The sequence below is a fragment of the Grampus griseus genome (assembly GCF_964374135.1).
Source record: "Grampus griseus genome assembly, chromosome: 4".
Taxonomy (NCBI): domain Eukaryota; kingdom Metazoa; phylum Chordata; class Mammalia; order Artiodactyla; family Delphinidae; genus Grampus; species Grampus griseus.
Window position 1 is genome coordinate 394,715 of NC_138997.1, and position 121,896 is coordinate 516,610.

General features: G+C 43.2%; 1 protein-coding gene across 2 annotated transcripts; it reads left to right on the forward strand.

Annotated features, from left to right (window-relative positions):
- The first annotated feature begins 58,120 nt into the window (after window positions 1-58,120).
- Window positions 58,121-121,430, forward strand: GUCY1A1 (guanylate cyclase 1 soluble subunit alpha 1). 2 transcript variants are annotated; one of them, XM_082652728.1, is made up of 9 exons: window positions 58,121-58,282; window positions 88,586-88,975; window positions 95,836-95,897; window positions 99,338-99,396; window positions 100,704-101,413; window positions 102,889-103,374; window positions 106,884-107,027; window positions 111,667-111,821; window positions 115,667-121,430. In XM_082652728.1, the coding sequence occupies exons 2-9, from the start codon at window positions 88,718-88,720 to the stop codon at window positions 115,866-115,868; spliced, it is 2,076 nt and encodes a 691-aa protein (XP_082508854.1). In that variant the 5' UTR covers window positions 58,121-58,282; window positions 88,586-88,717; the 3' UTR covers window positions 115,869-121,430. The 2 variants fall into 2 exon arrangements, with proteins under 2 accessions (XP_082508854.1, XP_082508855.1); XM_082652729.1 differs by lacking the exon at window positions 58,121-58,282 and adding an exon at window positions 82,660-82,717.
- The last annotated feature ends 466 nt before the right edge of the window (window positions 121,431-121,896 follow it).

Below are 121,896 nucleotides of genomic sequence, written 5' to 3' on the forward strand. Positions count from 1 at the left end.
GCTGTACATCACCATGTGATTTTAACTAAATTTAACTAAAAGTTTCAGAGAGTAATTAGGACTCTTTTTAAGGCAGTTTTTCTTTTTGGTAATGTGTACCCTCAACTGCACACACTCTTGTGCTACATGGCAGATTATTTAGATCAATGCACGAAAAGCCTTGTCCACAGCATCAGGCCAACCCTCTCCTGCTCGTGTACCAAATGCTTCTCACCCTCACTCTGCACGTGAATTAGACCCCCAGCAGGAAATAGATGGCAGCCGCAAGCTGGTTAACTGAGGAACAAGCAGTAAATAAGGACTATTTTAAAAGACGTGGGCAGTCCTTAGGAGAAGCAACAGGGATGCTCCAGGATGGTAACCATGGAGCCATAACTATTCTTATTCTCCAAGGGGCAAGGAGAGGGGGCCATTCCCGGGATCCAGAGAGCGAGAGAGTTGTGTGGAGAAGGAAGGTCCCCACAGGGAGTTGTGTCTGTGGTTGAAGGAAGGTCCCCACGGGGAGTTGTGTCTGTGGTTGAAGGAAGGTCCCCGAGGGGAGTTGTGTCTGTGGTTGAAGGAAGGTCCCCAAGAGGAGTTGTGTCTTTGGTTGAAAGAAGGTCCCCAAGGGGAGTTGTGTCTTTGGTTGAAGGAAGGTCCCATGAGGGGAGTTGTATCTCTGAGGGATGTTGAGGGATGTGAGGGATGTGACCCTGAAGGATGTGACCCACTCATGTCCACCATTACAAGAGGATCCAAGGAAACAATACCAGGACTTCATGCTTCTCCATCCTCTGATCTTTTTTCAGTATCCTTCATCAGATGATCCAACCAGACACCAGAAAGCAAGGGAGACCTTTGGTGTATATCTCACAGGCTAGGCTCCCAGTACACAGAGCAATGTGGAAATGGTAGAGAGTGGATCTCAAGAGGCCAATGGGGCATTTCCAGCACAGCTTCCAAATCAAGATCACTGCCCACCTGGACAGGGGACCAAGCATTCAGGTAAGCTGGATGGACCACTGAGGGTGACTAGTAAGCATTCTTAATCCCCATAATAGCTGAATTTACTCATGTTCCTTCAGAAGGGCCTCTTGAGAGGCTTATGTAAGATTCATGGCATGTGTAATCAACTTCTATAGGCAGCCCTTCCAATACATCTGTGATTAGCATGCTGTGGTCAGTATTTTTTTTATTTTAAGTGGCTAATTGGCACCTATCTATAATTTAGTAGAACTGCTTAGGCATTGGCAGGGGTTCAAAACATGAGCCCAAAGGGAATCAACAAAAACAAGGAAGATGTCGAGGATGAGTGCTGGCTCTATGCAGACTTCATCTTCTTCCATAAGAGAATAGACTTCAGAATGTCATTAAATGTTAAACTCACTTTGAGGTATATTATTAATTCTCTGTGGACCGAAGTGCAATTCCTGCTCTCTAGAAATTAAGCTGTTTCAGGAAGCTCCAACATGTTGTGTTGTTCACCAGTGGGGAGCTGACCGTCCACACCAAACACTCACCTCGTGCCATTCTGAGCCAGATACAGCTGTAGGCACAGAGGTGCCCACTGTTTGTAAGGTGGGCACGTGTTTGGTTGGATTGCACAGTATTTTTGGCTTGTTTTTGTTTGTCTGTTTTTAGTTAGAGTGTCTTCAGATGTGTTATATCCTCTTATGTTAGTAGTCTCTGAGCTAACTAACATTTCCTGGAATCTGAGTTTATGACCCCTAGTCTATGCTCAGAGACAGAGCTCTGGCCTGTGTACAAATAAAGCTGGAAAGGAAAGCATCCTTGGCCAAACAGCATTAACCCCTCTTCTGCTCAAAGTTTTAATGTTGGATCTAGAGCGATCTGATCTGCGATCCATTCCTAAAAACTGTCTCAGCCATAAGAACTAGTATAGTTCAATTTATTGATTAGTTTTGCTGTATTAACATGTTAGGGTTTTTTTAATAAATTTATTTATTATTTAATTTATTTATTTTTGGCTGCATTGGGTCTTCGTTGATGCCCACGGGCTTTCTCTAGTTGCAACAAGTGGGGACTTATCTTCGTTGCAGTGTGCGGGCTTCTCATTGTGGTGGCTTCTCTTGCTGCGGAGCATGGGCTCTAGGCATGCGGGCTTCAGTAGTAGTGGAGCACGGGCTCAATAGTTGTGGCTCGCAGGCTCTAGAGCGCAGGCTCAGTATTTGTGGCGCATGGGCTTAGTTGCTCTGCGACATGTGAGATCTTCCCGGACCAGAGCTCAAACCTGTGTGCCCTGTATTGGCAGGAGGATTCTTAACCACTGCACCACCAGGGAAGTCCTAAGGTGTTTTTTTTTTTCCATTTTATTATGTGATATAGCTTAGTGGACTATATATTTAATGATCATCGTATGAGTTCTATGAAACTGCATACCCACCGGATACTCACTTCTTAACTGAATTGCCTGGGGTGGGTTTGGGACATCTCATCTAACCAAGTTTCCTGATGCTTCAAAGGAAATATTCATTCTTATTTTGAATTGGTTTCCCTCCTAACAAGGTTAAATTGTCAGAATTTTCTCGGCTTTTTCATGCCAAGGCTGTGTATGCTATTCTGATTGCATTCTCAGAATATGTGTTTGTTTGTTAATGTTTGCTGGCCTTTTTCAATTCCTTAGATCTCTGCTATGAATCTCTTCTCCACGGCTGGCTGTACTTCTGTATCTTCCAGGGAAAAGATGTCTAGGATTTCTGTTTCCATGTAACTGTAGTTCCTTTCTGAGGAGCTACAGACTGCCCTTACTTAAATAAAGTGAATAAAGATTCTTTTCCATCGTAGTCTTCTAGCAAACTGAGAAAAGGAAAATTGATTGAACATTTGCTGCTGTGATGAAATATCTCTTTCCAGTAAGTCCTAAGGAGAGATTTTTTCTTTCCCCCAGAATTAAGTCAGTTTGCGGGTGGGAGCATCTTTCCACTGGGCATCATCCTCTCTGTTATTCTCCCAGAGGGGAGGGGAGGCCACTTTTAGACACAAGGAGATGGGTCTGCGTCACTGCAGTGAGGAGTGGATGGCGGGGTGGGGCGGGGCGGGGCGGGGGGGCTTCTGCTGGAGGCTCCTGTGCATCATTAAGGTAGAACCAACTCAAGACAGAATGAGTTTCTCCACTGAAGAACTTTTTAATTTGCAACAAAAAAGCCGATATTTCTTTCTAAAACTTCAAGCTTGGACTGCTGTTAAGGATCTGTTGTTTGGCCTTGCAACCCAGGTAACAGGCAGCCGGGCCTTGTGAAAGAGCTAGTCACGTGTATTGAGTGGAAGAGTTCCATGGGGGAAGATATGGAACTTTTAAAACTAGCCTTACATTTAGGTTGCTTCCCTGTCTTGGCTACTGTAAACAGGGCTGCAGTGAACGCTGGGGTGCACACCTGAAACTAACACAACATTGGAAATCGATGATACTCCAGTAAAATAAACAAACAAACCAACAAAACAGAAAATAAAACTAACCTTATATCGAATGGTTGAAATGAAGGGAGAGGTTTCCTGACAGCTGCCCCATAGAGATTCTTGTACCTTATTTATGGATTTTTTCCGCCTCACATTATAGAAGCAAATAATTGTTTGCAAACCAGGGAACTTAATCAGTTTTCCCTCATAACAAAGGTCCATGTAAAAGAAGAGTATCATTTTCCCCTTACAGCAGTATTTCCAATAGTAGTCTCGAGCATAAAAACGAAGTTCAGGTTTAAGGTTCGTACTTTCCTGAGTCCCATTGTCAAGATTTGTTTTATCTAAATGAATTGTTTGTGAATTTATGTAGTTCAGAAAACGCAAACCCAGAATACCTAGTCCAAGTGTCATCTGCAGTAGAAAATATGGCAAACGATTATCAGGAAATGCACACACGCAGAGTCACAGGCAACCACTGAAGGACAGACGTCTGATGCCTTTCCAACGATGCATAAAAGGAATCACAGAGATACTTACGCTTTATGTTCCACTGTGATCTCCTGAGAGTCAAATAGCTAAAAGCTAATTTGTTATTTAACAAAGAAGCATTTAGTTTGTACTGTGTGGCGAGCATTTTGTCAATAGTAAGTGAAAACTGAGGCAGGGAGGAGATTGGAGATGTAGGTGAGCTGCAGAAATACGATACCCAGGCAAAACAATAATAAGTGATTAATGAATTCTTGAAGATACTCTCAAAGGGAAAAATGCAGGACTTCCCACTTATATGTGGAAGGGAGGCTCCAACCCCCTTCCTTTTTTTTTTGCGGACGCTATCTAAAAGACACCAGGAATTTGGAAGCATCCGGGTTGCAGTATCATTGTTGCTGCTCTTTTATTTATTTTTAACATCTTTATTGGAGTATAATCTCTTTACAATGGTGTGTCAGTTTCTGCTTTATGACAAAGTGAATCAGCTATACATATACATATAACCCCATATCTCCTCCCTCTTGCGTCTCCCTCCCACGCTCCCTACCCCACCCCTCTAGGTGGTCACAGAGCACCGATGTTGCTGCTGTTTAAATCTTAGAAGAAATATTTAGGTTTATGTGGACTCTAATGATGATCTGGCGGCTGGATTTGCCCAAGCAGGGGTGGAATATGTTATCACACATTTAGACCAATGCCTGACAATTCCTATGGTGCCAGAGTCCCAGAGAAAGTAAAGCAGGGAAAGTCTTAATTTTCTGAAATTCAGTTTCTTTTGTCACAGTAGAATGAAAAACTCAAAGGAGAAATTCAATTAACTTATAGAAATAACAGTAAAATTGAATCTTTTGAAAACCTGCATCCAGGACTAAGATTTATTTCTTCTTCACAATGTTTATGGGTCATTTATTTCACCTGATTACAGGTTAGATAGTTTTTCAGTGGACACGGGTTATATCACTGACACCAGGAATAGATGCATTATTTGTATATGAGCCTTAAAGAGTCACTGATTTCTGAACCTTAATATTTTACAGTTTTTGAACACCAACCTGCTCCAATATTTTAGTCTGGATAAATGTGCAGGGTTAAAAAAGTATGAAAAAGAACTGTGGATCACAGATATACAGGTTTTCATTTCCTTTTAAAAAAGTAAGGTCTATTATTCATGTCTTTTACATAAGATTCCACCTGGTAAATCTGGCAAATCTGTTTTTACAGCTTGAAAAGGAGGTAAGCAACAACCATTAAGTAATACTTTGTGTTTCCATTTCCCCTGGATTTAGGACGGTGTTAAATGATTCGTTATGTCCAGGGTGGTCTTGATTACCATTTTGAGAACCTTCACCTCATCTGAAGGGAGAGAGATAATAATCCCTTCTGCAGAGGTTTGCCGCTGCAAGAACTTGGCGTCTGTAAGATTCATCCCAAAGCGGCTCCTGGTGCAGAATCACGTTTAGACCAACTTTTCTCTTTGTTCTGGATTCACCTCCTTCTTCTTATTATTGGTTCCTGCTCTTTTTGGCATCTTGAAGGAACGATATTTCAAGATCATCCTCTTCTACTTTGTTCCTCATTGTACAACTTTTCTTTCAGTCCTTGACATGGGATTCATTTCAAAACTATGCCCCTCGTAGCAGGGCTCCTCTGAGACCTGCCTCAGAGAGCTGGCCTGATGGGCCCACCATCTTGGCGTCTGCCTCCCAGCCCCTGACTCTGGGCTGTGCACAAAAGGCCCCAGAGGATGGTGGCGCAGTGGTTGAGAATCTACCTGCCCGCGCAGGGGACACGGGTTCGAGCCCTGGTCTGGGAAGATTCCACATGCCGCAGAGCAACTAAGCCAGTGCGCCACAACTACCGAGCCCACGAGTCACAACTACTGAAGCCTGCACGCTCTAGGGCCCGTGCTCCAAAGCAAGAGAAGCCACTGCAATGAGAAGCCCGTGCACCACAAGGAAAAGCAGCCCCTTCTCACCACAACTAGAGAAAACAGGAACCAAGACCCAACTCAGGCAAAAGAAAAGAAACAGATTTTTAAAAAAACATAAATAAGGAGCTGGAAAATACACAATAGTTGACTGAAAATAAAAATTTAACATTAATTTTCAAAAAACAAAAAAAGTGACCTGACAATCCTCACAGGCAGAAGGGTAAGCAAAATACGCCAGATACAATAAAGTATATGGTTATGACTCCACTCGTATGGCATTCAAGTTTAAGCAAAACTAATCTATGATGATAGAAATCAGAACAATGGTTGCCTCTGGGGTGGGGATTGACTGGGGGTGGGACATCAAGATCTGAGTGGTGATTATAGGAGTGTATACATTTGTCAAACTCATGGAGCTATACACTTAAGACTAATAATGCATCTTAGTGTATGTAAGTTAACTCTCAATAAAAAAAGAGAACATTAAAAAAAAAAAAAGGCCCCAGAGGAATGCCTGTCGCTGTTTTAGAAGAGATTTCAACATCATATTTTTCTGAGTTGTCATTATCTCTATTATCGTAGTCTCACTATGTATATATCCCACATCCCTTATAAAAAAAAAAAAACAACATGGGTTTTATTAATTACAATAATGATTACGATAGGAGTTTATTTCATAAAATTTAATTCTATAATTTCTCTAAGGATTCCAAATTGGTTATTTTAAGAGCTATAAACATAACTATAGAAATTCCTCTTATCTGCTAAGACCGCTAAACTATGCAGGTAAAGATATGCACGTGTTGGGGCTTCCCTGGTGGCGCAGTGGTTAAGAATCTGCCTGCCAATGTGGAGGAGACGGGTTCAAGCCCTGGTCTGGGAAGATCCCACATGCCGCAGAGCAACTAACCCCGTAAGCCACAACTACTGAGCCTGTGCGTCTGGAGCCTGTGCTCTGCAACGGGAGAGGCCGCGATAGTGAGAGGCCCGCGCTCGCCGCAACTAGAGAAAGCCCTCGCAACAGAAACGAAGACCAAACACAGCCAAAAACAAATAATTATTTCTAAAAGATATGTATGTGTTGGTGTGTACGTGTGCATTTTTTAAGACTAATTTTTATAGCCCTTTTAGATTCCCAGCAAAACTGAGTACAGAGATTTCCCATCTAGCCCTCCCCCCACCCATGTCCAGCTTCCCCCCACCAACAACATCCCCACCAGATGGTACATTTTTTATAACGGATGCATCTACATGGACACATCAGCATCACCCAAACTCCCTAGTTGACATCAGGGTCACTTTTGCTATTGTACAATCTATGTATCTGGACAAATGTCAAACGATGTGTATCTCTCATTAATTTTTTTTCAACAACTGTTTTTCAAGCTTGTTTCAGTTACTTTAGGTCCTTGCGTATCTGTCTGCAACTCTATCTCTCAGTCTACACACGTATATTGAAAATGATTCTCAAAGTTTACAACTTGTTCGAGCTTACCAAAATTGAAAAAATAGTCACGCTAATGACCTCTAATAGTCATTAAGAAACTCACATAATAAAGGGACTTAGTCTCTCTGGTTGCCTGGCAGAAACTCTAACGGGAGCAAAGGAAATGCGGACACAGTTAGGAGACAGCATAGTGAATAGGGCAATGCGGATTCAGCCTTGTTGGTGTTGGCTTCAAACCTCAGATTTGCTTTATAATAGCTTTATTATTTAAAGCAAGTCATTTTTCAAAATTTATTTTCAGTCCTTCACTTATAAAATGTAAGTATTTCACCTAGCCCTTGCAAGTATGAAGCAGTTTATATACTGATACTTGGCTTTTTGGTTATGTAGATCACAAAATATGTAATGGTAGCTCATATCTTTGTATGGGAATATTGCACAGTAGTATTGCATTCTGTGGCTAAGCTACAATTTGTTCTTCTGTTCACTACTTGATGGATGTTTGAGTTGGTTCTATTTGGGAGCTATTCTAAACAAAGGCATAAAAGTCTTTGTGAGAACATGGGCTTCATTTCTAGGAGTTCAGTGATACTTTACTTTTTACGAAATGTCTAAATTATGTGTGAAAGTAATCATACCATTCTGTGTTACCACCAGCAATTTATGACAGTTCTAATTATTCCACACCCTCACCAATACTTGGTATGGTAAGTCTTCCTAATTCTAGACATTGTATTCTACATTCAGTGGTCTAATCAATGTGATTTTAAGTTGCATTTACTAACAACTTTGAGAATCTTATTTTTATCTTGTATATTTTGTGCCTTTTGTGTGTTTTTAAAGAGATTATTGTTAAACCCAAGGTCCATATATTTTTCCTCATGTAGTATTCTAGAAATGTTATAGTTTTAAACTCTTACATTTAGGTCTATTTCTCTTTTTAAAATTTTTATTGAAATATAGTTGATTTACAATGCTGTGTTAGTTTCAGGTGTACAGCAAAGTGATTCAGTTATATATAAATATATATATATATATTCTTGTTAACATTCTATTCCATTATAGGTTATTATAAGATGTTGAGTCTATTTCCCTGTGATATACAGTAAGTCCTTGTTGGTTATCTATTTTATATATAGTAGTGTGTATATTTTAATCCCAAACTCCTAATTTATCCCTCCTCCTCTTCCCCTTTGGTAACCATAAGTTCACAGTTTGAAACTATACATAAACCCCTATGTTCATTGCAACTCTATTTACAATAGCCAAGACATGGAAGCAACCTAAGTGTCCACTGACAGATGAATGGATGAAGAAGATGTGGTACTTAGGCACAGTGGAATATTACTCAGCCATGAAAAAGAATGAAATAATGCCATTTATAGCAACATGGATGGGCCTAGAGATTATCATACTAAATGAAGTAAGTCAGACAGAGGAAGACAAATACCATGTGATATCGCTTATATGTGGACTCTTAAAAAAATGATACAAACAAACTTATTTAGATCTATTTCTTGACCTCTCTTCTGTTCCACTGACCTGCTTATCTATTCTTGCACCAACATGACACTATTTTGATCCCTGTATGCTTATAAGCCTTGAAATCACACAGTTTATATCCAATAATTTGCTCTTTATTTAAAAGTTGTTTCATACATTCTAGGTACATTACATATTCGTATAAATTTTAGAATCAGATTATAAATTGCTATTAAAAACCCTGCTGTAATTTCACTTGGGATTCATGATGAACCTACAGATAAATTTGGGGAAAATGGGCATCTTAACAATATTGATTCTTCTGGCTCATGTACACAGTATATATCTCCATTAGTTTAGACCTTTAATTTTCTTCAGCAATATTTTTTTAGTTTTCGTGTTTCATTCTTCTACACTTTTTCTTAAAGTTACCCCTAAATAATTTATATTTTGGAGGCTACTGTAAATAGTATTGCTGTTTTTTAAATTTAATTTTAATGAATGATTATCATTGCTACTATGTAGTAATGCAATTGACTATTACATATTGACTTGTAACCAACAAACTTCTTAACTCACTTTTTTTAAGTAGACACTTTAATGCCTGTATCAGGGGTCAGCAAACTATAGCACATAGGCCTAATTCTCTGTCTTGTGAGTAAAGTTTTGGTGGAGCACAGTCACAACTTACTCAGTATCATCTTTGCTGCAATGGCAGAGATGAGCAGTTGCAGCAGATGCTGGTCAGAAAGCCTGAGAGATCGGCTGTGTAGTCCTTTACAGAAAAAGTCTGTCAAACTCTAGTCTATATTATACATCCTTATCACGGTCCACCATTAAGTAATGACCTAACACTTCATTTAAAGTACAGTCTTGTAACAAAATACTTCCGTTTCTCCACCCAACTTGGGCTAATATTGTCATACATTTTATTTCTACATGTGTTATAAAGCTCCCAATGATGTGTAACTATTATTTTTGCTTTAAACAGTCAATTATATTTTAAAGAGATTTAGAAATAGAAAAAATATTTTATTTTCATCCACATATTTACCATTTCCTCTGCTCTTTATTCCATTGTGTAGATCAAGATTCCATCTGATATCATTTTCCTTTTGCCTGAAGGACTTTTTTAACATTTTAATTTATTATAGTTCACGTCTACTGGTGACAAATTTGTTCAACTTTTATATATCCGGAAAAGTCAGTTTGGGGGCATTCATTTCCTAAAGATATTTTTGCTGGATATAGAATTCTAGTTTGACAGTTTGGGTTTTGTTTTTGGGTTTCTTTATTTTTCCCCTTTAAGAACTTTAATGACTCTGTGCTACTTTTTCTGACTTACATGGTTTCCAATGGAAAGTTCTGCCATTCTTTGCTCCTCTGTACCTAATTTTCTTTTTTCACTGAAGGCTTTTCAGTTCTTCTTTTAATCACTGTTTTAAGCCATTTAATTATGATGTTCCTTGAGATAGTTTTTTTCATGTTTCTTGTACTTAGTACTTTGAACTTCTTAGATCTGCATTTTTATAGTTTTCATTAAATTTGGAAAATGATCTGTCCTTATTTCTGCTCCCCACCTATCTCTTCTCCTCTGGGGACTCCAATTAAGTATATCTTAGACAAAGTGTATTTTCATCTCTCATATTGTTTTTTCCTCTCTAGAAGTTTTATATGGGTGTTTTTTTGTGAGTTTTAAATATGTTTTTGGTTTCTCTTCAACATGTTTCCTCTACCTTCCTGAATATATGAAACAGAATTATAAGTTTACATCTACTAATTCCATCATCTGGGCATTTGTCAGTTTTGTTGTTGTTGTTGTTGTTGTTTTTGCGGTACGCGGGCCTCTCACTGCTGTGGCCTATCCCGTTGCGGAGCACAGGCTCCAGATGCGCAGGCGCAGCGGCCATGGCCCACGGGCGCAGCCGCTCCGCGGCATGTGGGATCTTCCCGGACCGGGGCACGAACCCGTGTCCCCTGCATCTGCAGGCGGACTCTCAACCACTGCGCCACCAGGGAAGCCCCAGTTCATTTTTATTGATAGATTTTTGTCTTAGCTATGGATCTATATTTTTCTGTTACTTTGTATGTCTCTCACTTTTTTGATACTATTTTCTGTGCTAGATATTTTTGTATTTCTATCAATATTCTGGAGATGTGTTCTGCAGTGCAGATAAGGTCCTCCAAAACAATTTTAAACTTTCAGTTTTCTTAGGTGGGCCCAGTGTAGCCTATAGTCTAAGGCTAATTTATCTTAGTATTGAGGCAATCCTCTCCTAAGTAACATACCTTGTGGATGAAAAAGCCTCCCTTCTCTGGCAGCTGAGAACACAAGCTCTTCTCAGCAATTTGGGAGCTCTGAGGGTCAGGAGTGGTTATTTCCCCGTATCCAGTAAAGCTCTCACGTGCGTGACCTGATGAGTTTTCAGCCAAAAATTACAGACGCCTCCAGCCTCTGTAATTCTCATTCCTTCCAAGGCATCCCCAGATGCCCGCCTGTCTGCCCAGCCTGGGGAGACCACAGGACCCTCTCCTTCTTCCAGAAATCACTCCCTGTGCTGTCTGATCTTAGACTCTGATTGCCAGTATTTCATATACTCTCTTCTGTGTATTGGTCATTTCTGGTGGGAGAGTAAATCTGGACCATCTTATTTCAATTTGGCTGGACCATGTATGGTTTTCAGAGTGTGTTTTTAACACTTCGAAGTAATCTCTCCCTATTTCACTTTATCCGACCTCTATAAGGTGTTTAAAGGGAGCATAATTATATTCACATTGAACCTTTGAGGAAATCCATACTATCTATGATCACCCCACTCCTTTGGTGGAAATTCCTGCTCTAGAACCCAGCTCCCTGCATCCAACCACATGTTTTCTCTAGACAACCATGTCAAAAAATAGCACTTGTACTTTGAAAGTAAATAGCTTTGTATTTTTTTTAAAAATCATTTATATATGAGGTGATTATATGCATAACCTTTTCCTTAATGCTTTTGTTAAATTATTTCTTCTAAACACTGTTCCCATTTTCTTTTCACATCAAAGATTGAATCATACTCATCTGGAGCTAAAAATTTCCAAATGAGTTGGAAGATATATGAATATAGAATTGACAGTATGTTATTAATGTCATCTTATCAAACACACTGTTCACTCTGAACTTTCTGCAGCTATTTTTTGGATTTTTGGTGTATAAATCTACTGCTATGGTTGATGTACAAAAATCAGACAAAATTTCCAAGGTCAATTTTAAAGGAGGAATTGAAAAGTAAGTTTGCCAAAATATTATCCTCAGTAATGTTTCAGGAAAAGCAAGTGATTTTTTTCAACAAAATAAAAAAATATTATTATAAATACAATGCATCTTGTTAAAAAGATTAGAAAATACAAAATAAAAAGGAGAAAAGACTAAAATTACCCATAATTTCAGAATCAGAAAACTATCACTAACATTTTGGTATATTTCCTTCCAGTCTATTTTTCTCTATCGTATAGGTCTTTGTATGTGTACTTTTATTATAAAATAATGTAATTAAATTGTACATATTTTGTAAACTTGCTTTTTCTTTTTCTGTTTTAACTCAGTTAACAGGCTTCTAATAGCTTCAATTCTCCCTTTTTATAATTTAATAGCGAAGTTATGCTTGCATAAACATCTTTCCTGTTTAAAAGCTAGATGTTTATCACTGGCTAATATTACTAAGCCTAACAACTGAAAGGAACGAGTCAAAAGTTTATAAATAGAAAAGTCATTTTTATTTACAAAGAAAGAAACAGACACAGTATCCAAAATTTTCGTCTGCATTCCAAATAAAACATTCAGGATGAATATTTACCTTTGGGTAGTTATTTCTGGAACCTCTTTGTGGTGGACAATTTTTCTAAAGCTTTGTTTCAGGAACTTGCCCTTTTGGGTTTTTCACAAGGGGCTGGTAAATGTGTTAGGCCTGCCAGGGCCCTGGGAGATGTCACTCATAATGACAGCTCTCGCTGTGAGTGCCAAGTGTCACAAGGACTGAGGCAGGATCCAGGTGGCAGCAAAGCCTGTCAGAGCCCATAAGTGTCCCGACTTTACAGGAGTGAAGAAAACTCCTGTTACTCGGTAATGCGTGAAAGAAGACAGTATTCACGACGTGCTTTCCAGTACAGATGGAGAATGAGGTATTCTCATAAAGAGAAATACACATTTTTTGCTTCTGTGTTTCCCAATCAGCCTGACCTAAGTAGTCAGCTGGGGGCCCTTGTTACAAATCCAGATCCCTCTCTGTTCCAGAACCACTGAATCCAAGTCTCCAGGGAAGATTCTACCTTTAACAGATTCTTCCCCAGGCAATTCTAAAGATGTGGCCAGTTTGGGGGGGGGAAGCAGCACTCTATATGAATTTGCTTTTCTCAAAGTATTAAACTTCAGCAAATAATGTCGTCCTCGAGCTGTACTGAATGCATTCATCTCTGCTGAGCCAGAAAAGGCATTTCACAATCCTGCTGGATTCCTAAGAGCAGCATTAAGAATACACGTTACAAAACTCTTGCAAGAATGTGTTTTATGTTACGTGTCTTTTGGCCACAATAAAAAAAAGAACATACATTATGATGGAATTTTGTAGGTTATAAGAAATAGAGTGTCCTGTTCACCAGATATTTTTAATAGAAATTCCACGTAAAAATGCTGTTCAGGTGACTTCGGGGTGTCCTGTAGCTGTCCCACTTGACTTGATGGTGAGCAAAGCACGGTTGTTATCAAGCTCTAAGTTAGCTTGTGTACATTTATTTGCAGCAGTGATGTGAAGCATGCATTTTGCTTTACCATCTCAATTATTCCTGCCATTTCTTATGAAATAACTCATTACTTTCTTGCTGACTGGAGTCAAAACTCCTTCAGGGAAAAGCCAGTTTCTCTATCAAATAAGGAACCCCTGAAGAGAACACCATAATCAGATTTACCAAGGGATGGAGACAGTGGGAGGGAAAGTAAAAAGGATTTGCCGGGGCTTCCCTGGTGGCGCAGTGGTTGAGAGTCCGCCTGCCGATGCAGGGGACGCGGGTTCGTGTCCCGGTCCGGGAAGATCCCACGTACCACGGAGCGGCTGGGCCCGTGAGCCATGGCCGCTGAGCCTGCGCGTCCGGAGGCTGTGCTCCGCAACGGGTGAGGCCACGGCAGTGAGAGGCCCGCGTACCGCAAAAAAAAAAGGATTTGCCCATCAGGGTAAGGGAAAGGTACAGAAATACCTGTTGTGAGATAAACACCTCACAATAGTGAATATGTACAATAAGAATACAGGAAAAATGTTCTCTCCCGGGAGAAATTTGTCTTCTTCTAAGGCTTCCAGATGGTGGCCTTGGAATATCGCGCACCGGCAGCCCAGAAATATGGACCAGCTTGTTGCTAGGTTGCCTGGTTACTAACAATTCAGGCAAGCCCAGTAATTCCCGACTGCAATTCACTACTTTTCCTGTTTGAGGATTTTTGGGGTTTTTTTGACCCTTTGATAACCTTACCTATTCCTACATTTTCGTCCTTACATAAGATTGTTTTCCATTCCAGCCCTTTTAATAATTATATGTCGATATACAATATAGTAATTAGTAACAAGTGATTGGTAATGTTTTTGTTAAAATTTGCTCCCGTTTATTTTTTAAAGTGCATTTTACTTCATAATACAAAGAGAGAAGAGCGTAGCCGATTTTTCTTCCAGCAAGGAAGTAGCTGTGTGGATAACAGCATTGGTGCAGAGCAGGGCAGGGTCTAATCTGTGTAATGTGAAATGAGTTGCCAAATTTGGGGACACACGCTTTGAGCTTTCCTTCCTTTAATCAGTAAATTGACTAAAAAGCAAGCGCATGTATGGTCCTTGAGATAAGGCTTCGAAACACTGCAAAAGAACAAGGAAGACAAATTCATTAAATGTCATTTCTTTCAGTCTGGCAGACAGACGATAAGATTTCTGTTTTCATGAATTATAGAGCACGTGTCCTGCTCTTGGTTTTGGGAGCCTGAAACAGTCAAAGCTTCCTCTCCATGAAACTTTATCCTCATCCTTAAATATCCATGGTTATTTTCATTACCTGTTTACTTTCTTTCATCAATTCTTTCAGTGTAATAGCATCAATGACCTCAGCAGCTGTTTTACATATAATGTACATCAGTACTTGTTACATTGTTATATTGATACTTAGTATATACACTGGTACATGGTCCATTCTCTCCCATTGTTTCGGGGTATATATTTGTGATATGGTGACTTATAAGAGGAAATATATATTTAGTATTTTGTCACAAAACCTTCGGGATTTCCTAAGTGATAAGAGCAACAAAGTTGTCTTTTATTTGTTGATGAGGTGGGTTTTGGACTGGCCTTAGGTAACCTAAGTGTGAGGACTGGTGGCCAAGAAAGCCACCTTGGGCTTCAAGGACTGGAACTTTCAGCCCCACACCCTGGCCTCCAGGGAGGACAGAGGGCCCGGAGTTGGAGGGCACCAACAGCCAATGATCATATCTATCTGACAAAGCCTCCTAAACACTCAGAAGGACGGAGTTCAGAGAGCTTCCAGGCCAGTGAACACGTGGAGATTCCAGGAGAGCGCGTGCCTGGAGGGGTGTGGAAGCCCCATGCCCTTTCCCCGAGCGTCCTGTGCGTGTCTCGCATTGGTTGCCCTAGGCTGTATCCGTTTATAACAAACCGGTAATCTAGTAAATGAAATGTTTCTCTGAGCTCTGTGAGCTGCTTTAGCAAATTAATTAAGCCCCTGGGAAGCTCTAGGTTACAGGCAGTCGGTCAGAAGTACAGGTAACAACCTGGGCTTGCAGCTGGCAACCTGAGTTGGATGGCGTTGTGGGAACCTCCAGTCCGTAGCCAGTTGGTCAGAAAACAGGTGATGATCTGGGCTTGCAGTTGGTGGCTGAACTGTGTGTGTTTTGGGGGTGGGAGGCCTTGTAGGACTGAACCCTTAACCTGTGGAATTCGATGTTCTCTCTGGGTAGATAGTACCTGAATTGAGCTGAATTGTAGGACACCCAGCTGATGTCCAGACCATTGCTTGTTGGAAGTTCCCCCTCGCCCACCTGTTGGAATTTGGGTGCAGAGCCATTTTAGTATCAGATTGTGCTAAAGTTTTCAAGGAATTCTTATTTTGTCAGGTATAAGACAAACCCTCGTATATCATTGTGACGGCACCTTTTCTGTCAGGAAAGGACTACACAGGCATTGAATCCGTTATTTCTACAAAGCTATTTTGCAGTATTATGCATCGTAAATTTTGACAAAAAGTAACTCGCCAAACTCAAATGAAACTAACCACATTATTGACCCATACTGGTCCCCAAAGCCTTCCATAAACGTGACTGGTGGCCAGGGTGGGGGTGAGAGAAGTGACAGCAGGGAGGGCTGGGTTCCTACAGGGTGAACTGTGGAAGGACCACTAGTTACGAATTCACCAGCAGACCCTTCCAAACACCGCCTCACCTGCGAAAGAAAACTCATTCTGAGAGATGGAGATCATTCCCACTTTACTGATAAAGTTACCAAGGGTAAGCGAAATCAGATGTGGCAGTGCGGGGAACTCTTCTGTGAGAGGGATTGGATCACAAAACTCTCTGCCTTGCACTTACCCATTTTACCAGATCACACTTAGGACGTTAAGAAACACTGTTTTCTTATCAAGCCACGGTTATTAATATCTAATACTGCCCCTCGGTCTACATTATGAAATACGGCCAGTACCATTTAACTCTCAAAATGTAGGCTCATTAATTTCCTTAATTAGGAAAGTGACTCATCCTATCATATCATGAATTACAAAACCACAAATTGGAGTTGGAGTTGACATCTCCAGCAGCAAAAGTTGATACGGCCTGCCATGTTTTAAATAAAAAATAAATTAATAATAATATGATATTCACTTCTCTATGTAAAACCAGTACGGTTACCTAGCGGACATTCATATTCAGTGGCATGGTAGAATTACATTATATTACGAATTGAAGTTTGTAATTTATTTCTATTAGGAATTTTTAGGCAATAGCCTTTTACCAAAAGCATCCAGGTTAAAAAAAAAGACTGCCTTGAATATAACTCTGATTTTCTTCACATGAATCATCCTTAGATAAAAGGCACTAGGGTGAATTTTGGATGTAAGTCTTCTGAAAAGTCAACCTAGCAGCGTATCACAGTATTGGAATTCTAGGACTGTTCTTGAAGATATTCCTGGTGAACTTTCCTCCAGATTTAAAGAATCGATTTCTACCCTGGCTCAACTCACAGCTCCTGGAGGGGCCATCTCAAATACATCTGCCCTAGCCCACCATGACCGCGGACCCTCTCTACCCCCTCTCCTACTGCTGTCTCCACGTTACCAGGCTTCAGCCGGGGTTGCCCTTTTCCCTCTCCCACCTCCTTCTTCCTCAGAGACTTTTCACAGGCTGTTTTCTCTGCCTCTAAGGATCTTGGTAAGGCAGGCTCCATCTTGCCATTTGCACCTTGACATCACCTACTCAGCAAAGCCATCCCTGACCGCAACCCAGAGAATCCCACCATTATTTGTATTACCTTGCCCAGTTTTTTTCCTTCACCACACCTGACTTCTTAACAATTCTTTACAGCAAATTTTCACAATATTTCCCAGGAGTAGCAAAAGGTCATAACAGTGTCACAAAATGTAAGAGCTGGAAGACATTATCTACATCAAAGACCTCAGTGTCAGGTCACGAATCTTAAAGTCCTAGATGCAGAAGTAAGTAGGTAATCGAACCTCACTCTGTTGGTCAGTGTCAGTGTCAGACCAGCAACCAGCCTGCTGCCTCGCCTTCGTGTAGAAAGCACTGAAGAAACTGAAGCTGCTCTAAAGGGAGAAAAGGAGAAACAGCCTCTAAAGGGAGAAAAGGAGAAACAGCCTCTGATGTAAACTCTGCTTCTTCTTCAGTGGTTTGGCACTTAGAACACCCACCCAAAACCCATCAGACCCTACTTATCCTATTAGGAATCCTCTAACCTGTACAACTAGGGGAAAGGGAGGGATTAAAACCCTCAGGACTGTTAAAAACTGCAGATCATGCAAATGATATTAAAGAAAATATGAAGACGAAAACAGCCAGCTGCCCCAGCTCTGAGTGCTCACAGACCGCGGGCGTTACAGAGATCTGTCAGCGTCAGACTGGAAGAAGGAGAGGGTCGGGACCAAGAGAGAGGCGAGAAGTTTCCTTCCTCGCCAGTAACCAACCAAAAACTATTTTTAATCAGTAGAGTTATCAGGTCATGGAAGAAAGTATATTTTCAAATGTATATTGTGTTTGCAAGGTATATCGAGTATCACAATCACATCTACAGCTTCAACCTTTCATGAAAATAAAAATAAAACTCAAAAGTGGTGCACACGCTGATTCCTGTCATTCAAGACTTTTCTGCCTGATTAGGCTAAGTTGGAATCGCTGGACCAGAGTCCACTCTCATGATTTTCTCAGTGACGGGTGAACAGACAGGTGATTCGAGGGGCAGTGGGTGACGAAAAAGGAGCGGCTCAGGCCGAGGTAAAACGGGAGGTCCAGGTCCCAGGTCCAGGAGGCGCAGAAGGGCCAGACTGGAGGGCGTGAGCACGGAAGCTGTGTTTGAACTCCCTCGTGGGCGGAGGTGCAGAGGGGTGGGAAAGTGCTGAGCTCACCGTTCTCCAGCGCTTGCTACCTGCCGTGGTTATTCTAGGTGCTATACAGTTCTCTCTCACTTATCCTCACAGCAACGCAGAGAAATGGAAAACTCAAGCTCAGAGGGCTTCAGTCACCTGTTTGAAATCCCCCAGGCTGAAAGTGATGGAGCTGGTGTTCCAATCCAGTGGGTGTTCCAATCTGGTCTTGTGCTTCTCTATTCAACACTGTCTCTCAGGAACGGAACCAAGAAAGGAGGTTGGATTTTCATGTCCTCAGTGCCGACGCCAACATGGTCTCAGTCAGCAGCCACTAGAAGAGGAAGGAAGAAAGGAAGGCAGGAGGGATGGACGAGGACTTGCGGCGAGGAGAGTTAGGGAGAGCCTGGCAGAACCATTCGGGCAGCACAACCCAAGGCAGGGCCACACGCAGGCCCGTCAGGTCATAGCTGCTTTCCCACGATCAGGACTTCTCCTCTGGGCCTTAACTTGCAGATATGTGTTGTTTCTTGCAACATTTATTTCATTACAAGTCCCAAATTCGTGATTTTCTAAGTATCTCGTTCCTTTCACAATTATTAGTTGGAATACTTTAAAAAGAAAAAAAAAAGCAAACCAGCAACTGGTACTATTTGGTAACTGGAACCTTTCGAAGGGGAAAAGCAGAAGAAGCTTAGAATTTCGTGCTTTCCAGTTGACTGGCCCGGGGCAGTGGGTGCTTCCCGGGTCCTTTGACTAAGCAGACCCGTATGGCCACCACTCCAGGGAAGCCACTGCGGCCCACCCAGCAGCCCCAGGGAGTCACATCTCTGACTCACGCCACAGAAGCTGGGCGTACCCCTAAATACGCCTGAGGTCTTGAGGCATGGCGGGAGGCGCCGTAACTTTGTGTGAAGCAGGCAGAATAGAGGATTATGGAAGAGCTGAGTAAACAGAGAGGGCTTAAACATGCTCACCTCCCCGTAAGCCACCCTCATTCTGTGACGCATTCATCAGAGGAGCCCCGCACTCTGGTGGCCCTTTGGGAGGGCACCTCAGTCTAACCCTGAAGCCCAAATGGGACCCAGTGATGGGTACGATTTCCCCTTCTCCAAAATCTCCACGTCGACGGAGATGAGAAATGCAGGCCTCCCCTCATCTGTGGAAATACACTTCCATCATGCCTTAGCCCCAGCTGTCGGGAAAAGTGAGACTCCTTTTGTCCTAACAGGACCCAGCGTCTCTTTCTGATGCAGTCCCTGTCATTCATAACTGCCGATTCACATGGACCTGGAACACCGTTTACGAGATGACAGCATTCTTTTCTGAGTAGTGCTTCTCACAGGAGAGAACATAAATCCAGCGTCTCACCACTGACGTTAGAATCCTTAAGTCATGCCCTGCTCCCCTACCCGACTCTTACCGTCTACTTCTGTGTCCATCACTGGTTATTTTGAAATAATGAACTTAATCCAATGGATCTGTTCTCAGAGGTGACACTTCTGGCCAGAGACGATTTTGAACATAGCTTCTGTGTCCTTGGTATTAATAAAAAAATAAGCAATTCACAATATTTAAATATCATCCTAAGCTTTTGATTTGAATACAAATTTCAGATGTGGAATCATTAATAATCAAAAGAATGTACAGGGATGTATTTTTGGTGAGCCATCCATCTGAATTTTTAGTAACTCCATGCACAATTTGAGGACCTAATCCAAAATCATGGAGCAATTGTGGTTCGTAGACGTTTATGTTATTTAACATCTTTAGTTCTCAGTTTCCTCACTTTTAAGATAAAGAAAGAGAATCCACATTTCCCATGTAACCATGACTCTGTGATCCGCCTGATCTTATGAAAAGCTTATCAGAAGCTGCATTTTGTATCTGGGCTTAGATGACTATCGTGAAGGAAACGTGAGGTATCCGTTTATGTGGTCTGTTCTCAGAATTAATGGGAAAGACTGAAGGTGCTCACGTTACTCGCTGGAAAGCAAAGGACACTTGGCCTCACTTTTCTGTGCCTGTAGGTCCATGCAGGAAAGAGGGCTGTTGTTCGCAGTACAGCGTATGCAGAGAGGACAAGAAGGTAGATCAGCACCTGTCAGTAAAAGGCTTTGAAGGGAAATGATTTGGGGAAGATTTGTAAGTCCTGGTAAACACCGTATAGTTTAGGAGACACACACAAAATTCATCCTAATATGAGTTGTCCATGAAATCCAGACGGCTATGCTTGCGTGGGTGGTCGCAATGTCTCGCTGAAGTTTGAACACGGGCACAGACTGAATTCAACACTGCCATGCATATGAGCTGTTACCTTTCTCCTTTTTTTAAATGTTATTTTATTTTTTTATTGACGTATAGTTGATTTGCAATGTTGCATTAGTTTTAGGTGTACAGCAAAGTGATTCAGTTTTATATATATATATATATATATATATATATACATATATATTTTTTTAGTTCAGATTCTTTAAAAATGTACATGTTTACTTTTCCACATATTATTTGCTTAAGATTTATTAATTTAAAAAAGGTCCCACGTAATGACTATAATTTAATGTCATTAAAAAAATTTTTTCCTCGCAAGAACTAATTACTGTGAGAAACTTTTGTTAATGCTTATCAGTAAATCAGACTAGAAGAGAATGTCATTTTTTTGCTCACCAGTGCCAAAATTCCGGATCGTAGATACATGACAACTGTTATGTTCTTATGCCAGAGTTTGAAAATCTTCTGTTTATTTTGTTTTCTCAGACTGATCAAGGCCAAGTTCTTCATACAAGAATAAAGGCAACTTGCCGATGATGAGTTTTGGATCTAATGTGTTTTCCTGAATTTGGAAAGACCTTTTATGGACTCTGCAATGCCTACAGCACAGAAGTATAGATTATGGATATCCGTAAGTGTGTTTTTAGTTCTTTACTGTTAAATCCTTTTAAGATGATTATGAATATTACACAAACCACAGTAAAAATGAGATACCTTTGCCGCTCGTTTGCAATTGCCTTCTCCTCTGCTTTTCTCCGGAAAGGGACACCTGACACGTGAGGGCAGACGGGAGGGCTCAGGTCTCAGCTCGCGCTCTCCTTGACCATACGAGAGGTTTCCTTCTCAATCCAGCAAGGTTCCTGGCGACGGAGCACAATCTTTCAGCAGTGCTGCAGCATACCTGTTCAGCTTGAAACATGCCTGTGAGGTAGGCGCCCAGACCTCGGGGCCCAGGACAGAAGGCCCCTGGGGAGGCAGCGCAGGCAGAGACACCCAGAGGGCCTGGGAGCAGCCATGTCATCACAGGAAGGGACCAGCCCCCAGGGGAGAGAGCACAACTTCAGCCCACAGACAGCTAGCCACTGGCGTCTAACCGCGCGCGGCCTCTTTATGCTCCTTTCTTTCCTTTCCTTTTCTCCTTTCCTTTCTTCTTCTATGCAGTTTCTTCTTCCGGTTCCCTTCCCTTTCTCCTGACCACTCATCCCTTTCCTCTGGCACACCTCCTGAGCGCTTCTTCTCTCTTTCTACTCCTGCTCCAGCTTAGTTTTCTCCCTCACAGCCAATTTTCCCTTTCCTTTCCTTCTCTTCTCACTTCACCCACTGTGGAGAAGCTTATGTCTTTCCAGAGACCTGTGGCTCCTCCCAGCAGGCACAACATGCCCAAAAGACATGCTTAGGGTGTCCTGATGTTTCAGTGTGGTTACTGAAAATTAACGGTAGGAGTCAAAGGACGTAAAGGGTAGGGTTCTAACTGCTATGTTCTGCTAGGAATTTGCTTAGTCCTTTTTTAGTTTTAACATCTTTATTGGAGTATAATTGCTTTACAACGGTGTGTTAGTTTCTGCTTTATAACAAAGTGAATCAGTTATACATATACATATATCCCCATATCCCCTCCCTCTTGCGTCTCCCTCCCACCCTCCCTATCCCACCCCTCTAGGTGGTCACAGAGCACCGAGCTGATCTCCCTGTGCTTTGTCCTTCTTACTCCATTAGGTTACTAAAGTTTTCTCCACCCGATGCTATGGGACCTTCACCTTAGAAGCAAATCTGAAGGACATGGGCCATGACTGTTTCTGAGGGTCTCGAGGTTTTCCACCAATAGGCAAGTCATAGAGACCCATCCGTCAGAAGAAGAATTGACGCGATCTGTTAACTTTAAATTGCACATTGTCATTGATACCTTTGCTTAACAAGTCAAGGTATTTCCAACAACAATGCACTGAAAAATTAAACTACAGTTCACCCTTGAGCAACATGGGCTTAACTGCAGGAGCCCACTTATATGTGGACTTTTTAAAGTAAAACAGATCTTTAGATTAACAAAGTGGCGGGGGGTAGTCTGCGTCTGATGAGAGATCGCAGTATGTGGAATCAAAAGAACTAGGGTTTGAGTCCTGATTCTAACCAGACCGGTTCAGCTTCTTGCCCTGGGGCGAGTCCTTTATCAATTCCTTTGCTTTTGAGGCAGACACGGAAGTTTGCACATTTGCACCTGTGAGGGGTCAGAGCCCCTAATCCCCGGTGTGTTCAAGGGGCAGCTGTATGGTAGTTCCATCTGGCACTGACATTGGAAGAGGATCGGTGTGTACGGTCAGGAATGAGACTCAGAGACTGCAAGTTCAAAGCTTCTAAGTGAGTAGTTTCCTTTACCTGCTTCTGTGTATTCAAGAACAAGGTAACAACTTCATGTTTGTCTCAAATTTTCCATTTAAGGAATATCCTGTTTTAGCACTGTCACCTGCCTCAATATAACACCTACTCTGTGTTGTTATAAAGTTTTTCGGTTAAAGTTAATGTTTTGTTTGTTTGTTTGTTTGTTTTTGCGGTACGCGGGCCTCTCACTGTTGTGGCCTCTCTGCGGAGCACAGGCTCCGGACGCGCAGGCTCAGCGGCCATGGCTCACGGGCCCAGCCGCTCCGCGGCATGTGGGATCTTCCCGGACCGGGGCACGAACCCGTGTCCCCTGCATCGGCAGGTGGACTCTCAACAACTGCGCCACCAGGGAAGCCCAAAGTTAATGTTTTTTAACTCTGTCTTGGCAGAGATTTTAATGAGGAATAGATATTACTCAGGTGGCAAAGAGTTGTTTATACTTCCTTCTAAAGAAATTATATTTTTCACAAGAACGAAGTAAGAATGCAAACCATATAGACTGATTTAATTTTCTTTGACTATCATTCAAAGTACATTTTGCCTTTTGAGGCTTAAATTCCTATACTGACTGAGGATTATTATTTCTTTCTATCTTTGCAAAAATGACAAAATTAGAAGTCAATTATCTTTTAAACCCTATGTATGAAATGTATATAAATGAATTGTACAAAATCAACACACAAAAAGGAAATTGTCAGTCAGATTCTCTTATGAGTTTCACACCTGCTAGAAGAAGCAGCATTCTCCTTTTAGAATGAAAACAGTCCCACCTTCTGTACTTTTCTACTTGATAAGAGAAAAACAGATTCCAGACAGTTAACTATAGAATTCACCACATTACTTTTCTTCTCTCCACCTAACTAAAATTTTGTTTCTTCCATTTCTCTTAACTGAAGTTATTAATTACATCTAAAAACATCTTTATACCAGAGTCAATGAGTCCAACCTGAAATTGTGCTATATGTATTTGAGGCTAATTGTAAAAAGTCAGATCTTTTTGCACCTTTTCCAGAGCAGTGACACGTGAAGCCAAAATTAAACATACTGAAGGAAGATTTTTAGTACGAAAGTGCCTGGCATGTTCCTTCGCATTAAATTGTTGACCTAGGGTCTAGTCGCAGCTCCACACTCACTGGTATTTCTGTTTCCTAACTCATGGAGAACAAATGACAGGCACCCGCGCTTAGCAAAGAAAGAAAACATATCCAATCCTTTCCAGAAACATCCTGAACTTCCTAAAGTAGGCTGAATGGTCCATGGGGAAAATTTATTTGCTGTTGGTCAAAGGAACAATTAATCCAAAACAGATTTAAATCAGGGCAGCTGTAAGGCATTGGGCTGGAAAGAGGAAAAGGAAAAGAAAAAATTGTTTTATGTTTCAAGAGAGTTTAGGAGATTTCTCAAGTCTAAAAATCACAACCCAAAGAATACAAAGCTTAACCAAAAATAACAGCATTACAACTCTTGGCAAAGAATCAAGACTTTTTTCATAAAATAATCAGTACATCTGAGCGATCTACTATACCAACAATCCAATAATATCTATATCGATGTTGCAATATGGAACAGTGTATATACTGGACCAAAGTTGTGCTAAAATAAGGCAACACAGCACATGTCTGACCACAGAGGAGTTATTTTACAGTGTAAGCTTCCATTAATAACAACATACATGCATATCCTCAAACTGACACTCGACGTAAATGGAGCAATCGTTCCCACAGTCTGGTTTCAATAATTTCATATTAAGTGGTTCCATTTTAAGTCAATTTCCTACTACACAAGACTATCAAATTAATGTAATTTCAAGTAGTATTTTATTTTTGAATCGTCTCTAAAGATTCAATGAAACCATGATATTGTGCATGTATAAAAATGCATTAGGGGACTTCCCTGGTGGTCCAGTGGTTAGGACTTCACCTTTCAATGCAGGGGGTGAGGGTTCGACCCCCGGTCGGGGAGCTAAGATCCTACATGCCTCCACGCCAAAAAAACCAAAACATAAAACAGAAGCAATATTGTAACAAATTCAGTAAAGACTTTAAAAATGGCCCACGTCAAAAAAAAGAATCTTAAAAAAAATGCATTAGGGGCTCTTTGTGTAATGGATATCTTACGTTTTATCTGAAGAATATGATGTCTATAAAAACCATACAAATGTTTGCAAAAATATCTTCTAACATTAACTTTTTTTACTTTGTAAATATCTAAACCATTTGTAAGAAAGAAAAAACTTCTTTGTGTTTTATAATTATCTATATCAGAATTTCCAAATTAATAGAACAAAATAGGAAAAAAAGAACTTGAAGCCATAAGTTATATTTAGTTGTTCGTCAAGAAGCCAGATTCCATTGGTTTTGAATATCTGACCCTTTGGCATCTTCCCACATAATCAACCCTTTAACCCAGACTTGGAGTAAAGGGAATAACAGTATTTTTTTCCCTTCTCTGTTTAACTTGGCTTAACTTTCTGTAGAAACTCCTCTTTCCCACAGCCTAATTCCAAACAAATTGTAATGTTAACAATACCCTTACCGTGGTTATTTCTGTCATTTTGCCAGTTAACCTGATGAAAGGCCAACATTACATCATTTCCTTTTTAGGTGAGAAAGTAATTGGGAATTTCAACCTACGATTGACTTGTATTCTTATTACTGAATTTCCTTTTTTTTCTTTCATTGCTTTTGAACAAAAATTTCCAGTCATGGAGAGATCTTAACAAAAAAATCATGAGGGAGATAATATCAAATGATCTAGAAAAATATACCTTTCCCTTCCCGAGTAACTAATAAGTAATAGAATGCTAGAAAATGGGCCACAGACAAACCTTTGAAATGGTCATTTTTCCAGGGAAAATTTGAGAGGGTCAGATGTCGTGTTGCTGCTTTTGTAGGCTTTAGAGAGAAAATATACAGATTTGAGAAATAATTGTTTTCTAAATCAGGAAAGAACAAAGTAAAAAAAAAAATCTGCGATGCTTTTGATAGAAATTAAATAGCTGGGGGCTGAAGAATAAGCCAGTTTCACCCTATGTGAGGGGGTGGACGTGACCATAGGGACAGGTTATTTCAGCTTTGTTCATCTGACAGAAAAGCAGGAACCAGGACATATGAAGAAAGTCTCCCTTCCCGGGGCCAAGGGCATTCCAGGGGCTGCAGAGCTGCTGCACACGACACTGGGCCAGCAGCTGGCTACTCTGCGTCCACGTCTTCTAGGCCAGGGGTCACTGGGGCACTACAGCCCCGCCAAGCATTTACAGGATGGCCACAGTGGTAGGAACGGAAGATCGGGGTAGCAGCGTTAGTGATTACGTATGATTTAGAAATGCAACTGATGCATTCATGGCTTGAACATTCAGTGTTAAATAAATGCTTTAACTTCATCTAATCCAGTGCTGCCCACCTTGGTTTCAGTAAAGAACTTTCCCTTCTGTCCCTTGCAACAGACACACACACACACATGCACACACACGCACACACACATCATCTTTCACAAACCAGAGGACATAGGTGTCCTAAAAAAATGCGTTTTAGTCAACGATGGTCTTCACCGTTACCAGTTGTCTGAACAGAGGGTTGGGCATATTGGTGAAGATGTTTGAAAATACCAAGGACTTTGGAACTCCCGGGACATATATTCAGCCCTCCTTACCCATGGATTCCTTGTCCTCAGATTCAACCAACCGTGGATCAGAAATATTTGGGGAAAAAAAATTCCAGAAAGTTCCAAAAAGCAATACTTGAATTTACCTTACACCTGGCAACTATTTACGTAGCATTTACATTGTATTTGGTATTACAGGTAATTAGAGATGATTTAAAGTGTACGGAGGTCGGGTGTAGGTCACATGCAAATACTACACTGTTTTATAGGAGGGATGTGAGCATCCATGAATTTGGGTATTTGATGGAGTTCCTGCAGTCAATTCCCTGTGTACACTGAGGGAAGACTGTATTCAGTGGTCTAACACTTGATGAAGGCTAAGCTCAAAGGACTGAAAAATGAATCACGTAGGAGCTTCACATTCAATCATTTAGAGTAGTCTGTGCCGACCAGCAGGAAAATGGAATCTTTTTCTTCGTTCTGTGTATCTAAAACAGGCATCTAACAGTCTTACTCAAGGTTGAGTAGACATGGGGACCAGTCTTTAAAGACTTTTCTTCCTTCCTTTGTTTTTATAGCTAGTTGACTTTAAGATCTCCTCAGGCATTAGATACTTTCTAGAACTGTAGTTCCTCTCCTTTCCCATAGAAAATTAATTTTTCTCATGTAGATAGGATCATAAGAGCAAAACCTAACCCTTATTTCAGTCATGAATGTTCTTGAATGCAATTGACGTAAGTGGCATTTTTTGTTTAATAGAGGACATAAAAATGAAAACCCGGCCCTAGAAAGATTTATTGGATAAACCTTGCCTCTTCCTACACACTGTAGGAGGAATAAATGTCTGAAGAAGGAGGAATTGGAAAGATATTGAAGATATTATGATGTAAGGAAAAGTGTAACCCATGAAATCTTTTGAAGGACTCCCCTGACTTGGAAGTAAAATATTTTATTGCTCAATCCTGTAGCTTCCAACAGTTATGAAATAGCACACCCATAAGCTATTGTTTGGGGTCATTTTATTTTTTATGTGATCCCTATACTCTGAAGATCTGCAATGTGTCTAGGAAATAGACGACCCTTTTACTAGTAACAAAAGTATCCACTCTCTATTGGTGTTGGGGGAAACATATTTTGAAAAATGCAAGTTTCTGTATCTCTTAAGATAGTATTAAATCATGGCTCTTCCACAAGTTTAGAACCACACAAAGCGGCACTTTTTCCTTTCTCTCCATTTTTCTCCACATATCTCTTGACTTAGTTTGGTCAAATGATAGCACAATTTTTAAAATATTCAGTTCTCAGAGAATAAAAGCTTTTAAAGGATGTAAAGAAATGTGTTCAGTCTCAATATCTTCAAAGTCACACATTTCTTTAGGTATAGGGTCCTGGGTCATTAAATGGTAATTGTCACGTACAAAAACAAGTTGCTATTATAAAAATTAGGCTTTTTCTAAGATAAGCCTTTCTTGTTTTTTAAAAAAAAAAGGATGGCTAATTTTATTAAGAGCCTACAAGAACCTTAAGCAAGTTTTTTTAGCTTCAAATATATTTACAATTATGTGTGTGTGATACTATATATATATATATATATATATATATATATATACTAATGCCCAAAGCATCCTGCTAAAAGATTAGCAATGCATGCTAGATGCAGAGATTCTTAATGTTAGTCTGTTTGGTAAACAAATTTCACAGTTTTGTAGAGATAAAGAGATCATACTCATTCCATCCCTGGAATTTTTGTATAATGAGTTGAAATTATAGAAAAGGGGGCTTCCCTGGTGGTGCAGTGGTTAAGAATCTGCCTGCCAATGCAGAGGACACAGGTTCAAGCCCTTGTCCAAGAACATCCCACATGCCTCGGAGCAGCTAAGCCTGTGCACAACTACTGAGCCTGCCCTCTAGAGCCCGCGAGCTACAACTACTGAGCCCATGTGCCAAAACTACTGAAGCCCGCGTGCCTAGAGCCTGTGCTCTGAAACAAGAGAAGCCACTGCAATGAGAAGCCCACACACCGCAACTAGGGAAAGCCTGCACGCAGCAACGAAGACCCAACACAGCCCAAAATAAATAAATTTAAAAAAATAAAAAAATACATTAAAAAAAGAAATTATAGAAACTAATTACATATAAGTCATGTAATGAAGCTATTTTCTAAAGCTACCATCTGCCCATTCATTTATTCACTTACTCACCAATATTTATTGAGAATTTCACGTGTGCTGAGGACAGAATGGTGAGCCTTTCAGAAAGACTAGGGCTCCACGAAGCCATGGAATTCACTCTGTGTCTATGTCCACATATGTTAACCTTTCTTGTCCAGAAATTAGCTGAAAGAATTAATGTCCCCTTTTAGGATTTGCTTTCTTGTAGACTCTACATTTGATAACTTAATTTTTTATATTCCTTGGACTTTAGAGTGTCCTTACTTCAAATTAATTCAAACTATATTTGAAACATAAAAGCGAGCAAGGCTCTTCATGGAATTAACAGCAACGTTTCACAGATTTGTTGAAAGCTGAAGTTTGCTCGAGATCCCACACACAATATGGCTGATTTAGCTGTGGTAACAGCAAAGGAAGAAGACGAAAGCTATTCTATATGTAATCATATTGCCTCGAATGCTATATGTGACTAAAATATGATTTCTGATGGAAAAATAAATGAGGTCTGCTAAAATGTCAAGAAACCTAATCATTGCATTAAATAATGATTTTCATACACTAGTTGGGCATATTTCCCTAATCCCACACAGGGGGTTTCCAGATGTCAAAAGTGTTTCACAATTTAGGTATCTGGAAGAACTGGTAAAAATTACCCTCTTAAACAATAATTATCCTGCTTTCATTGATGTTTGGGTTATATCAAAAATAGGTTAATGGGAGCAATTAGTTGACTTTTTTCCTGGTGTAATGTAATTTATCTCAGTTGTGGTATTAGTACAAATGAGGAAGATGATAGTAAAACCCATCACATTAAAATTTAATGTGTGTAACTTATTCTATTTGTTTCAGTGGCTATAATGCTTCTCTCTCCACCTTCGGTCACCCCACTCCCACCAACACACTTTGTTATGTGTTTGGTTGATTTACCCCAACTCCGCCGTGCTTGATTTTCTCACAGTGATGTTTGAACCCCACCACTCATACATGCACACCCTCTCCATAACCAAACTTGAAGGCAATAATAATTTCAGACTTTTCAAACTCGTCTGTATTATGGCCTCCTTTAAATCACCAGCTACTCATTGCCTGACCCCTACAGTGTAACATCTAACCTTCCACAGACCATTGAGTCTGACTCCCTTAAGATCTTCAAAGACCTCTTCATCTTTAAATATATCCCCTCCTCCATCCTTGCCACCCCCAGTGCTACTGGCAGAAACCGTACCTCTCTAGGCTCCCGGAAATAATAGGAAGCCACCCTGCGTGTCAGACAAGGTGCTTTGTTGCAACAGAAACTGGTGCTGGCCATCTTCAATAGAACAGAGAGGTTGTGCACCGTGATCAAGTGGGATTCATCCCAGAGATGCTGGGGTGGGTTGGCATCTGCAAAGTAGTCCATGTGATGCCCCACATTAACGAAACAGAGTGTAAAGGTCATACGATCATCACAAGAGATGCAGAAAAAACATTTAACAAAATTGAGCATACACTGATGATAAAAACTCTTAATAAAGCAGGTGTAGAGGGCAGGTACCTCCACATCATAGAGGCCATGGCATGGCCAGGCCACGCACGAGGGCTGCTCTTGTTCTCTGTGCATCCCCGCCCGACCAGTCCCTGTCTGATCCACACCCACTCACATGCCCGACCTTCCCTCTTAATCTCAGAGCCCAATCAGTAGCTGCCTGTGTGCTCGCTCCACCCTTCCTCCCAGCTAGTTATTGATCCACTGTGATAGTCTATCAAAGGGAAAATATCTGCCTATGTTGGTCCTTACTGTGAGGGCTACGAGGGACATTTCCCTCTGCTGGTTTCCCTGGAAACCCATGAGCCAACCTGATGTCAACTTCCCTTATAACTGGTAACCTCCCTCTCCCCCCAGTAGCAAAGACTGCTGCCATGTCCTGTCCTGCCAGCCCGTCCACAGCACACTGGGGGGTGTCGCTCCAGGACCTTGCTTCATATGTGTAAGATCCCCTGTCCAATAAACCATTGATGTTTCTGTCGCTGACTCTGGACTCTTTCATTGGTCTCAAAGCTGTGCTTCCAGGCCTGCGGGGTGCAACCCAGCTGTCATAAGTGACAAGTCCACCATTAACATCATTGAAAACGAAGTGTCAGAGAAAAAGAGATAACAATCCTCTTTACATTTACATCCAAAGAACAAAGCAAAATACCTACGAATAATTTTAACCAAGGAGGTGAAAGACATTTATATTGAAAACTAAAAGACGTTAATAAAAGAAATTGAAGAAGACACAAATAAATGGAAAGATATTTCATGCTCATGGGTTGGAAGAATTAACATTGTTAAAATGTCCATACTACCCAAAGCAATCTACAGATTCAATACAATCCTTATCAAAATTCCAACGTTGCATTTTTAATGGAAAAATAAGAAATAATTATAAAATTTGTATGAAACCAAAAAAAAAAAAAAACCCCAAATATCTAGGAACTAACATAGTATGTTACTGGCATAAAAAAAAGACACATAGATCAATGGAACAGAAAGAAATCCCAGAAATAAACCCACTCATATGCGGTCAATTAATTTACGACAAAGGAACCAAGAATATACAATGGAGAAAGGACAGTCTCTTCAATAAACGTTATTGGGAAAAACTGGACAGCCACATGCAAAAGTATGAAACTCGACCACTATCTTATGCTATATACAAAAATTAACTCAAAATAGATTAAAGACTTGAATATAAGCCCTGAAACCATAAATCTCCTAGAAGAAAACATAGGTGATAAGCTGCTTGACATAGGTCTCGAAATAATTCTTTTAATCTGATAGCAAAAGCAATAAGAGCAAAAATAAACAAGTGGGACTACATCAAACTAAAAAGCTTCTGCACAGCAAAGGAAACCATCAACAAAATGAAAAGGCAGCCTACTGAATAGAGAAGATATATGAAGAACCCATCCAACTCAATAGCAAAAAAAATAAACAATTTGATTTAAAATGGGCAGGAGATATGAACAGACCTTTTTCCAAAGACCAACATGCAGATGGCCAACAGGTGCATGAAAAGATGCTCAACGTCATCCATCATCAGAGAAATGCAAATCCAAACCACAATGAGATATAACCTCATACCCGTTAGAATGGCTCTTGTCAAAAAGACAAAAAAAAACAACTGTTGGTCAGGATGTGGAGAAAAGCGGACCCTCATGGTGGGAATGTAAATTGGTGCAGCAACTGTGGAAAACAGTACGGAGGCTCCTCAAACAATTACAAACAGAACTGCTGTGTGATTCAGCAAATCCACTTCTGGGTATTTATCTGAAAAAAATGAAAATACTAATTTGAAAAGATCTATGCACCCAATGTTCACTATAACACTATTTATAATAGCCAAGATATGGAAACAACCTAAGTGCCATTCGATGGATAAGTGGATAAAGAAGATGAGGTGTATGTAGATATAATCGAACATTATTCAGACATAAAAAAGAATGAAAGCTTGTCATTTGTGACAACGTGGATGAACATGGAGAGCATTATGCTAAGTGAAATAAACCAGACAGAGAGAGAAAAACACCAATATCGTTAAGATATCTCTTACATGTGGAATTTAAACCAAACAACAACAAACCCAGGGTCCTAGATACAGAGGACAGACTGGGGGCTGCCAGAGGCTGGGATGGGGATGGGAGAAATAGGTGAAGGGGTTCAAAAGGTTTAAAAAAAGTAATAATGATAAGATCAGATAAAATAAACAGATAAATCATTCATATACATTACTTGTAATCTGCCTTACAAGTTACGGAGACACACCAGAATATTAAGTCCCACAGAAGTAGAGAACTATTCAATACAAAACTCAGATTATTATCAGTCTTATCCTAAGGAAAAACAGTCAATTTTTAGCAGACAGGGGCCCCATAGGCCATGGGAAGCTGACGAGCACAAGTCCTTGTGGCTAGAGCTGCTCTCATACTGCAGACACTGTGCACAGTTCCACCTCCAATCTTCTGCAGGAAGACAGCAAAGTCTTCCTTCTTCAAATAAGAGCGAACCTCTCCCAGTCTACCTCTTTTATCAACCGGACATTTCTCCTTCTTCTCATCTCTTTTTTTTAAATCTCCACTGCTTGACAGATATTTCCACTTGGATGAATTACTGTCACCCCAAATTCAATATCTTTAAACCGAAATGCATACTCTTCCCTCTCCTCTTTCCGAAAAATCCTTAATGCCACATTATCCCAGGCACATCTGTACCGTCAGCCTTTTACCAGGCTGAAAACCTTGAGTTATTTTTAATTCTCAGTAAACTCCTACTCTGGTTCCTATGTTCCCATCCGAATTGTCCATCTGAGATATCAGTTTATTTAATTTATTCTCCACTAGCGACCCCGTGTACAGAAAGCCCGGGCTTTGCAACAGGTCCCCTGCTAGGCTTCACTTAAAATGTCAACAGCAGTAAGTCCAATGAGGCTCAGAAACTATTTGAGAAATAGTCACTGTTAATAGAAAGAAAGGAAGGAGGAGGGAAGGAAGGAAGGAAGGAAGGAAAGGAAGAAAAGATGAGATGGCGTAAATAATAGAGCACTCAATAAAAACTTAGGAGACCTGGGTTCTACTAGCACACGTTCCACTAATTAGCTCCAGTAAACCAGTAAACCATTAAACATGCCTTGGTTCTCAGAGTCTTCACCTATGAGATGAGGTATTTGTCTGTGTGGCATGAGATCTTTTCTACTCCTGACACTTTATGACTTTTCTTCAGAAATGCCTGTTTTCCAGGTTGTAACATTCAAGCTAAACTATCAGAGGGCCCTGGAGTCAAGTAGAGATCCCAGCAGGACTCCAGAGGTGCTCAAGGCTCCTGGAGGGGAGCCATGAGCATGTGATTCTCCAATTTCCCCTCCTAAGAAATCAGGACCTGAAATGTTGAGCCAGGTCCAGGTGCAGTATCTGGGAGCCTGGGTCAACTACAGTACAGGACATCTCTCACTTGTGGACTACAAGGTGTGGTGCAGAAGGGTAACCCAAGACATCATCTTAGGAAGACTGAATCAAAGCTGACTGGACCACCCAACAAATCAGCAATCTAAAGGGCTTAGGCACCAAGACATGGAAACAGCCTAAGTGTCTGTGAGCGGACAGAGAAGATGTGGCACATATATACAATGGAATACTACCCAGCCATAAAGAAGAATGACATAATGTCATTTGCAGCAACATGGATGGACCTAGAGATTGTCATACTAAGTGAAGTTAGTCCGACAGAGAAAGCCAAATATTGCATGATATCACTTATATGTGGAATCTAAAAAAATGATACAAATGAACTTATTTACAAAACAGACTCTCAGACATAGAAAACAAACTTATGGTTACCAAAGCGGGTGGGGAAGGGTTGGACTGGAAGTTTGGTGTTAGCAGATGCAAACTATTATATATAGGACAGATAAACAACAAGGCCTTACTGTATGGCACGGGGAACCATATTCAATATCCTGTGATAAACCATGATAGAAAAAATATTAAAAAGAATATATATATATATATGGCTGAATCACTTTGCTGCACAGCAGAAGTTAACACTACATTGTAAATCAACTATACTTCAATTTAAAAAAATAAAGGGCTTATGCAGACAAGAGAAAAATATCAATGAGGCAGAGAGAGATTCTAGGAAATTTCTCTTAATAGAATTTTGTCATGGGATGATCATGACCTCACGTTAAAACTGTGACCTGGGGCTTCCCTGGTGGCGCAGTGGTTAAGAGTCCGCCTGCCGATGCGGTGGACACGGGTTCGTGCCCCGGTCCGGGAGGATCCCACATGCCGCGGAGCGGCTGGGCCCGCGAGCCACAACTACTGAAGCCCGTGCCCCACAGCTACTGAAGCCCGCGCCCCTAGAGCCCGCGCCCCTGGAGCCCGCGCCCCTAGAGCCCGTGCTCCGCAACAAAAGAAGCCACGGCAATGAGAAGCCTGCGCACCGCAGCGAAGAGTGGCCCCCATTCGCCGCAGCTAGGGAAGGCCCGCACGCAGCAACGAAGACCCAACTCAGCCAAAAATAAATAAATAAATACATTTAAAAAAAAAAAAAAACTGTGACCTGGCTGTGTGTGTGTATGTGTGTGTGTGTGTGTATCTGTCTCTGTGTGTCTGTGTGTGAATGTCAGTTTGAATGGAGTCTGAAAGGTAAAAGATAAAAAAAGCGATGGGCTAAAATGTGAATGAGATATTAGAGAATGAATGTGAACAATGTAAATTATTCTGCTAATGCTTTCAAGATGTTTGATAGTGAAGGAAAAGTCTAAACAATAGTCAGAGGAGAGTATAGACTGAAAATAAATATGTGTTGCGAACCTACTGCCTGTATGTCACTAAAGAGTCAGCAACGTATAACGCAAATATGCACCTCAAGCTATGCAGTGGTTTGAATGTAAAACTAAAATTGTCACAGTTCTAGACTAAAATTATACTGTCTACCATCTTGGATAAAAACACACATGATGAAGAAGGAGGTGTGTCCATCAGCCGAGGTAAGGAAGACCGATTTGTCGAGCCTCCTTGCCTGCCTCCGGTAGGTCTGCCTTGGCATTTGTGCTGGAGGATAAACTGCCCACCGAGGCCGTGGTGTCATCATGGGGCGTGACTGCAACAATGACATCGAGCACGTTCAGGGGATTCATGGGACAAAAGCGTAGCTGAGGCTATAGTCTACGAATAAAACTTTCCTCCCAGCTCTGTACTCTGCAAATGTGTGAGAACAGAGAGTGAGGCTAGTGCAGGTGAGAGGTCAGTGATGACAGGTTTTCTTTTAGCGTTCTGTCTGTCACTGCAGCAAGAATCCCCGAGTATCATTGCTGCTCAGGCAGCTCTGAAGCTGAAAACCTTCCACAAGATTTGCATGTGAGAACCAGTTTACTCTTTTGTTGTTTGGGGTTTGTTTTTTTTTTTTTGAAGTATAGTCGATTTACAATATTGTGTTAGTTTCAGGTGTACAGCAAAGTGATTCAGTTATACATACATATATATCTATTTTTTTCAGATTCTTTTCTTTTATAGGTTATTACAAAATATTCAGCAGAGTTCCCTTGGTTAGGTCCTTGTTGGTTATCTATTTTATATGTAGTAGTGTGTATGTGTTAAACCCAAACTCCTAATTTACCCCTCCCCACTTTCCCTTTGGTAACCATAATGATACAAATGAACTTATATACAAAACAGAAATAGACCCACACAACTGGTTTACTCTTGACTACATTTCCTCCATTTATTTATTTCTCATTCATTCATACAACATAGCTATTGTGGAACACTTATGCACTAGGTACTAAGAGGTGGAAATAAAGTGGTTAAGAGCAAGAAAGGAGCTGTTCCCACAAAGAGGCCAGTGGGAAGCAGCCGCATAGCACAGGGAGGTCAGCTCGGTGCTTTGTGACCACCTAGAGGGGTGGGATAGGGAGGGCGGGAGGGAGACGCAAAAGGGAGGAGAGATGGGGTTATAAGTATATGTATAGCTGATTCACTTTGTTATACAGCAGAAACCAACACACCATTGTAAAGCAATTACACTCCAATAAAGATGTGAAAAAGAAAGGAGTCCATCATCTAGGAGGGGATACAAACAATGACAGAATAACTGCGATGCAGTGAGTGTTATTGTTATGCGGAGTACGGAGTGCTATGGAAACACAAAAGCTGTACCCAATCGAGGACTTAGAAGTAGATTTGAAGAGAATGACATTTCAGTGAGACAGTGAATGGGGGGAGTTAGCTGAGCCAAAAGGAGAAGGCTCTTGCAGACACGTGCATCAGTCAAGGAGGCTAAATCATGCTGAAATAACAGAAAAGACCTCCAGGTCTCTGGGCTTTATGTGTCCATCATGGGTTGGCTGTAGCTCTGAGACAGGCTGGGACCTGGGACTTGGGACCCTTTGCTGCACTGCTGGCACCTGGACACACCTCTCCTGGAGCAACAAAACACAAAGAAACCATAAGGGACTAAAAATAACTGCGTGCATGTGCACTTGGGGCAAATTATGGACAACAAGATACAAAAAGATCAAAAACCCAGCCGCCACTTCTGAAGAGCCAGGAGCAAAAACAGGGCACTGCCCACACGCCCTGCACTCAGCACCACCTAAGGGGTGGGCGGACCACCTAAGCCCCGCCTCCTGCCCAACCCCGGGACACGCGCCTGCCCTCACCCCAAGTAAGGAGGCAGCTCGCCCCGCCTCGGGGAGTGAGCAAGGGCCCCTGTTGCTTGTTCTGGCTCCCCGCTCTTGCAGCAGGGGCCCCAGTTAAGCCTTGCCTGAATTTCTTGTCTGGCCTCTAGTCAATTTCCTTCTTTCTTTCTTTTTTTTGCTTAATTGGAGTATAATTATTTTACAATGTTGTGTTAGTTTCTGCTGTTCGGTGAAGTGAATCAGCTATACATATACCTATATCCCCTCCCTCTTGTGCCTCCCTCCCTCCCCACATCCCACCCCCATCCCATCCATCTAGGTCACCACAGAGCACAGAGCTGAGCTCCCCGCACTATACAGCTGGTGCCCACTAGCTATCTGTTTTACACAAGGCAGTGCACATCTAGTCCATTTCTACTGATTAAGGAGGCCAAGTACCCCGTTCGGTATCAGCTCTGCTGTGCTCCCTGCCTTCTCTTCTCCAGGACACAAGTTGACAGGTCATTCTTCATCCGGGACATCGCCTGTCTTGTGGCAGAAGGCAAACATCGCGTTGAAGCACAGAGCTGTCATCCCAAAGTGGCACGTGCCACTTCTGCTTACATCTCACCAGGCAAAGTAAACCATACAGCCAAGTCCACCAGGCAAGGGTGTGTAATTTCCAAAGGGCAGGGAGGGACACCACATTGTGAGCTGGACTTGGTAGCAGATGAGTGAGACCACCCATCAATGTTGTAAACAAAGCAATAGAACAAGGATAGAAGTTGAAACAGCCTCAGACTTACACTGATTGCAGCGTTGAGTGATCTCAGATGGTGAAACAGAGAGTGACAAGGATGAAACCGGGTCACGTAGGCTCTACAGGCCACCTTAAGGAGGGAGAATTTCATCACAGATGCGCCGGGTAAGATTTGCTGGGTGATTGCAGTGTGGAAACTGGATTGGGGAGAAGCCAGATTGGAGGACGTGTGGACCTTAATCCAGGTGAAAATTTATGAGACCTGAATAAAGGCAGGAGGAAAAAGACAACAGAATTTAAGAGGTGTCTGGAAAATTGAATCAGCAGTGGTTGGGGAATTCTTGTATATGAGGGATTAACAGGGAAAGATGTAAAGATGCAGCCAAGTTTTGGGGTTTTTTTTTTTAATATTTATTTATTTGGCTGCACTGGGTCTTTGTTGCTGCATGTGGGATTTTTCGATGCGGTACGGACTTCTCTCTAGTTGTGGCATGTGGGTTTTCCCTTCTCTAGTTGTGACTTGGGCTCCACAGCGTGTAGGCTCAGTATTTTGCAGCACGTGGGCTCTCCAGTTGAGGCGCACGAGCTCAGTAGTTGTGGCGCGCGGGCTTAGTTTCCCCGAGGCATGAGGGATTTTAATTCCCCGACCAGGGATTGAACCCACGTTCCCTTCATTGGAAGGCAGATTCTTTACCACTGGACCACCAGGGAAGTCTCCCAAGTTTTGTTTAGTTCCGAGAAGTAAGGTGTCAATCCCAACATAGAAATACAGAGCAGGGTCAGGTTGGGGAAGAAGATGGTGAATTCCATCTGGGGAATTTTGAGTCTGGCTCTCCTGGAAGCCATTCCAGCAGAGGCATCCGGTAGATGAGTATATACTTAGGTCTAAAGTTATGAAGGAAGGGAGATCTGAGCTAAAGTTGTACGTCCGGGACTTATCAGGATGTAGGATCAAACTGAGCTGAACGATTGATGTCATCTGGGCGATGTGTGAAAGAAGAGGGGAAAAGCTGAAAAGATAAGGCAGCACAACAGAACCATTTTTCCTGCCGAGATTTTCTTCGGCCTTTATTGAGCGCATACCTCCCCCTATTTTTATTACTCTGTCCTAGAGGAAGGGCGATCGTTCCCGAGGAAGAATCCCAGGTTTTCCCACCGCCCTCAACATAACATGGTCAGAAGAACAATTAAATCATGAGTCAGGCAGCTTGGGTTTCAACTTCCACCTTCACTCCTAGCAACCATGTGTCTGTGGAAAACCCCTCAATCAGCCGTGTCTTAACTTTCTCACCCTGAAACAGGGGTGCTAACATCTCGACTCCCTCCCTTAGGAGGTTGTCAGGGCTGGGAAAGCTGCATGCTATGGGTGAAAGCTCTTTGAAAACTGAAAGTATCTTTTAAACACAAGTTGGTATTACAGTGTTCACCCTAGGAGGGGAAATTCCAAAATCTATTTTGAGATCTCATAAAATATGAAGAAAATAGAAAGCCCTTTGCCAAATCTCATAAAAGCAAAATTGACAACATTTTTGACATGACTCATTCTCCATTTGAAAACCAGCTATCAGATAAGGGTCAGCTCCTTTCAAAAAGAAACTTAAGGAAAATAGAACTTGTTGGAGTGAGACTGTTGTTTTTCACATTGATCATTTTCAAGGTGTCTATCATTATTAACATATGAGTTAGCCTGTGGCCTTAACTCTAACCCTAATATATGTATTTTTCCCTTCAGTCAGATACATTTAAATGGTGGAAAAATAGTTAAATTTTCCAATTGGATTTCAGTGATCTTTTTTATGGAGCTCTCGGTATTAACCAAAAGTTCTGAACATCCACATACTTACAAGAACATTAATTCTAGAAGATTTGTCTAGAGATGAGAAGCCAGGAATCAGAGCATTGACACTGCCAACGGTCCAGTGACTCTGTTTTCTATACCTTACAATTTCAGACAGTAATTATGATCCCCTTTCAAACAGTTTTTACTTATTTAAGATTAGAGCCAACATTCATCATCATTGCTTATGTGTCTTGCTCTTGTAAACTCCAATTTAAAATCACTCTAGTGCCCTCTATCCCAGCAGCTTATGGGAAATTTTGGATTATTGGTTGTATGTCAAGTGTTATTGTAAATACTTTGTCAAGAGTGGGGCTTGTGCTTTCAGCTTTACTACGTTTGTTTCATTTTATCTTCCCAACCAAAATGCACCCCAAACACGAAAATGTTATAAAATTTATCATATACCACAGAAAGTACCAACTATGATTTAGAGATTAAAAGAACTTAAACCTTCACTGCACATTTAATTAAATTTCTTTAAGTTTAAATGTTGAATATATGTTCAGGGATATACAAGTAATAGAATTAGTTTTGTCTTTGAATTAATTTCTAAGCTATACAACCTCTAGGGGTAATAAGTATTAGGTATATGGGCCATCAATCACCACACTCACCCCAAACATCACTATCATTATATACTTTCTCAGTCAGTCCTCAGAATCTTTCTCAACACAACGCCCCAGGAAGCCCCTTCAAATCACTTACCTGTTTGCCACCCTGAGACCAGCAGTCTACATAGGTGATAAATACCAATAATCAAATGTATTTCATCTTACTTTATCTAAAGTAGATGTATCTTGGCCATAAATTTTATCTTTGAACGTAAAAAATCTTCCTCAGAACTTAATTTATGCTATAAGCACTAAAGCTATAGGCAACAACCTAGTTTTTTACAGGTATTAACACTGCTTATGGAATGATAAATTATTATTGTCCCACCAGTACTCTCTCTGTCACCCTTCACTACCATCCAAGAATAATGAAGTGTTTGCTAATTGTGAATCACTAAATGCTTATTTAGCAATTATTCCTACACTCATTTCAAATAAACTGTTAATTTAGGAAGGAAGGAGTAAGGTGATTTTAAATCTTATGCAAACGTTGTTTTATCACTTCCATGACTACAGCCTATTTTCTCATATCTCAGCTAATCTTTTCATCACTGTTTGTAAAGCAGTAATAAAATGGACGTTTATTGTGCACTAATGTGGAAAGTTATCATTATTCTTCTAGAACACATCCTTTTGCCTCTTACTGAAAGGCATTTTCCTCTTTTTCACATTCCTTTGGACTCTTCCAGATGAAACTTCACTAATTGTATCGTAAAATCGCACCATGTAGCTTTTGAGACCATGCAGATGTGTGTTGACAAAATAGCTATTTCAAACTTTGTACATGGCCTTGAGAAAAGTGTTTTAATGACTAGGAAAGGAGATTTGTTCAAGTCAACAAGTTGACAGTAAGCAGCTGTTTCTGTTTTATACATTCCGTCTGTTGGACCACATTTTATATCTGCCCCCTTTTCAAGTCAAATTTTCAACAGATTCATCTTAGTTATCATGTAATAGTCAGTGTCTGGTCGGCCCCAGTTCTGATACTTGTCATAAGCTGCTTGGTGAGTATTACACTGTATCCCCTGGCTGGGAGCCTTTGGCAGCTTTACTGTGGTGCACAGTTCTTAGCAAACAGCATGGAATCGATTTCCAACTGCCATGGAAAAATTCAGTAATGTCTCATTGTCTATAGCACTACAGTGTGAGATCTTAAAACTACAGCTCTGGTAAAAACACATCTGAAGGACTTCCCTGGTGGTGCAGTGGTTAAGAAACCGCCTGCCAATGCAGGGGACGCGGGTTCGAGCCGCGGTCTGGGAAGATCCCACATGCCGCAGAGCAACTGAGCCTGTGCGCCACGACTACTGAGCCTGCGCTCTAGAGCCCGTGAGCCACAACTGCTGAGCCCACGTGCCACAACTACTGAAGCCTGTGCGCCTAGAGCCCGTGCTCCACAACAAGAGAAGCCACCGCGATGAGAAGCCCGTGCACCGCAGTGAAGAGTAGCCCCCGCTCGCCGCAACTGGAGAAAGCCTGCGTGCAGCAATGAAGACCTAAAGCAGCCAAGTAAAATAAATAAATAAACAAACAAATAAATTTATTTATTTAAAATAAAACACATCTGAAAATATTGGCTTCAGAAGCGTGTTTGGTACCGGCACATAATATGTCTCTTTGCAGAGTCCACACTTAAAACTCACTTTGAATCAAGGTAATAAGTCTTTGATGGCTAATTATAAAAGCCTCTTTATGTTAAAAAAATTGCTATTTGTTGATTTTGTATTGTACATGTGGTATAATTGTGACTGTATAGTCATTAAAATATATTTAGACTACACAAATCACTGATTACACACCTTGAATGAACTTGTAGTTTCTACCATAGAAAATATTCTGCTGGCCCAGAAAGGCTCCCAGTTCACGGGCTAGACCATAGCACTGTCAATCTCTCCTGAATAACCACATATTTCAAATGAGAATTAAAATAACTTATGCTATAATTGTGTGGCCTTGCTGACCACCAGAGAGCTTAAGAGGCGTAACCTCTGTGACTGAAGCGTACTGGTCAGGGAGAATGAGAGTTCTGCCCTTGGAACCAGAAATCAATGATTTGAGGTTTTCTAAATTAATTATATGACATGCTGTTAAGATTTTACTAGATAACAATAGAACTATTAAAATGTCACTCCACAGCAATCATTTAAACAAAGAGCTATTTAAAATTTAGAAGTTTTAATACATTCACAGATATATATGGGTAGACCATAGCTGACAATTTGATTTCCTCTCAAATAATATTGTCATCAAAAGACCATAGAAAACTAATCTAATGAATGGACTTAGAAACATCTGGAATGCACTGTTGGTAAAGCAGTGATCAGTAACCTGGTATTGACACATCACATCCTCCCCTAGGAAGAAGCCACAGAGACTCTGCAACCCTGAGTTAAACCGTACAATTGAAGGCTACGTGTGACTGGGGCTCTGGAGCTGTGCAGGGTGCAACTCTCACGACGCTTGGAGCCCTGAGAGCCTGTAAAGGGCTTAATATCAATCTTTGGATCAGTAGTTTTGAAGATTGAAAATGGGATAGTATGACTATGATATGACTCTCAATTTTATGTCAAGATTGTCCCTCAGTTTGTTAAGAGAAGATTTACTCAGTCTCATTCAGAGAACTTCTAAGTCACGGTTTGTCAAGATCAGCTTTTTATTTTTTTAAAAAATTTAAAGACATTTATTTTATTGAAGTATAGTTGATTGACAATGTTGTGTTCATTTCTTCTGTACAGCAAAGTGATTCAGTTATACATATATATACACCTTCCTTGTCATGTTCTTTTCCATGGTGGTTTATCACAGGATATTGAATAGTTCCCTTGTTCTCTACAGTAGGACCTTGCTGTTTATCCATCCTATAGGTAATAGTATGCATGTGAAGATCAATCTTGAAGTGTGTTCAAAATTTTACTTTTTAGTAAAGCACTCAAGTATGTGCAAGATTTTCTTGAAAAATAAGTGACAGTGGACCCAAGAGTCAAGATTCTCCCTACAGCGGTGTCCCTTAATTCATGTGGCAGTGTTTCCTTGAGCGGGAGATGAGGAATGACAGCACCATGAGTGGCATAAGGCTCTGTGAACCGTGCCCTCGCTGGTCTCAACCTCCTCCCTCCTAGACCACGAGTGTGTGGCTCGGGGCACGTCATTCTCCGTGTGGGGCAGACAAGGAAAAGCATCTCTACTCCGAAGAATAAATTCCACGCTCAAATTCAGACCAGTCAAGGGAGCTCAGACCTCAAAGGACTTGTAGTCAAGTAGTGCAGACAGGGGTACACAAAATGCTGCAATAAAGCTTCTAAGTCTAAAAACTCATATGAGCAGAACAGACAAGACGCAGGCTCAACTTGTATTCAGGTTTTGGGCTTCAAAAGGGAAGAACTCACACATGAAAGGAAGTGAGAGCGGGCGAGGGAGCTGGGATCCAGGATGGTGTCAGCATTACTCTTGGCCTGTCTGATCTCTGGAGGGTGGGAAGAAGCCTCCATGGAAGGGTCTGCAAGGCACTGCAACTGGGGCTGCTCGCAACACATCTAGGAGGTGGAGATGCCTTCTGGGGAGAAGTACAGATGTATAAGAGAACGGAGCACAGGCAGGGTCCAAAACGGGTGTGGGAACAACAGAACGTGGTCTCTGACTTCTCCCTGGACCACAGATCGAAGTCAGAGGATGCTGTTCTCGTGCATTGCCTAGGCCACCATTTCTCCATTCGGTCTTTTGTCTCTATTCTTTACTCCGTTCTAGTCTCGGTTCTTTATTCCTTTCAGCCTCCACAACAGCTACATTCAACTGCTTTCAGTTCTCTGACATGCTGCACTTCCTGTCCTCAGGGCGCTCGCGTATACCGTTCCCTCTGTCAGAAACACTCTTCCTTCCCCGACACTCTGTTCTGTTCCCACACACCCTCCATATCTCAGCTCCAGCTTCACCCCCTCTGACCACTACTCCACCTTCCACCTGCACCTGCAAAGATCAGGTTCTCCTTTTCTCATACTTCTCTGCACTTTTTTTTCATAGCACTTGGGCTGTTTTTAATTGTATGGCTGTTGCTTCCCATCTCACTAACTATGGAGCAATCGGCAAAGTATTGAACTGTTTTGCTCACCACTGTATTTTGTTAATGTGTACCTGGTCTCGACTTTATTTAATAAATAAAAATTATCACTGACTCAATCTGAAAAAGTTATCTTTGACACACTCCTCCCCTGTGTCTCCTGTGATATTCCCCGTTTCTGAATCTCAGCATGGAATGCTCAAAGCAGATGTTTTAGGCCTTTTCCACTGCACCCTCTGTTCTATAATCTCAAATACCCAAAAGAAAGCGATCTTGGCTTTTTCAAGAGCAAGACTTAAGAGAAAAATCCTTAGTGTCCACTTTTTCATCTTTGCCGTTCTTTTGATGTATCTAACTTGACAGTGATAAAAATTTTCTTCTGACAAAGACAAGCGCTCTGAAGCGCAGGCCTTTCTAATGTGGGGCGTAGGAAATCTCTGTCATAAACAGAGGAAGTCAGATGTTTCCTTTTCCATAACTTCTAAGAAAATTATTATTGTTAACATCTATTCTCACCTAGGAATAAAAGTGATTTAATACAAATCCAAGAAAATTCCTCATCACAGAAATTGGTTAGCTCCATCTAGAGAAGCAGATGTTAAACCACAGTCTCAACAGTTTGATGGGAATATTTGCACTTTGCACACAAGATAGACAAGCATAATTTACTTATTGACAAGACTATGTTATTTTCTGACAACCCAAGGACATGATTTTATATTTATCAAATATTTGGATCTTGTAATGATAATAGATAGTGAGTCTCTGCAGATGAAGTGAAGGCATTAAAGTCAAACACTTTTCCAGGGCTTTGTAACTGCAGGTGCTTGAGTCTTCTCATATAACTTATAGTCCAAACCAAGCACTTTTGAGAGTGCAAGAGGATACTGAAAATAACTGAAATTATATAACTTTTGAAATGTTCATTTTTTTCTAATAAGACAACTTTTGTATATTATGGAGATATGTATTTTTTCAAACTATGTCTATTTTCAAAACATTTTCTTCTTAAATTAAAAGTAACATATCTGGACAAACCAAAGAAGAACGGTATTTTTTTCTTTTGTATATTGACTATCTTGACCGTAACATAAGCAGAACTTTCAGTCTCAGCTCTGACAGCTCTAAAGAACTTAAAAGTTATCACTCCCATCTTTTCAAGAAGAAAATGCTGAACTGGACCAGGGTGAGTCCACGGTCTTCAAAGGATCCCCACGCTTTTGTGGATTTCACATCTAGGAATCCTGTGAAGTTCCAAGGAAAATGTCCTCCCAGCCGTGGCTGTGAAACACGTCCGGTGTCTTCTCCAGGGAAAAGGGTTCACCTGATCCTTATCTCATCTGGAGGAAGGGCATTCCTCTGACTTCCACCTTCCGGCATAACCCAAGGGAGCAAACAAAAGCTGTGCTGCTGGAGATACACTTGTGCAAGTCCCATCCCGCTACGGGGCTGAGATTTCACCCTGAGATTATAGAACACTTCTCCTCTCCCCCACTTCACCACCACACCAACAGGGCTCTTGTACAGCAAGAGTGGATGACAGTGGAAATTTGCTGCAACATGCAGCCCAGAATCAAGAGGAGATAAAAACAAGAACGCTCAAGGAATCTGAAGCCTCTGGCACCTACAGCTAAAGCAAACATCAAGAAAACCCCAATGTTTCTCATAACATAAATCCTCACACTAAATGCCTGTTTTCTTCTGTTTCTATTACTCAGTACAACATGTCCAGCTTTCTCCAAACAATTACAAGGCATGCCAAAGTCAAGAAAAAAGTCGGGAGAAACAAATGAAGTATCGGAAGCAGACTCAGATATGACACAGATGTTGGAGTCATCAGAGCAGGAATTTAAAATAACTAAAATTAGGACGTTTAGGTGTCTAATGAAGAGGGGACAACATGTAAGAACAGGCGGGTAAGGTAATCAGAGAAGTGGGAACTCTAAGACAGAATCAAACAGGGTACAAATGAACTTATCTATAAAACAGAAAGAGAGTCACAGATGAAGCAAACAAACTTATGGTTACCAAGGGGGAAAGATGGTGGGGAGGGATAAACTGGGAGATTGGGATGGACATATGCACACGACTACATATGAAATAGATAACTAATAAGGGCCTACTGTAGAGCTCAATACTCTGCGATAACCTATATGGGTAAAGAATCTAAAAAGGAGTGGATATATATGGAAGTATAACTGATTCATTTTGCTGTACACCTGAATCTAACACAACATTGTAAATCAACTATGCTCCAATAAAAATTTTAATAAAAGGAAATTATAGAAATCCAAAAGAGTGTACCAGAAATGCAGAATGCTTTTGACTGATTTATTAGTAGAATATGACTCAGCGCAGGAAAGAATCAGGGAATGTGAAGATTAGGTCAATGGGATCTTCACAATGTAAAGGCAAAGAAAGAATGAACAAAAAGAATAGAACTTTTAAGAACTGTGCGGAGGTTTCAAATGTGTAACGTACGTATAATTGGAACGCCAGAAGGAGAAGAAAGAGAGAACAGAGCAGAAGAAATATATGAAGTCATAATGGTGAAGAACATTCCAGAATTAATGACAGACACCAAATCACTGATACAGGAAGTTAGGAGAGCACCAAGCAGAATAAATTTCAAAAAACTGACACCCCGGGGCTTCCCTGGTGGCGCAGTGGTTGAGAGTCCGCCTGCCAATGCAGGGGACACGGGGTCGTGCCCCCTTCCGGGAGGATCCCGCATGCCGCGAAGCGGCTGGACCCATGAGCCATGGCCGCTGCACACTAGATAAAACAGAAGGAAGGGCCAGTGAGCTGGAAGGTGGGACAGTGGAACTCATCCAGTTAGAGCGGCAAAAAGAAAAAAGCACGAAAGAGTGAGGATAGCTTAAAGGACCTGTGGGACAAGGTCAAGTGGTACAGCTCGAAGCCCTTGAAAATATTAGAAAAAATAGGAATGCTCTTTGCCTGTTTTAGAAAATACAATTAAAGTAAAATAGCTTTTTGACATAAAATACAGAATAAATATAAATTAAACTTGTTATATGCACACAGATATAGAAATATTTTCTAGCCTGAACAAAAGGCAATGTTTATCCAGTGCTTTCTTTACCTGTTCTCAAAGAACTAGCATCAATAACTGTGTTATTCTTCTGTTAAAGGTGTCGTTTTTCAAGTTTTACCCTCTTTTCTTAACCTAACTTTAATCAAGGTTAAGTTACAGGTATTTGAGCTTAGAATTTTAATTTCTACTTAATAGATGACTCCTTCTTTTGGTTTATGCAAGCATATTTCTAGTACATATGGGAGAAAGGAAAGAGAAGATTGTTTTCTGAATTTTATCCCACACCCTAACCTTCCCACGATGCTTATATGGTTACAGATTGTAACAGGAAGAGCTGCAGAGATGACGCAGGCCCACCCTCGCCCCATGTGAAGGGGAAGCTAAGACACGGGGTGTTAGAAAGCGTATAATATGCTAACAGTGGGTCTCTGACAAATTGGTGTGACTGCTGTATGTCGAGCCGCTAACCATAAAATAGGTGTAGAGAAGGGCTCACAAGGAAAATGTAAAAGTTTTGGAAAAGTAACTGAGCAGCTCAAAGTAAAGCACAAACGATTTATTGGAAATTAATGAGTATCTGAGGAGGGTACTAGTCTGCAGCGTTCCAAATTACAGCGTTCCAAATTACAGGGAGCATGGAAACTACGGTTCCCAGAATCCTTCACCAACAGGGCTGAGACCGGCCTGTGATTTCACGGAGGCTTAGACGGCAGAGAGAAGAAGCAGGCATCTGGCATCACTGATATCTTCCTCCGGTCCCTACACTCCTCGCCAAGGCCTTCCAACAGCTCTGTTTCAAATGCATCAAGGGTCAAGTGATGTCTGTTTTCCTGCAGAAACACAATCTGACGTAGGGGTCATAATAAGACTGAGATATTAAAACAACATCCACGACTTATTGGTTAGAGCCGGTTAACTCCCTCCCCTCCCACCTTCCCACCCCCGGCCCATCATGCTTCTCTGCTGTATTTTTCTCACACCCCATACCACCATCCGATGTCCTATATTTTTGTTTGTTCATATTTTTAGTTGTCCGCCATAGTGGAAGCACCATGACAACAAAAGTCTTTGTTTTACACACTGTTAAGTCCCCAGTTTCTAGAACAGTGCCTGCTGTGGGGTTGGTGTTCAATAAAAATATTTGAATGAATGAGTGATTCTGAGGGAATGTTATTTTTTTCTGGTGAGAATTTGTGTTTGCTTCTGCCAGGCTCCTGCAGTGCTCCCAACACAGGACCACTTTAAACTCAGGGCTCTTCCTGCGAGTTTCAAGCCACTGAATGTCTATGCGTTTCTGAGCCAAAACCGTGCATGTGCAGGAATACTTGGGAGAGACTGTGTTCTCCCCATTCCGAGCCAACACTGAAGAGAGAAAACACGCCTGCAGGATTTCTATTGTGGTATCATTTCCTGTCCCTGCTGGTTCTGTCTTGTCCCCTTGTACCTGCTTCCACCGGCCCAGTCCTCTGTCCACCAGCTGCAGGTGGTGACAGCCGAGGAATTCCAGCTACTCTGCTTCCTACCAGTGAAGCCTTTTTTTTCTCTCTATTCCTGGCTGCAGCTTGTTCCCCTTCCTGGACATCCGGCCTGCTTCAGCCCTAACATCGTGCTTACATGTTATCCAGCCCTGCCAGGTGTTCTGTACTGGGGAGGGTTTCTCTGTACATCTCCTGAGGTGTTGGAAAGGGAAGCCCCTTTTATCACTTGCATCACTTTTATAATCAGACCAAAGTAGATCCTCTGGAAAGGAAGGAGAGTTTGGTAAGACACTACTTCCCCTAGGTCATATTGTCGACCGTTCAAACACAGTATTTTATAAATATAAGAGAAGCACCCATACCTGTCATTTTCAGAAAGTGAGATTTCAACAAGTCTGCCTCTGCATAATTTGTGTTTCCTTTATGTCAAAACAGAGTTCTCTCTACATGGAAACTTGAGTCAGTTTCTTGTTTTGAACCAGGGCTCAGGATATGCCTTTGGGCCCCGTCTGGCAAGGTGATCCCTTAAGACCATCTTAGTCTCCTTGGCAGTTTTGAGGTCTATGTGCTTCGTGTTTGCCAGAAGGAGAAGCAAACCTGGAACACTTATGAGCAGGGATCAAAGGAAACATCTTGTCTTTGGAAGTAAAGAGAAAAACAAAAGCGACAGCGGCACCCGTGGGTTAGATGTTTCTGGCACAGACGCACTGGCTCACTAGCACAGCGCATCATCAGGGCGAGTGAACAATGGAGATTAGCAGGCCTCCCTCCCAGGGGACTGCTCAGTGAGCCGCATCTTACTTTCCTCATACGATTTTGCAACTTTAAATTATGCAGTATTATACTGGAAGCAGAAACATGTTTATCTGTTACAATATTTGAAAGGAGAGAGGGCACTTTATTGACTAGACTATACTTTTCGTTCCTTTCACCGGTATCTGAAAAGTTGCAAACGTGTCTTTCTACAGAGCTGGCTCTTTCCCGTAGGTCAGTAGGTCGTGTGGCTTTGAAATGTTTCTCTTAAAACTTAAGGGCTCATAGATTTTCCCATATTTGGATTCGCATATAAAAACTCTCCTCATTTGGATTAAACGCATTCTTCTAAAAGTGATATGCTTTTAAGGCTGTGATGTTTTTAACTCTGTTTCAATTCAGCTAATGCAGGACCACCTGAAATAGGAGACTCGCATCCTGGCGAGGAAGATGCTTGGGAGCTTCACCTGCAGGAGCTCTGGGGTTACTTCCAAGTCCACTGACCAGACATGGCAGGTGCTAAGGGATTTTCAGCTCTTCGTAAAAGGCATACACGTAATTGATGCTTATTTTCTAATATGCTTTGCCATGAAGGGAAGCAGGAACCTGTCAAGCTTTATGACGTTTGAAGAATTGGGATAAGGTTACCTGAGTGTGATTTCCTTAATATTTTCTTTTATAAGCAGCTTTACGAATATACTTCCAATGCCTTGCCTACCTGCTTCAGGAATCTTCCTTCCCCCCTTCCTTCCTCCCTTCCTTCCTTCCCTGTCTCTCTGCCTCAGTCTCTCCCTCTCTTTCATTCTATAAATGCATAAATAAATGGAAATCCGTTACTACAATTTAGTTAACCTTGCCATTAGGAAATAAAGCTGTTGAAACTCATGTTCTCCACTGCTCACGTGTAGCTTAAAGTCAGACAAGGAAACTAAAGGAGTATATAAACAGTTTGGAGTGCCAATGTTGAGAATCCCACTGCATAACGGTGTCGGGAATGTGTCCCCGCCCAGGCAATTTTTCACTAAGACAGCTTTACTACCAAGATATATTTGGGGTTTCTCAACGTGATCCTCAAATATCAGAATGATCTACACATGCTTGTTAAAATGTAAGTTCCTGGGACCTGCCAGTACCCAAAGAATCTGATCTAATCAGCCTGAGCTGGGGTTTTTTGTTTTGCGTAATTAGCAAGCTCTTTGCAGAATGAACAGAGGCATTCCCACCCAGGGTTCCCAACCAGGCCACCTGAGTTTGAGCCCTGCTGTTGCTACTTGCTAGCTGCGTGATTTGGGGGAGATTGCTTAATTTCCCTATACCTCAATTTCCTTGAATGTAAAGCTCACCTCAAAGGATTATTAGAGGAAAGGAGTGACCAAACACATACAGTGCTTGGAATAGTGTCTGATACATAATTACATCTTGCAGTGCCAACTACTATGGTTCTTTCCTGACAACATTTTAGAACCCCAGAAAAAAATTCATTCATCCTTCTCTTAATAACTTTGCTTGTTGTTGATGTTTTCAGCTCTCATTTTAAAGCCAACTTTATTGAGATACACGTACATACGATAAAACATACCCATTTTAAGTGTAATATTCGATGAGTTTCGATAAACACATACACCCTCATCGCCCCTACCACAATCATGATGTGGAACATTCCCAGCACCAAGAAAGTCCCTTCTGTCCCTTTACCAGCAATTCCCCACCCTGGGTCCAGGCAACCAGGGGTCTGCCCTCTGTCACTACCAGATTGGTCTTACCCTTTCTAGAATGTCATGTAAATGGAAACATGCCATATGTACTCTTTTGTGCCTGGTTTTTTTTCCCTCAGCACAATGTTTCTGAGATTCATCTGTGTCTCCATGTGGGTTAGTAGTTTCTTCTTTTCCTCTGCTGAGTTCTACTTCATCTATGCATGTACCATAATTTGCTCAGCCACTCATTTGTGGCTGGGCATTTGAGCTGCTTCCAGTTTGGAGTTATTATAAGTAACTCAGATGACTTCTTTGTTGGCAACTAGTGTAGTTTTTCTATTTAAGAAAGAGTACAGCCAAGGACTCAGAAAACAGAATCTGTCTTCATATGATCAATTCTGGAAAGCCTAGAAGTCTTGCAAGAGCAAGATGCAGGGGAAGAAAAAGCAACATTGAAAACTACGTGTATTTTTTAACTAAGTTAGAATGAGTGCTTAACCTTAGCTGTGGACTTCTTTCTTTTCTTCTCTCTTTACAGAAAACATACCTGTTTTTTTTAAACTTGTCAGTTTTGCTCGTGTGAAATATCTTTTACTGGATAGAGTAAACATAGTTACACTCAATAAATACCTTTGAACTAGTTTGTCAGATCTTTATTTTGCAGTATCCATTAACCCATTCATCTTCGGAACTTTTCATGTCACTGTTTCTACCTTATGCTTTCCTTTCAATTTCCTCTAGTCAATGCAGTTGTAAGTTATTCCTATGGGGGGAGCACTTTAAAAGCAGCATTAAATATATTGAGATCTATAGGATACCATTTTGGCCTCCTTTTTTTAAATTTTTGTTTATTTCTTTTTGGCTGCATTAGGTCTTCGTCGTGGTGTGCGGGCTTCTCATTGCGGTGGCTTCTTTTGTTGTGGAGCAAGGGCTTTAGGCGCACGGGCTCAGTAGTTGTGGCTCACGGGCTTCAGTAGTTGTGGCACGTGGGCTTCAGTAGTTGTGGCTCATGGGCTCAGTAGTTGTGGACACGGGCTCAGTAGTTGTGGCTTGCGGGCTCGAGAGCACAGGCTCAGTAGTTGTGGTGCACAGGCTTAGTTGCTCCGTGGCATGTGGGATCTTCCCGGACCAGGGCTCGAACCCGTGTCCCCTGCATTGGCAGGCGGATTCTTAACCACTGCATCACCAGGGAAGCCCCTTGGCCTCCTTTTGAAGCACAAACAATTTATGAATACCAGGGTTATGTAGTGCTATCAGGGCCAAAAAAGTCACTATAATTATTACTCTAGGACATCAAATTAAAATATGGGGATCTGTTGAGTCAATATATTTAACAGATTTTTCAAATATGAGAATTAAAACCTCTCAGGATCGCCAAAGCACAAGTACGTTATGTTTACCCAGAAAAGGGTGGCATGCCATGCTTTAGCATCCAGATAAGCTGACGATTTCCCAACTCACCAAGTCCTGGTTCCTTTTTGCTTCCTTCTCTTCCTTCAAGCTATCTCTCTCCTCTCACCTTTTTCCAGAAGCAGCAAGAGGAAACCAGCCTGTGTCTTCAACACATTGCTCAGAACTGGCCTCTGGTAAATACCTAAATATTCCCTGTTCCCGCATAGCTGCGGACTACAATTCTGCTGAGTTTCTGCCACTGTATAAGGATCTCCTTTCCCCCGTTTTCCAATAGCTGTGCCTTCACTGGCAGTGCTTTCACCACCCCTGCTTCTTCCAGCTGACCATTTGTGACCTGTTAGGGATGCTCTAAGATGACGGAGGTTTTCTCTGCCGTGCTTCTGACTCATTGAGAGAAGAGTGAACAGCCGTATGTTTACTAACAGTACACTCAAAGCAACCTAGGCTTTCTAAAAAATTATTCTCCACGAGATTCTTCCGGCCTGCCCCCTCCAAAGCTACTCTCACATTTTAAGGTAGTTTTTAGAGCAAAACCCCACTTCCCAGGACCAAAATCGGTATTAATTTCCTATCACTGCTGTAACAAATTGCCCAAATCTAGTTACTTAAAACAACGCACGTGTATTGCTTCACAATTCTGGGAGTCAGAGGTCTGAAATGGGTCTCGCTGGACCAGAAGCAGAGCGCTCACGTGGCTGCCTCTCCTCTGGAGGCTCAGGAAGAAGGGCTTTCTAGCCTCACCCTTGTCCAGAGGCTGCGCACATCCCTGGCTACTCGCCCCTCTCCACCTGCAAGCCAGCAATCGCTGGGCAAGTCTTCCTTACACTGCATCTCTGTGGCTCTCTCTGCCTCGGACCCGGACTTTCTTGCCTCCATCTTTCATTTATAAGGACCCTGTGGTTGGGCCCACACGGGTAATCTGGGGTCATCTTCCCACTCAAGGTCCACCGGTTACAAACCTAAGCCTGTGTGCAAGCTTAACTGCCCCTCGCCATGTGCCACGAAACATAAGCTATTCACAGGTTTCAGGGATCGGGACACGGCATCTTGGGGCCGGGGTGCAGGGCGTGAGGGCATTATTCTGCCAACCACCCTACTGAACGCTGACAAACACCACCTGTTTTGAGAAAATATAATGAACTCTATTTCCATCCCCACTGGAATCTCTTAAAGCCCACGTTGCTTCGTCAACATGTATGTCAGGACCAGAAACTTAGGGACTCCGACCTCCTGCGTTCTGCTTTTCTTAATTAAAACCTCACATTCCAAAAGAGACGTGGGATGCTAATGTGGTCCCAATGATTGATCACAGGTTACCAGGGCAAAAGACATCTAACTAGGTGCGTTGCAAACAAATTGAAAGTAAACGACCTTAAGGAGGAAAAGAGAATAATAAAGAGAAAAACAAAGATCATGAAGTTTGACAAGTTACCTTGATGGGATAAACAGTACGGGTAATGGTCTGTTTGCTAAAAAGTAAAGAGAAGTTCTACCTCTGACATATTTTTAAAAAGTACCTGTACACTAGCGTACAATTTCCTCACATTCCTTCCCTCCCACCCTCTCCCTTTTCTAAATTCCCTTGGTTTGTGGCTTTTGTTTATGAACTAGACCAAGAAGCCAAAAGGATGAATCCATTAGTCCCATTAGTTGATTTGAACTGATATGGTAATAACATCCCAGAAAGAAAGAGCGAGCCTTGCTGTAAAAATCCCCAGGTTTAAACAGATTCATAAAACCCACTTCCAGGTGGAGCACACTTAATGAGCCGACTGCAGACCAGTGGTTCCCAAACTGTAACACGCATACGAGTTAACCAGGACTTTGTTAAATAAGGTTCTGATTCGGTAGGTGTGGGGTGAGGCCTGAGGCCTGTACTTCTGACAAGATCACAGGTCACGCTGCTGCTGCAGACACACAGGCCACACTCTGAGTAGCAAGGAGTCAGATCGCACCTCTGATTGCCATTGTCATCTGCAAATGTGAACAGAATACACAGTTGAATGCCTGTGTGCTGTTGCCAATTGTGCATACAGGAAAAACGAAGCCTCTTGAGAAGAAAAACTTGAGCTTTTCTGCCTGAGAGACAAAGTTATGGAAAGTCAAGTCGCTATAAACTGAATACTTGTCCTTGTTAACATTTTGATGAAGTTGCCATGACAACTTTCCTATTCTCAGTAAAGTGGAGGCAGGTAGGTTTTAACCTACACGTCATCTGTAAGACAGAACAGATCTCAAAGGTGATGAAATATTCAGGTGTTCATTTATCCAGTCAATGATCTTACCGAATCCCTCCTGTGATCCATGCTCATCGCTAAGCACTTAGGCTGGAAAGGTTACTTCCCAACATCAAGGAACTCTTAGTAATTTTTCAGGGCGTATCGGTCATCCAGATTAGAGAATGTCTCTCACAATCACGCTTTGGTGGTTCCTGTACCCCAGGCTGGTTGCTTTCCCCACACACCCTATAGAGAACGGGGGAGGGCCACAGGCAGACCTTTTTAGTACTTCCCTTTATTGCATTTTTGTTAGAAATTGAAGGTTTGTGACAACCCTGCATCGGGCAAGTCTATCTGTGCCGTTTTCCCACAGCCTTTGCTCACTTCATGCCTCTGTGTCACATTTTGGTAATTCTCACAATATTTCAAACGTTTTCATTATTGTATTTTGTTATGGTGACCTGTGATCAGTGATCTTTGACTTACTACTAAGACTCGCTGAAGGCTCATTGATGGTTAGGATTTTTTAGCAACAAAGTTTTTTGGTTTTTTTTTTGCGGTACGCGGGCCCCTCACTGTTGTGGCCTCTCCCGTTGCGGAGCACAGGCTCCGGACGCGCAGGCTCAGCGGCCATGGCTCACGGGCCCAGCCGCTCCGCGGCATGTGGGATCCTCCCGGACCGGGGCACGAACCCGTGTCCCCTGCATCGGCAGGCGGACTCTCAACCACTGTGCCACCAGGGAAGCCCAACGAAGTATTTTTTTAGTCAAGGCAGATACACTGTTTTTTAGACATAATGCTACTGCATACTTCATAGACTACAGTGTAAATGTAACTTTTATATGCACTAGGAACAAAAAATTTGTGTGACTCGCTTTATTGTGATATGTGCTTTATTTTGGTGGCCTGGAACTGAACTCACTATGTCTCTGAGGAAGTGTCTGCATAGAACTCTCTACCTGAGAGCTCCCCTTGGTGAACCTGGGTAGGTCCTGGTAGAAAGCACTGAGGTTCAATGTAGTCCTTACCAAGGAGTCTGTGTGCCTTAGAATTTGAGGCCAGTAAAGGCAAGAATGAATGGGTCAAGCAAGTCATGATCCAGGACGAAGGGTATGTTGAGAAGAGTAATGACAGTAGAGGAAAACAAAAAAGGAAACAGCAGGTTTTATATGAGGCTGCAATGCAGGACAACTAGAAGGCGGGCAGATGAGGCCGTCTGGACTCTACTTACCTTTCTACCTCATCTGCTTACACTTTTTTTGGTGTACTTTGCAAATGACTCCCTTTTAAATTTATTTTATTGAAGTATAGTTGGTTTACAATGTTGTGTTAATTTCTGCTATATAGAAAAGTGATTCAGTTATATATATACATATACATTCTTTTTTATATTCTTTTCCATGATGGTTTGTCACAGGATATTGAATATAATTCCCTGTGCTGTACAGTAGGACCTTGTTGCTTATCCATCCTATATATAATAGTTTGCATCTGCTAATCCCAAACTCCCAATTCATCCCTCCCCCACTCTCTTCCCCCTTGGCAGCCACAAGTCTATGTCTGTGAGTCTGTTTCTCTTTCATAGATAAGTTCATCTGTGTCATATTTTAGATTCCACATATAAGTGATATCACATGGTATCTGTCTTTTTCTTTCTGACTTACTTAGTATGATAATCTCTAGGTCCATCCACTGTTGCTGCAAATGCCATTATTTAATTCCTTTTGATGGCTGAGTAGTATTCCATTGTGTACATGCACCACATCTTCATTATCCATTCATCCGCTGATGGACATTTAAGTTGCTTCCATGTCTTGGCTATTATAAATAGTGCTGCTACGAACATAGGGGAGCATGTATCTTTTCGAATTACAGCTCACTCCGGATACATGCTCAGGAGTGGAATTGCTGGATCGTATGGTAGTTCTATCAATATTTTTAGTTTAAGGAACCTCCATACTGTTCTCCACAGTGGCTGCACCAGTTTATATTCCCACCAACAGTGGAGGAGTGTCCCCTTCTCTCCACACCCTCTCCAGCGTCTGTTATTTGCAGAAACAGTGGCCTTTCCGACCCTTGTGATCACCACTCCCTTTTTGAACAGCAGGGTCCTACCCTCCCACCTCCAAGCCTTTGCTCACAAGTTCGCCGCTGCCTGAAAAACACAAAAGACAAAAACTTCCTCTATTTTATGTTTTCCCAGATATGATCCGTGCTTTAAGGCCTGACTCTACTGCCATCCTGATATGAAATAGTCTCCAGTCAGACGGTATCTGTGCTTCCTCTGAGCTTCAAATCATTAGCTTTATCTTTCTTAAAATACTATGAAATCCTCTTTCAACTATGCGATACTGGGTACTTCTTACTTATTTGTTTCCTCCTAGCACTTAAATTCTCTGAAGACAAAAGCCCTTTTGACCTAAGAGATTATCATGCATCAGATGTAGAGAAACAGATGGTTTCAGAGATGGCAGAGCCAAAAAATGCACTTATAGCTCTGGACCAGTTGCCCGATACTAAGGCAAATTTTAGTTAAACGCCCTTTTTTCTTATTTAAATGTATTTTTTCTTATTTAAATGTATGTTTATTCTGACTGATGTTTGTCTGGAGGACAGCATAGTTGTCAAGGCTGCGAGATGAGCCAAAAATGGAGAGATTTATGTGGGTAAGTTTGGGGAGAAATATACGAATTGGAGATAACCACGAACAATGTATCTCAGAGTTCCTGGGTTTGAAGAAAGATCGCATAATAATCATGACTAATTATGAATTCAAAATGAAACAGCATAATGAGCTTTTTTGAGGTCGGAAAGGTGACTCAAAACGCTTATATAAGAACTTATTTTTCTGTTCTGGAATACACACACACACACACACACACACACACACACACACACACCGCACATCCAACAAACAGAACTAAATGTACCGAACCAAGCAGAATCAGGACCTTACTGGAAAGATGTAAATGCTCGGCAGCCATAGAACTGCATTTGCAAAGGAGCAGATTGGCTTTAACCTGAGAACCAGGGCACGAAAACCATCCATGCAGAGACATCAATTTCCCAGCAGAAATGCTGGAGTTTCTAACTACGGAGAACTGAGGTTTTTCCGGCCCAGTGCATAGTGGAAAACATTGTTTTTTAAGTCGGCCAAATTTTCCTTGCGTTCCCTCCCTCTTTCTCCTTTCTCTTCCTTTGTCCCTGTTCCCTGGTCTCCGTCTCCACACAGGAACTGCTGGGAAGGCGACTGGGCGGCTGGAGGACTCAGTCCCCCTGCCCTAGTATGGTCGCAGTGGGTGACACTCAGCCCCGAGCTGGCTTTCCAGGAGCAGATTTCGGTGTAGTTTCCCTACACTTTGGCTGCTAGAGTCCACGCAGAAGGCAGGGAGCCGCCGCGGGAGCACACCCGCCCCCCAGGCGACCGACACTTGCGGGGAGGGCGCGCCGCGAGCGGACAGGAGCCCGGCGTAACCTCACCATGGTGCGTTTCAACCGCTGCTTTCTTTCTCAGTCTTTTGGTGCAGGGAAGGGGAGGGGTTCCGAAAAGACCGCAGGGAGAGGCGCTGCGAGGGATCCTTAGGGCTGAGAGCGGGGGGAGGAGACAGGGAGGGAGAGAGGGAGAGATAGAGCGGGAGCCCGGGGCCGGGGCTGCCTGAGCGTGGGCGCCGCGCGGGAACCGGGTTTGCTGCGCGCCGCGCCCGCCCTGCCTGTTGAGCGGCAGCCGGGAAGAGGCGCGGCGGCCGCCGGCTGTGGGGACACCGGTGCAGGGACCGGCAGGTGCCGCCGCCGGGCCCCCCTCTGCCGCCCGCCGCCCACTCTCCTCCTGGGCGGGCGGCGCGGATCTGCGAGGCGCGCCCGGAGCTGCCGGCGAGCCGGAAACGCAGCCCGAGGTCGAGACGCCCCCGAGTAAGTGGTCGCCGCGCGCCCTCGCCGGCCCGGGCTCCCGGGGGGCGGCCCTCTCCGCGGCCCCCAGTCCGGGCCCTCGCGTGCCCCCCAGGAAGCCCTCCTGCGCTCCCGGGACCGGGCCCGGTTCCCACGCCGGGGGCAGCACCGCGCCCCGGGGCCCCGCGGCGGCCGAGGGCGGAGGGCCCGCGGGGAGTGAGGCCGCGCCGGCGTCACCGCAGCCTCGTCCGGCCACGCTGCGCGTGAGCGTTTCGCGCTCCTGGGGGCCGGGCGGCTGCGACCCCGGGATCGCTCAGCGGCGCCGCCGCGAACTTCCAGGGGGGCTGCCGGGCTCCGCCGGGGAGTGTGCGTGTGTCTGCGTGCGTGTGCGTGTGTGTGTGTGTGCGCGCGCGCGTGTCTGTGTGTGTGTGTGTGTGTGTGTGTGTGCGCGCGCGCGCGCGCGTGTTAATTACTGCTTGGGGATCCGATGCCCACTGTGACCGCGGCGCCCTGGGGAGCGGTTGGCGTCGGGCCGGTGCCCTCAGCCTGTCCTGGGTGGGCCAAGCAGCCTCGCGGCGGCACTTGTGTGGGCGCTCCGCTGCGAGTGGTCATGTGATTTCAGGTTATGCATTCCGTGCGTCTTTCCTTTACTCCCTCGTTTCCCAGGGTTGCGCCTTCATTTTGCACTTGGTGAACAGTGTGTATATTCTGAAGTAAGCCAGAAGGTTGAACGTGTCGCTTAATTGTGACCGGGGCGTCTTGGTTTCCAACACACTGAAACCCCCTGGAATTTTAAGTAGAACGGGTCATATATACAGTTTTAAATTAGAGCTTGACTTATAACATATCAGGGTCAGCCCTGTGATAGTGATTTCATCAAATGCTTACCTCCTAACTAGAACTGCTCTTGGGAGGAACATCGCTGACCCTCTGATGACACGTGGATAAGCGTTAGCGCCTTCAGTGATGGATGTAGATTTTTATACCTTGGTTCCTAGTGTGGAGCTAATCTGTTGCTTTTCCTAAGAAGGCTATGTTTTTTTGTTTTCTTTGGGAGTTGTCATTTCAGGTACTATATTATGAAGAGTGACAAAAATCAATAATAACAGCAATTAACAGAAATATGATGTCTAAAATTTAGAAGCAAATCTTAATTTGTCAAAAAGCCATGTTAACAGTGTTATGCTTTTGGTGGAGTTTGCCCGTGCAGTCTGTGCTCTCTGTTCAGTTATTACACAGCTCGGTCTGTGGATTGCTCCCGGGGATCCTGAAATTGTATTTAAACGTTTGAGTCTCTGCATTTTTAGGGTGATAATCCAGAGTCCTCAGATATCTAAAGGGATCTATGACCCAACAGAAAAATAAGAAGCACGGAGTTAAAATAAATAAGCTGTACTTTTCACGTCAAAACAGTAGGCTCTTTACATAAAGCCTGTAGACATAAAGTAGTAGGGAACATTCTAGAATAATTATTGGTACAGTAATTAAACATCTCATATAAAACAGACCCACTTGTATGTTTTTAAATGTATCAGCGAGGAAACTTAAGTAACTGGAGTTTATTTAATAGAAATTTGTAATGAATAGATGGGTATTCTGTTTTTCCTTGTGCTGTAGGATCTTTTTTCTAATGTATGACAGAGAAAATAAGAATTTTATTTTTCTCTCTTTGAGACCCAACACAAATAGAAAGTACTTATGCTTGGTGTGGTGTTTCATAGTGTATGAATATAAAAAGCCCTTTTAAGTCCCCGCTACTAGGTACCCGGGTATACAATAACATGTCCAAGATACTTTTTTTTGTCGTTCTTGAGAATGTAGAAGGAGACGTAGCTTCACAAGGTGTGGTCCTCAAATCTCATATAACTATGGTTTATAAAATGATCTTGTGTTAAAGCATTATTTTAAAAAACTTTTTAAATTAATATTGGACTAAAGACTAAAGAAGTAAGTGATAACTCAAATTGTTATTTCCATTAGGAATGTTAGATTTTCCAGGAAGTTGCTTAACTTTCCTTTTATTTGCTAGGATATATAACTTCTGTATCATTGATTTTTATACCACTTAATTATAAATATTTACCCAAGCAACTCTTCTTAAACATTACAGTTTATTACTTTTCTGCATATTTGTAGAAACAGTTGCTTTTCTTTCTAAAATATCAATAATTTCACTCGTTTTTAGTCCCTAGGCCATCTAGATGTTTTCAGTAAACATTCGTTAGGTGCCTGTGCAGCAGTTTTGGTTGGGGCTCTCCATCTTGATACAAGAAAATCTTCTGGCAAGTTTTAGGTCTTTAGATGAACCAATTCAGCCGCGCATAGATTAGTTGACTTGTTTGGCATTGGAGTGATTTTTTGGCTATCCTGACTCACATTGGCTTCTTTTGTTTCTCTCAAACAGTTTGGAAGCGTCTGACCTAGTTCATCTATTTCTCTCTCCCCTGAGTGCTAGGCCCACAGGCTTGTTCTTCTGCAGCCTTCAGGCTTACAGGGTATGAACAGAATTATTTGCCAGGACTGAGCTTTAGGCCAGTCCCCGCCCAGCAGCAGTAGGAGAGTGACGCCCTTATGAACCCTGAGGGGCTTTGGGCCATGATCCCCCTTCCCCCAGGCCCAGCCACAGAAATGTGATTATCAACTGCGTGTAGATGCTTGCCTGGAATCCTTTCTGGCTGTTAATAATCTTTTTATTAAAATAAACTCTCCCTTTCAGAAAATCAAAGGCAACTTAAGTTAATTCACTCGGGTACCACTTCTTCCTTCTCACCACAGTAGGAATTAGCAAGAAGCCAACAGAAGACAGTGGCTTTGGGAGTGAACACCCCAGGAAAGGGGTCTGGGCACCCCCAGGAAAGCTTCTTAATCCTGAATTTTTTCCAGGTCTGACATAGCTATGTGTCCCCTTTCACTCTGCTACCTTACATTAAAAATACCTTTTTAGGGACTTCCCTGGTGGTCCAGTGGTTAAGACTCCACGCTCCCAATGCAAGGGGCATGGGTTTGATCCCTGGTGAGGGAACCAAGATACTAAGGCCGCGCAGTGCGGCCAAAAAAATTAATTAATTAAAAATAAAAATACCTGTTCAGACAGGGAAGCCAGAGAAAGATAAATGTCATACAGTATCACTTGCATGTGGAATTGGGGAAAAAAAGATACAAATGAACTTATTTACAAAACAGAAACAGACTCACAGACATAGAAAACAAACTTCTGGTTACCAAAGGGGAAAGGGGCGGGGAGGGATAAATTAGGAGTTTGGGATTAACAGATACACACTGCTGTATATAAAGCAAATCATCATCAAGGACCTACTAGATAGCACAGGGAATATCTTGTAATAACCTATAAGGGAAAAGAATCTGAAAAGATTTGTGTGTGTGTGTGTGTGTGTGTGCATCTGAATCACTTTGCTGTACACCTGAAGCTAACACAACATTGTAAATCAACATACTGCAGTGGAAAAACAAACACCTGTTCAGATGTCTGTATTGCTACCAAACCCAGATCTCCCTCAGGGTATTCATCCTTGGATTCGCAGTACCTGGCACATAGTGGGTGTCTTCCTAGTTATTGATTTTAGTTTTTTGATGCCTTGGTGCTGTAGGTATTCTGTTCGACGATACCATGTCAGGATTAGTATCTGTTTTGCAAGGAGCCTACGTGGACTATTGTGGTCTTGGTCCTACACACATGCCTGTGCTTTTCTCCCATGGGGCCTGCAGGCTGTTCAGAGCTGCTCCTAACTGTTAATCCTTTCAGCATCGCCCAGCTACCCCGGGTCTTTCTAAGTTTACACGCTTCACGGGTGTTACCCTCTCCCTGTGACCAGTGCTTGTTGACTTCCTGAATGTTCCACTTCCCTTGGGAACCTACGCTAACAGAGGATTTGCTTCCCACACTTTGGTCAGCTGTCATTGCTGAGAACTTCATTCAGCATCTGCGCGCTGGGTCCCCAGGACCTCCGCCTGCGCTGCTTCACTTTGGGAATCCACTGGTGTTCGCCCCCCGCCCTCCGGGCCTTCCCATCACTCAGGGCTGCCCAGCTGAAAAAGCTGAGCCTTCCGTATTCTCTTTCTGACCCCACCTCCTGTCCTTCCAGTAAGCCCCTCACTCAGCACCGCACACACCCTCCTGTCCTGTGACTTTGCACCTTGGCCAGTCCCGATTTTCTCCGGTTTTCCTCTTTGCTCAGCGCACTGACGTTGGACAGCCATGTCAGCTCTGCTCCATCCCTTAATCTCTTGCCACTAGGCCTACCAGCACCTGATTCACTCCACCTTCAGCTTCAGGGATGGTTAACATTGCTCGGAAGTTATTCTATTCTTTCCTGGATAATTTCTATCAAATTCCCCATAAGACATGTTCCGGAGTTCTCCAGGTTTTCCAGTCCAAATTATCTTTATTTTTTCACTTTTAGCAGATGATCTTATTTCCAAATTCAAGGAGAATGTTAAGATCAATTTTGGCGAGCTGTTGATCAAGATTCATCTTGAACGCGGGAGGCATTCCTTTGTTTGACCTGCTCTGAGCCTAAGAACTCTTTCCTTATAGTGAACTGTACTATTTGCCTCTATAATATTCCTATCCCAATTTTTACCTCTTAGAATACTTATACAGAAAGCTTTTCTACATAACAGAGATATAATATGTCTGTGATCTCTATGGTAATATTCATGTCCTTCAACTTGTCCTTAATTGGCATAGGTCGAGAATCCCATTATCATCAAGGAATTTCTCCTTTGGATGAATTCCTGTTTTTCTGAAAGTGTGGTCCTGAGAGCTGAGCAAACAGGAACGGACTAAGATCATTGGACTTGTCTGGCTGTCTCCTCTGGGTACCACATGGTAAATCATTCTAAAGTCAAATCTGTCCTCTCCCCTTCTATATTTTTGGCATCCATACTGCACTGTTTAATGAGGCATCTTTTTGCATACTTCTCTGCAAGTATACTTCTTTTCCTCGATTTGTACATTTGGCTACTAGATTTGGGACTTTAAAAAATACTTATTGCAATTAAATGTAACCTTCACCTTTCATTAGCCTGTTGTTCCAGGAGGTCAGGATATTTTTGGATGTTGGTTCCATGATACAGATTAGCTATTCTTCCCCATTTAGAGGCATGAGCAGATGTGATCAGGATGCAGTTAATATCTTCATCCAATAACCATGCCGAGTGGAGAACGGGCAGGACGTTTGGTCCTAGACGCCTTCCCTTGCTTTGCAGGAGCCCACGAATGAGTGGTCTTTATACGGCCATTCCGGCAGCGTGATAGTCGAGCGACTCTCCTTCCTCAGCGTTTACATTCCTTCCTGTGGGCGGGGCGCGTGCATTCTGTGACAGACTCAGCCAGGTTCCTTGCTGCACTGCATCTCCACTTTCTGCAGAAGAGCTATGAAGTAACCCTGTGAAAACAAAAAGAAATAGCCCTGGGTTCCTTTGTAATGATGGGTTCCTTTGACCTCTCCCTAGCTGGTAGGTAACAACACTTCACATTTTGGGCGCTTACAGATGATAATGTTAAGAATCTCGTGGGAGGCGTGCCTGGCATCAGTGTCTAGCTCTCAAGGCTAAAGTTGGAATCCACCTTCTTTGTTTTGAAAATTGAGACCATGGCTGGCTTCTTTGCTCCCTGTCAGCCCTCCCTTCACGGAACATTTTAAAAGATGATTGTAACTGTTCCCTTATCACATCCACACGTGCTTTCAGTACTTTGTGATGAAATTTTTCCCAATTAATGGATTTAAACTCATTTAGGATATTGAACATCATACTATGGCTTGGGCCTTAAATTTGTTACTTGACTTTTATCTTGCTTTTGCCGTTATAATGATACGTTCTCGAGGAACTGAGATGAAGCCAAACCAGCTGGTCCAGTCAGTCACCTTCATCTGAATTTCTTCGCCCCCCGCAGTCAGTGTGCTCTCCTCTATAGCTAATAAACGCCGTCAGCACCGCTGTGCCTGGCAGTAGTAACAAGAATTAAAAGAATTTGTTTTCAATTTGTAGTCTTTGAAAGCTTCAGCTTACGTTATGTTCTGTGACACACTTTTCAGAGGTTAGTCACTTTTCTGTACCTCTCAGGATGAAGTGTATTATGGATTTTGCGTGTTACTGAGGAAGATGCAAAGTTTATGACATTCCTGCCTGAAGGGGCTTAAAGTCTGTGCGTGGAGATAACCACCCAGAAACAGCCTTGGAATTTCACATGTCAGCACGTTACCAGGAGCTTAATATCTGTGCTGCAGTTTTAGAAACTTCTCAAGAACTTGAAAAGCCAGCGTCCCACAGGAGGGAAATGCTGAAGAAGGCTTTCTAGGGAAGGTCTGGCGCTGAGCAGAGATTCGACAACAGGATGAGGATGCCGGACTTTGCAGGACCTGTGGGATTTAAAGAGTGGGAAGGGCGGGGTGTGAGTGTGTGTGACAGTGTGTGTGTGAGTGTGAGGGGGTGTGTGAGGTTGTCAGTGCCTGTGTCTGAGTGTGAGGGGGTGTGTGAGAGTGACTGTGTGTGAGGGTGTGAGTGTGTGTCTGTGTGAGGGTGTTTGTATGAGGGTGTGTGTGAAGGTGAGTGTGTGAGTGTGAGGTCAGTGTATGTGAGTGTGTGTGCGTAGGAGAGTGTGTGTGAGGTCAGTGCGTGTGTGTGAGTGTGAGGGGTGTGTGAAGGTGAGTGTGTGAGAGTTGTGTGAGTGTATGAGTGTGAGGGGGTGTGAGGTTGTCAGTGCGTGTGTGAGGGGCTGTGTGAGAGTGTGAGTGTGTGCGTGGGGAGGGGACGAACCTATGGGTGGAGAACCGGCAGTGCCACTTCTCACCGCACACTCTGCAGCATCCCTTTGTGGGAAACACGGCCACCTCCCCTCCTCTTCCCCATTCCCTGGCCCCTTGCTGGGCCTTCGAGGGGCCGGTACCTACTCAGACGTTATATCTCAAGCTAGGCTCTACTTCCTAGAAACTTTCCCTGCTCTTCCGGGTCTGAATCGAGGGCATTGTTATGTTTCCCTGCACCTCCCTGTTCATCCCCTATGCTGTTATTTATCCTTGGCTATAATTGTTTTATTGAAGTATAGTTGATTTACAGTGTCGTGTTAGTTTCAGGTGTCCAGCAGAGTGATTCAGTCATATATATATATGCATGTATATATATGTATGCTCTTTTTGAGATTCTTTTCCATTACAGGTTATTAAAAGATATTGAGTAGAGTTCCCCGTGCTATACAGTGGTCCTTGTTGATTGTCTGTTTTCTATACAGTACTGTGTATCTGTGAATCCCAAACTCTTAGTTTATCCCTCACCCCTTTCCCCTTTGGCAACCATAAGTTTGCTCTCTGTGTCTGTGCGTCTGTTTCTGTTTTGTAGACAAGCTCATTTCCATCACTTTTCTAGATTCCACTATAAGCGATGTCATATGGGACTTGTCTTTCACCGTCTTATCTTCCGCTGTAATCACTTGCTGAATTGACTGTTCTCCCCAATGGGAGGAGATGCCATTTCAGTTTAGCTCCCATTCTGTTCACAGACACGTAATAAAAGTGCTCCAGGGATCACGAGCGTTTGGTCGGAATGTGTGATGTGAAGTGGGCATCTCAGAGCAGTGAGTGCTGGGAAATACCGATAAACAGAGTTAAGGTTAAAAGGGGTTAGGTGACACCTAGACCAGGATGTCCACTGAACCTTTCTTTGTTAGGTGACTGGGAACCATTTTGTTGTTTGTTTAGAGTTGTGGGGAAAGGATGTGTGGCATCTGCATTACTTTTCGTTAGACCTTCACAGTCAATTCCAACCCTTCAGAGTTTTAGATGCATCTCTAGACTTAGGGAAATTGTTTGAGTCCTCACACTGCATCAGGAGTTTCCATCCATGAGGCTGACAAACCCTAGGACTTTAATAATGCATATTTTTATTAGAGGAGTTTGATTATGTTACTAGTCTAATTTTATATGAACGCACTGAAATTGCTAGCTGCTTCTTCTCATTCATTCTGCAGCTTCAGCTATCCTCTATTACAAGTAGTTAAAGGATACATGGCTCATATGATTAACTTAATTCAACATAGGACAAAGAATTTCAACGTTTCACTGGTATAATATGAACTTTTAAGTTGTGTATTGGTGAATATAAAACTGAATCAATATGGGTTAACTCAGAATCTAGAGGATTACAAATGTAACGTGGAAGATACTTGGATAAACACAGTCACATAGTCGAGACTTGATAGGTCAAGATTCGAGGCAAGAGATTCTTACGCTGGATCAACGCTGTACGTTTCCAAATGTGCTTAGCGACAGGCAATCCTCCCAGTGCAAACTCTGGGTAAAATTTCACTTTTCATTGTCTTAAAATCTTTGCAGTCACTAATGACTAACACTCTTCTTTGTTCGTCTCTACTCCAAGTAACAATGTGCCACAGCCTCTGTTGTGGATCTATTCTGTGGGGACGGTTTAGAGTAATATTCTGAAGCTCTTGTTGCGCCCTCTCATGCTGAAAAAGGTTCCCGGTGGTGTGTGAGAGGGCCGCGATGTTGGCAGAGCCTGTTGCACAGCAGGCCGTCCTAAGTGAAGCTGCTGTCTTCTGATGCTTCTCTTTCCCCGCGTCCTCTGAAGCTGGAAGACATGATCCTGACTTAGGCTGCATTGTCACCTGCAGCTCACCTGCTGGCTTGGCCAGGAGCAAGAAGGTTGTATACCACAGGTATCGTGAGGCCACACCCCACAAAGGTTTCTCTCCCATCAGCCCTGCCCTGTGGCCAGTTCAGTTGGATTGATGCGGTCCCGCGGAGTGTATCTCTGGAGGCCACGGGGAACTGTTTTACCCAGAAAAGCAGCACAAGCTTGTTTGTCCAAGAGCAGACGTCACTTTGATTATGTTGCCTTCTGCCTTCAATCAAGACCATGGTTTCCTGAATATAGACTTTCAAAGTCAAGAGAAAAAGGAAAGTGGTAGACGTTGCATGTGGGGCTTAAGAAAGGCAGGTGAGTCGGGTGCCTTGGGCAGCAGGCCGCTTAAATAGCGAGGAGGCCCGGGGAAGCCCTGGGAAGGGCTGTTTTTTCACACGTTTTCTTCCCTGTTAGTCTCCTTCCTCGCTGGTGAAGAAACGTCTTAGCTGGGGATGGTTAGAACATTTTTGCTCACCAGCCTTGATCATCTGTCTAAATCCAACTGGAGTAAAATCTGTTTAGTTATTCCTGTCTTAATCCTGGCTCTGTTTCAGTGCACAGTGGGTGTTGGGAGCTGTGTGCCGTCAGTCTGTTTTACACACAGTAAAGTGGCGTTCGGCTGTGGCTGTCTGCATTAGCTGTCTTTGACAAATGAGCGTTGGTCACTGCTTGGGTACCAAGAAGCGCTGCTGCGCGCTGCGTGTCACACGCGTGTAAAGCGGTGTAGAAACGGCGCAGCGCTCACAGCTCCCACTGGGTGATCTGACGGCCGCACTTCACCTCTAACTCTGCTCCCATGTCTCAGTCACCCTCCTACTAGAATACTGTGTCACAGCCATGTTGTCACAGCTGCAGTTTGTCACCAAACTCTTCCTTGTTTTGTCTTTCTCTTTTGCGCCTACTTTTCTGCTCCTTGGAATAGCTTTTCTTGTTTGTTATGCCTTGTTATTTCTTACTCATTCAACAAGGCTCAGTTTAAGAGTCATTCATTTGAGGAAGCACTTACCAATGTACCGTGTCAGCATTTGATGCAGATTTTCTGTGTCCCCATCACAACATGTCCTGGTAGTTCACACTTCACTGAATTTGTGTGTTTTTATCCTGTTCACCCACCAACCCCTACATGAGACCCTCCTTTAGGGTTTAATGTTGGCTTCTTTGTATTTGTTTGTTTTTGTTTTTAATTCCTGAAACCTCATCCCTTAGAATGTAGTAATAGGTGCTTAATAAATAATTTGCAGGATGTATGAACAAATGAATAAACGAATGGTTGGATGGATGGGTAAATTCAGGAATTCACGTAGACAGAAAGATTAAAGATTTTACATAGGTAGAATAATTAGAAAGAAAGGTCTTAAAGAAAGCATCTGTGATGGAGTCCAGAGCAGAACATCAGCTTTAAAGGAGAAAGCTATGGTCTTGTCCGGCATTGGAGAGAAGTGTGCACTGCCGGATGGAGAGCAGTGTGATGTGAAGGTAAAGCGGTGGTGTGTCCACACGGTTAGTGAGATTGAAACTTAAAGTTTAATATGTGTGAGCAGTAACTATGCATTTGGTAGAAGAACCCACAGTCAATGTACAATCGTTTGAAGTGAAAAGGAATATGTTTTCTATATTTAACACATTCAGGTTGCTCTAGTGGAAGTATGAAAAAAACCAGCCTTACAGTGATGCATAGTTGAAAAGAGAGGAGGGGTTTAATATGTTTTAAGACAACTGTAGATACTCTTTTGGCATAAAAAATTCAAAATTTGAGAAGTGATCATTTCATAAAGGTTACTTGCCACATGGGATCTGAAACCATTAAAATCCATTGTTCTGTGAATGGAACCTTTATTCCTGCATGAATTTGGAACATCGTGGTCACTGGAAAATACTGGTTCTCCTTGTTTTGCAGGTCTTCCAAATGTTGACAAACTTTACATTTTATATTATACAGTATCAAATAATCACATTAATTAACATCACCACTGATCTCATCAGTACTGGGAAGCTGTCAGGCTACCATGGCAGATGTACATGGTGCAGCTGTGGGTTGAGGAAATTTTCCAGTTCCCTCTTTTTAAGCAAAAAAATCTGTCTTTAAGTAAAGGAAAAGTATAAATAATTTTTTCTTTACATTAGAATAAGTATTATTAAATTCTAAAATAATAACTGTTAAAATAAAATTTTTAACTTTAGAAAAGCTAATATAATATAATATCACTGCAAAACAAAATCCCAAGGGGTAGTTACTTCTTGTGTTTACATGTAGATACAAGAAGAACTTGGGAATTTCAAAATAATGATTTTGGGGGCAATAATGAGGTTACAGAGACCAGAGCAAGTATAACGAATGAAAGGGAGAAAGACCACAGTAGAAGTTCGGAGAACAAACGGGGTTAATACCTGAATATACACATTCGTACCCTAAACCTACTACGTAGAAGTAGGGGCATGCATTTCATTAGCTGCATAATGATGACCTTGTAGATGTCGTGTTAACTTCCAGAAAGCTGCTGTGTACTTGAGAGAGAATGAGGATGGAAAGGACACATGGTATCCCAGTGCTGTTATGAAAGCAGTTCTGACCTTGCATCTTCCAGGAGGGGCTCTCGGGGCACCCCAGGGTGCGCAGAACTTGGAGCCCTTTGACAACTACTGCTTTGTTAACCAAGCCTTGAACAAAGTAGCATCAAGGGGCTAATGTAAACCTAATTTCAGGTCATAATAGTCAACATTCATTAAGTACATACTATATTCCAAGCATTGTTAAAACGCAATTACCTTTCTTGAAACCCTTGAGAATGTTCTACCCTTATCATTTAATTTAAGGTCAGGAAACAAAGTCAAGAGTAGAAAAATAATTTGCTTAAATGTCATACATTGAATTAGTGGTGGAACCAGTCTTTTTAGCCAGGCAGGGTCCATCCTCTAAAAACTATGCTTTAGGACTTCCCTGGTGGCTCAGTGGTTAAGAATCCGCCTGCCAATGCAGGGGACACGGGTTCAAGCCCTGGTCCAGGAAGTTCCCACATGCCGCGGAGCAACTAAGCCCATGCGCCACAGATGCTGAGCCTGAACTCTAGAGCCCGCAAGCCACAACTACTGAGCCTGCGCTCTAGAGCCCACAGGCCACAACTACTGAGCCCACGTGCCACAACTACTGAAGCCCATGAGCCTAGAGCCCGTGCTCCACAACAAAAGAAGCCACCACAATGAGAAGCCCACGCACCACAATGAAGAGTAGCCCTCGCTTGCCGCAACTAGAGAAAGCCGGCATGCAGAAATAAAGACCCAATGCAGCAAAAATAAATAAATAAAAATAAATTAATTAATTTAATTTAAATTTAATTTTAAATTTAATTTTAAAAAAACTATGCTTTACCACCTTAATGGCTGACATATCAGTTTTTCTGTTGGTTTGTATATGATTTTACATATAATCAGTAGCATTTGTTTTTAAAATAGATTAGACTCTATAGCATTATGAGCTTTAGAGTTAGGTTTTGCTGATCTATGAACTTCCAAATAAAACACATAAAACCAGAAAAAAATTAATACATTTAATACAAATGATAGAAATTCAGTTAAATTAAAGTACCTAAATTCTCCACCAAAGTTATGACTGTAGTGTTTAGGAAACTTCTTTTTTTTCATGTTAACTTGAAGAATATTTTGTTGGATTTATAATTTAAGGTACAGAGAGTAGTTTTCTTCTTTCAGCCCGTACGTTTTTTTGCATTACCTGCTCTTCTCTATTCTGGAGAAAAGTAAGTAAAAATCATTTACTCCCTCTTTATTATATTTCTTTTTTTCACCTCTGGATGCTTTTTGAAAGTTTTCTTTTTATCCTTGAATTTCAGAGGTTTGATAACATTATGCCTAGGTGTAGTTTTCTTTGTATTTATCATGTGTGGGGTTTAATGAACTTCTTGGATCTGTGTTTGATGCTATCATCAAATATGGAATATTCCCAAACATTATTTGTTCAAATATTTTTCTGCTTCCATCTCCTCTCTTTTTTTCCCTGGACTCTCAATACATGTATGTTAGACCTTTAGATATTGTTCTGCAGATTTCAGATGCTTTTCCATTTTATCACTCTTTATTCTCTTTGTGTTTTTGTTGGGGTTATTTCTGTTAACCTGACTTCACGTTCACTGATCCTTTCCTCTGATGGTAAATGGAATTCTTTATTTCCCTTGCTGTGATGTTTCATTTTTAGCATTTCCGATTGCTTCTTTTCCTCTATGTTCGGTTTCTTAATGGAAGCTCCCTATTTATGCCTGCTATTCAACTAGGCCACTGGATTCTTTAGTATGTTTATCACGGGTGTTGTAAAGTTCCTGTCTGGTGACAACATCTTGGCCACTTCTTGGTCTCTTTCTGTTGACTGTTTTCTCTTGACCGTGGGTCACATTTTCTTCCTCTTCTCATGTCATCTATCAGGTGTGTGTGTCATGTACCACATACACATATTAGGCTGCGAGTGTGGAAGACCAGCCCATCTTAGCTTCGGGGTCCTTGGTGATCTAATCTCTCCTCCAGCAGCTAAAAGTCTGATAGACATTTAACCAGCTACTCTTGACCCCGGCCTGTGGGAGATTCTGCCAGCTTCCACCACTTGATCTGGGATGAAAATAGCCCAGGTCTCATCTCTTCCATGGCTTCTTATTTATTTATTTTGGAATTTAGTTCATTTAGGTTCTTTTAGTCCTCCACTGAGTTGGTTTTTTTTTTTTTTTTTAATGACCTGGCTAAGGTATGACACTTAAAATAAACCTCAAATACAAAAAATATACAGTTGGATAAGATTTGACAGGTGTATACACCCGTTAACCCGTCACCACAATCAAGATAGAAGTCGTTTCCGTCACCCCTAAACAATTTCTTGTGTCCTTTTCCAATCAGCACCCCTCCTCTATCTCCAGGCGATCGTTGATCTGCTGTCTGTAAGTCCGGGTTTGCTTGCAGTGTCTTGATTTTATACAAAGTACTGTTACGGTGTGGACTCTCGTGTGTGCAGTCCCATCACTCAGATAATGATTTTGAGATTTATCTTCTTTGTTGCATGTTTCTGCTGGATAACAGTCGTTTGCACATATGGCTATACAACATCTTATTCATTCACGTGATCGAAGACATTTCAGTTGTTTCCAGTTTTTGATTGTTACAAGTAAACCTGCTTCATGAATATCTGTGTTCAAGTCTTTGTTTGTATATGTATTTACCTTTCTCATGAGTAAATACCTAGAAATGGAATAGCTGGGTGGTATGATAGGGTGTGTTCAACCTTTTAAGAAACCACCAAACTGCTTTCCAAAGTGGTTTGCTCCTTTTTACTTTCCCGCCAGCAGTTTACGAAAAATTCCCGTTATTCCGCATCAGCATCAAGTCTTGGCATTGTCAGACTTCTAAATTTTAGACATTCTAATGGGTTTTTGTCTCATGACTTTTGTCTCATATTATTGAACATAAAGAGATGTTTATTGGCTAGTATTAGGTTTAGGTGGGGGTGGGAGTGTTGCCGAGTCCAAGCTCGCTCCGTTCGCCACACAACGGGACAATACATCGAAAGACGCGGTGTGGACGCAGGCGATAGGGACTTTATTCGGAAAGCCTGCAGACTGAGAGGATGGTGGACTAGGGTCCTGAAGAAGCATCTTAACCAGGTTTGGATGCTAGTTTCTTTTATAGAACAAGGAGAGGGAGGTGAGGAGGTAAAGTACAATGAAAAAGGTAATAGGTTGTTGCAGATATTTCCGCTTCAGACTCCGGAGGGGATGTACGAATTTCTTCCTTGCTGCAGACGTTCACAGGTGGGCCTGTGAGCTGAACAAAGTTATTTTAGCTTAATGCTCATGACCTGGGAGGCCGGGTTCCCAGAGATGGGCCATTATGGATAATTTAAGCTTATAGGCAACTTGATTATAGCGATTACCTTGTAGCAAAAAGCAACAGAACACAAAGGTTAAAGAAAAAGAAGCAGCTCCAACGCGGAGTCAGACTTGTTCTTCCCTGTTACAGGACTTCATGATGGGGTTAAGTGCCCTTTTAAGAAGAGATACCTGAGAACTATCGCGTCTCTCTCCCTCTCCCTCTCCCTCTGTCGCTCTCTCTCTCCCTCCCTCTCCCTCTGTCTCTCTCTCTGTCTCTGTCTCTGTCTCTCTCTTTCTTCTCTCTTGCCCCCCTCCATGTGACAAGGTAGACATCTGCAAGCCACAAAGCCAGCTTTCACCAAAACTCGTCCATGCTAACACCCTGCCATTGACTTCCAGCCTGAAGAACCTGAGAAGACGTGTTAAGGTTGTCGCGGGCACCCAGTTACCCAGTTTGTGGTGCTGAGTTACAGCAGGCCTGGCTGACCACCACACCCCTCGACCCTCTTCGGTCTCCCAACAAACCCCTCTGTTTGAACGTGTGTCCTCTTCTTTTTCATTCTCAGCATACTTTTCTGATCTCTGCTTCTCCATCTGAGTCCTAACATCCTTCTTCAATTCTTAAGTACAAATATTCCCCAGTCATCCACGTGGCCGTTTTATCTCTCTTTTGCGGCCCTTTGACATTGAACGCTTTGAGTTAAAGTCCCGATTTAAACGGCTTCCTCTATCTAGAGGACACAGATTCATATCTCTAATCTGCTTTACACTCCTTAAAGACTTCAGTTTTCAGGTGCATCTCTACCCAGATGTCCCGCTAAGAATTCAAGGTCCACGTGTACAAAGCACAGCTGACCATCACTTTGTCAAACCGGCTTCTGGGGCCTCTATCAATGGCCCAACATCCTTCCAGACAGAACCTGAGTCATCCTGCTTCTCAGACCTAGTCATTTGCCACTGATGCCAACTTTAATTTTGTAGTATCTCTAGCACCACCCTTTCCTGCCTTTCCCACAACTTCCTGCATTCCCCCCGCCCCGTTCACCTCGCTGTACTTCCTCCATGGCGTGCCCTTTCGCTCATGGCTTCATGTCCAATCTCTTGTCATTTTCAAATGAGCTCAGTGAATTTCATGCATTTCTATGAGTAGTGAGATTCTTCCTTTCCAAAAAAGGTAAACATTAAATAATAAAATAATGAAAGTGATAAAAAAGAAAAGGAAAATAATTGGACAAAAATAGTAAAAACGAATAGGACAGCTCATACAAAATAATAAGATAGAAAAGGAAAATACGTAGGAAAACTTTCTGAAAATGATTTCTTCTCCAGTTGTGTGTTGCTTACATATGTGTATTTGTGCTGCACGTACAGAAGGATCCAGGGAAAATAAAGGGAAAAGACTGAGTGAACCATATAATAAGGACTTAATATATCTGTATCCCATCACGTTTATACCAGATGACTCCAAGCCGGTAGTCCTGTCTTTTAATTTCAGCATAAAATTAACTTACTAGGAGCCTAAAGTCAGATAAATTGTGATCTACGTTGGCTAGTTAGATTAAGGCTGGAAACATACCTAACTTCCAATTAAGTGGCAAAGACAGGGTAATGAGTAAGTCAGGCTATTTAGAAAATATGTTTAGAGAATTAAAAAAGGACTAAAGATAGCTTCTTGAGAAAGTGCAAGAGGTGATGAGAAAATCGTGGAAAAGAGCCTGGGGAAATGTTTCAGAAACTGTAGACAGCCAAGCCAGTTTAGCAGCGAGTGTTGATGCTGGTGCGAGGTGAAGAGCACGGGTGACCCTCCGACTGGACTAACGTGGAGCACGTGTGGTAACTCTCAGATCAACAGGGGTGGGACTCGAACTCAGAGGACGGAGCGTGGACGTGTTCTCGAAGCATCGCAGCCATTGCGGGGCCTCCACGATGGCGGGGGCGTCTCTGCCTTTCAGCTGAGGAGGTGACCAGAGTGTGTGGAGTGATCACGTGGCCTCAGCTGCTGAGCGACCTCTGTCCCTCAGGAGCTTTGGGGTTTGGGCCAAGTCACGAGAATCTGGATTTCTGTTCCGCCATCTGCGAGTGGGAAGGACTGCAGTTAACAGCCTCTAAGGTCTCAAGTTCTGAACTTGTATCATGTAAGTGCCTGTGTCCTTATGTTGACTTTTGTGTAAAAGATACTGAAATGCAGGAGACACATTGTTTGTGTTCGCTATGAACAGGAAAGTTTCTTCGGACCCTCCCTGTTTTCAGTTGGTCAGAGATGAGAAGGCCTTAAAACAATGTAGTCGTGGTTTTGGGTTTAATGGGAAAGAACCTGCTCTCTCAACATGCCCCTTGGGGTGTCCAGACACACACCTGCAAATCCGTGTTCAGAAGCCAGGTGTCATTTCTGGTAATGATTTCTTCTGAACTGATCCTAATGTAGAAACTCAGAAAGAAGTGAATTTCTGTTGGAATTTGCTGCATTTCTTCGGCTGGCCTGGTTCCAGCATAAGCTTCAAGGACCGTGTCTCAGTGTCAGTGACAGAAGACCATTTTCTGTCTCAAGAATCAGAAAGAGCTGAACGGAAAACTCTAGAAGGCCCGTGACTGCCCGGCAGCGTCTAACCAGTCAGTGGCCTGTGTACCCCACTCCCCCGGAGCTGCCAGAGAAACCCCTCTCCCCCCGCCCGAGGTCTCCAGGACGGGAGCTTTGGGTGAATCACAGAAGAGGGAAGATCTAACTCAAAAAATCTAACTTTCTTCTGTGTCAACATTACTCTAATCCAGCTCTGGTTTTTTTTCACCGTTATTAGCCTTTTCCCTAGGATTTTAAAAGAAAATTTCTCAGAAAAATATACTTTCCCATAATTTATTCCTCTCCTTTACAATAAAGATGCTTTAAGTGTGTCAGAGACAACCACAGTCTTTCTAGTTGTCTTTTTTTTTTATAAATTTATTTTTGGCTGCGTTGGGTCTTCATTGCAGTGCGCGGGCTTCTCATTGTGGTGGCTTCTCGTTGCGGAGCATGGGCTGTAGGCGCACGGGCTTCAGTAGTTGTGGCTCGTGGGCTCAGTAGTTGTGGCTCGTGGGCTTCAGTAGTTGTGGCATGCAGGCTCAGTAGTATGTGGCTCACGGGCTCTAGAGCACAGGCTCAGAAGTTGTGGCGCACAGGCTTAGTTGCTCCGCGGCACGTGGGATCTTCCCAGACCAGGGCTCTAACCCGTGTCCCCTGAATTGGCAGGTGGATTCTTAACCACTGCGCCACCAGGGAAGCCCCTCTAGTTGTCTTCTGATTCTACTTTGATTCCTAAAACCAAAGAGGCTCAAAGTGAAATTTTGCACAACGGGGTCTCCTTAGAGTTCACGGGGGTCCCAAGAGGGCCCCTCCCACCTGCGTTTCTGGGATGTCTTCATTCCCTCGGTCCCAGGCCCAAAAGTCTGACCTTCCATTTTAGCAGATAAATTTAACCCTTTGTTTTCCCTGACTGTATGTACTGCCAGAACAATTTGAGTAATAATCACTATGGTATATAAAAGTTCCCCATTTTTCAACGTCACCCCAGAGCATTGGCTTTATAACCAGATGGGCCTGGGTTCACCGCCTGTTTCTGCCACTCACTAGCAATGACCAAGCACGAGTTCCTTAATCTACATTTGAGGTTCTTCCTGTGTAACATATACACACTCGCTCCCCGTCAGATGGTTGTGAAGATTCGATGAGATAATGTATATGATGTCTTATAAGGTCAGCAAACGGAATCTATAAAGGACCAGACGGTAAATATTTTAGGCTTTGCTGGCCTTGGGTCTCTGTCGCAATTACTCAGCTCCGCCACTGTTGTTCCAAAGCAGCAGCCTTAGGCCACAGGTAAATGGATGAACTTGTAAACATTGAAAAGCCCCGTCTTCCTTCTTTCATCAGTACTTCACTTCCGACAGCAACTGTGTGTGTTTCCTCCCCAGGAAATTCCCGACGCCATCTGGGTGTCCTACAGTTTCATTCAGTTCTGAGACCGTATCCCATAGATTAATTAAGGGCTCAGCCCCACAAGGCCGCCCCAACTTCAGAGCCTAATCTCAAATTCATGCCACAGCCAACTCTAAATGGAAGCTTCCCACGGCCCACCCCTTGAGGTCCACATTATGCTAGAGGAGCTCACAGAATTCAGGAAGCAGCTTCCTTACTATATTACCCGTTGATTATAAACGGATGCAATTCAAGAGCGGCCAGATGGAAGAGGCGCACAGGGCAGGCGTGGGGAATGACCCGGAGCTTCCGTGAGCTCTGGGCGCATCATCCTTCTACACCTCCACGTGTTTCCCAGCCCGGAGCTCGCCCCTGCGCTTGGGGTTTTCTGCGGAGGCTTCGTTATGTAGGCATGATTGATTAACTCATTGCCCATTAGTGATTAACTCAACCTCCAACCCCCCTGCCCGCCCCCGAGAGATCTGGGAGGGATGCAAAGTTCCAACCTTCTAATCTCAGGTTGGCTTCCCTGGCAAGGAGGCCCCGTCCTAGGCTGCCCAGGGGCCTCCAGCCACCAGCTACCAGGTTTGCGTAAAAAACACCATCCCTCTGGAGATTCCAAGGGTTTGCGGAGCTGCGAGCCAGGAAACAGAAAAGGGCGAGAGTGGGCAGAGACCAACTATGTTTCTTATTATGGCAGAACAGGGCTGTGTTCCAGTGAAGCTGTATTTGTGGACACCGCAATTTGAATTTCATTTCGTGCTCGGTCATCACGAGACGTTCTTTTGGCTTGCCTCCATTACATAATGTGAAGACCATTCTTAGCGCAAAGGCTGGACGAAACCGGGCAGTAGGCTGGACCTGACCCACAGGCCGACCCCATGAGTGCCCAGTGGCCTGCTCAGGGCTGGCTTAGCTTCGTCTGACCCTCCCCTTGGCTCACCACCCGCGCCTCCATTGCCATGCCTTTCTTCGGGTCTCCTTGGTTTTCTCTTTGTTGGTGCCTGTGTGGCCAGGCGTACGCATCTTAATTGATTTGTTCGTGGTGAGGCTGGGAAGGTTCTGTCTCCAGCAATGCTCGCAGATCTTACGTTTTTAGGACTCTGTTAGTTTGTGGTCTTTCTTCTCAAGGATCTTGGGAAAAGTTCCAAGGGCTGGATTAGAAGAATCCAGAGTCATTGTTGTGTCTTCTTCCATCATCTTCCTTCCAAATATGACAGGTTAGAGCCCAGATGATTTGACTTTCTTCCACCATAGAGGGAATTCTGTGCTCGTAGGGTCACCCTTCCTTCCCATCAAGGAGAAGCCACCTTAATGCCTCCTCGTTGTTCAAAATGTTAAATCAGATGCTCCGCAGATATGACAGTCAATCCCAGAATGTACTTCTAGGAAAAGAAAATCAGATACCATGGAATTTCCATTTTACCTTGGTTGTTATGAGTTTATTTTGTTTAAAAAATTTCCACATTGGGAATAATGTGTATTTATTGAAAATAGTATGCACTCCAATGACATAATATTTGCTCGATTGATATAATGAGTTTGGTTTAATGAGTGGAAAAAGAGATTTAAAATCTAGCATAGTTCTTCGATGTTTATTCTAATATTTTATTAAAGAACTTTGGCATGCAACTTATTAGCTGATAGAATTACATAAGATGAAACCAGAATGGCATCTTAGTGCCCTGGGCTGTGCTGTAAACTCTACTATTTGGTAATTCAATGAAAGGAGCCCTAACTATTGACATAGATAACAACTTTCTTGGTGTGCAGTCGTGTTCTTCAAGTGGAGAATGTTTTTTATATTTGTGGGACACCAAGCACCTGATATAAATCAGAGTTCCCTTGGCTTTGAAAAGTGAAGAGAAAAAATGTCGTAGCTTGAAAACATTACCTGTCTTTCTGAGAAGATAGAATACATTTGTCAGTCATTTATTTAGTGACCTTCTGTGCGTGTGATTGTTCTGTGGAAGGCCTTTACATATATTTTCTCTGATCCCTCGTATATCCCCGTTTCATACTACTTTACCGGTGAGGTAACAGAAGCTCAGAAGTTAAGAAAACGGTTCAGTATCACACTGCTGCTGAGAAGGAAATGTGCTGGTTGACATTTATTCAGCACGTACTGTGCTAGGTGCTTTCCTAAGTACTTTATATGTTTACCTTCACAGCACGTGGATGAAATCGTTGTTTTTAGGATCCCTATTTCCACATGGAGAAAGTGGAGGTGAAGTTAGCCTAAGAACTTGACTCACGTCACAGAGCTGGTAAAGGGTAGAGGAAGAGGCAAAGGTGGAGCCTCTGGTCCCGGAGCCTCACTCAGCTCCTCACGTGGGGTCCGTTTGGAAAGTTTCATCAGGGTTTACAACCTAAGTCATAACGAGATCTGTAGAGCCTTAGAGAATGTACTTTATTGGGTTTTCTCCCGTGTAGTTAAGTAGGCTTTTCAACTTACCTGTTATTTTATTTTATTTTTTTGGCTGCACAGCTTGGGGGATCTTAGTTTCCCAACCAGGGATTGAACCTGGGCCCTGGGCAGTAAAAGTGCCAAGTTCTACCCACTGGACCACCAGGGAATTCCTGCCTTACTTGTAAATTTAAATCAAACATTGCTGAGAGGGGCTTCCCTGGCGGCGCAGTGGTTGGGAGTCCGCCTGCCGATGCAGGGGACACGGGTTCGTGCCCCGGTCCGGGAGGATCCCACATGCCGCGGAGCAGCTGGGCCCGTGAGCCATGGCCGCTGAGCCTGCGCGTCCGGAGCCTGTGCTCCGCAACGGGAGAGGCCACAACAGTGAGAGGCCCGCGTACCAAAAAAAACAAAAAAACAAACAACATTGCTGAGAATATAGGCACTTCTTATACAACATAACTTCCTAAAGAGCTGTATGTTGCAAAACTACACACTAAAAATGAAAGGATTTATGGGAAGAAAATATGTTGGGGTGAAACCAGTCAGCACTTATGGACACTAACAAAAGCTATAACAGTCCTAACAAATATACAAGATTAGTTTAAAAGACAAGCTGAATTCTGATGAATACCGCGCTACAGTAATTATAGGACTGATCTAAGGGAAAAAAGGTAGCTTGATTGGAAGAGACTATATTATAGGAAAGCACAGAGCCTGCTGAGACAAGGAACCAATAAAGGAAACTGTGTAACAGGTTTTTCCAAGACAGGGCGTGTGTTCAGACTGAGATGAGGGGACCTGCAGGGGTGGGTGGGCGTCTTCAAATGTGACCGCTACTTTACGCTGACATTATTCCCCTATTTATTAGTATGAGCCAAACCACAATACAGAAATACACAGTGTTTATCTGCAAATAGATGAAAACAAGATGGCTTTTCATAGAGTAAAAAGGCCTTACTCGTCTCCCTTAACCCTTTTCATAATAATCACTATATTTTCTGTAAATGTTTTTTTTTTTAATTTAATTTTATTTATTTATTTATTTTTGGCTGCATTGGGTCTTAGTTGCTGTGCACGGGCTTTCTCTAGTTGCGGAGAGAGGGGACTACTCTTCGTTGCCGTGCGTGGGCTTCTCATTGCGGTGGCTTCTCTTGTTGCTCTAGAGTGCAGGCTCAGTAGTCGTGGCGCACGGGCTTACTTGCTCCACGGCATGTGGGATCTTCCCGGACCAGGGCTTGAACCCGTGTACCCTGCGTTGGCAGGCGGATTCTTAACCACTGCGCCACCAGGGAAGCCCCTGTAAATGTATTTTTAGATGACTATGTCTTTGTAAGGAACTGTTTGAGCAGTATAACTATGATAGGGATTAGAGGAATAGCTGGAGATTATTTCATGTGTTAGAGGAACAAAATATCGAAATGTTTATCTGATTTCCTCGTGACCTGCCATAAGTGGGAATGATATTTAATTTGAAGAGATAGTAACTGTACGCATTCAGATTTCAGTGGTGATCGTTAAAAGCACAGATATTCAGGATTTATAGTCCCAAAGGTTTTACTCTTTAATTAGTTATAAAGCATCCTGTAGACATTTTGCTGTAACAATTGAGAATCAAAAAATGATCATTCTTAGAGTTAAAAACCTCCCTACTCTAGAGTGCACTAAACTTCGCTCTTACTTCAAACTTGTCACTGAATTGCCTGCTGAATGCAATAAGAAAGGTATGGATCACAGCCACCTTTTTTCAAGAAAGGATTAATGTAGTGTGTTAAACATAGGTTATGTCCCGTAGTGTAGCTTTAGTGAGGCAGTTGTTTCCAGTGGGGGATGCTGGAATTTTGGGTCCCCAGAGCTGAGGGCGCCGTGGACTTTAGAGTTGACCCCTTAGTTTGGGGGAGGGTGACCAGTACTGGCTCTTAGGAACAAAAATATTTAAGAAAAGCAACCTCTACTCTTGCAGAGAGCTAGAGGCGCCTTGCCCCGGGAGGGTGAGTCCCTGGCCTGGAATCTGAACGGCAGTCAGCTTGCCCACGTCTGGGCTTTTGAAGAAGGAAGAATTGCTTCCCTAAAGGGGGTTTCAGTAGGAGAGTTGAAGCATCCAGCCCCCACGAGGGGTTACGCAATATTGAAAACTGTACATCTGGGCTTAGTGATGGCCTAACGACCAAATCCTGCGAAGTGAACTGCAGACCGTTTTGGTGGCCGTCCCTGGACCCTGGTCTCCCCTCCGCGGGGCTGGGGTATTGAGAAGGTGAGTCCGGGGACTCTGGGCTCCCTTCCCTTCATTACCACGTCCCCTCGGGAGACACAGCCTGTGGGATCTGTCTCTGAAACACTGCAGGGGTTGATCCACTTTTTATCCTCAGGGTGTCTCCGTAATCCCACCCAACTCTGATGCAGCCCTCATCCTGCATTTCAGATAATCTTTTAAAAATACGATCCCGATCTCACCTCTAGTCACTCGGCTGATTGCCCTCAGAAGAGAGCGGTGGCTTACGCAGCGTGGATTACACGCTCGCGTCTGGACGGTCCTGGCCTCCCCGGGAGCTCCCCGACCGCTTGCTCCAGCCGGGCCGGGATTGGTTCAGTTCCTGGAACGTGACTGGGTCCGTCCTGGCCTCCAAGCGCGCTGTTCTCTCTGGGGCTCTCTTCACCTGGCTCGTGGCCCCCGTTCAGCTCGCCGTCTCTTCCTGCTGGGACTGGGTTTGGATCCCTCGTGTCCCTCCTAGATCGCAGTGTGGCTGTCCTTTAATAGCACACATCACACTGGGAACTGTCGTGTCAGGAGGAGTTTTCCTAAAGGAAGCCCTCCTACATTGCTGGTGGGAGTGTAAGTCGGTGCAGCTACTGTGGAGAACGGTATGGAGGTGCCTTTAAAACTAAAAATAGAGTTGCTGTTATGACCCAGCAATCCCACTGCTGGGCATCTATCCGGAGAAAACCATAAATCAAAAAGACACACGCACCCCAGTGTTTGCAGCAGCACTATTTACGGTAACCGGGTCATGGAAGCAACCTAATTATCCATCGACAGAGGAATGGATAAAGAAGATGTGGTACGAATATGTAATGGGATATCACTCAGCCATAAAAAGGAACGGAATGATGCCGTTTGCAGCAACATGGATGGACCTAGAGATTATCATACTGAGTGAAGTAAGTCAGACAGACAAAGACAAATGCCACGTGATATTGCTAATATGTGGAATCGAAAATACGGTACAAATGAACTTATTTACAAAGCAGATACAGACTCACAGACATAGAGAACAGACTTGGGTTACCAAAGGAGAAAAGGGGTGGGGGAGGGATAAATTAGGAGTTACAAAAAAAAAAAAAGAAATAGTTTTTCTACTGGATTGTAAGCTCCATGTGGCTGTGATGTCCTTTGTGTGTGGCTCTGCCCTTGCGTCTGGAAGAAGGTCCCACACAGTTAGGCCGTCCATAAACGCTTGTTGAACAGAATGAAAGTGAACAAGTGGAGGAATGAAGTAATGAAGCAGGAAGCAATCCAGTGCATCGAAGAATCCGTGGGAGTGGAGGTTATGAAAAGCAAAGTGCCAGCAGCACGGGGAGTCAGGTGTGTGCAGAGCTTTAAGTTTCAGGAGCGCACGGTTGGATTTAGCAAACGGAGGTTTGAGTGACACGGTAGAAGCAAAGCCAGGGCCTCGTAGGCACAGGAATAAATCTCGTCTGAGGGGGTGAGCGCAGCCCAGGGACCGTGACCAGAAGGGGAAGCAGAGGGGACTGGGGAGCTGGGAGTGGGGCCTTCGCTGGCCCTCCCTCTGCCCAGCACTGCACAGACTTGGAAGTTCTCACCAGCTTTTCTACTACTTTGTCCTGCTGTCCTGATCTATCGCAGGGGAAAGTTCTATACACATTGCTTACTGCCAGGTGAAAAGAAACGTATTTTAAAGGCCTGATTTTTGGATTTTTATTTAATAATTTTTCAGCTTTTAAGGAATGAAAACGTTCGATTTTCTGAACATGAAGCTGTCTTCTTGACGTTTGTTTATGAAAATGGTTGCTACAGCTTGGGCTGGGGTTGGTACACTTTATCCTTCCCGAGGCAGTTTGTTTTGAAGTTCTCTCTTCTTTCAGCTACTCTTCAAAAGCTGGACTTTGGAATTTAATCTTAAAACACTTTCATTTCTTGAATCACAGGTTTCGGCATGGCTGGGCGCTAAGTCTGGCATATGACCTGCTGTTGGAAAACAGGCTTTCTGTGTGATGGAGTATGCATAGGGTGCTTTCTTCAGGTTTTCTTTTTACATGTGGAAACAAGGGTTTGGGGCTTCATTCTCTGCTAGAGGTTCATGATGGAGAATCCCGTTACCTGCACAGCAAGGCATCCTCATCACTTTTCTAAATTGTTATTGGAGTCTAGTTGCTTTACCATGCTGTGTTAGTTTTAGGTGCACAGCACAGTGGATCAGTTATACACACACATAGATCCACTTTCTGCCTCCCGGTTATTAATTTGAGGCCAGTACTTGGGTCTTTATTCTCACCCTAGTGGAGTTAATCACTTACCAGTAAAGGGAGAGAGCAGTCAATGGACTTGGAGGCCGTTTAATCATGAACCCTGGGGATGGCAAATACCCCTCCGAGTTTCTGAGAATCTCTCTCCCACTGCTTGCCAAGGCCTTGTCACCAAATTTATCACTTTGATTCACTTGTTTTTTCCTTCCCCTGTCACTACCATCTCTACACCCAGCTCTGTACTGGATTCAGGAACTGACCCAACCGTTTCTGAAGTTGCTGCTAATGTTACACGTAAAAATCATCGTTCGTTCTGTTGAAGAACATAGTCTGTCTTCCCGGCAAACCCAAGACAAACACGGGTTTCCAAGGTATCAGCACTGGGTGCATCTGTTCATAGTGTAATCTCATCAGCTGAGCAGAGAAGGATGCTAATTAGTTTGTTGATACATATGTGATTTAATGACACTAAACACTTAAGTGATCTTGCAGTATGCACAACTTGTTTCCTGTCGCTGTTTTTAGTTTAATAAAAAAAAAAACCACGGTAGGCACATTGGCTGGAAATTAGAGCATTGCGCCATCTCAGAGAAGAAAGAATTTCCAGGAACGTTGACTGGTCAGTTGTATCCTGCTCTAGTGAGATTGAAGAGAAGATGAGGGTAAAATATTGGGTTTGGGGACAGGGGTTGAAATCCAATTTAAATGAGAAGATTAAGCATAATGGAAGAATTTTCATAAACTACATTATGTCAAACTCCTAGGTCCAATACTAAAATTCTAATAGGTACCAGGATAACTTGTTTGAGGAAGAAATTCCAGACCTGCATCGGCTCCAACATATAATCTTGTGTTTTTTGTGGCCTTCTTTTTTTTTTGAGTGCCCTCTTTTCTAGTTATCGTATTATATGTTTACATAACTGAAACCATGGCATTCAATTAATACGGTCCTTCTTCCTAAAAATTCATATGAAATAATGGTATTATAATTTTTATGAATGAATATTTACTTAATATTATCTACTATACTCTCCTTTATTATCTCCAAGTTGTACAGAACTGGCTCCGTAGAGGTTCTCTATTTTAGGAGTGGGATGGGGAGAAGAGGTGAGGAAGTAACTCTGACCCTATAGTCAAAATTATATTTGGATTTAAATGCTTCAGTTAATTTGCTCAGCTTTTTGCAAACAGCAGTCAGCACACTGTGGCCTGTGGGCCCAGTGCAGCCTGTTTTTATGGGAACACGTCCATGCCCGGCCCTCTGTGTCTCTGCTGTGGCCGCTTTCCTGCCAGCAATGGGGAGTGGAGCCACTGACTGCAAAGCTGAAGTGACCTGTGGCCCTTTACGGGAAGGTTTGACCCTGATCTACAGTGTGTGTGAGGACAGGAATTAGTAAACAGTAACAGTTACGTTGAGATACATTAAAGACTGAGAAGCAGACACTTGTAGAATTGAATCTTAAACGAAGCCTGGTTGAGAGCCCTAGATCTGTAGGTTTTTCAGAATCCAAGTAGCCGTTCCTGCATCACCAGATTCCTTTGGGCCACTCAGCAGCCCACTGACGGAGACAGTGCCCTCTTCTCTGCCCGCAGAATAAGAGTGACGTGTGATCGGGCTTCCCTGGTGGCGCAGTGGTTGAGAGTCCGCCTGCCGATGCAGGGGACACGGGTTCGTGCCCCGGTCCGGGAAGATCCCACATGCCGCGGAGCGGCTGGGCCCGTGAGCCATGGCCGCTGAGCCTGCGCGTCCGGAGCCTGTGCTCCGCAGCGGGAGAGGCCGCAACAGTGAGAGGCCCGCGTACCGCAAAAAATAAAACAAAAAAAGAATGACGTGTGATCACAGATTTGGGGTTTGACTTTAAGAAACAGAGAGTCACTTATATGTGGAATCTTAAAAAATGATACAAATGAACTTATTTACAAAACAGAAACGGACTCACAGACATAGAAAACAAACTTATGGTTACCAAAGGGGAAAGGTGGGGGACAGGGATAAGTTAGGAGTTTGGGATTAACATACACACACTACTATATAGATAACCAACAAGGATCCACTGTAGAGCACAGAGAACTCTACTCAATATTTTGTAACAACCTATAAGGGGAAATAATCTGAAAAACTAGGTATATATATGTATAACTGAGTCACTTTGCTGAAACTAACACAACATTGTAAATCAACTGTAGTCCAATATAACATAAAAAGTTTAAAAAAGAAAAAGAAACAGAGAGTCCTGGCAGCTTCTTCTGGCCAGTCAGCATCCATCATCCTCCTCAAACCCGATAACCCAGCAACACCCCAGGGGCTGTCGGATGTGAATTTAGCTTCCTTATTTGTCCCAGTTTAGGAAGTGAATTGTCCATTGTTATAAGCTTGTTAGTAACTTATCTGTGACAAGTTACAAGCTGATGCTTATACATATTAGGAACATACTGAGAGCACGGAGGGGCATAGAAAAGACAAGAAAATAATCGAACTCCAGTTCCAAAGATGGAAACATAAGATTTTGTTTTCAACATCTTTATTGGCGTATGATCGCTTCACGATGGTGTGCTAGTTTCTGCTCTACACAAAGTGAAGCAGCTATACATACCCATGACGTAAGATTTTATCCCGGATGATTCAAGTACCACGAGCCAGTGAGCAGGAGAATTATGCTCTTGTTTGCTTTCTAATGTAAACAAAACCCGTATCTTTAAGATAAACTAATCCTGACTATTTAGAAGCCAGTCTCACTTGGTAAAGTGAGTTTGGGTTCATCGAAAGGCACTGGCCGTGGAGGCAGATGGACGCACATTTGAACCCTAGTTCTGGCACTTCCTAGCATCTCAAATGGAATGACCTAAACTTTGAGCCTCTGGCCCATTGGAGATAATAATACCTATTCCCAATGGTTGCTGTGTGGCTTAAACGTAAATACAGAGTTCCCAGCCCTGTACAAGGCACTTAGTGGGGTTAAGTAACCATGGGTTCTTTTTCACTTTTTTTGTGCTTTTTGATTTTCCAAGTATGGAAATAGTTGGTGGACCCAAGCTAATCAAGATCATTGTATTGTTTTGTTTTGTTTTGTTTTGTTTTGTTTTGTTTTGTTTTGTTTTTGCGGTACGCAGGCCTCTCACTGCTGTGGCCTCTCGCGTTGCAGAGCACAGGCTCCGGACGCGCAGGCTCAGCGGCCATGGCTCACGGGCCCAGCCGCTCCACGGCATGTGGGATCTTCCCGGACCGGGGCACGAACCCGTGTCCCCTGCAGCGGTAGGAGGACTGTCAACCACTGCACCACCAGGGAAGCCCTGTTTTTGTTTTTAATAAATTTATTTTCTTTATTTTTATTTTTGGCTGCATTGGGTCTTCGTTGCTGCGCGTGGGCTTTCTCTAGTTGCGGTGAGTGGGGGCTGCTCTTCATTGCGGTGTGTGGGCTTCTCATTGCGATGGCTTCTCTTGTTGCAGAGCATGGGCTCTAGGCGTGCGGGCTCAGTACTTGTGGCACGCGAGCTCATTAGTTGAGGCTCGCGGGCTCAGTAGCTGTGGCTTGCGGGCTGTAGAGTGCAGGCTCAGTAGTTGTGGCTCACGGGCTTAGTTGTTCTGTGGCATGTGGGATCTTCCCGGGCCAGGGCTCGAACCCATGCCCCCTGCATCGGCAGGCGGATTCTTAACCACTCTGCCACCAGGGAAGCCCAAGATCATTGTACTGTGGATAAGCTGAATTTACAACCACACGGTTCCACTGAAAAGTAACTAATGAGACGTGGGTTGCGAATTGTGTGGAGACTCAGTCAGAACATCAAAAAAACAAAAGTAAGAGGGAAAGTCGGCCAGAAGGGCCGTGCGGGTGACCTCAGGGACCCCTAGGAAGAGAGGCTTTCTTGGTTTACCCCGGTGTTGTCTGGATTCGGATCCAGAGACCCTGGCAAATCCAATGGCATGGTCTTAGGAATCAGGAGTTCTTTGAAAAACTATTACGTGTTTTTCATTTTGGTGATATTTTTAAGTTATTTTACTATTTATAGAGACAAGTATCTTCTTTGCCAGTAATCATTTCAATTAATATTTTTCATGTAATTCTTTTCATGTAAAAGTCAGTGTTTCAGATCTAATCACATGTACTTGGGCCTCATTCTATACATTTTTTTCTTTAGGTATGGTTAGGAGACATTAGACATGCGATTCTGATTTTTCAGAAGAGACAGCACAGTGAGAACGTAGCAGTACCAGCAGTGACATGACATAGATGGAGACTCAGCGTCTGCCATAAAACCCTAGTGTTTCACTCTTGTGGAATCACACAGGACCAAATGGGCTATAAAAATGAGAATCAGTAGTTTGTGCTAAAGACATTTTGGAGAAAGTTGCATTCCGTTTGAACAATATTAAAATACTAAAAGGAAGTACTAGTATACTAGGATGCATCCGTATTAAATCAAGATCTTTACCAGATGTTCCGTCCATTCATTGACATTTGCACCAGAATTTTTCTTACTTGAAAGTGACATAGCACTGTATGGTCTTTGCTTTCTCACACCTGCCTTTCTCTGTTTCCGTAGGAATCCAGAGTCGCCCCTCTTTCTGTTCTGACCTTCTGCTGCCCCTGGACGCTCCCGTCACCAGTGTCCCTGGTCCCGTAGTGGCTTCTGTGGGTCGGTCCCCGTAAGAACAGCCGCCAGGAGGTGATCACCATGTTTTGCGCGAAGCTGAAAGACCTGCAGATCACGGGGGACTGCCCCTTCTCGCTGCTGGCCCCGGGCCCTGTCCCCAAAGAGCCCGCGGGCGAGGCGGCAGGGGGCGGGCCCGCAGCTCCGGCCGGAGGGCAGGGCCTCTGTCCCGGCGACCCCGCGAAGAAGCCGCCCGGAGGGCTTCCTCAGAGGAAGAGTAGCCGCAGCCGCGTCTACCTGCACACGCTGGCCGAGAGTATCTGCAAACTGATTTTCCCGGAGGTGAGTCCCTGGCCTTTCGAGATTTTACTGATATTCTGAAAATGGCAAAAGGACGTTTTCCTAAGGAAAATGTGAACGCTTGCTCTCTCACTTTCAAGGCTACAGTCGATGTAGACTGTTTTCTGGAAACATTTTAAAACATTTTTTTAAAGCAGTCATTTTCTTAAATTGTGTTTAATCTGAAAATGTTTAAAATCTTGCGTGCTTTTCCAAAGCATCCTGCACTCTGACAGGCTTTATGGCTTCGAGCCGCCGCTTCACCCTTTGGCCTCAGCATCCGTACCTGAAAATGGAAATGCTCACACCTGGAGTCTGCACGGGCATTCGGTGAAACGATGCACAGCTCTCACCGCCCACAAGGACCCGTTTTCTACTCATGGATGCCAAGCTAGTTTTTATGGATCCGTTAGCTGTATTTTTAGAACCGAATTCCTTGAAGAATAGCTTATTCCCTGCTGGGTTTTCCTAAGAGCATCGTCTGTTCCCTGGCAACTTGCTGAGCTGGGAAGACCGCCACATCCTGCTGGTTCAGAGTCTGAAGTCTCCACTCACGCCAGGCCTGGCCTGCTTCCTTGAGTCAGGGTCACGGGCCTGCCCGTGACACCCACCTGCCCTCAGCTCAGACACATCTTTTTTTTTTTTTTTTTATGGTACGCAGGCCTCTCACTGTTGTGGCCTCTCCCGTTGCGGAGCACAGGCTCCGGACACGCAGGCTCAGCGGCCGTGGCTCACGGGCCCAGCCGCTCCGCGGCATGTGGGATCTTCCCGGACCGGGGCACGAACCCGTGTCCCCTGCATCGGCAGGTGGACTCTCAACCACTGCGCCACCAGGGAAGCCCCCAGACACATCTTGATGTAGCTCTGTGGGCTGGGCTGCACAGCCTGATGCCGTTTTGAGATGTGGAGCGCAGCCCTTAAGGGAATTCTGGAAAGACCGATGCTGTAAGGTCTCACTTATATGTGGAATCTTAAGAACAACAGCAACAACTCATAGAAAGTACAGACTGGCAGTTATAAGATAAATGACTACCTGGCCCTGCTGTGTGATGTGTAGGAAAGTCATTAGGCAAATCCTGTGAGTTCTCATCACAAGGAGACTTTGTTTTTCTTTCTGTTCTTTTTACTGTATCTATAGGAGAAGGTGGGTGTTAGCTGAACCTATTGTGGTAATTATTCACACTCTATGTAAATCAAGCCGTCGTGCTGTGCCCTATAAGCTTAGACAGTGATGCATGTCAATTAGTTCCCAATGAAACGGGGGGGGGGGGGGGGGGGGGGGGAAGAACCTGGGGACAGAGCATAGACCAGGTAAAATATCTTTGCAATGGATGGGGCATGTGGAGGGTTCATTGCCCCTTGGGGTTAAAGAGAAGAGCTGCTGAAAGGCTTCATGGTGCGTCTTCCTCCCTCTGTCAGTGTTCACGGTTTTATATAAATTCGCATCAACTGGGAGGCTGGGGATTGATGTGATCAGGCTCCAGCTCTCATCGTCCACGGATGAGTTTCAGTTGACTCCACACCACCTCTGTGCCTGTGTGGAGCACTGAAGAACCACAGACTGGGGACTTTTAGGAGTGGAAGGGACGTCAGAGAGAAACCTGTTTCACTCCCAAGAAGGACTAGAGAGGCTAAGTGACTTGACCAAAGTCACACAGCTTTGGAAGGATAGAGCAATTACTGCTGTCAACAATATGGACTCGAGTGACAAAGAAGAGACTTGAATGGAAGCTTGAAGGATGGATAAATTAGAATTAGCAGGACGTTGAGGGAACTTATGTCAAATATAAAAAAACACAGTAGTACTTTGGTTCGTGGCCTTTGAGATGGAAATATTTAATTATTCTCTCTCTGCTCCAGTCACTAGCCAGCCAGCTTTGGCTGGGGTGAGGGATGTAGCCCTTCTCAGGCAGGTGGCTGGCATCACAGTCTGGGAAGCGGTTGGTACTCTCATTTCCAAGGACAGAGCGTGATGCACAGGGATGAACAGATGGTGAGGATGGACGGCTGGAGACCTTCCATGCTTTCCCTGGGTCTTGTCATTACCATGTTGGCGTCATTATTCTGTTTGATAAGTTTTGAGTTCCTACAATAGAAGTCATACACATGTTGGAACCTCTTTTCAAAACATTCTGAACACCAAACATATATGTTCCTGTTTTCCTTTTCTTTACTTAGAAGGATCTGTGTTGTTTGTTCATGAGCTCACAGGAATAATCATCAAGGTTTGACTGCGCTGTCACGTAGCAGGGAAGGCGAGGACATAGGCCTTCCAAGAGGCAGGAGGTGACCCTTGGCATCAAGGACCAGGACTCTTTTCCCACAACTGAGGCCACTTTCATTAAAACAGGGAATGTCCCAGGGCCGTGTAGATTACTTCATCCCCTGTCCGAACATCTACGTGTCTTTGATTAAGTAGGACTTTTTTTTTAAGCCGATTCTTTTCAAGGGGACAGATTTAATGCTTAGCCTACTGTTCAGTTTCAGTTCTATCAGTAACCCAAAGGAAGAGACTCCAAATAGTATTTGATGGTACCCTAGTTCTTGCTTTCGATAATCAGATTTAACTCCCCAATTATGTTTTATGGGGGGACAAGTATATCCTTAGCAGATTTAGGGTGGGAGATGGCTTTCCAGAGTTGTGGAATCGTAGGTTACAGAAGTCCTTTTGCTCATCTAATGCAAACTTTTCATTAGTTTGAAGAAATTGACACATAAAAGGCCACTTGCTTTAAGTAAAAGATAACTGAGGAGGAGACTGGAATGTTCTCTGCACCTCATTCGTAATCTGTTGCTCTTTCTGTTACATTGTTAGCTGATTTTTCTTGAATATTCTCCCCAGTAATCCTGTAAGCTCCTCAGGCAGAATGTCTTTAAAGAAATTATGATATGGTATTAGCCACAGTTGTAGCAAATCAGAACCCACTTCCTGAATTGAATCAATTGAGTCAGATATGCTTATATAAAGGATATCATCCCAAATCCAAGACCTTGTGAGACTAAGAGGGTCTGAGGGCACTCCTGAAGTCTCTACATGTGCTGCAAAATATTGTGTTGCAAGAAGAAAAGAAGAGAAGCAGTTTTACAACATCCTTATGAGGGAAATATCCTTGGTCTAGAAAATCATTAAAAACTGTAGAAAACACCCCATCCCAGCTCCTGCCATACTTAAAACCTTTCAATGACTTTTCATTGCTCTAACATAAAAATAAACTTTCTTAATATAGCCTCCAGGCCAAAAAAAAAAAAAAAAAACTGTAGAAAAGTTAAAAATCAACTGAAATAGCAACATATCCATAAACCAGACCGATGAAATTCCATTCAGCATGTTCCCGACAATATGGCATCAAACAGCAGTTGTACCTGAGGTATTAATATATGAGTATCCTCGGGGGCTGTCTTGCAGTGATTGATTCTGTGTCACGAGGCCTGAGGTCTCAGGAACGTTGAGTCCTGTTCGTGGATTTCTTGTGAACTGCGTCATCTCAGGGTCTAGGCTCAGGTTGTATCGTAGAAGCCCTCGCACCAAGGTAGGAAACTATGCACCAGCAGCCTTTACCAATGCGTGTTTTGTCTGAAAAACGTGTTGCTTTTGTTTTGTCTTGTTTTGAATTTATAACAGTTTTCCAGAGGTGCAGTGGTGGGTGATGGAAGTAGACAGGAAAGCCTGGTAAACCACAGTCTCACCAGCTTATGCTACTGCAGCTTGGCTAGGACTTTGGGACTTTCTTCTTTAGAAAAGCAAATTCTTTTTTTTTTTTTAATTTTATTGGAGTAGAGTTGATTTACAATGTTGTGTTAGTTTCAGGTGTCCAGCATAGTGATTCAGTCATCCATGTGCATAGATCCACTCTTTTTCAGGTTCTTTTCCCGTATAGGTCATTACAGAGTATTGAGTAGAGTTCCCTGTGCTGTACAGCAGGGCCTAAGTTCTGATTCAACATGGAAAGTCTGGAAGACACCTGTTCCACAAACCCCAGCAATGAGAGAGGGACCATTTCTCCTTGCTTACAATGGCAGCATATATGCTAGGAGGAAAGGACTAGAAAAAGAAGTTCCTGGTGGCCGTGGGAAGGAAATGATAGACCAGGAAGAATACAGACTGGCAAGGATAAAACCATGTACTTGGTGTTTTAACCGAAAGGTCAAGAGGAGGAGAGAGAAGGGTGGTGTCTCAACTAGCGCTCGGGGTGAGGAAGGAAAAAGTCTTTGGTGCCAGAATTGGATGGACTCTCTTTTCTCATTGCTCATGCGAAGTTCCTGGTCAGAGCAGCAATTCATATATAAACAAATGTAATCAAACTATTTTAAATTGGAAACAATCTAAATCCATTTTTGAACAAGCTGAAAGAGCAACACCTCTGTGCTGGCTTATATCTCCTCACTGATAGAAATGTTATAGACCAAGGCTTCAAGACTGAATAGCTGATGGGGGCACGGGGGTGATGGTCATTCATTCATTCATTCATTCATCCCATCACTGTAGTGAGCATCTCCCGTGGTCAGGTACTATCTAGGTGCTGGGCACGCAGTAGTGAGCAAAACAGGTATTCCCTGCCATTTTGGAGTCTCTATTCTAGTGGAGAAGACAGAAAATAAGAAACAAATGTCAGGCAGCAAATGCCTGAAAGACAGGCTCGTGCAGAGGCAGTGACCCTCATTACGCGGCTGACCCCTCTTCCCATATGAATAGGTTTTACGGAAAGATGGATGGGGCGGAGCTAAACTGGCAGTCGCATATATAACTGATAAGAGTGCCAATTGCTACAAACTTCTATGAAATTAATTTGGAAAGAGCTACTTAAAATTAAAAATCCACAGACTTTAAGGGTTTCACTGAAAAAAATATAGCTTATGGACATAAAACGCAATATATGAGAGAAGAAAAAAGGCCCTTGAGAAACTGAAGATCCTTGAGCACCCCCGGCTGAGCGGCCTTGTTTACGGTCTCGGGTTTAATGTTCCCTTCCTCCTTCCCCGATTCAAGGGCTCTGAGGAACAGGCCCCCATTTCTCTTCCCAAAGCCGTTCCCCACCTGCCAGGCATCCGGCCCTTGGTCGGAATCTGCCCACTGTTCCAGCCCTTCTTTCCTCCTGAGGCAGATGTGTCCTCGCTCTCCTTACCGGAACCGTCAGATAAATGGTTCTACGTGGTAAATCTAAGTTCTCGTTTCTTTGCAGCCCTTGCATTTTCTTTCAAGAAATTTCACATTTCTTTTCTAAGCTCTATATGCTCTTTAAAAACCAAGTTTTGGGGCTTCCCTGATTGCGCAGTGGTTAAGAATCCATCTGCTAATGCAGGGGACATGGGTTCGAGCCCTGGTCCGGGAAGATCCCACATGCCGCGGAGCAACTAAGCCCGTGCGCCACAACTACTGAGCCTGCGCTCTAGAGCCTGCAAGCCACAACTACTGAGCTCGCGTGTCACAACTACTGAGCCTGCGCGCCTAGAGCCCGCGCTCCGCAACAAGAGAAGCCACCGCAATGAAAAGCCCGCGCACCGCAACGAAGAGTAGACCCCGCTCGCCGCAACTAGAGAAAGCCCGCGCGCAGCAGCAAAGACCCAACGCAGCCAAAAATAAATAAATAAATTTTAAAAAAACACCAAAATTTATTTTCATGACTCATTTTATTAAAACAGAAGCTTGGTCTATTTTGCTTAACTTTACTGTCTCACTTGACCAGTGGAAATTCCAAGAGAAATATAAATAGTTCTCAAGGAAAAAGGAATTTCACAACTTGGGATATAGCCAGAGAATTCGCCACTGTCCTCTGCGTAAACTACACAAAGCACTGGTGGCTATATACACACATAGATACATACGATTTTTTGCGGAATGCAAAGAAATTACCAGTGCTTTACTTCCCACTTATCAACAAGCTGTTAAGAGAGATTAATAGTATTGAAGCCAGTGTTTAAAACTATGCAGGCTTATGTACAACTATTTTGCAATCTAGGAAGATTCATGAGATACTCAGAAATCAATAGAAGAGAAGAACACTGCAAGTATTTGGTGAAGATTATTCGTTCAAAGAAAGGAAATGAGTGCAAGTTCGGGGAAATCTGAGATTTGTTTCAATCAGTGATCAACCGACCTTGGTGACAGATTTAAGGGATAAAAGAAAGGGGAGAGGGGCTTCCCTGGTGGCGCAGTGGTTGAGAGTCCGCCTGCCGATGCAGGGGACGCAGGTTCGTGCCCCGGTCCGGGAGGATCCCACATGCCGCGGGGCGGCTGGGCCCGTGAGCCATGGCCGCTGAGCCTGCGCGTCCGGAGCCTGTGTTCTGCAACGGGAGAGGCCACAACAGTGAGAGGCCTGCGTACCGCAAAAAAAGAAAGGGGAGAGACAAACTCGGGAGTTTTCTAGAGCAGGTCACGTAAACCGTACATGAGACAGAAATGTGGGTTTGTGGGAAGGGTGGTGGTCACTGGGGTAGCTGGCGTGGGTCTGTGGAAGGAGTGTGAGTCTCTTGGCTTGAGCGCCCCTGAGACTGAAGTCCTGGCCACACACCCAAGGGGTTTCTGGCCCCCGAGGAAGGGGTGCCCGCGATTCCTCCACGAAGGCTTGACTTCACCAAACCAGGTCTCCTGTTTGATTCCAGCTCTGTGGCTGTCAGTGAGCGCCCACCGAGGGCAAAGCCCACATCCAGACTCAAGTGAGTCTGAGAGCTTTGCTTTTGCCCAAGTGTGAAAAGCCCGTAGAAAATCTATCCCCTTTTTCACAGTGTCAATTCACTGCACTTATTAAAGTAACTGCTTCTGCTTCTTCATAAGGAGCTTTCAGCACCAATTTTCTGTAAAGTATGTATCTTCAAGAATATGATTATTTAAGGGAATGTTTAAAACTTTTCCTTTCAATTTTCAGTTTGAGCGGCTGAATCTTGCCCTTCAGAGAACACTGGCAAAACACAAAATAAAGGAAAGCAGGTAAGTTGAATCACTTTAGTTGCATGAATCTCTGGTTGCAATCGCTGACACAGCTACTAATAACCACCACTGAGTGATGTATGCGTGGGTTTTGAATCATTTTGGTGTGCCGGGAACTGGGCTAACACTCATATGAAAGCAAGTGTATTCATTTTTCACATTTTATATATCACTGAGCTCAGGTTCCTGTAAAATATCTGGGCTCGTAGAGCTGTTCAGGCAAAGGCAGAACTGAGTTTCAAGCCTGGGTTTTTCAGAGCCCATGAGTTTAACCATGTTGCCCTGTGCTTTTGCTTTTAAAAAGCTCCCAGAAGGCCTGTTCTTTCCTAGCAAGGGATATTCTGAAATGTTCTACAAAGGTAAGGCGTGGGTCAGAGCAGAGTCCTTGCTTGAAGAACACTACCGAGAGGCTGGGGCCTGCCTGTCCCTCCCCCGTAGCCTCGACCACAGGTTAAACTTTCAGCTCCTGCATCAGGAGGACGGGAAAGGATACAGGGGCAAGAGGAGGACCACTCAGGGGTTTGGGGCAGTACTCAGGGGCGTGTTTCGGTATTTTCCTAACTGGCTCGGTTATACTGGTGTGCGAATACCAGTTCCGTTTGTATTTGGTCTTCTACTCTGTCTTTGAAATTTTCTTTAAGAAAGCTTTCTGTAGCCGTTTCATATATAAGGTAATTTTTTTTAAAAAAAACAACCTGACTTTTAGAGTTCATTTTAAAAATACATCTCGGCTCATTTCCTGCCGGTGGACAACTTGATTTGGCCTTGTTTTGGTTTTCCTGAAATCAAAGAATTATTTCATGTGCAAATAATACAATAAACACTTGAGTTCAAATTTTCAGACTCGAACTTGGAAGTTTTGCAAACCAGTGTCATTGTCGGGAATATTTTACGAGTTCATTCATCTGTCTGCTGCTCAGGAGTGGGTAATCGGCTCTGCGGATCATCAGGGCTGAATTTCCCTTGCTGACTAACTGGTCCCACACTGTAGGCAGCAGGCAAAGGCAAGAAGGGGTCAGAGACAGATCCAAAAAGAGAGAGTGTGAACCTATGTGTCTGACAGAAGCTGTGTTTACAGAGTGATACGGAAAGCATTCCAGAACGCCTCTGACCTTAATTCTCAGGCAGGCTGATAAGATAGCCAACAAGTCCTGTAGCTGTGCTACTATGTCTGTCTGCCTAGGGCTTTGCCAGACAGTTTACTCAGAATTTATTCTCAGGGCCTTGTGTCCTGAAACGTGCCTCAGCTAGATGCAGATATTCCGTTAGGATGTGTTCCCAGAGACCTATCTCTTTAAAAAGAAATTCTCAAAACTTAAAAAAATTATTTTATTTGGAAATTTAAAAAAATCTATTACCGCTTCCCTGACTTCTTAGAGTTGCTCACACTTTTAAATTGTCCTCATCACTATTCCACTGTTGAAATAAGATGAAGGACCTTTTTTCTTATGAGACTGCCTGCTGATATGCTAAATGGCTTCTCTCTGCTGTCTTTCTTTAGTTCTTCGGGACATTGGGCCTTTCTCCCCATCTTTCTGGCAGGTCAGCTGCTGTTTCTACTGCAGTCAGTTTGCTGCCCGCTGAGGGTACCTTAAATGCCCCGTCCGCCACCTCTGTTAAGTGAATGAGTTTTAGTACAACTCGTTATGATACCTCTTTAGGTTGGTTGCACAGAGAGCTTTGGGTGTGTTTCTTTTTCTAGGACCTTTTGATCACATCCCAGCATCACGTGTGAACTTGTGGCTGGTGTGTGTGTCTCTGTGTACAATATATGCACATTTGCTGGTGTCCATGCAGGCTTACAGCTTCTCGTTTTTTCTTTTTTTTTTGAGGGTAAAGAGAGGGAGCTTATTTTGTTTTTTGGATTTTTTAAAATAAATTTATTTATTTTGGCTGCATTGGGTCTTCATTGCTGCGCTTGGACTTTCTCTAGTTGCAGCGAGCGGGGGCTACTCTTCATTGCAGTGCGCGGGCTTCTCATTGCGGTGGCTTCTCTTGTTGCAGAGCACGGGCTCTAGGCGCACAGGCTTCAGTAGTTGTGGCTCGTGGGCTTCAGTAGTTGTGGCGCACGGGCTTCAGTAGTTGTGGTTCGCGGGCTCTAGAGCACAGGCTCAGTAGTTGTGGCGTACAGGCTTAGTTGCTCCGCGGCATGTGGGATCTTCCCGGACCAGGGCTTGAACCCGTATCCCCTGCATTGGCAGGCGGATTCTTAACCACTGTGCCACCAGGGAAGTCCCAGGGAGCTTATTTTGAATCGCACTATGTGTTGTTTGGATTAGCTAAGCTTTGCTGGGAGTTAGCAGAAGAGGTCTCTGAGCAGCTTTGCTTTCCTTCTTTAGAAAAAAACCCAGAAGTTGCTTAAGGGAGAAGAAGGAGCAAATGTAAAGACTGAAAATATAACATAATATATAACAAAGGGTTGGGGGGTCTCTAGATTCAAACTAGATGTAATTCAAACTATTTAGATAAGAACATACAGAAATATATATTTCTAGCAACCTAGTATTTTAAATAATTATAAGCAGTATACCTTTATGCAATCAAGTAGCCAACAGAGCAATTTCCTTCTCAAAAATATTTCCTTTTGAAACTTCTCTACATGTATCGAGCTTTACTGAAAACTTTTCAACATTTTAAATTCATGCCTGTTTCCTCTTGGCTTGTCTAATGGCAAGCTGAACCACAAGTAGAACTTGGGTGTCTTTTAATCACTTCAGTAGTTTGGCAAATTTGGTCATAATCAGTCTTCACTGTCAGAAATCATCAAAAAACAATTAGACAAACAGGAATCAACAAGTTGTCCAGTTGAAATTACAAAAACCTTCTATCAGTCAAAATGTATGCTGTTATATTATCAACTTTTGTGCTACGTAAAGCAGCGCAGAAATTGAATAAGGAATAGGTTTCTTTAGTTACTAATTTTTATGTAAGATCAAGGATAAAAGTTTAATGCAATGATGTCTGAGAGTTAAATATATAGAACCAAAAACTCAAAAGCAGGATGTACTATGTATTTGCTTTAGAAAATAATTAAGAACTTACTTAAAAGTGAAATCCCTCAGTACAGAGATTTTTCTTCTTGGCTGGGTTATCAGAAAACCCCATGCTGACTTATTATCATCTTTTCCTGGCCATTTCATACCACTGGTTTTCTGCCAGTACAGCCTCTATACTATTAGCCAATATGAAGTTAGCTTCAAAGGTAAATATACTTTATAAGAAATGATGAAACACTCTAAATCAGGTATATTCAGGGTTTTTCCAACACTGTTTTGGGTTTGTACACGTCACTGCTCCTTTCCTGTAAACTTGACAGTCAAGATTTTCCTCTACAGAAAAGGTAGTTTAAATTATTTTCTGTTATCATTCCTGTATGTTATAATCTGAAATTTTAGCATTCACATGTCAGTTTATAATTTAAGATATTGAAATAATTTCAGGAACTCTTTGGAAAGAGAAGACTTTGAAAAAATAATGGCAGACCAAGCGATTGCAGCAGGTAATAGAATTAAGTATATGCAATTAGGAAATAATTATACTTGTAGAACTAATGTTTTACCCGTAAACAAAGATTTTCTATTCCTAGAAAATATTTAGCTGGAGAACAAATATTTTCTTTAAAATATTCATATTTATTTGCTGGTAGCTTCCAGTGTGAAATGTTCAATATCATGTTTTGTGTTAACACAAAGAACAACTTTTTCGCACTATATGTCTTTGTTTGACCTCAAACATTTCCTCTTCTTACAATGTTTATTTGCTGAGAAGTAGATAAAGCTGTGTGGGAGGCTGACTCATAGGCGTTCACAGGCTTTGGTCTTGAACTTTAAGTGTTCCTCATTTATGCATGAAAAATTCTACTCAGCAAAGTAAAAGAAGTAATTTTTTTAAAGGTTGGAAGCAATCATGGGAAAAAAGGTGAGCAGTGCTCTCATATTAATCCTAGTTTGGAGGAAACAAGCAGATGAGTGACTCTGTCATACTGTCCTTTCCAAAGTTTGAGTACATGAACCAACAGGTTAGATGTTTCTCAAAGTACAAGATATGAAGAACTTGATGATGATGATGATGATGACAGTGGCGATGGCTGACTTGTACTGAGCCCTTCCTCCGGGTCAGGTGCGATCCTAACGTGCCCGCCAACCCTGCCATGGCAGTGCTGTGGACAGGGCACTCGGGTTTCCCTAAGTCACAGATGAGAAGAATGTGGTACACAGAGTGTAAAGAACAAAGGACATTAGAGGGAGAAGCTGTGCAAAGTAGATAATATATTCCAAACACCTATTCAGTCAGGTAACATCAAACAAAAATGCTGTTTTACTGGAAAAAAATTACTTCATATCGTCTCTAAGGAAAAATGACAAAACTGAGTTTCACCACCAGTGATTTAGATTAATTCCTGTGTCTGATGCTTATACTTCAAGGGGGCCAAGACCCCTTCAGCAACATGTACCACTGTTTCCGTTGTTAACAAGGTGGGAGAGCTTTTTCTGAAATGGACTTGGTCCTGTGATTCCAATTGCTCTTTTATAGTTAAGCTTCAGGGAGATAAAAAGTCATATATTATACTCAGTTGATCATTCTTTATAATTAACTGACTTGGGATTCATATTAGGAGTTATCCAAATTTTAGAAACTCATTTATGTAGATAATTTAAACACGGGTAGTTAATTTTGGTTGGAAATCTTATTAGCCGATATAAAGCAAACTAACTCGTCAGCTAGAACAATATTAAAACCAGTAACAGCACATCTCTGCTAAGATGGCGCATTTGATACGGCAGAAAATGTATTATGTGCTTTCAGGAGTCCCAGTGGAGATCATCAGAGAATCTCTCGGTGAGGAGCTTTTTAAAATATGCTACGAAGAAGATGAATACATCCTAGGGGTGGTCGGAGGAACCCTGAAAGACTTCTTAAATAGCTTCAGCACCCTTCTGAGACAGAGCAGTCACTGCCAGGAAGCAGAGAAGAAGGGCAGGTTTGAGGACGCGTCCATCCTGTGCCTGGATAAAGATCCCGATTTCTTAAATGTTTACTATTTCTTCCCCAAGAGGATCACTTCCCTGATTCTCCCCGGCATCGTTAAGGCAGCTGCTCGCATCTTGTACGAGACCGAAGTGGAGGTGTCCTCGACCCCCCCCTGCTTCCACCAGCACTGCAGCGAGTTCATGGACCAGCCCTGCCTGCTCTACTCCGTCCACGTCAAGACCCCCCGGCCGGCCCCACCCCCGGGGAAGCCCCCGTCCTCGCTGGTGATCCCCACCTCGCTCTTCTGCAAGACCTTCCCCTTCCATTTCATGCTGGACAGAGACATGACCATCCTGCAGTTGGGCAACGGCATCAGAAGGCTGATGAGCAGGAGAGACGTGCAAGGGAAGCCTCATTTTGACGAGTACTTCGAGATTCTCACTCCAAAAATCAGCCAGAACTTCAGCGGAATCATGACCATGTTGAACATGCAGTTTGTCGTCCGCGTGAGGAGGTGGGACAACGCCGTGAAGAAATCTTCCAGGGTAAGAAGAACGTTACACTGTTGTGAATATGGAATCCGTTGTTTCATATTTAAAGACTAGAAATAAAGGTGAAAATATACGCATTACTTGAGATGTTTTAATACAGCATTTCTGTTTAAGACAATTCTAAAACACTTCGAAGGGTGGAATAAATTTAAGACAAGATTCTTTCTGCATTCATTTGCTCACTTAAGCCATCACTGCACAGATATTTGTTGAATGCAGTCTACCTTTTACAATCTTTATGGAGTATTTTATAACTGAATTAGAAAAATATTGATGTAAAAGTATGGTTTCAGTCATCATGAAGTAGCTGACTTAATTTGGAATGATAAGAGGGATTCTACAACAAAGAAACAACTTGTTTCTTACAGGCGGCAACTAAATGGATTTTTTCAATATTTAATAGACATGGAAAAAAATCAATAACTTGTTTGATTAACTGTTAGAGAATGTGGGGAAAAATGTTCTGCTCTCATAATAGATAACCATGGTAATGATTTAGAAAAATGTTTGGGAAATCACAGCCGATAGTACAAGCAAGCTCAAAGAAAGGCTTATGACGCATCTAACTTCTGGACACATGTAAACCAGCAGACATGCTGTCTGTCCCCCCCAAATGAAAACAGCTTTATTACTTTTTATCATAAAAGTAGTATAGCTAAGTGTTTAAAAAATAGGTAATACTTAAAGATGTTCATTGCAAACTCAAAAATATTAATTTTACACATTTTTATTTAAAACAAAATATACTATTTACAACTTTTTTTTTTTAATCACTAAACGATACCTATGGGCCTCCTGCCATGTCATTAGATACCTGTCTGTTCCACGTTTTCAAAGGCTGTGTCGTATCCCATCGTGTGGTTTCCCGTTTAACCGTTCACTATTGAAGGACACCTGGGCTGCCTTCCACTTTGCTGCCGTGAACACACATGTACACGTTTGTCTCATTCACACAAGTAACCCTGTCATCCAGGACAAACACACGAAGCCCCCTTGCTCAGGGCTCCTTGTGCCATCCTTTCTGCTGCTGTCCACAGAATGCAGTAGCAGAAGCATCAGCATGCCACATAGTGAGAAAGCCCTGAAGCAAGAATTTGGGGCTCTGTTGATTGAAAATCATGATTTCTGTGTAGCCTGTACTGCAGTGTATTCTCCGAATGTCTGCATGCATTTTAGAATTCATAGTAAATTGCAACGCTAAGAAAGCATATTGTTTTTGTTGACCAGTAGAAAAAAATCAAGTCTAAAAATAAAAGGAGGGACTTCCCTGGCGGTCCAGGGGTTAGGACTCCACGCTTCCACCGCAGGGGGCACAGGTTCGATCCCTGGTCGGGGCACTGAGGTCCGCAAGCCTCACGGTACAGCCACAAAAACCAAGGGGATTATCCCTGTACCCGCCTCACCTTTTGTCTCAAAAAGGTGTTGGGAACTTGAATAGGCCACAACGGTTGGTGCCTCTTCCTACGCAGGTGATGGACCTCAAAGGCCAGATGATCTACATGGTGGAGTCCAGCGCCATCCTGTTCCTGGGCTCGCCCTGCGTGGACAGACTGGAGGACTTCACGGGCCGGGGGCTCTACCTCTCGGACATCCCCATCCACAACGCACTGCGGGACGTGGTCCTGATCGGAGAGCAGGCCAGGGCGCAGGACGGCCTGAAGAAGAGGCTGGGCAAGCTCAAGGCCACGCTGGAGCAGGCCCACCAGGCCCTGGAGGAGGAGAAGCGGAAGACGGTGGACCTCCTGTGCTCCATCTTCCCCTGCGAGGTGGCGCAGCAGCTGTGGCAGGGCCGAGCCGTGCAGGCCAAGCGGTTTGGCGACGTCACCATGCTCTTCTCGGACATCGTGGGCTTCACGGCCATCTGCTCTCAGTGCTCCCCGCTGCAGGTCATCACCATGCTCAACGCGCTCTACACCCGCTTCGACCGGCAGTGCGGGGAGCTGGACGTCTACAAGGTAGGGGCCTGCGGGGGGCAGGGCGAGGCCAGGGGCCCCAGCCCGGGAGCAGGCGGCGTGCCTCGGCCGTGCGCGTGGCCTCCGGCCCGAAAGGGCTCCGAAGCCGCGCATTCCAGAAAGGACGAGCTTGTGCCAAAGAACAAGCACAGAGTGCAGGGGTGACAGAGCGAGGGGGCGGGCCTCGGACCCTCAGAGAGGGGAAGTTTAAAGGACGGTGAGCCTGGGCTTCCCTGGTGGCGCAGTGGTTGGGAGTCCGCCTGCCGATGCAGGGGACACGGGTTCGTGCCCCGGTCCGGGAAGATCCCACATGGCGCGGAGCGGCTGGGCCCGTGAGCCATGGCTGCTGGGCGTGCGTGTCCGGAGCCTGTGCTCCGCAACGGGAGAGGCCACAACAGTGAGAGGCCCACGTACCGCAAAAAAAAAAAAAAAAGACAGTGAGCCTGAGCCTCGACTGTGAGACCCGAGATGAACTGTTAAGGTGAGATGTTTCAAGGTCAGCCTTGCACAGGGAGGACGTATCCTTTCTGTCTGCAGAAGGAAAGAAGCACGAGGACTGCACAAATTGTCTTCGAACGGATTCATTCAGTACAGGGTAACGGGATCCTTTTCACAGCCGGGGAAGAGAAACCCAAGTCAGCGGCTTAGGGAGTTACTGTACCCAGGCCAAGGGCAGAAGGAGGGCTGTCTTCCAATCTCCTTTACTGCCTTATTGGCTTTGTAAGCAGAGAAAGTTAAATAACCTTTCTCATTTCTGAAACAGAGGATATAATACCCACCCACAGAGTTTATATGCATGAATAACATGCATTATGTCCCGTAATCTTCGTGAACACGACTGTTACAAAGATTACGGTAAAAAAATAATCTGTCCTTCATCAGCCAGCAGGCACTGAGTGCCTACAGGGTAGCAGCCATCATTCTAGGCTCCGAGGCTGCACGGGGATTGTCCCTGAAACATAATAAGCTATTTTTTAAATGTAACTTTTGTTAATAAGAGAACCAATGAAGACACTTTGTGTTCAGCTTATTTCTTTAGAAGTAAAACATATTTTCTTGATGAATTTAAAGTATTTTACGTTGTCCTAAATACTGGCATAAGGAATAAAGCATGCTTCTCATTTATGTGGCTTGAATCATCTTTTAATTTGCCACGTAAAATTCTGGCATTTCAGAGCTTAATGCAACATGAAAACAAATAAATGATTAAAGAGGAAACAAAAATGATTTATGGGACTCTATAAGCCCCTCCTTTGTTCCAATCTAGATGCTCAAAGTCAAACTTGCCTTTTAAAAAATTTGTAACAGGAAATTCCAGACAGAGCTATGATTCCCTTAGGAAAAAAGAGGTCCATGCATAATTACAGATAAAATAATTGGCTTCACTTAGGTTAAGCCTCATGGCCTCTTGTGGAATTCACTGTATTTATTTGTAGACAGTTTATGCCTTGAGAATATCTCCTCTCAGAACTGGGAGGTCTCCCTGTCTTCTGCAAACTGCTGTGGCTGCTTGCAGAAGCTGCCCGCTGCTGCACGGTTCGTCCTGTTGAAACTTTAAAATATGGGTCATTCTCTCCAGTGGTCAGAATCTTGTACCTCACGATGAGGGTGCGGGCGCAGAGACCCCTGGGGGCCCAGCCGCAGCCCCAGCCAGAGAGCCTGCATCCTCGTTTCACCTGCTCTTCATGCCGACTCCGCGTGGAGACACCTGGAGGTGCTGTGAACAAACGGGGGAGGGTCCTCACCTCAGAATAACCTTAAGATATGGAAAGTGTTCATCAGGGGCTGACCTGTGCCCGTGGTGGCTTCCAAGGAACAGTCAGGCTTGTTTATTCCAGGACCCGGCTGGACCAGGACTTCATTCAGTTACATTTCCTTTCTGTCTTTCAATCTCTCGGTCATTTTCTGCTTATTTGAGTGTGTATCTGTCTGTTGTTTCAGCACATCCTTACTGGTCCTCCAGCGTTGGCCAGCGTGGGAGGGGGTACAGTCCCTGTGAAAAGAGTCCACGGCAGGGGGCGGGCAGAGGAGGGACACACAGAGACGCACAGGGCAGATTCCCTGTGACACTGGGGACGCGATACCACTCTCACCTCTGCAGGGGCTGCAGCAGCACAGAGGACAGCACCCAACACCCAGTAGGGGCGAGGGTGCCCTTCTCCTACTTAGTAACACTTCCTGAGCCCTGTGACAGGTGAGCCGTTAGCCTGAGCGCTTCTCTGCCTGTAGTGCTGAGGAGATGCTCTCGGGATGCCCGGCCGCCGGGCTGTGTCCTTGGTGAACAGCCTGGGCCCCAGCGATGGAGGAGCTGATGAGACAGACTCCGAGAGCTTGTGTCCTACTGGGAGAAAAGCCAACAAACGGGCATAACTCCAACAGCATCCCTGTTGGTGTGCTCTCCTGGTAGGAAATGGAGCCGGTACGGGCCGTGGGCGGGATCGGGCTTCCTCGCCAGGTGGGTGTCAGCAGGGCCCGAGGAGACCAGGGACACGCCAGGTGGCCACCTGCAGGAAGACTGTTCCAGACCGAGGAGTAGCAAGTGTTTGGTATGTTTGAGGGGAAACAGGTGGCCGCTGGCTTGGAACACAGTACGCAAGAGGGAGAGTTAGGAGACGGATTGGGGGCAGCAGAAAGGCAGGGCAAGAACTTGGGGGGCATGTTAAGGGCCCCGGCATTTATTCTGCATGAAATAGGGAGTCACTGAAATTTGTCCCCATTCTCTTCTCCTCTCTCGTCTCCGTCCCCCTAGATTGGAAGCTCTGGATCAGAACAGTGATATGATCTGTTAAGTTACAATTAATATTTAGAGGAGAAAAATGTACCTATCACAAATTGGTGGCTTATTTGTGGATTTAAAGTAAACATTAGCTTTCTGTACTCAGGGTCACCGACAGATAAAAATCACTGGTAGCAACAGCAATCATGAAATGATAGTAATGTACATGAAATTTACAGAAGAGCCTGATTTCCAATAGCTTCCAGTCACCATTGTCTGCCTCTGGGCTTGACATCTTGGTTTCTACACTTTGTGATTAGCGTTGCTATGACAACCCCAAATGTCCTTTTGAAAAGCTAAAATGACAGTTTTAACCAGGCACATCCTTAATAAATTCATAGGGCCTTGATTCAGTAGTGACTTTGTTCAGAAAGCTGTATTTTATGCTGAGAGGGTATAAAATCACCCAGTATCTTAAACAGTTTAGTATAAACCCAGAGTACGTCATTTGCTTCTACAAAGCCCTTTCACGTGGTGGGGAAAGAAGGAGGTGAGTCAGTGGCGATCCTGGGAGTAGAAGCCCTCCCGAAACTGTGTTCACAGCGCGACACTGCCGCTCACCTTGTGCGTTTCCTGGGAAGGAAAGCCTTTTCCAAGAGTCTGCGATTTGCTCTGATGTTCCATTGGCCCTGAGCGCTGAGGTGTCTGCTGCATGATTCTTAATTTCTGCTCTATGATATGCCCTGTGGTGCTTCCTCAGCTTCTGCTTGTAACGTGGAGAATCTGTTGTGCGTAGGTGGAGACCATCGGCGATGCATACTGTGTGGCTGGGGGCTTGCACAAAGAGAGCGACACCCACGCTGTTCGGATCGCACTGATGGCCCTGAAGATGATGGAGCTGTCTGATGAAGTGGTGTCTCCCCACGGAGAGCCCATCAAGGTGAGGCGTATCACGTCCTGGCCAGGAGATGTCAGGACAGTAAATGCTGGTTAGTTAGATCCCAACAGAATGGTGCGTCCCTCAGGGTTTAGGGGCAGAGAGCGAATCTCCAGCTTGCTTTACTACGCGGTGTTAAATGGCTTACAGGTCACTTAGAGACCAAAGACGCCATCCATGGCTTGAGCTTTGAAAAAATGGTTCCCAAACCCGCACTTCAGAACCACAGCTTCCTCCGTGACCTGGAAGCTGGTTCCAGAACCACACAGCCACAGCCAGGCAGGGAACCACTGTGCTCGGAAAGCAGCTGCGTCCACTGCTGGCTGCAGAAGAGAGTTGCAGCTGCTGTAATTGCATCAGCAGCGTGGAAATACCGCATCACGACTCTTCCAAAATGAATGACTGGCCACTGGGCTCCCTGCTAAGCAGGGGAGAGAGAACACAAAGGCTTCCCCAGCCGTGCTCACACCGGGAGTGCAGGCAGAAATGCAGGTTTCTGGAGCTCAGGCAAGGGCTTCCGATTCATCACACCTAAGTACATCTAGAACCTTCAAGGGACTTTGGAAAATGGAATGTTTAGTTTTTTGAGCCCTGCAGGGGAGGAATTACACGAGAATGAAGTGGGCTGCTAACCCACCAATATTTTCCAGGACACATAAAATTCCAAAATTTCTAGACGAGCCATATCCCAGAACAATAATGTCTTATAGCAGATGAGAAAATAAAATTAACATGCTAACCATTGATTTCATAGATAAAATGTGAGTGGAATATCCTTATCTGTCCCACTTGAAGTGAGTCTGCCTTAGAACAGTCTCAGCTGATGACCTTCAGAAATGGGTCTTTGAAGTAATACGGAATCCTGTGTGGCATGATATAAAATAGAGAGAGAAGGAGGAAAAAACTTGGAAGTTTAGCCAGGGCTCTCTCCACCGTTACTAGAAGCCGTATGCGTAAGCCTTCACAACTATCTTCTAAGTCAACCCTCATCCCAGTTATATACCGATGTGTGACACACTTCCCTAAATTAGTGGCGTGGAACCACAGAGCTTTGATTTTGCACTGGTTCTGTGCGTCGGAATTTGGATGAGGCAAAGCAGGAATACCTCGTCCTTTCTCACAGCATCCGGCACCTCAGCGGTCGAGGGCGCGTCAGGTAGCTGGGATTACACCACTTGAACCAGAGCTTCCCTCGCCGGCCTGGTTCCCTGGGTGGGGCTGGCGGAGGGCGGGGCCCAGCTGGGACTGTCAGCCCAGGTGCTCACCTGTCACGCTCTGCTGGGGCAGCCTCAGGGCCGTCCCACTTCTTACGTAGGGACCACGTCCCGGTGAACAGGTCTGCCTCCACTGCATGGCCTTTATGCCCTGGCCTGAGGAGATACACTGTGACACATCCATTTTGTCCTAATGGTCACAGCAACCCTAAGCCTGCCCACAGGGGAGAAGACTGAGACCCCAGGTTTCAATAGGAAGAGCGCGACATAATTTTCCACTGTGCTTTAAAAGTTTCACAGTATCTGACTTTTCCAGATGCTTAACTTCTATACTTTTTTAGAAGAGAATTATGTGTTTTTTTGTGTTTTGTTGTTGTTGTTTTGTCTTTTTTTGGTGAGGAAACTCATAACATCAAAGTAAATGCTTAAAATATCCCAATTAATAATAAAACCAGTGATCTCCACATAAATGGATTTTGTAATAAGATGTGTATGTTTGGGGCAGGGGGGTTTTTGATATTTGTAGAAATACACTTTTAGAGTTTCGCGATTGCAAGAATTATTTATAGCTAGTTTCAAAGATAATTACCTGGGTGATAAGAGTTTAGCTTTACTGAGCTGTAAAGTCAGACGTGAAACCACGTTTTTCTTTGTATTGACCTGCAGTCCTAGGAAGTACCTGACAGCCTTAGGGGCTACTCATGAAATATCACAGACGCAGAAGTGCAGAGTAGTTTCAGTAGAGAGAGAAGCACTAACGTGTATCACAGGGAGCAGACTGTGACTTAAGCATCATCTTATTTAAAATCTGTATAACAACATTATGAGAAGGCATCCACAATTCACTGCTAGACAAGAGTAGTCGAGTCTCTCACGGATCCAGATTTGGAGTCATGTGTTTCTTACCCTCCTGCCCCACGGCATGGAATCACAGTGAAAAAATAGGAAATATTTCCTTTTTTTCTTTACAAACTCTATGTTTTCTCCAGCGTGTCGTATGTACAAACCATCTATGCACTTATTCCTACCGACTTCCTCACTAACGTCCACCCACTGAGGCTTGGAAGACGGTGGGTGGGTGGACGCTATCTCATGATGGAGACCAGGGCCAGGCTGAGTCAGAAGGTGCAGAGTGAACTCCGACACAGGCTCTGGGAGCCTCCCTCCCAGCCCCAGAACCTGAGTGCAGAGGGGCTACATCAAAAGTGGCCCCAAAGGGGAGACTCCCCAGCAGGTTTCCACTGGGGGCGTGACGGGCCTGTTAAACTTTGGACCATTATTGTGCTTGTAAACTTGAAAAGTTCCCGTATAAGGAAGCTTTGGGGTTGAGAGTGAGATTCAGGGCTGGGGGAGGGGAGTTGGGGGGCAGGGGAGGAAGCAGAGACACTGGCTTTGTCTGCGTTGTTTGGATGTTTACGAAGAGGAAATGTTTACGCATTTCCATATTAATTATGCAAAAGAAACAGTAAAACGCCATGGTAAACTTGTCGTATTAAAAGCTGTGACAGAGCGACAGAGAGGCACGGACATATATACACTACCAAACGTAAGGTAGATAGCTAGTGGGAAGCAGCCGCATAGCACAGAGAGATCAGCTCGGTGCTTTGTGACTGCCTGGAGGGGTGGGATGGGGAGGGTGGGAGGGAGGGAGACGCAGGAGGAAGGAGATATGGGAACATGTGTATATGTATGGCTGATTCACTTTGTTGTAAGGCAGAAACTAACACACCATTGAAAAGCAATTATACCCCAATAAAGATGTTAAAAAAAAAAAAAGCTAGAGTGACTAGGTACAAAGAGAGAAACTGATTTAACCAGAAGAGTGCCCAAAGTCAGTAAAAACTTCTAAAATTCTGCCTGATATTTGTAAGCAGAAGATAGCCTTTTGTCACCTTATTTTATGTGTCTACATTGTTCACTGTCATAGTGTTTACATATAGAACCGTAGTCTCCTAAGGAAGAAAAAGCCAGAATGTAATAGACATTTATGTTTTTCTGCTTAAAGTAAAACTTGGATGAAGAAGGAACTTTAAAAAGAATCCAACCCTGCATTTTTTAGGTGAGGAAAGAGTACAAGGGAGATTTGGAGATTTAGAGAGTCAGACTACCAGATGCAGAGAAGAAACCAGTGGTCCCAGAGGGAAGCGGGTGGAGGGAGGGGAACGTGGGAGTGAGGGTTAGATGTACAGACAACTGGGTGTGAAATAAGTAAGTTACGAGGATGTCATGGACCGCACAGCGAGTACAGTTATTTTATGACAACTCTGCGGGGAGTGTAATCTATAAAATATGGAATAACTGTGTTGTGCGCCTGAAACTAATATAGTATTGTAGGTCAGAGCACCAGCTATCAGCACAATTTTGGTTTCTAATACAAAGATCCTGATTCATGATGTAGGGCTTCTGTTTGAAAATTTTGCAGAATTCATGATTTGACATGTTATAAGCCAATGATTCTCAGAAGTTTCTAGAAGAGATCTGAAATTAGCTGTAAAACTAGGGAGATCTGGAGTCTTCTGGATTCTAAAGGACATCTAAGTCACTGAGTACTTGGCCTCTGTGTACAATACGCACATCTAATAAAACTTGTTTCAAATGGTCAGCTAAACATAGAACTGAAAGTAACGTGCAGGGTATCTGACTGTCATTTGAAACATCCCCCCTTTAACTTGCTTCGTTGCAGCAGTAATTTAAAATCTGTACCTCCTCTGAGATCGGCCAGTATTGGAGCTTCCGGAAGATCCCACTTTAAAACATTGTCTTAACTGCTGTCCAGATCATTGACAGCTTTCAGGGTGCCTCAGCGTTTACCTCAGCCTATCCTGATGCGGCAGGACTCTCTGGTTTTCCTCGAGTCCAGATGTTTTTGACTGACGTGTGTGTAGTCACTGTGACGCAGGCGTCAGCAATGCCAGCTTTCCGCTTCCTCCGTCATTTTCTGCCTAAATATTACAATTCTCTTTCTGCACCCGATCATTTGAGTAGTGAGGTAGTGTTTGGTACAAAGGCCCTTTTAAAGCAAAACACCTAAAAACCCGCCCTCTGCATCCTGAGCACTGGCTTCTTGGCCCCCTCTGACCGTGTTGGGAAACAACTTCTGGGCGCCGGAAGTCAGATCTCTCTCACCGACGGACAGAGCAGGTTCACGTCAACAGTCCACGGGCACTTTGGTCACCATGGTGACTGTGGTCCGTTCGTGGGGGGCTTCGATTCAGATGCGGAGGACAGTTGAGATAAAGGATGCTCTGTGAGCAGCGTGAAGAGGCGGGGCTGAGGAGGTGGCGAGGAGAGGGGATGGGCTGCAGGCTTGGAGGAAGGAGGGCTTGTGAGCAGAGCCAGGAGCCCGGTGGTTTGGACAGGCACGCAGCCGGCGCTGACTAGCAGCAGTGTTCACCCATGACCGGACGTTGCGTTGCTCTTGCTTTCAGATGCGCATTGGACTGCATTCTGGGTCGGTTTTTGCCGGAGTTGTTGGAGTTAAGATGCCCCGTTACTGCCTTTTTGGAAATAATGTCACCTTGGCTAACAAGTTCGAGTCCTGCAGTGTCCCCCGGAAAATCAACGTCAGCCCTACCACCTACAGGTACGGATCCCGTTCAGTGCCTGAAGTCTATTTTCATTCATACGCAGTCGTCATTTTTGTCTATTGGTTTGTTTCATTCTTCATAACTTGTTCTTGCTTAAACCATCTTAAAGGAAGAGAAAAGCCGTAACTTGTATCATCCTCACTTTAACTTTTTTTTTTTAAACTGCGCGTTAGCCTCACGGGAACTTTGATCTCCAGCCCGACCCATGATTCTCCACTGAGAATCTCCACTCGTAAGCTCTGCCCTGTATTTCTGCTCGGGTGACTAATTGGCCCATTACAGGCAATGTGATCCTATTAGAACAGCTGATTCCCCCCCCCCCCCCCGAAGACACCCACTTCCCACCGGCCAAGCTCCATCAGTCTCCTGACTGGGTGGTAGAGGGCCTCCGTGCACCTGCTTCCTGGGACCAGCACCCTGGCATGCCCTCACCTTCCCCGTGCGTGCCCCGCCCCCGCTGCAGATGAGTGTGCTGCACGCAGCGCTACTCACACCCAGGCTCCCCTCCACGTGGTACCCATGTTCTCTTCGTGAAGCACAGGCCAGATCCGTCCCCCGGCCTTACAAGCCAGAACAAAATTAAACGTGCAACCACGGACTCACGTGTTCCCTCTGACCAGAGTCCTGCCAGACCCTACCACCAAGGTTTCTTCCACTCCCTCCTTATTTCATGGATCTCCTGCAACCCGGCCTCGTTTTTATGCATCACGCTTGCCAAACCGATTCCTGAATGGAGGATGCGTGCTTTGCGTTTCTCTCCCGGGTCATCATCCCCTGCTTTCCTCCTTCGCACATCAGACCTTAAGTCAGAGGCCGCGTCTTCACAGACACATTCCTCACCCGCCCTGGACACACCCTCAGGTGCTCATCTCAGCTCATCCTGTGTTTCTTAAGATCAGGACAAGTGGAGATTCTATGAGAAGTTATACAAATATGAAAGGTAATTATTTCTTTGCAGAGCTTTATTGATAGTACACTGAATTCAGGGATGGCGTTTCCCAATACAATAATATTAGGAAGTGTTAACTTCCTTGATATATTTATGAAGCACATGTAACTTTAGGACACAGACTGCATACGCACAACCAAAACTATCCATTTCCTTCAAACTTCCACTTCCAGATTCTGATCAGTAATTTAGAATGTAATGGCAATTAGACATTCCTTTCTTTTAAATGTCATGAGGAGTTTTCTTCTAGGGGACAGTTCCCACATTTTTGTTTGTTTTTACTGAAGTGCAGAGAACGCAGACACTAGGTTCAATATCGTTTGAGTTTGGGGTCAGTGGATTAAAGGGAGGGTTGCGTGCAGTGATGCAGGATCATTAAAGACAAAACTGGCAGGTGCCCCGTGCGGGCGGGAAAGTTGACCAGTGGCACAGAAGCAGGACTTGAAGTCCACCAGGGAACAAGGAGAACAAGGGATTATGGGACGATGACCGAATTAGGAGAGTTGGTGCAGCTGCTTGCAGGAAACCGCATCCGGTCAGGAGGGTAAAGAAAACCTCCCTCCACATGTGAGCATCTGCCCTGGGACTGTGGCTACTATTCTTGGATCTTACGCAAGCTTTCTTCTAAATGGTTTTATTTTTCCAACCTGTTTTTCTTACAGATTTGGATCTTTTTAAAAAGATGATTTAATGAACAAAACATCTGTAAGTCTCTTTAAAAAGCATGGGATTTGTAGGCAGAAGACATGTCCTACAGCACAGGGCTTACCAGATGTGCGATCTGGAGCGAGGCTCTTCATACATTCAAGTGATTTGCTTTAAAGCCACTTCTGAATGCTCCAGATAGAAGAATAAAACCAGAGGAAAATAGATTCCACCCGTTCCCTTTTACAACTTGCCTTCAATCCACTCAATACTATGTTTTTGAGATTTTTTTCTTGATGAAATATAAATCCAGTTCATAAAAATCTGGTTCATTTATTTACAGTATTCCTAACGCAGTGGTGTGCTGGTAAACCAGCCTGCGGAGTGAAGTGGATACTCCCTGACTTCTAGCTTTTACCAGTTTTTAAGGTGTAAATACTATCACTGTGGCAGGTTTCAGGCTACCGATGGTTTAACTGGCTTGCAGAATTCCAGAGTGTTTAACAGCTGTTTCTCACAAGCTGGTACGAGATAAATCTAGCATGTCCCCATATGTGCATGTGACATAATATGTATTCTAGAGTATAAATAAGCCAGTCTGTCTTCTATCCATGGGTAATTAGAGGATTGCCAGTTTTTCATTATTACACAACGTGATTTGATAAATATTCTTAAACATATGTGTCTAGATAATATACCTACGAATGGTATTCCCAGATCGTGGGCTATACCCAGTTTCGGCTTTACTAAGCATCCGTTAGCTGTCCAGATTGGTTTCACCAATCTATTGGTATATATTGGTAATATGTACCAATAGAATCCACGGTGTCTGAAGGTTTCTGTTTCCCAGTGACTGATATTATCAGACTGATTGTTGCCAATATGACGGGTGTTATGTGATATCTAATTGATGCTTAATTAATCTTGTTCAATTTATTTAATCTTCACAGCTGTCTTAAGAGACATGTATTATTTTAATCCCCATTTGAAAGGCTAGAAATCTGACATCTTTGCTGTTATTCAAACCTACCAGACTTTGAAGCTTATACTTTCAATTGTGTGGAATTCTGTAATTTTTCATTATATATTACCAAATACTATGCCTTAAAAATAATAGGTACTCAAAATATTTACAAATCCATGACTAAAACATCATTTCATTAGTCTCATGATTTTGCAGACTACATATTCATTGGTGCACTGATAAAAATTAGTTGATTGAACACTCCCATGTATTCTGCTTGAGGTCTGTGATCCTCGAGACCTGCACCTCTGTGCAGCGGTTTCCTCAGCACACAGAGGGCCGTCAGCGTCCCCAAGTCTCGTGCAGCATCGTCACTCTTTTCACTGCAGACTGGGGAGTGGAAGGGGAGATACGAGGAGAGATTTTCTGCAGAAGCTGGTTTACAGCCAGTTTCCATCCACGGCCTGAATAATAGATCAGAGAGATGCTTATTAAGTTTGCATTTGACAGAAAGCTAGGGAAGCAAGTGGGAAGAGGAGACAGTAACTTAATCAAAATGATTAGAGTTTCAAATGAGTTTATCATCATGGACAAATGCAGCAAATAATAAAAGCCTGTAGAACATCTGAATTTAAGGTGAAATTTAATTCTTAAGAATTTAAGAAGAAAATATATTGCAAATATCAGATAGTAAGTAGAGTGTCGATATATACAACTAAATCTCACTTTAGTCCTACTAACCTAGAATTCATAAAAATTCTATTGCGAGATCCCAAAGTTACTCTCACATTTTATATGTAGATATATATCTTATATAGAATTTTCTTTCACAAGGTCTTGCCCAAGCTTACTTCTCAGTAACATTTAGAAAAGGAATGAATTGACAATGTCTTATCTCTTTCAACTCCTCCAGTTCTGTAACATTATTTTCATGTATTATTAGACTTTTGGCATTGTTTGGGTTTTTTTTCCTCACTGCTGTGAATTGCACTGTCCTATAGATTATAGATGATACCTTTACAAGACTATTTGATAGTTATCTTTCCTAATATGAGTGAACTACAGTATTTGGTAGGGCTTTCTGTTACTGGCATTGACTCCTTGCCGTTCTTCTGTGAAGATGCTTATAAACATCATTAGGATTTTTCCTGTCAGTGACACTGAAGATGGCTGGTTTATTAATATTCTCAGGAATGTTCCTTTAGTTATGTCACCTTTTCTTGACTAGACAGTTACGTCAGTCTTAAGTTTTATGATTAATATTTGTGTTTCAATATTTCCAGATTACTCAAAGACTGTCCTGGTTTTGTGTTTACACCTCGATCAAGGGAGGAACTCCCACCAAACTTTCCTAGTGACATTCCTGGAATCTGTCATTTTCTGGAAGCTTATCAACAAGGAACAACTTCAAAGCCATGGTTCCAGAAGAAAGATGTTGAGGAAGCCAATGCCAATTTTTTAGGCAAAGCATCGGGAATAGATTAGCCAAATACACACGCAATTGTTAGTCTCTGGGTTTGAGTCCTTGGAGCGTGTGTGGACCTTCTGAGAGCACACTGGGATGGCAGCGAGCTCAGGAGCGGTGGTAACATTTTGGGAGCTAAGTCACCACCTGCTTTTCCTTCCACTTAACATGACAAAAATGTATTCACCTCAATGTTCAACTCTTCAGTGAAAAAGAAAGAGAGAAAGGAAGAGAGAGGAGAGAGAAAGAAAGAAGGAAAGAAGGAAGCCTCAAAAAGTGACTTTGGGGGAGTATTTCTGATATATAAGAATAGCTTATAACCTATACTCAGAACTGAGCGCCTTGTTCATATATCGGGCGATTGTAGTGACCTGTACAGCCTGGTGGAGTCGCCTGCCTTCTGCCCTGGCCAAACACCCTGGTTATCAAAGCGCTTCTCATAGTGTTGGTTGCCTTAAAAACGCTTCTTGAATAGAAACCATAGTCTTTGATACCCTAAGCTCCTTGAACCTTTCAAGTCCGCATTTTGTTACATTTCCTCATTTAACTGTTAGCGTACATAACAAAACAGATTGAGGCTTCTTCTGTTGCACTTTTTTCTTTTTCTTTTTTTTAGAGAAAATAAGCCATTATGGGTTAGATGCAATATGAATCTAAAGTAGTTCTTCTGTAAATATCAAAGATGATTTTATAAAAATATTCTCCACAACGTAATGTGTCGTAACAATAAATATTTCCTTTTTTGACATTTTAAAAAGTCTATATATGGGAAAGGCCATTTTAATTCATAAGAGCAATTTCATTTCTATTAATTCATTTTTGTGTCATAACCTTCAGGATAAAAGAGGGTTACAGCCTACATTAAAATGCAATAATATTATTCTAATTTACTTTACCCAGAAGCAATATGGAGTAAAGGCAGCATTCAGGGAATGAATCATAACGTACAGCAGTAATTTGGACCTATTTCAGCAGACACCCTCCATTGCCAGGCTGAGCCGTATATAAGTTCCATCAGGAAAATCTTAAGTTCAGAAGTGGGAAATAAGACTTGTTCTTTTTGCTGATAGCTTACTTTTTAAGTGTTTGTGTTCAACACTCTGGTGTGTATATATGTCCTTGGAACCATCAGGACTCTTTGTCTTATGTACACATCTGTGAATTTTTTATTCTAGTGAAATTAATTCAATGATATTTTTAAAGAGGATGTTAATATGGATGAAGAAAATTATGCTGTGATTTCATTGTAGAAATTTCAAAACATTTTTCTGGAAAGTGAACTTTTAATAATGTTAGTCTAAGATCTCTGGTGAACTAAGTAACGTGCAGAGTTTGGTTGGAGATAAAGATCTGATTTTAAAAAGAACGCAACTTCGAAGCAAGAGAAAGCTGAACATTACAGTGTTTAAATCAGTATTAGCAGAGCTGTAGATACGCTGAACTCTTATTTGGGGATCTGAGGGGTAAGTCAGCTGGAATTTTTGACAGTTCTCTCCACGAGCCCCCAGGCCAGTCCATGGTGACCTCGGGAATAAAGGCCATTCCTGGCTGGCCTCTAGCATCCCTGGCGTATTACTATACATATCACAATAATTATTATTTACTCAGTGATGCTCCAGTGTCTCGAGGTACTGAACAGGGCTCATTAAATACCAATCCTATTATTGGAGAGTATCACGGGCCTCGGGAAAACATAGTCTCACAATTATATGAAGTTAATAAAAGTATTTAAAAGGAAAGTAAAGACTTAAATACATTTTTCTTTCTGGAAATGAGCCCTTATTACAGGGAAAATATTAGGAATTAAGGGAAATTGAAAAGCATAAAATAATGCGTCTTATTTATCACCTATTTAAGCAGACCCAAATTTGCTAATAATTTATGTTCCAAAAGTTGTAAATTAATTAGAATTCAAAAACTATTTTCTCTGTGTGTGTGTGTAAACACACACACACACACAGAACCAATGGAGGAAAATGTGAACAATCTGGGCAAAAGCTCCATGGGAATTCCTTGTACTATTCCTGCAACATTCCATAAGTTTGATATTTTATCCAAATAAAAAGTTACCGAAAATGTATTTTCTCGAAAACATTAAGTCATCTGTGATAGATTCCCCAGACCAGCCTGCAAAGGCTCGTTAACTATGGGATACCTCAGAGCCCTTCAGCAAGATGGACATACAACATCTCCATGATGGAATGCACTCAAAATCTGCAACTTGGATGCTGAAAACTTTAAGGAATCCCTTTTCCATCTCTGTCTGATCCACTTTGGAGGGTGGAGGTGAGGGAGACGTATTCATGGCCAGACCACTGAGGGTAGGCAGGGACGGAGCCCGAGGGTATGTTCGCAAGGAAAGTGAGGGACCCGGACGGGGGCCTGAGGCTGGCGTGGGGTTGAGGATGCAGAAAAGGATGGACACAGAGGGTCTCTGACAGGGTTGGGAGCCAAGGGTTCCGAATCTTACTGCCAAGTGAACTGTCCTAAAATGTATATAATGTGGGTCCCAAGCCACCGGTTCCTCCTAAGAACGCCAGGAGCTGCTCTTCAGGTTCTGTTGTTTCCGTGACTTCTTGGGTGGGAAGGGCTGTTGCAGCGTTCTACTGGCCTGTCCTCCAAATCCCTCCTCCCTGACGTTGCCAGTCCCTCCGGGGCAGCTATGGTGAGGCACAGAGCAGGCTGCTTGGCCGGTGCCGGTGGGCTAGCAAGGAGGAGTGACGTGGGGAGTGGCTGGGGGCAGACTCGCCCTCGCCCCGCGAGCGCCACCTGCGAAGCCCCAGCGATGCCTAAGGCTGCGTGAGGCTGGAAAGCCACGCCCAATGAGCCGCTGGATGCTTGTGGCTGTAAATGGTGGGCTTTACCTGGATAGTCGTCATTCCTCAGTGGAAGGGACTCTACAGGACACGGCCCTTCCCCGAACCACAGAACATAAAGAACTGTCGTGCCTGCTGGTGGGCTTGGGTGCGTTTCCCCGTGGAGCCGGCTGCGTGGGAACAAGTGAAGTGAAGGCCGGTTTGCAGGGTGAAGGATGCGGTGTGACACACGTGACACACGGGCGCGGGGAGGGCCGTCCGGAGGGGCTTGGGCCAGAGGGTTTGCAAATCCTGTAATGGAGGACGTAACACGTCCTGCAAAACCAATCCTCAGGTTGCTGCAGAGACGATAGGAAAGTGCGATCCCCTTGTCCAAACAGAGGCTAAAAGCAGGGACAGCTTGCTTTACTCAGCAGAGAACACCCAGAGGTAAATGTAAACCAGAGTTTACAGTGTTGCGACCTACATTCTCTGCTGGAATTCTTCCTCAAATCCTGGGAAATCTGTGTTCTCTTGTGAGGAGGGGAAGAATAATCGTCCCACTGTGAGAGGCGAGAACTTCTGGAAGGGATTAGCCCTCTGCAGTCCTGGCTGCCTTTAGTTTCCTTTTGCTCTTTGCCTGTTCGCTTCCAGACTGCAGAAGTGCGGCTCCCTTTAATGCTTCTTTTATGGTGTTGGTGACGTGTACTCACTTGGTGTTCGTACTTTAAGCCACCTGCAACATTTTACACTTTATTGCCACCTATATTTCTCCTGAAGCAGCCTTGCCCTTGACCTGTCACACCTGCATCTGTTTTGACCAACTCACACACACACAATCCACACACTTTTACCTCTAAAACTGTTCTTCCTGTATTCGGTGCCTGCAAAACCAAGATAGCATAGGTTTCATAAACGCATAGCTTTCAAATTTTAAAACTAAGCAAAACGGGGAAAAATGTGATATTCTAAACGCTAGGCTTCTTTTACTATCAGTGCAAATTCATTTTCATCGTAATAAACTTAGTTTCAGGAAAATGTTAATATCTAAGATTTAAACACAGGGATCGAAATCAGGACAAAATTTAATTTGCAGATCTAGGACTTAAGCTCAGATATTTTGGAGATTAGAAGATTTTCGATAAGGTTGTGCTGCCTTTCAATTTTTTTAAGTATTTAATGTTGAGACATTCTGCCATTTGCAACAATGTGGATGGATCTGGAGGGTATCAGGCTTAGTGAAGTAAGTCAGACAGAGAAAGACCAGTTCTGTGTGCTATCACGTATATGCAGAATCTAAAAACTAAAACAAACATGTATATAACAAAAAATATATTAAATTGCAACTAAACCTTACAGATCGTGAAGAAGATCACTTGGCAGAAAACGAGTTTGCATAATGCCCAAATCTTATAAAGTATCAGCTAAGATGTTTGTTTAGTCTGAAAGGTTGCCAAACCCATCTGTATTGAGGGAAGAGCTATGAGGTCATCTCAGGGAAAACTACAGCAAAACAAAATGCTGTTACAGAAGTCGGACAATCCATCGTATTACACGCCCGAATAAAAAGGTAAAGCTGAACCTTTTGGAAAGTTACAGTGACAGTGCTCCCAGGTGCCTTTGGAAACAATGATGCCCCACGAGGCGGCATCCAGGGCTGTTCGATCACAGTGAGCTGCTTTCTTCCCCAGATAAATTGTGTGTCGGAAAATTGAAGTGGATAAAAACGTTTTAGTCGTTGAGAATGTACTGTTCCTTCACCTCCTCCCACATGCAAATTAAAGATGCCCTGCAAGAGCTTAAGGACACAGCTTGATAGTTAGTAACCTAGAGCAGCGTTCTCCAGACGCTTGTATTCTGCACACCATTAGTAAGATCTTTAGAACGTTGACAATCTATTATAAGTATATAAAAATAAATTTTATCCTATAAGTATTATTAATATTTATGATTAATAAATATATAATATGTTGTTCTCAGTCTGAAATAATATAGTAATAAGCTTATTTTTAAGCAAGCATGAATAGGAATAGAAATTCTAGTATTTTCTTCACTTACCCCAGTGAATCTTCTTTATATTTGACTCTAGAAACTGTTACATCAGGCCAGTGGGTCTCCACCTTCACTGAGTCACAAATCACTTTGAGAACTGGATAAAAGATATAGGCCATCACCCTTCTAAAAATGTGCATATGCCCTTACACCCCAAGACTGATGTGTATTTCCAGAGGTTGGGGGATTCCCTGGAATGTACTCCTAGGCTACCGCAGGGAGGTAGCAGAGACCCTCAGGCTAATAACATTATCTAGAAGGGAAAAAACAGCAAATCCTACTTGAAATGAGAAGAGAACGAAGAACTAGAAGAAGTCTGTGAGTTTGGGCATAGATGTGACCCCTTGATTTTTGAGGAGAAAAGGGAAGAAGTTCTTTTGCTCCTGATTCTATGGAATGATTGATTCATGGGGCTTCACATATGAGCAACTAAAGTTTTCTTTTTAACAAATATTTAACATATCTCTCAATACATTTTCTCAAGTTTTTGGTAAATGTGCACTGCTCTTGGTATCCCACTTTTTCTTCTAGTTCAAGTACTTCTTTTCATTTTTCCTCTACGTGAAATAGGATAGCTGGTGAACCTCGTGTTGAAAACCTTGATACTAACAACACTTCTTTTATGATTACTTTCACAGTTGCTTTAAATAACACTTTATTTTGAGATCTGCTTCTGGCAGAGTCGCGAAGTCTATCAAAAATGTATCCTGTGTCTCAGAAGCTTGTTAGATATTGTTGCCGTTTAAATATTGTAATAAAAGTGTTAAATAAAAATCTTCTTAAAATTTAAAATGAGTTCTGTTTAAAAAAAATGAGTTCTGTTTAAAAAGAAAATGAACCATCGAATCAAGTAAAAACTATTTAATACATTTGTTCTGTTGCGGGTCTTGCCGTTTCAGACAGAGGAAACCTCCAACACAACAGTGGGGAGAAAAAGGACCCCAAACTCTTAATTCAGGCCTTTGCTGTGTATAGGTCAGTGTATCCAAAATCCCTTTTGAAAAAGTTAACGTTGAATACAGTCCCGGTATAACCAAAATACATTTCTTTAGTCTGTAAAACTCCTATTTCCAACAAAACTCATATTCAAGTTTTCCAAATCACAAATAAAACGAAAGCCATACATTTTTTGAAAACCTACATTTGAGAATAAAACTGCGCTCAGCTTATCCAAGTGTAACGGTGAGTAGCGCGAGCTCTG

What these genes read in the sequence shown, in the direction of transcription:
- GUCY1A1 (XM_082652728.1), top strand. Translation starts at nt 88,718, where the DNA reads ATGTTTTGCGCGAAGCTGAAAGACCTGCAGATCACGGGGGACTGCCCC. An exon ending in CACAAAATAAAGGAAAGCAG is followed by an intron (nt 95,898 to 99,337) that starts GTAAGTTGAATC and finishes AAATAATTTCAG; the next exon opens with GAACTCTTTGGAAAGAGAAG. An exon ending in CCCACGGAGAGCCCATCAAG is followed by an intron (nt 107,028 to 111,666) that starts GTGAGGCGTATC and finishes TCTTGCTTTCAG; the next exon opens with ATGCGCATTGGACTGCATTC.